This window comes from Ranitomeya imitator, chromosome 2, assembly GCF_032444005.1.
Source record: "Ranitomeya imitator isolate aRanImi1 chromosome 2, aRanImi1.pri, whole genome shotgun sequence".
Taxonomy (NCBI): Eukaryota; Metazoa; Chordata; class Amphibia; order Anura; family Dendrobatidae; genus Ranitomeya; species Ranitomeya imitator.
The window spans coordinates 649,292,020-649,436,198 of NC_091283.1; the positions used below are offsets into that span (position 1 = coordinate 649,292,020).

Here is a 144,179-nt window from a genome sequence, read left to right on the forward strand (position 1 = left end):
CTTCCCCCACCAACATATACCAAAAAACAAAATATCCACCCAACACATATTAACAATAAAAACACAACACGTTAAATTCTTTGGATAAATCGGCCACAGCGGCCAGTTTATTAACAATGACATAGATAACATGTATAAAAATTACATTTGCAAAAAACTTGAGGGAAGGGTTCTTGGAGCTAAAAGATCTAGCTCACTATAGGCAAAAAAACACCACAAAAATTGAACCAACACTTTTTACCCTCAGCTGTAACCACCAGCTCGAGGGCACCATGTACCCCGTTTCGGGCAAACAAACCCCATAGCTCCCGAGGTCAATTCCCCGTCCAGAGCCCATAACCAAAAGCCAGATCAACCCCCATAAAAACATCGTCAACTCCAAGAGCCCCCCCCCCCACCAAACTTGCCACTGTGACAATGCAGCAAACACCACATACCCAAGTAATGAATTGTATCCTCCCAACTTCGAAGCCATAACCCCAGAAAGAACCACACCAGAATAAAAATTAAAAAGAGGGAAGGTGGGTGGGCTTTACACTCCGACTCTTAGTGGGATACTGACCCTTTTCCCGCACTTTCCTTGTCCTGAATCCCGCCCCTCCATCCTACTAATCCGCTCCAGCATCCTTCAACCAATCCCAATCCCTTATTTATTTTTCTTTAAATGAATACCCTCCCCTTCCCCAGCTGATCAGTCTTTGAACACCTGATCTAAAAAACAATGCCTCCCACCCAAAAATCAACATGCTCCGCTAACAAACCCCCAGCCCTGTCTTTATTAGGAGACACCAGCTCTCCTAATCGCAAAGCCCCAAAAAATGCTAAAGAAAAAGCCAACCTAAAAAGAACCGCCTCAAAATGAGAACAACAAATACTCTCCACCACCTCACTCAACAGCTCCAGCACCCTAAACGAAATGGGTCTGCGCTTATCAAAACTCTTGTTGCCCTTCTGAAAACCCTTCAACGCCTGCCTTATCAAAAAAAAATTTGTAACATCCACGGATCCCTGCAGCTTAAAACCGAAGGCCAGGCCGGCAATAAATTTGTTCACCTTTGACACGAACCAACCCCATTCAGCCATCTTGCCTACCAACAACAGCACCACCAATGTCCTATCACCACTGTCAGCCTCAACCGGGCCCCACTGACCCGACCAACTTTCCCACATTTGCCATGCCAATTCATAAGCTGACCATGTCTGGCTCGAAACCGAGGCTTGGATCAACCGTCCTCCTTGTCCACAACAATATGCCACAAATGTGAAGGGCATCCTGCTCCTGAGGCCCCGTGTCTGGTGCCAACTCCTGGAAACGCTCCCACTGCGAACGAGATAAAGCATCCGCTATAGAGTTTTGTACACCTGGTACATGTACTGCCGAAATCCATGCATTCAATTCCAGGCACCGCAACACTAACTCCCTTACCAACCTGATCACCAGGGGAGGCAGAAGAGAGGCTGTTAATCACCAATACCACATTTAAGTTATCACAATGAAACCTAACCCTCCTATTTTTAAGACTGTTGCCCCAGATCAATACCAACACCACAATTGGGAATAACTCAAGCACTGCAAGATTCTTGGTGAAGTCTTTTTGGTGCCACCATTCCGTCCACATCCCAACACTCTACTTGCCATCACAATAGGCACCATAACCGACCCCTCCAGCTGCATCCGTGTAAATATCGCAATCGGAATCATTCAAATACTCCTGTTGAATCAATGATCTTCCATTAAAATTTTCCAAAAAACGCTGCCAAACAAGCAAATCCTTCTTATGCGCCTTATGCAAACGGATAAAATGGTGTGCCGCCCGAACTCCCGCCGCCGCTCCAGACAATCTACGGTAAAAAATCCTGCCCATGGGCATGATCTGGCACGCAATGTTCAACCGACCCAACAACGACTGCAACTCCTTCAATGTCACCTTACGCAGTTTCCCAATTCTCCGCACTTCATGCTTAAGCAGCAACAACTTATCCTCCGGTAACCTACATTCCATCCTCTCCGAGTCAATAAGAATGCCGAGAAAACTTAAAACCGTGCAAGGGCCTTCTGTCTTTTCTCTAGCCAATGGCACACCGAACCACCCAGCCACCCATTCCATAGCGGCCAATGAATTCCTGCATAAGACAGAGTCCGGTGGACCTATAAACAAAAAATCATCCAATTAATGAATGATGGAGGAAACACCAGCAACGTCCCTAAACACCCATTCAAGAAAAGTACTAAATGTCTCAAACAACGAACAGGAAATCGAACAGCTCATGGGTAAACATCTATCCAAATAAAAACCTCCATTCCAGAAGCAACCCAACAAAGGAATACTATCAGGGTGCACCGGAAGCAACCTGAAGGCCGATTCAATATACGTCTTAGCCAGCAAAGCCCCCCCATCGTACCGCCGACCCCTTTGCACCGTCGCATCAAACGATGTGTACACTACGGAGCATAACTCCTCAGCGATGCCATCATTAACCGACCGACACTTTGGATATGACAAATGATGAATCAACCGAAACTTGTTCGTTTCCCTCTAAGGCACAACCCCCAATGAGGATTCAATCACCCCCTCCACAGGCAAGCAACGAAACTGCCCCGCCATTCTTCCCAATTCCACCTCCTTCTCCAACCACTTCTGCATGCAAACTTGCCGACCTCAAATTATTAATAGAAAAGGGGACCGCATGATTAGGGGGAGGAATCTTAAAACCTTCCGAAAAACCCTCTCAAAGAACCTCCGCCTTCACTTGATCAGGGTACCTACTTAGATAAGGGGCCATCTCTTGAAGCTTCACTAGCGTCACCCCCTTGACCGCCACCCACAGGTGGCTTTCCCCTTGCTTTTTTAAAATATTTGGACACTCCATGGGAACATACATGTTTAAATTTGCAGGTATTCCCATATTTACATTGGCCATCATTAAATTGCCAACACGTTCCGTTTTTTTCTCTTGCACCCTGCGTCCCTTGCCCTCCACTTCCCTGTCCTGACTGCTGGCTGCTGGCCCCCCTCCCCCATGAAAGGACAGCCCATACCTCACTGGGGCCATCACTTTTAACCAAAGCCCAATGTCCTTTTGATCCCATTTAATCTCAGGTCTAACCGCCTTCCGCTGCCTAAACTGCTCGTCGTAACGCAACCACGCTTGACCCCCAAATGTGCGGTGTGCTTCCCCTATCGCATCTAAATAACAAAAAAGGCCCGAGCAGTTTTCAGGAAATTTTTCACCTATCACACTAGCCAAAATTGCAAAGGCCTGTAGCCAATTTAAAATGTCTCCGAAATCAGACGCCACCTTCTCTTCTCCTCCTCCTCCTCCATTTTATTGTCCTCCTTTTTACCTTTGTCTAAATTAAATTTTTCAAAAGGAAGGAAGGAGAAAATCTCCACATATTTGTCCTTCCAAATTTTTTCTTTCACCTCTTTCTTTAAACGTGCGCCGAGAGGACCCTCAAAGCACACGTACACCTCCCCTTTTGCCCTATCATCCAATTTAACTGAATCCCATTTTTCTTTTTCGGTTTGAACTGACACTGATACCCCAGCCGATGATGCCTGTGCCGATGCTCCTGACATCCCTGTTTCGCTCACCAATCGCGATCCAAAACCAGACCCTTGCAACCAGGCCCCCACAGGAGATGCCCCAACGCTATCTGCAACCCCCCTTCCAGCCTCCTCAAGATATGCGACATCCCGGCCAAAATATCCCCAATGCCCGGCACCCCTGAGCTCACTGCACAGCTCTGCTCATTACCTGACCACACTAGTACAGTGCTTTTTATGGCTGTCTCTATTATTCCCAAAGATTAAATGTGGAGAAACAAGCTTCATTCAGCTTAATTGTGGAACAATCTGTACCCTCCTTTCCTGAGACATAAGATTTTCTTTTATGTAGTGCAGTGGTGTATTGAAGAGACAACATATAAATATGTGTCCATTTGACCAATGTATCTTATTCTGCAACTTCTTTTCTGAACACCGTGATGTCCACAACAGAAAGGGGACAACCATACACAAGGTGAAGAAAAAAGTGAAAATAATAAGTTAGGAGGGGATGGAACATTTTAGAAAAAGAATCATTGACATGGCCACAAGAATCTACAATAGTGTGAGAGGAACTGTAACAGTTAGGGCTTGGTGGGTTACCTAAATATATTTTCTACTGCAGAATATTCAAATCCAGACCGGTCACCCCTTTAAGACTTGTATATAGACATATGTGCTCTAGAACAGTGTACACGAGTCATGAAGTCTCCTCTTACCAAGTAATGCGAATGTCTGCTGATTCTCCTTCAGGAGGTCCTGGTACAAATCCTTGTGTTCATCCAAATACTCAGGGGTGAACCTAGCCACACTGCTGCCTGAGGCGAACTTCAAAATGGTGCCCCCCCAAACACATACAGCCCCCTATAGGGCTCCCATCTCCTATACAGTCCCCCCATACTTTACATGAGTGATAACTATTGTACATTCTACAATAGGTCATAAATCAGACAGTATAGTCCTCCATACAGTATTTTGGGAACCACAGTGCTCCATACAGAATAATGAGCCCCATATATTGCTCCATACAGTATTATGGGCATCACATAGTCCTCCATACAGTATTGTGGGAACGGCATAGCGCTCCATACAGAATAACATGCCCCATATATTGCTCCATACAGTACAATGAGCCCCATATATTGCTCCACACAGTATTTTGGGTACCATATAATGCTCCATACAGTATAATGAGCCCCATATATTGCTCCATACAGAATAATAAGCCACATATAATGCTCCAAACAGTATTATGGGCACCACATAGCGCTCTATACAGAATAACATGCCTCATATATTGCTCCATACAGAATAATGATTCCCATATATTGCTCCATGCAGTATAATGTGCACCATATAATACTCCATACAGTATAATGAGCCCTATACCTGTCTATACATCATCACCAGCCCCAGCCCACTGAGCCCATCACCTGTATATACATCAGCTCAGCCACAGCCAGCCCCTGTATATACATCAGCCCAAGCCCCCAGCACCTGTATATACATCAGGCCAGCCAGCCCCCAGCCCCTGTATATACATCAGCCCAATCCCCCAGCACCTATATATACATCAGACCAGCCAGCCCCCAGCCCCTGTATATACATCAGCTCAGCCACAGCCAGCCCCTGTATATACATCAGCCCAAGCCCCCAGCACCTGTATATACATCAGGTCAGCCAGCCCCCAGCCCCTGTATATACATCAGCCCAAGCCCCCAGCACCTGTATATACATCAGGCCAGCCAGCCCCCAGCCCCTGTATATACATCAGCCCAATCCCCCAGCACCTGTATATACATCAGACCAGCCAGCCCCTGTATATACATCAGCCCAGCCACAGCCAGCCCCTGTATATACATCAGCCCAGCCAGCCCCCAGCTCCTGTATATACATACATCAGCCCAGCCACAGCCAGCCCCCAGCACGTGACCTGTATATAAATCAGCCCAGCCACAGCCAGCTCCTGTATATACATCAGCCCAGCCACCCCCTGTATATACATCAGCCAAGCCAGCCGCAAACCCCTGTATATATATCAGCCCAGCCACAGCCAGCTCCCAGCCCCTGTGTATACATCAGCCCAGCCCCAGCTCAGCACCTGTAGCGATTGCCTCAGGAGCGCGCGGGTACTAGGAGCTCCTCCGGATGCCTGACACCTGATCCTGATACGTTCAGCGGCACGCTGCAGCCAGGGGCGGGAGACGGGGAGAGCAGAGCACTCTCTCTCTGCCCATAAAGAACGTCCTGATGTTCAACATCAGGCGTTCTTAACCCCTCTGTGCAGGGCACATGGGCCACTGACTCACTGATGCGCGCACCTGTAAAGCCGCCGAGCCCGAAGATTTAAAGGGCTGGTGGCAGGAAAAACAGGTGGCCAAGCCTCATCATGATAGGGGCGCGGTACGCCCCTGCTTCTAGGGGGGGACAGCTGCCCCCTCTCGCCCAACGGTGGGTACGCCCATGTTCCAAGCAGCTTTAGATGTGGAGAAAACATCCTGAAATGCCCAAGTTCTGCCTCCACCCGGACTGCTGCTCTCTGTGCAAAATGGCACAATGTTACACCAATGTCCAAACTGTGCCGTTCTTTCTTGATGACTGGTGCCAGCAGCTCTGCCACCCACCTTGTGCCTTTCACAGAAGACATTTTCTCTGCTGGTGTGACCTAGATGCTGTGTGTGAAGGGGGCTGGCCGACTGCGGACAGTGGCCCTTTCTCCACCACCGCCTATTAGAGAAGGGGGCTGGCTGCCATTGAAGTGACTGGGGATTTGACTCCTATCACCATCAGGGCCCGTGCATGCACAGAGAAGGGGCCTGGCTTGGGTACTGAAATGCGTGGTCAGCCAGCCCTACATTGCTCTGGTCTCCTGATGGTAGGACGCTGCCTCCTGTGTCGGCACAAGCCGTTGGTTGAGCTGCCGGGTGGAGATTGGTGAAGAATATCAGTAAGCATCTTGTATTTCTAACATGGCGGCTCCCCATTTCTAGAGCGCAAAGACCCCACAGTCCTCGGTCCTGGACGTGAGCGTACAGGCTGTAATTCGCAGTGACGTGTCTGTGCTCTGGATTGAAGCTCTTTGCTGACATCTGCTCTCTCCCATTACTGGACCCTGGCGGGCAGGTGGACGATTAGGTCTCAGACACTCTCAGATGGAGATTAGGAGAATAGTTTAACTTCTGCTAAAATTAAAGAAGAACAATCAGGCTATGTGCACACGTTCAGGATTTCTCACAGAAAATTCCTGAGAAAAAACGGACATTTTCTGCAAGAAATCCGCAAAAAAACCGCATGCGTTTTTGCTGCGGTTTTGACGCGTTTTTGCCGCAGTTTTTTTCCGGACACTTCCCAATGCATTTTGTAGTGGGAAATCCGCAAAAAAAACGCAAAATTAATGAACATGCTGCGTTTTTTACCACGATGCGTTTTTTTCGTGGACAAAAACGCATCATGTGCACAAAACATGTGGAATTCATTCTAAATGATGGGATGCTTATTGTATGCGTTTTTTTTTGCGGTTTTATAGCGTTTTTATCAGGAAAAACTGCAAAAAAAACGCAAAAAAATGCAAGGTGTGCACACAGCCTCAGACGTTCCCGGCGCTCACTGTAGTGGGAGATAAATAATTAGGCGCTGCTCGGTATTGGTGGGTGATGTCACTGCGTGCCCTCCACTAACCCTTTACATCAGGAGAAGATGCAGGGACCTCCAGTCACTGTCAGAAGAGACAGCAGCATGGGGCTCCCCGGGGTCCTGTGACCACTATCACAAGTCAGACAGTGATGGGGGGTGGAAAATGTCACAGCTTCAGGTTTCTCAGTCTGACTTCTTCTCCCATCTTCTCACTCTGCTTCTTGTTTCTTTGTAGCAGTCTCCCGCTTGTTCTTTATCCTACTTCTCCTTCTTTATTCCCGATTTCTCCTCATCTCCATCATTCTCCTGATTCTTCTTTGCTGACTCCATTTTATCTGCTTTGTCTTTTCTTTATCTTCGGCTTCTTAATCTTATTTGTTTCTTTTACATCTTTATTCCTTCTTTAATTTCTTTCCCTCTTTTTTTCTCCTTTTGTTTTGATTTTTTGCCCCTTATTTCTTTCTTTCCTTGTTTTCCCCTTTTTCTTTTTATGTCCTTTCTCTTTCTTTTCTCAGTCTCACATTAATCCTTTTCTCATGGCTTTTCCCTGTGCTGTTTTGTCTTTTCTTTTTCCCTTCTTTCTCCTTCCATCTTTTCTGTTTATCTTATGTGGTTTATGTTTATCTCAATCTTTCTTTCTTTTTGTTCCTTCCTTTTTTTTCCCTCCTTTCTTATTATCTTTCCATTTAATTGTCTTTCTTTACCTTTCTCCTTCCATGTTTTCTCTCCTTTGTTTTTTCCATTTCTTTTCTTGCCTTTCTTATTCCTTCTATCTTTCCTTGTTTTCTTCCTTGATCTTATTTCCTGTCTCTATTTTCCTTTTTCTTATCTTTCGCTATCTTTTCTCTCTCCTTCCGTCTGTGTCCTTCCCTTCTTCTTTCTGCTGCTGTCTCTCTCCTTGTGCCGTGCACATTTTACATTACAGACAGCGCTGATCACATCTGTGAGGAATTAGTGAGTTTTTTTTTTTTTTTCCGTGGAGTAGATTTTATGTATTTCTTTCTGCCTCGGACTCCAGACCTTTGCTTGATGGCAAATCTCCTGAGATGTAATGAAAGGTTATGAGGATTGCGCCCCTCGGAGGCCAAGTTACCGGCAGAGGACCCTCCAATGGGCATCAGATCGAGAGAAATACAAAAAGTGAAGATATGTGCACACGTTGCGGATTACTCTGCGGATTTTTCTGGACTGATTTTGGTAAATCTGCAGATAAACCGCACTGCAGATTACCTGCGGAATTACCGCGGATTTACCGCAATTTTTTTTGCGGATTCCACCTGTGGCTTTACACCTGTGAATTCCTATTATGGAACAGGTGTAAACCACTGCGGAATCCGCACAAAGAATTGACATGCTGCGGAATAAACAACGCTACGTTTCCGCGCATTTTTTTCCACAGCATGTGCACTGCGGATTTTGTTTTCCATAGGTTTACATGGTACTGTAAACGTATGGAAAACTGCTGCGAATCCGCAACGTCAAATCCGCAGCGTGTGCACATACCCTTATAGCGGACACTAACCTGCAGGGGCAGAGCTCAAATCAAAGAGAGCATGTTGTATTTGTCATGTATGTGAGCGCTGCGCTAATACATCTTGTATCTCAGCTCTGCGCTGTGTACGGTGTATACATCTTGTATCTCAGCTCTGCGCTGTGTACGGTGTATACATCTTGTATCTCAGCTCTGCGCTGTGTACGTTGTATACATCTTGTATCTCAGCTCTGCGCTGTGTACGGTGTATACATCTTGTATCTCAGCTCTGCGCTGTGTACGGTGTATACATCTTGTATCTCAGCTCTGCGCTGTGTACGGTGTATACATCTTGTATCTCAGCTCTGCGCTGTGTACGGTGTATACGTTGTGTATCTCAGCACTGTGCTGTGTACAGTATACATCGTGTATCTCATCTCTGCGCTGTCTAGTGTATATGTCCTGTATCTCAGCTCTGCACTGTGTATGGTGTATACATTGTGTATCTCAGCTATGCGCTGTGTAGTGCACATAACCCCAGACTCATATTGAACAGGTACCGGGACACATATCTCGGCCCCTACATATACTACTCCAAAAATGTATATATCAAAAATAGGACAATAGGAACGTTTTACTTTAAAATGTACACATTTTATTAAGAAATAACATTAAAAATAGTAACATACTTAAAAACCAATAACAAAAGACACCATGAGATCAACCCACTACCCCTGTTTTAGCCAGCAGACAGTTACTATGGCATGAGGTAATTTGCATACAATAATACAAGATGTCAGGGATTATGAGCTTCCAAAGTACCCCCACAAGGGGACCCAAACCGCAAAACTAACAATACTGCCTACTATATCTATGCAGGTGCTGCCTATATTGGCTGGTTTAAGATATGGCTATAGCAATACAGCGGCCCACCAAAGGGGAACAGTACTAAGAAAGGTACCTAAGGCTATGTTCACACGTTCCTGATTTCCCTCCTTTTTTTTCAGGACTAAAAACCGCAGCTCTTGGCAGAAAACGCAGGTCCTTTTTTTGGTGCTTTTTTGGTGCGTTTTTTGATGCGTTTTTTGATGCAGTTTTCTATGCAGAGTCTGTGTGTTTTCTATGAAGTTTTTTAGGGTTAAAATGGCTGAAAATACCATAACCCTACCCATAACCCTACCCCTACCCCTATTCTAACCTTAGTGGAAAAAAAAAATAAAATTCTTAATTTTTTTATTGTCCCTACCTATGGGGGTGACAAAGGGGGGGGGGGGTCATTTACTATTTTTTTTATTTTGATCACTGAGATAGGTTATATCTCAGTGATCAAAATGCACTTTGGAACGAATCTGCCGGCCGGCAGATTCGGCGGGCGCACTGCGCATGCGCCCGCCATTTTGCAAGATGGAGCCCAGGGAGAAGACGGCCGGACGGACACCGGGAGGCCGGGTATGTATAAGGGGGGGAGATGAGGGCACGGAGGGGCGTCGGAGCACGGGGGTGGCATCGGAGCATGGGGGGTGGGATTGGGGCACAGGGGGCAGCCACACTGCAGCGGTTCTGCACCACAAACCGCAGTAAAACCCGCAGATATATTTTTCATCTGCGGGTTTTACTGCGGGTTTGACCTCACAATGGAGGTCAATGGGTGCAGAACCGCTGCAGTTTTGCAAAAAGAAGTGACATGGTACTTCTTTTTTACCGCGGCTATTCAGCGCGGCTTTTTTCGCGATTTTCCGCAATGTGGGCACAGCAGTTCCTGTTTTCCATAGGGTACATTGTAATGTACCCTGCATGGAAAACAGCTGCGGACCCGCAGCGGGAAAATCGCGGCGATTCCGCATGAAAAAAAGGATGGTGTGAACATGGCCTTAGGGAGACCTACATATAACACCAAGTGGCATAGAAAAAGTACTCCCAATACGGATAACACTCATAGCCCTCTTACCGGGTACTGGGTATCCCTGAATTGAGCGAAGGGGGTCTGTCGGTTATCTGGGTTGTTTGTGACCGATTCTCTAAGATGGTTCATTTGGTGCCTTTGCCTAAATTGCCCTCTTCTTCTGATTTGGTTCCGTTGTTTTTTCAGCATGTGGTCCGTTTGCATGGTATTCCGGAGAATATTGTGTCCGACAGAGGTTCCCAGTTTGTTTCTAGGTTTTGGCGGGCCTTTTGTGCCAAGCTGGGCATTGATTTGTCTTTCTCTTCTGCATTTCATCCTCAGACAAACGGCCAGACCGAGCGAACTAATCAGACTTTGGAGACTTATTTGAGATGCTTTGTGTCTGCTGATCAGGATGATTGCGTGGCTTTTTTGCCATTGGCCGAGTTTGCCCTTAATAATCGGGCTAGTTCGGCTACTTTGGTTTCGCCTTTCTTTTGTAATTTTGGTTTTCATCCTCGTTTTTCTTCTGGGCAGGTTGAGCCTTCTGACTGTCCTGGTGTGAATTCTGTGGTTGACAGGTTGCAGCAGATTTGGGCTCATGTGATGGACAATTTGGTGTTGTCTCAAGAGGAGGCTCAACGTTTTGCTAACCGTCGTCGGTGTGTTGGTTCCCGGCTTCGGGTTGGGGATCTGGTTTGGTTGTCTTCCCGTCATGTTCCTATGAAGGTCTCTTCTCCTAAGTTTAAGCCTCGGTTTATTGGTCCTTATAGGATTTCTGTGATTATTAATCGGGTGTCTTTTCGACTGGCGCTTCCGGCCTCTTTTGCTATCCATAATGTCTTCCATAGATCTTTGTTGCGGAAATATGTGGAGCCCGTGGTTCCCTCTGTTGATCCTCCGGCCCCTGTGTTGGTTGATGGGGAGTTGGAATATGTTGTTGAGAAGATTTTGGATTCTCGTTTTTCGAGGCGGAGGCTTCAGTACCTTGTCAAATGGAAGGGTTATGGCCAGGAGGATAATTCTTGGGTTTTTGCCTCTGATGTCCATGCTGCTGATTTGGTCCGTGCCTTTCATCTGGCTCATCCTGATCGTCCTGGAGGTCCTGGTGAGGGTTCGGTGACCCCTCCTCAAGGATGGGGTACTGTTGTGAATTCTGCTCTTGGGTTCCCTCCAGTGGTTGTAGCTGGGAATGCAGTTGTCTCCGAGTCACAGTCCTGGCCAGGTGTATCTACTAATTGCTGTTCTGACTGGGATATTTAAGTGTGCAGGATTCATTAGCCCTGGCCAGTTGTCAATGTTTCTTTGGAAGTATTGGATCTCTGCCTGGCCTCACCTGCTTAGCTGCCAGTTCAGCAAAGATAAGTGTTTATTTCTTTTTCTGAAGCACACTTGCTGTGTGCTTATTTTCAGTGCTGATCTTTTGTTTCTATTTGCTCCAGCTTTGACTGTGTCAGTTGCTTTTCTCAGTCTGGTTGGATTCTCTGGAGTTGCAGTTATACTCTCCACATCTTTAGTTAGGTGGTGGAGTTTTGTATTTTCTGCTGTGGATATTTTTGTAGTATTTTTATGCTGACCGCTTAGTATCCTGTCCTGTCCTTTTCTATTTAGCTAGAAGTGGCCTCCTTTGCTAAGCCTGTTTTCTGCCTGCGTGTGTCTTTTCCTCTCCAACTCAGTCATTATTTGTGGGGGGCTGCCTATCTTTTGGGGGTCTACTCTGAGGCAAGATAGTTTTCCTATTTCCATCATTAGGGGTATTTAGTTCTCCGGCTGTGTCGAGGTGTCTAGGTTTTGTTAGGCACACCCCACGGCTACTTCTAGTTGCGGTGTTAAGATTAGGGTTTGCAGTTCGTATAGTTACCACCTACTCCAGAGAAAGTTTTCATGCTGCTCCAAGGCCACCTGATCATAACAGTACAACTGGCCAACAATGAGTTAAATGCATCTCAGAAGAAGGGAGGAAAGGTCTTGAGCCATTTTTTTTTCTTCAGTCTACTTTGTCTTCTCCTCCCTCTTAATCTCTGGGTGGCTGAAGAGCCTTGTGCTAGCATGAATGTTCAGGAATTAGCTTCTCGTGTAGACCAGCTTGCTGCTAGGGTACAGGGTATTTCTGATTACCTTGTTCAGACTCCGGCTTTAGAACCGAAGATTCCTACTCCTGATTTGTTTTTTGGTGACAGGTCCAAATTTTTGAGTTTTAAAAACTGTAAACTGTTTTTTGCATTGAAACCTCGATCCTCCGGTGATTCCATTCAACAAGTTAAAATCATCATCTCCCTGCTGCGTGGTGATCCACAGGATTGGGCATTTTCCCTGGAATCTGGGGATCCTGCTTTGCTTAATGTAGACTCCTTCTTTCAGGCGTTAGGATTACTATATGATGAACCTAATTCGGTGGATCAAGCTGAGAAGACCTTGTTGACCCTGTCTCAGGGTCAAGAGGCGGCAGAATTGTATTGTCAGAAATTCAGAAAATGGTCGGTGTTGACTAAATGGAATAATGATGCTTTGGCGGCAATTTTCAGAAAGGGTCTTTCTGAATCCGTTAAAGATGTTATGGTGGGGTTTCCCACACCCTCCAATCTGAGTGATTCTATGTCTCTGGCCATTCAGATTGACCGGCGCTTGCGGGAGCGCAGAAATGTGCGCGCTATGGTGTTTTCCTCAGAGCAAATTCCTGAGCCTATGCAGTGTGATAGGATTCTGTCTAAAACAGAACGACAAGGTTTCAGACGTCTCAATAGGTTGTGTTATTATTGTGGCGACGCTTCCCATGTCATTTCTGTCTGCCCTAAGCGGACAAAGAGGATTGCCAGTTCATTTACCATCAGTACTGTACAACCTAAATTTCTGTTATCTGTGTCCTTGATCTGTTCATTGTCATCATTTTCTGTCATGGCGTTTGTGGATTCAGGCGCTGCCTTGAACTTAATGGACTTTGACTTTGCTAGGCGTTGTGGTTTTCCCTTGCAGCCTTTGCAGAACCCTATTCCTTTAAGGGGCAGTGATGCTACACCCTTGGCTAAAAATAAGCCCCAGTTTTGGACACAGGTGACCATGCGCATGGCGCCAGCCCATCAGGAAGATTGTCGATTGCTGGTGTTGCATAATTTGCTTGATGCTATCATGCTGGGTTTTCCGTGGTTGCAGGTACATAATCCTGTGTTGGATTGGAAGTCCATGTCTGTGACTAGTTGGGGTTGTCAGCGGATTCATAATGATGTTCTTCTGATGTCTATCGCCCCTTCTTCCTCTTCTGAAATTCCGGAGTTTTTGTCTGATTTTCAGGATGTATTCGATGAGCCCAAGTCCAGTTTCCTTCCACCGCACAGGGACTGCGATTGTGCTATTGACTTGATTCCAGGCTGTAAGTTTCCTAAGGGTCGACTTTTCAACCTGTCTGTGCCTGAACATGCCGCCATGCGGAGCTACATTAAGGAGTCTTCGGAGAAAGGGCATATTCGGCCATCTTCTTCACCGTTGGGAGCGGGGTTCTTTTTTGTTGCTAAAAAAGATGGTTCCTTAAGACCCTGTATTGATTATCGCCTCTTGAATAAGATTACGGTCAAGTTTCAATACCCGTTACCTTTGCTTTCCGATCTGTTTGCTAGGATTAAGGGAGCTAGTTGGTTTACTAAGATTGACCTTCGGGGGGCGTATAATCTTGTTCGTATTAAGCAGGGTGATGAATGGAAAACTGCGTTTAACATGCCCGAAGGCCATTTTGAATACCTCGTGATGCCATTCGGACTCTCTAATGCTCCATCTGTTTTTCAGTCCTTCATGCATGATATCTTCCGGAATTATCTTGATAAATTCTTGATTGTATATTTGGACGATATTTTGATTTTTTCCGATGATTGGGAGTCTCATGTGCAGCAGGTCAGGATGGTATTTCAGATCCTTCGTGACAATGCTTTGTTTGTGAAAGGGTCTAAGTGTCTTTTTGGGGTGCAGAAGGTCTCCTTTTTGGGCTTTATTTTTTCTCCCTCGTCTATAGAGATGGATCCGGTTAAGGTTCAGGCCATTCATGATTGGATTCAGCCCACATCCGTGAAGAGCCTTCAGAAATTTTGGGGTTTTGCTAATTTTTATCGCCGTTTCATTGCTAATTTTTCCAGCGTGGTTAAACCCTTGACTGATTTGACAAAGAAGGGCGCTGATGTGGCGAATTGGTCCCCTGCGGCTGTCTCTGCCTTTCAGGAACTTAAACGTCGTTTTACTTCTGCTCCAGTGTTGCGTCAACCGGATGTTTCTCTTCCGTTTCAGGTTGAGGTTGACGCTTCTGAGATTGGGGCAGGGGCTGTTTTGTCTCAGAGGGATCCTGTTGGTTCCTTAATGAAACCGTGTGCCTTCTTTTCCCGTAAGTTTTCGCCTGCTGAACGCAATTATGATGTCGGCAATCGGTAGTTGTTGGCTATGAAGTGGGCGTTTGAGGAGTGGCGACATTGGCTTGAGGGTGCTAAGCACCGTATTGTGGTCTTGACCGATCATAAGAATCTGATTTACCTCGAGTCTGCCAAATGGTTGAATCCTAGACCGGCTCGATGGTCCTTGTTTTTTTCTCGTTTTGATTTCGTGGTCTCGTACCTTTCGGGTTCTAAGAATATTAAGGCTGATGCCCTCTCTAGGAGTTTTTTGCCTGATTCTCCTGCGGTCTTGGAACCGGTCGGTATTCTGAAAGAAGGGGTGGTCCTTTCTGCCATTTCTCCTGATTTACGACGGGTTCTAAAGGAATTTCAGGCTGACAAACCTGACCGTTGTCCTGTGGGGAAACTGTTTGTTCCTGACAGATGGACTAGTAGAGTGATTTCTGAGGTTCATTGTTCCGTGTTGGCTGGTCATCCTGGCATTTTTGGTACTAGAGACTTGGTTGGTAGGTCCTTTTGGTGGCCTTTGTCACGTGATGTGCGTTCTTTTGTGCAGTCCTGTGGGACTTGTGCGCGGGCCAAGCCTTGTTGCTCCCGTGCTAGTGGGTTGCTTTTGCCGTTGCCGGTCCCTGAGAGGCCGTGGACGCATATTTCTATGGATTTTATTTCTATGTATACATCGTGTATCTCAGCTCTGCGCTGTGTATGGTGTATACATCGTGTATCTCAGCTCTGCGCTGTATCCGTCATGTATCTCAGCACTGCGCTGTGTTGGGTATACACATAGTGTATCTCAGCGCAGGGCTGTGTACAGTGTATATATCGTGTATCTCAGCTCTGCGCTGTGTTTGGTGTATACATAGTGTATCTCAGCGCAGCGCTGTGTACAGTGTATATATCGGGTATCTCAGCTCTGCGCTGTGTTCGGTGTATACATAGTGTATCTCAGCGCAGCGCTGTGTACAGTGTATATATCGTGTATCTCAGCTCTGCGCTGTGTTCGGTGTATACATAGTGTATCTCAGCGCAGCGCTGTGTACAGTGTATATATCGTGTATCTCAGCTCTGCAGTGTTCGGTGTATACATAGTGTATCTCAGCGCAGCGCTGTGTACAGTGTATATATCGTGTATCTCAGCTCTGCGCTGGGTTCGGTGTATACATAGTGTATCTCAGCGCAGCGTACAGTGTATATATCGTGTATCTCAGCTCTGGGCTGTGTACAGTGTATATATCGTGTATCTCAGCTCTGGGCTGTGTACAGTGTATACGTCCTGTATCTCTGTGCTGTTTAGGGTGTATACACCATGTATCTCAGCTCTGCGCTGTTTTCATCGTGTATCTCAGCTCTGTGCTGTGTACGGTGTATACATCGTGTATCTCAGCGCTGCGCTGTATCGGTCGTGTATCTCAGCACTGCGCTGTGTTCGGTATATACATAGTGTATCTCAGCGCAGCGCTGTGTACAGTATATATCGTGTATCTCAGCACTGCGCTGTGTTCGGTGTACATATAGTGTAACTCAGCGCAGCGCTGTGTAGTGTATATATCTTGTATCTCAGCTCTGCGCTGTATCCATCGTGTATCTCAGCTCTGTGCTGTGTACGGTGTATACATCGTGTATCTCAGCTCTGCGTTGTATCGGTCGTGTATCTCAGCACTGCACTGTGTTCGGTATATACATAGTGTATCTCAGCGCAGCACTGTGTACAGTATATATTGTGTATCTCAGCACTGCGCTGTGTCTGGTGTATACATAGTGTATCTCAGCGCAGCGCTGTGTAGTGTATACATCGTGTATCTCAGCTCTGCGCTGTGTACAGTATACATCGTGTATCTCAGCTCTGCGCTGTGTATGGTATATACATCGTGTATCTCAGCTCTGCGCTGTGTATGGTGTATACATCGTGTATCTCAGCACTGCGCTGTGTTCGGTATACAGATAGTGTATCTCGGCGCAGGGCTGTGTACAGTGTATATATCGTGTATCTCAGTTCTGCACTGTGTACAGTGTATACGTCCTGGATCTCTGTGCTGTTTAGGGTGTATACACCATGTATCTCAGCTCTGTGCTGTGTACGGTGCATGCATCGTCTATCTCAGCGCTGCGCTGTATCGGTCGTGTATCTCAGCACTGCGCTGTGTTCGGTGTATACATAGTGTATCTCAGCGCAGCGCTGTGTAGTGTATATATCATGTATCTCAGCTCTGCGTACAGTGTATACATCGTGTATCTCAGCTCTGCGCTGTGTAGTGTATACGTCGTGTATCAGCACTGTGCTGTGTACAGTATACATCGTGTATCTCAGCTCTGCACTGTGTATGGTGTATACATTGTGTATCTCAGCTCTGCGCTGTATCCGTCGCGTATCTCAGCACTGCACTGTGTTCGGTATATAGTGTATCTCAGCGCAGCGCTGTGTACAGTGTATACGTCCTGCATCTCTGTGCTGTGTACGTGTATACATCGTGTATCTCAGCTCTGCACTGTATCTCAGCTCTGCGCTGTATCTGTCGTTTATCTCAGCTCTACGCTGTGTTCGGTGTATACATCGTGAATCTCAGCTCTGCGCTGTATCCATCGTGTATCTCAGCTGTGTTGTGTACGGTGTATACATTGTGTATCTCAGCTCTGCACTGTATCCGTCGTGTATCTCAGCACTGCGCTGTGTTCGGTATATACATAGTGTATCTCAGCGCAGTGCTGTGTACGTGTATACATCGTGTATCTCAGCTCTGCGCTGTATCCGTCGTTTATCTCAGCTCTGCGCTGTGTTCAGTGTATACATCGTGAATCCCAGCTCTGCGCTGTATCCATCGTGTATCTCAGCTCTGTGCTGTGTACGGTGTATACATTGGGTATCTCAGCTCTGTGCTGTATCCATCGTGTATCTCAGCTCTGCACTTTCGGTGTATACATTGTGTATCTGAGCGCTGCGTTGTGTACAGTGTATACATCGTGTACCTCAGCTCTGTACTATATAGTCCTGTATCTTAACTGTGCTGCATCCGTCGTGTAACCCAGCGGTGTATACGTCGTGTATCTCAGCGCTGAATTGTGTACAGTGTATACATCGTGTATCTCAGCTCTGCACCGTATCCTAATGTAACTCAGCGCTGCGCTGTGTACAGTGTATACGTTGTGTATCTCCGCTCTGTACTGTATAGTCCTGTATCTCAGCTGTGCCAACATATTCCGCAGCGCTTTACAGTTTAACAGCTTCAAACACAACAGTCATAGGTAACAATGTTAACAATACAATAATTAAAGCAACACAAGACGACCCTGCTCGTGAGAGCTTACAATCTACAATGAGGTGGGGGAGATACAAAGTACAGGTGTATATTTACAATGATGTATTTACAATGATGGTCCAGCCATCTTCGGGGGTTGGGGGATAGATGGAGGTAGTGAATGGGCTACACACAAACAAAATAACTGATTAGGGAACATAATGGTAGGCACGGTACCGCATAGGGAATGTGCCTCTGACTGCGGAGCCCCTTATAGACGAAGCCAATAAGAACACCGTGCAGTGCCAATTCCCCCCTCACACTACTCCCACAGGTGATGCACTAATTGGGACGCCCAGCTGACCAACGAGAGGAGAGAGGAAGGGGTGGCCGGCCACACCCACAAGGGTTAAATCCAGGTGCCGGGGTCAGTTCCTTCCTCTTTCCCCCCCGGCTGATCCTCTGGAAGCAATTGTCCCACCCTCCCTCCCTTACATATTTGCTAATGTTTTTGTGACATTTTAAAATATTTTTTATATACTTGAACCTTAATGCTGACGATAATTATACTGTTAATTTTAAGTCACAGCGGAAGTGGAGGGAGGGGCGAAGCTTCGTAGCCGCTCATTGGCTGGCCGCCTGTCGGTCGCAGACTGGGCCCACGGCGATGAGCCCGTTGCGAAATGTAATTTGCCCCTCCCTGCTTATCAAATTAATAAACTGTGACCAACTAGTTCAACCCATCTAAGCCTGTTATCTTTTCGGGATTGGTGGTAGGGGGGAAGGCACTATTTACGACACACGGGTCTCCGTAGTCTAGGCCGCTCTGAACAAATGTGTTTTGAGCGAGCGCCTAAAATTATGCAAATTGTGAATGGTCCTAATATCTTGGGGTAGAGCATTCCAGAGGATTGGCACAGCACGGGAGAAGTCTTGTAGTCGGGAGTGGGAGGTACGGATTAGTGCAGAGGTTAGTCGAAAGTCATTTGCAGAGCGCAGAGGTCGGTTAGGCCGATAGACAGAAATGAGGGAGGAGATGTAAGGGGGTGCTGCACTGTGAAGAGCTTTGTGGGTGAGACCAAGTACTTTGTATCCTGTAATGAATGGGCAGCCAGTGTAATGACTGGCGAAGAGCGGACGCGTTTGAGTAACGATTAGCCAGATGGATGACCCTGGCTGCTGCATTAAGGATAGACTGGAAAGGGGAAAGTCGAGTGAGGGGGAGGCCAATTAATAGAGCATTGCAGTAGTCCAGGTGGGAGTGGATCAGGGCGACAGTGAGGGATTTTGTTGTTTCTATAGTGAGAAAAGGGCGAATTCTAGAGATGTTCTTTAGGTGTAAGTGGCATGAGCGGGCAAGAGATTGTATATGGGAGGTGAAGTAGAGATCGGAGTCAAACATAACACCCAGACAGCGCACCTGCTGCCGGGGTGTTATTATGGTGCCACCCACGGAGAGGGAAACGTCAGGTTTAGGGAGGTTTGTAGATGGTGGGAGCAGAAGTAGTTCAGTTTTGGAGAGGTTGAGTTTCAGATAGAGAGCGGACATGATGTCAGAGACTGCGGACAGACAGTAAGTGGCATTCTGTAGTACAGCAGGAGTAAGGCCAGGGGATGACGTATATAGTTGTGTGTCGTCGGCATAAAGATGGTACTGAAAGCCAAATCTGCTGATGGTTTGTCCAGTTGGGGCCGTGTAGACAGAGAAGAGAAGGGGGCCAAGGACTGAGCCCTGGGGTACCCCGACAGTGAGAGGAAGAGGAGATGAAGTGGAGCCAGAGAACAGAACACTGAAGGAGCGGTCAGAAAGATAGGAGGAGAGAGCAGTATCCTTAATGCCAAGTGACTGGAGCCTAGAGAGTAAGAGAGGGTAGTCAACAGTGATGAAAGCTGCAGAAAGATCGAGAAGAATGAGCAGAGAGTGGTCACCGTTACATTTTGCTGTCAGAAAGTCGTTGGTCACTTTGATGAGTGCAGTTTCTGTCGAGTGTAGGGGGCGGAAGCCGGACTGTGAAGGGTCTAGGAGGGAGTGAATGGAGAGGTAACGGGTAAGGCGGGAGTAGACTAGGCGCTCCAAGAGTTTAGAGATGAAGGGGAGATTGGAGACCGGTCTGTAGTTGTTTGTGCAGGATGGGTCGAGGGTGGGTTTCTTTAGTAACGGAGTAATGATGGTGTTTGAAGGAGGACGGGAAAATGCCTGAGGAGAGTGAGATTAACGATTGCAGTTAGGTGAGTAGTGACGACTAGAGAGAGACTGGAGGAGATGAGAGGGAATGGGGTCGGTAGAGCATGCAGTCGGACGAGAAGAAGAGAGGAGCCTGGAGACGACTTCTTCTGTGATGGGATCAAATGCGGAGAGTGAGCCAGGGGAGATGTAGGGAGGGATGGGAGTCACTGAACTTGGTGTCTGGGAGCGGATTTCCTGACGGATATTGTCTATTTTCTCTATAAAGTGGGAGGCCAGGTCATCAGCACAAATGTCTGTGATAGGGGCTTGAGCTTTTGGCCTGAGGAGGGAGTGAAAGGTGTCAAAAAGTTTCTTGGGGTTGTTGGATAGTGAGGAGATCAGAGTGGTGAAGTAGGTCTGTTTGGCGATGTGAAGGGCAGAGTTATAGGTTTTTAACAAAAATTGGAAGTGTATGAAGTCTTCTGGTGTGCGAGTTTTCCTCCATAAGCGTTCAGCACTCCTAGAGCCTCGCTGGAGAAATCGGGTTTGTGATGTGAGCCAGGGCTGTTTTACTCTGTCTGTGAATAGAAAAGAATTCACCTCCGCATTGCTGCTATTAGCTGGCCCCAATGCATGCAACACCTTAAACTTAAACCACACTTATAGGTGCTATGGCTGACAATATCCTTTATGCTACCGACGGGGTGCTGCATCCAACAAGTACATACATAGTCCATAGAAGAAAAAACAAGAAAAAATTGGAGCGCACTTACCCAGGTAAAATGGTCACCACTTTATTAGGACTTGATACAAAAAACAGAAAGCAGGGAGGGGGGTGGACAAAAAACGGACGACGGCCGTCTCGTGCAGCAAGGCACTTCAACGGGACCCGTTAAAGTGCCTTGCTGCACGAAACGGCCATCGTCCGTTTTTTGTCCACCCCCCTCCCTGCTTTCTGTTTTTTGTATCAAGTCCTAATAAGGTGGTGACCATTTTACCTGGGTAAGTGCGCTCCAATTTTTTCCTGTTTTACTCTGTGTTTGGAGGTTCTGAGGGTGAGGGGAGCTACTTGGTCTAGGGTGCTTCTAAGAGTATCATTGTAGTGATGTACTGCCAGATCAGGACAGGAAAAAGAAGAGATTGGGGACAGTGATGAGTGTAAGGAGTCTGAAAGTGTATGAGGGTTAATGGCTTGTAGATTTCTGACTGAATGGTAGGTAGGAGGGTGCTGGGGTGAGCGAGGATTTGTGAGCATGAAGGAGAGAATGTTGTGGTCAGAGAGGGGAAGCGTTAAGTTATTTAGGTAGGAGATTGAACACAGCCGGACAAAGACCAGGTCAAGGGTGTTACCGTCCTTGTGTGTCTCAGAGGTTGAGAGCTGTGAGAGGCCGAGCGAAGAGGTTAGTGATAGAAGCTGGGATGCAGATGTAGAAGTGGGGTTGTTTAAGGGGATGTTGAAGTCTCCCAGGATAAGAGTTGGGAGTTCTCAGGACATGAAGTTCGGCAGCCAGGCAGAGAAATGGTCCAGGAAGTGGGTGGGTGAGCCTGGGGGCCGGTATATGACTGCTAATCTGAGGGAGAGGGGACGGAAGAACCTGATGGTGTGGACCTCAAAAGAAGGGAATGAGAGTGATGGAGTTGGTGGGATGACCTGGAAGGTGCATTGTGGGGAGAGGAGTATGCCAACTCCACCACCAGGTCTGTTTGTGGGTCTCGGGGAATGGAAGAATTGTAGGCCACCACGGGAAATGGCAGCAGGGAAGACAGTGTCAGAATCCTGGATCCAGGTTTCAGTGAGAGCCAATAAATTTAGAGAGTTGTTCAGAAAGTAGTTGTGCAGGAAAGGAAGCTTGTTACATACAGACCGTGGATTCCAAAGGGCACAATTAAAAGAAGGAGATGAGGGAGTGCAAGTAATATTAATAATGTTAGAATGGTTTTGATGTGAGGTAGGGTAGCAGTTGAGGTTGTGGGATGGTGGACCAGGGTTGGGGGAGATGTCTCCCGAAATCAGATACAGTCTGCTAAGCCGTGTATCTAATCCTATCCTGTGTTACTGACTGCTAAGCTGTGTATCTAATCCTATCCTGTGTGATACTGTCTGCTGAGTTGTGTATCTAATCCTATCCTGTGTGATAATGTGTCAGCACGGTAATAAATTATGTTATTTCCAGCTTTACAGAGGGACGATAACACCATAGAAATGATAAGAATAATAGGCCTCAGTTACCACAACTGTCTACAAGGAAAACTGTTGTTCATAGCAACCAATCACAGCTCAGATTCTTACAAACAGCTCTGGAGAAATGAAAGATGCTTAGTGATTGGTTACTATGTGGAGTGGGCGTGGCTGATACACAGATGCTTAGTGATTGGTTGCTGATACACACACACACACACTCGCTCCATAATATATATATATATATATATATATATATATATATATATATATATATATATATATATGTATGTATGTATGTATGTATGTATGTATGTATGTATGTATGTATGTATGTATGTATGTATGTATGTATGTATATATATATATATATATATATATATATATATATATATATATATATATATATATATATATATATATATATATAATGTCAAATATTATTTAAATAGTTTGTTATATGCGAGAAATAGTGGAAAATTTGTCAAGTGTTTAAAATCAGATCATTTCATGAAAGTCAGCTCAGTATAAGGCAACTAGAAAGACACAAACACTGTGCTTGTTATGGTAGGTGGTGCCAGCAGTCAGGTTATCAGCAATAAAACTGCAATTATAGCTAAATATTTCATAGATAGAATAAGAAACATTCGCCATTAAAAAAAAAGGATACTTTCTTCTAGTTCTAAAGTTTATAAAACAAAAATATATAGAGTAACATAACTGTATCCGTACAAAAACATTAAACAATAGTTTAAAGTATGCAGGAAGGCCAACATTATCTACAGTGACTTTCTAGATGCCTGTCAAGATGTCCTTTTTCAGTATACCACTCCCCACACTCCGAACAGTAATATGGCTTCTCTCCTGTATGATGTCTTTGATGCAGAATAAGGTATTTTTTATTGGTAAAACTTTCCCCACAGTCCCAACAAATATGTCTTTTTTCTGCTTCAAGATTGATCTGATGTTCATCAGATTGTAATTTAGCATGTGCTTCTCTTAAGTGACACTCTTGGTGGTTTAACAATTGTGTGTTATTTGCAAAAATGTCCCCACATTGACTGCAAGGATAAAGTTCCTGCTTTGCCTGGCGTCTATTATTTCCCACAAGACCGGATTCGCTGTTCCTTTCTGAGTGAATCTTTTGGTGCTTGGTAAGAACTGAGGTACAAGTAAAACTCTTTCCACATTCGGTGCATGGATACGGTTTCACTCCTGTGTGGATTCTCTGGTGGACTACGAGATATGCATTAGTGGTAAAATACTTGCCACAATCAGGACAGCAATGTCGTTTCTCTCCTGTGTGAGTTCTCAGATGTTTGATGAGAACAGAATTACAGATAAAGCTCTTCCCACATTCTGAGCAACGATATGGTCTTTCTCCGGTATGTGTTCTCCGATGTATCACAAGATCTGAAGTTGTGATGAAACGTTTCCCACACTCTGAACATGAATGTGGTTTTTCCCCAGTGTGAATCCTCTTATGTCTGACCAAATGTGAACTCCTCATAAAGCCTTTACCACATTCAGGACAAGAGTATGGCTTTTCTCCTGTGTGACTTCTTTGATGGGTTATTAGGTGGGAATTCCGATTGAAGCTTTTGCCACATTCTGAACAGAAGAAGAGTTTCTCTGCTGGCTTATTTTTACGGTAATATGTGACGTACTCCCCAGTAGAGGATATATGACGTATGATATCGACATTAGAGGATAAAGCATTAATATTTTGAAAGCGAGAAGCCGGTTTCTTCTTTGTATTAGTTGATCGAGCTTTTTGTGGATGATCTGCTGGTAGGATGCTCGGATCGCTCGTTTCATTATTATATTCATTGCATGACACAGATTGCTCATTAATTTGTGTAAGTGTGTAACAGAGATCAGAAGGAGTTTTCACGATGGAGAGATTTTCTTCAGTGCATGATAGGGATTCCTCCTTCGTAGGTGGTGGATCTTGTGGTGTATAATCTACCTCGGTAGAGGTGTCAGCATTTGGGAGAGTCTGTCTATCATACACAGATGAATACTCTGGAATGTCCATGTTCCTATTAAGAGTAGGGTTAATGACGATTGCGTCTTCACACAAATGTGGTGCCTCAGGAACATTCTCCAAATAATTGATCACTTTAGATAAATATAAAGAACAATTTGCAGATGGGATATTAATGGAATTACTGTGATCATTCATAGAGTCCATCGGAGAATTTAAGTTGTAAGATCCTACAGATAGATTTATGGTTTGAGTATCACCTAGAAGAAACAAGAAAGTAGTCATTAAGATACTAGGCCCACCTGTAAACATATGTATTATAGTTATGTATATTATGTATTAAATATATTAAGCCATGTTCACATTTAAAAGTCAATCAATATTTGTCATCATTCCACAGCGAATTTAAAGTCAGCACAGCAGAATATTTGTGTCGCAGATTTAAAATTCCTCCACATAATTATTTGAGCAGATTTCACAAATCAGAGTAACAGCCTTGGGTGTGTGCATTAAAAATATCCACATCACTGCTACCTATAATTACGACATGCTCTTCAGACCTTGTCCCTGGGTCAACGGGTCCTGTGATACTTTCCCTTGTCCCAGGTACTACTGGACCCATTTGGACCTGGACTTATATCCATTTAGATAACCCTGTGAGAAAATGTAAAATCTGGGGCTAAAACAAAATTTTGGTGATAAAAATGTAATACATTTTTTTTTCACTGCCCAGTGGTATAAAATATGGTGACACCTGCACTCTCAATATGATCAGTGCACCCCAATGAATTGATGAAAAGATGAAGTTTGTAAATTGGAGTCATTTAGGTGTGTGTGTGTGTGTGTGAGTGTGGAAGGGGGGGGGGGGTGTTCTATTGTTCTGACACCTCAGGGGCTCTACCAGTGGGTCATGGAAACCACAAACCATAACAGGAAAATCTGCACTATAATCTGGCCTTCCTTCTCTTCTGAGCTTTGCACTGCGCCTCAAAAGCAGTTTTCAACCACATATGGGTTATCTGTGTATTTAGGAGAAATTGTAAAACAAATTTTGGGGTCCATTGTCTCCTGCTATCCTTGTGAAAATGAACGCCGACCATTCCATCAAAGTCTGCATTCCAAAACGTCACGTCTTCCTTTCCGAGACCTGCTATGCGCAACAGTAGTTTCCCCCCTATGTATGAGGTATCTGCGTACTCAAGAGGAATTATACAACAAATTTTGGTTTCCATTTTTACATCCATATATACATTTCTTGAGGGGTCTAGTTTCCCAAATGTGATCACTTGTGTAGGGTTTCCACTGTTAAGGCACATCAAGGGCTCTTCAAACACGACATGGCGTCCGCTCTCGATTCCAGATATTTTTTAGTTCAAAAGTCAAACGGTGCTATTCCCTTCCTAGCCCTGTTGTGTGCCCAAACAGTAGTTTTCCCCCACATATAAGGTATAGATGCACTCAGGAGAAAACGGACCCCAAAATTTGTTGGAAATGTTTCCTGTTACCCTTGTGAAAATAAAAATTTCACATTGCATTCATTCCTGTGAAGCACCTGAAGGGTTAATAAACTTCTTGAATGTGGTTTTGAACACCTTGAGGGGAGCAGCTTTAAGAATGGTTTTGATTTTGGCTATTTTCTACAGTTAGTCTCCTCAAAGTCACTTCAAATGTGATGTGGTCCCTAAAAAAAACATGTTTTTTTTTTTAGTTTATTGGAAAAAAGAGAAATTGATGGTTTTAACCCTTTTCTATAAAAAAAAAAAAAAAAAAAAAAAAGTTTCAAATTGTGGTGATGTAAAGTAGACATGTGGGAAATATTATTTATTAACTTATTGGTGTGATAGAACTCTCTGGTTTAAGGGCGTAAGAATTAAAAGTTTCAAAATTGCTAAATTTTGGCCAAATTTCCGATATTTTCACAAATAAACTAAATTCATGTCAGAATCACTGGGATCTGTTGAAGTGTTCCAGAGTTATTACCTCATAAAGTGACAATGGTCAGAATTGTAAAATTTGGCCTGGTCAGGAAGGTTAATTCAAGGGCTGATTACTAAGTAAGGGAGGAATACGTGACTGGCCATGTAATGGTATTGCTAGACTTGTCTTTGAAAGAGCTACATCTACTACATAATTGTCTAAGGGTCACTTCCGTCTTTCTGTCTGTCCTTCTGTCTGTCACGGATATTCATTGGTCGCGGCCTCTGTCTGTCATGGAATCCAAGTCGCTGATTGGTCGCGGCAAAACAGCCACGACCAATCAGCGACGGGCACAGTCCGGCGGAAAAATGGCCGCTCCTTCCTCCCCGCAGTCAGTGCTCGCTACATACACCCCTTCAGTCAGCGCTCACACAGAGTTAATGGCTGCGTTACACCGCGTTATGCCGCGGTGTAACGCACTCCCTTAACGCTGCTATTAACCCTGTGTGACCAACTTTTTACTATTGAGGCTGCCTATGCAGCCTCAATAGTAAAAAGATCTAATGTTAAAAATAATAATAATAATAAAAAAAAATCGTTATATACTCACCATCCGTCAGCCCCCGCATCCAGAACCGGCCTTTACCGCTCCTCGCGACGCTCCGGTGACCGGTCCATGCATTGCGGTCTCGCGAGATGATGACGTGGCGGTCTCACAAGACCACTACGTCCTAATCTTGCGAGACCACAATACATCGCGCGACCAATCAGTGACATTTCCGCGGGATTTAAATCCCGCTTCGCTGATTGGTCGCGCCCAGCCGACATTGGCGCGGGATTTAAATTCCGCTTCGCTGATTGGTAGCACCCAGCCGGCGCGCCCAATCAGCGACATTGCCGCGGGATTTAAATCCCGCTTCCCTGATTGGTCGCGCCCAGCCGGTACGACTAATCAGCGACATTGCCGCGGGACTTTTTACTATTGAGGCTGCCTAGGCAGCCTCAATAGTAAACAGATGTAATGTTAAAAATAATTAAAAAAAACAAAAAACCTGTATTCTCACCTTCCGTAGTCCGACGATGCGCTCGCGCCGGCCACCACCTGCCGTTCCCAGAGGTGCATTGCAAAATTACCCAGAAGACTAAGCGGTCTCGCGAGACCGCTAAGTCATCTGGGTAATTTTGTAATGCATCCTGGGAACGGAAGATGGCGGCAGCCGCGCTTCTCGGCACAGCTTCGCTGGATCTCGGGGTGAGTATATAACTATGTTATTTTAACTTTTTTTTTTTTTTTACAGGGATATGGTGCCCACACTGCTAAATACTGCGTGGGCTGCGTTATATACTACATGGCTGCTATATATTACATGGGCAGTGTTATATACTGCGTGGGCTGTGTAATATGCTACGTGCCCTGTGTTATATACTGCGTGGGCAGTGTTATATACCGCGTGGCTGCTATATACTACATGGGCAGTGTTACAGTATATACTCCGTGGGCTGTGTGATATACTGCGTGGGCTGTGCTATATACTACGTGCCCTGTGTTATATACTGCGTGGGCTGTGTTATACACTGCGTGGGTTGTGTTATACACCGCGTGGCTGCTATATAATAATAATAATAATCTTTATTTATATAGCGCCAACATATTCCGCAGCGCTTTACAGTTTAACAGTTTCAAACACAAAAGTCATAAGTAACAACGTTAACAATACAATAATTAAAGCAAAATAAGACGACCCTGCTCGTGAGAGCTTACAATCTACAATGAGGTGGGGGAGATACAAAGTACAGGTGTGTATTTACAATGATGTATTTACAATCATGGTCCAGCCATCTTCAGGGGTTGGGGAATAGATGGGGATAGTGAATGGGCTACACACAAACATAACATAACTTTGATTAGTGAACGTGATAGGCCGCTCTAATATAATATGGGCAGTATTATATACTCCGTGGGCTGTGCTATATACTACGTGCCCTGTGTTATATACTGCGTGGCTGCTATATACTGCGTGGGCTGTGTTATATAGTGCGTGGGCTGTGCTATATACTATGTGGGCTGTGCTATATACTGCGTGGGCTCTGGGCTGTGTTATATACTACGTCGCCTGTGTTATATACTGTGTGGCTGCTATATACTGCGTGGGCTGTGTTATATACTACGTGGGCTGTGTTATATACTCTGTGGGCTGTGTTATATACTGCGTGGCCTGTGTTATATAGTACGTGGGCTGTGTTATATACTCTGTGGGCGGTGTGATATACTGCGTGGCCTGTGTTATATACTGCGTGGCTGCTATATTCTGCGTGGGATGTGTTATATAGTACGTGGGCTGTGTTATATACTGCGTGGGCTGTGCTATATACTCCGTGGGCTGTGCTATATACTACGTGGGCTGTGCTATATACTACGTGGGCTGTGCTATATACTACGTGGGCTGTGCTATATACTACGTGGGCTGTGCTATATACTACGTGGGCTCTGGGCTGTGTTATATACTATGTCACCTGTGTTATATACTGTGTGGCTGCTATATACTGCGTGGGCTGTGTTATATAGTATGTGGGCTGTGTTATATACTACGTGGGCTGTGTTATATACTCCGTGGGCTGTGTGATATACTGCGTGGGCTGTGTGATATACTGCGTGGGCTGTGTTATATACTGCATGGCTGCTATATACTGCGTGGGCTGTTATGACCTGGTGGTTAAGAGGCCACACTGAAATGACCTGGTGGCTAAAACGCAACATGGAACGAGCTCTGAGAAGGTGGTATCTCTACTGACCGCAGTCCCTAATCCTAACAACACAACTAGAAATAGACGTGGGATGTTCCTGACACTCCCTAGACACCTCGTCACAGCCTATGATATAACTACCCCTAAGAAGGAAATAGAAAGCTATCTTGCCTCAGAGAAACCCCCAAAAGGAAAGATAGCCCCCCACAAATATTGACTGTGAAAGGAGAGGGAAATGACGAACACAGAAATGAAGTTAGAATTCAGCAAAGGGGAGGCCAATACTACACTAGATAGAGAGCAAAGGATACTGTGCGGTCAGTATTAAAAACTACAAAATCCATGCAGAGTTTACAAAAATGAACTCCACACCGACTCACGGTCATATGAGAAATCCAAGGGAAGAATCAAATCCAACCAAGAACATTGACAGCAGGCATGGACTAAAGCCCAGAGCAGGTTTAAATAACAAACCCAGGCAAGGCGATTAGTGAAGGCAGCTGCTACAGCTACCTAACGGAGCAGCAGTTCCACTCGAAACCACCAGAGGGAGCCCAAGAGCAGAACTCGCAAACATACCATTAGCAACCACAGAAGGGAGCTCCAGAACGGAACTCACAACAGTACCCCCCCCTTGAGGAGGGGTCACCGAACCCTCACCAGAGCTCCCAGGCCGATCAGGACGAGCCAAATGGAAAGCATGAACCAAATCGGGAGCATGAACATCGGAGGCAACAACCCAAGAATTATCCTCCTGGCCATAACCCTTCCACTTGACCAGATACTGAAGCTTCCGCCTCGAAAAACAAGAATCCAAAATCTTCTCTACCACATATTCCAATTCCCCCTCAACCAACACCGGAGCAGGGGGATCAACGGAGGGAACCATAGGTACCACATATCTCCGCAACAAGGATCTATGGAACACATTATGAATGGAAAAGGAAGCTGGAAGGGCCAAACGAAAAGACACTGGATTGATAATTTCAGAAATCTTATAAGGCCCAATAAAGCGAGGCTTGAACTTAAAGGAAGAAACCTTCATAGGAACATGACGAGAAGACAACCAGACCAAATCCCCAACACGAAGCCGGGGACCAACACACCGACGACGGTTAGCAAAACGCTGAGCCTTCTCCTGAGACAACGTCAAATTGTCCACCACATGAGTCCAAATTTGCTGCAACCTGTCCACCACGGAATCCACACCAGGACAGTCAGAAGGCTCAAGCTGCCCTGAAGAAAAACGAGGATGAAAACCAAAGTTACAAAAAAAAGGCGAAACCAAGGTAGCCGAACTAGCCCGATTATTAAGGGCAAACTCGGCCAACGGCAAAAAGGTCACCCAATCATCCTGATCAGCAGACACGAAGCATCTCAAATAGGTTTCCAAGGTCTGATTGGTTCGCTCTGTTTGGCCATTTGTCTGAGGATGGAATGCAGAAGAAAAAGACAAATCAATGCCCATTCTAGCACAAAAGGACCGCCAAAACCTAGAAACGAACTGGGAACCTCTGTCAGACACAATATTCTCCGGAATACCATGCAAACGAACCACATGCTGAAAAAATAATGGAACCAAATCAGAAGAGGAAGGCAACTTAGGCAACGGCACCAAATGGACCATCTTAGAAAACCGGTCACAAACCACCCAGATGACAGACATCTTCTGAGAAACCGGAAGATCAGAAATAAAATCCATGGAAATATGCGTCCATGGCCTCTCAGGAATAGGCAAAGGCAAAAGCAACCCGCTGGCACGGGAACAGCAAGGCTTAGCCCGAGCACAGGTCCCATAGGACTGCACAAACGAACGCACATCCCGCGACAAGGAAGGCCACCAAAAGGACCTAGCCACCAAATCTCTGGTACCGAAAATCCCAGGGTGACCAGCCTACACCGAACCATGAACCTCAGAAATTACCCTACTAGTCCATCTATCAGGAACAAACAATTTCCCCACAGGACAGCGGACAGGTTTTTCAGCCTGAAACTCCTGAAGTACCCGCCGTAAATCAGGGGAGATGGCAGAAAGAATCACCCCCTCCTTGAGGATCCCAGCCGGCTCAAGAACTCCCGGAGAATCAGGCAAAAAACTCCTAGAAAGGGCATCAGCCTTCACATTCTTAGATCCAGGAATATACGAGACCACAAAATCAAAACGTGAGAAAAACAAAGACCACCGAGCCTGTCTAGGATTCAACCGCTTAGCAGACTCGAGGTAAATCAGATTCTTGTGATCAGTCAAGACCACCACGCGATGCTTGGCTCCCTCAAGCCAATGTCGCCACTCCTCAAATGTCCACTTCATAGCCAACAACTCCCGATTGCCGACATCATAATTACGCTCAGAAGACGAAAATTTTCTGGAGAAGAAGGCACATGGTTTCATCAAAGAGCCATCAGAATTTCTCTGAGACAAAAGGGCCCCTGCCCCAATCTCAGAAGCATCAACCTCAACCTGAAAAGGGAGAGAAGCATCTGGCTGACGCAACACAGGGGCAGAAGTAAAACGACGTTTAAGCTCCTGAAAGGCCTCAACAGCCGCAGAGGACCAATTCACCACATCAGCACCCTTCCTCGTCAAATCGGTCAGAGGCTTCACCACACTAGAAAAATTAGCAATAAAGCGACGATAAAAATTGGCAAAGCCCAAAAATTTCTGAAGGCTCTTTACAGATGTAGGTTGAGTCCAATCATGAATGGCCTGGACTTTAACAGGGTCCATTTCAATAGCCGAGGGAGAAAAAATGATACCCAAAAAAGAAACCCTCTGAACTCCAAAGAGGCACTTAGACCCCTTCACAAACAACGCATTAGTACGAAGGACCTGAAACACCATCCTAACCTGCTTCACATGAGACTCCCAATCATCGGAGAAAACCAAAATATCATCCAAATACACAATCATAAATTTATCCAGATAATTCCGGAAGATATCATGCATAAAGGACTGAAATACCGATGGAGCATTAGAGAGCCCGAATGGCATCACAAGATATTCAAAATGGCCTTCAGGCGTATTAAATGCTGTTTTCCATTCATCACCTTGTTTAATACGCACAAGATTATACGCCCCTCGGAGGTCGATTTTAGTAAACCAACTAGCACCCTTAATCCGAGCAAACAAATCAGAAAGCAAAGGTAACGGATACTGGAATTTGACAGTGATCTTATTGAGAAGGCGATAATCTATACAGGGTCTCAAGGAGCCATCCTTCTTGGCAACAAAAAAAAATCCCGCTCCCAACCGTGACGAAGACGGGCGAATATGCCCTTTCTCCAAGGACTCCTTTACATAACTCCGCATAGCGGCATGCTCTGGCACAGACAGATTGAAAAGTCGGCCCTTAGGGAACTTACAGCCAGGAATCAAATTAATGGCACAATCGCAGTCCCTATGAGGAGGCAGGGAACTGGACTTGGGCTCATCAAATACATTCTGGAAATCCGACAAAAACTCAGGAACTTCAGAAGAAGGGGACGAGGAAATGGACATCAAAGGAATATCACTATGTATCTCCTGACAACCCCAACCAGTCACAAACATAGATCTCCAATCCAGCACTGGATTATGTTCCTGTAACCATGGAAAACCCAGCACAACAACATCATGCAAATTATGCAACACCAAAAAACGAATATTTTCCTGATGTGCTGGAGCCATGCACATGGTTAACTGTGTCCAGTACTGAGGTTTATTCTTGGCCAATGGCGTAGCATCAATCCCCCTTAAGGGAATAGGACTCTGCAAAGGTTCCAAGGAAAAACCACAGCGCCTGGCAAACTCTAAGTCCATTAAGTTCAGGGCAGCGCCAGAATCCACAAATGCCATAACAGAAAAGGACGACAATGAACAAATCAGGGTAACAAACAAGAGAAATTTAGGCTGCACAGTACTAATGGTAACAGACCTAGGGACCCTCCTAGTACGCTTAGGGCAATCAGAAATAGCATGAGCTGAATCACCACAGTAAAAACACAGGCCATTCTGACGTCTGAATTTCTGCCTTTCTGCTCTAGTCAAAATCCTATCACATTGCATAGGCTCAGGACTTCGCTCAGAGGACACTGCCATATGGTGCATTGCCTTGCGCTCACGCAAGCGCCGATCAATCTGAATGGCTAGAGACATAGACTCGCTCAAACCGGCAGGCGCAGGAAAGCCCACCATTACATCTTTAAGGGTTTCAGAAAGACCTTTTCTGAAAATAGCAGCTAGCGCCTCTTCATTCCATTTAGTGAGCACAGACCATTTTCTAAATTTCTGGCAATATAACTCTGCCGCTTCCTGACCCTGACACAGGGCCAACAGTGTTTTCTCAGCATGCTCTACAGAGTTAGGTTCGTCATACAACAATCCGAGCGCCTGAAAAAATGCATCTACATTCAATAATGCCGGATTCCCTGTTTCAAGAGCAAATGCCCAGTCTTGAGGATCACCACGCAGCAAGGATATGATGATTTTCACTTGCTGAATGGGATCACCAGAAGAACGGGGTTTCAAAGCAAAAAACAATTTGAGGCTATTTTTAAAAGTTCAAAAACTTGGATCTGTCCCCAAAAAACAAATCAAGAGTAGGAATTCTTGGCTCTAGAGCCGGAGTCTGAACAATATAATCTTGGATACTCTGGACTCTTGCAGCAAGTTGATCCACACGAGAAAACAAACCCTGAACCTCCATACCAGAGCATATATCCAGCACCACCCAGATATCAAGAGGAAAAAAAAGGCAGAACAGAGCACAGAAAAAAAAAATGGTTCAGAACTCTCTTTTTTTCCTTCTTTTGAGACGCATTCAATTCATTCTGGGCCTGCTGTACTGTTATGACCTGGTGGTTAAGAGGCCACACTGAAATGACCTGGTGGCTAAAACGCAACATGGAACAAGCTCTGAGAAGGTGGTATCTCTACTGACCGCAGTCCCTAATCCTAACAACACAACTAGAAATAGCCGTGGGATGTCCCTGACACTCCCTAGACACCTCGTCACAGCCTAAGATATAACTACCCCTAAGAAGGAAATAGAAAGCTATCTTGCCTCAGAGAAACCCCCAAAAGGAAAGATAGCCCCCCACAAATATTGACTGTGAAAGGAGAGGGAAATGACGAACACAGAAATGAAGTTAGAATTCAGCAAAGGGGAGGCCAATACTACACTAGATAGACAGAGAGCAAAGGATACTGTGCGGTCAGTATTAAAAACTACAAAATCCACGCAGAGTTTACAAAAATGAACTCCACACCGACTCACGGTGTGGAGGGGCAAATCTGCTTTCCCAGAGCTTCCAGCTAGCCTAAATAAGACATAGTGACAAGCTGGACAAAAGAGACAAAATGCAAAGCAATAGGAGTCCAAACAAATGGACAAACAAACTAGCAAAACTTATCTTTTGCAGACAAGGACTGGCCATATGAGAAATCCAAGGGAAGAATCAAGTCCAACCAAGAACATTGACAGCAGGCATGGACTAAAGTCCAGAGCAGGTTTAAATAACAAACCCAGGCAAGGCGATTAGTGAAGGCAGCTGCTACAGCTACCTAACGGAGCAGCAGTTCCACTCGAAACCACCAGAGGGAGCCCAAGGGCAGAACTCGCAAACATACCATTAGCAACCACAGAAGGGAGCTCCAGAACGGAACTCACAACAGTGGGCTGTGTTATATAGTACGTGGGCTGTGTTATATACTCCATGAGCTGTGTGATATACTGCGTGGCCTGTGTTATATACTGCGTGGCCTGTGTTATATACTGCGCGGGCTGTGTTATATAGTACGTGGGCTGTTATATACGCCGTGGGCTGTGTGATATACTGCGTGGCTGCTATATACCGTGTGGCCTGTTATATACTGTTTGGGCTGTTATATACTGCGTGGCCACTGTTATATACTGCATGGCCTGTATGAACGCATCGGGTATTCTACAATATGTATGTATGTATATAGCAGCCACATAATATATAGCAAAGGCCACGTAATATTTATCTATATACTACGTGGCCTGTGCTATATACTATGTGGCTGCTATATACATACATACGTACATATTCTAGAATACCCGATGTGGGCCACCATCTAGTGTGCATATAAATAGTTTGGGGTGTGAAATTCTGCTCATACATTCCTTTTCCCCCTTTTACCCCCCCGAATGTGATTTGCATGTTAATGACCAGGTGCATGTTTATGAGATAAGAACTCTGGAACACTTCAACTGATCAAACTCATTCGGATTGTTTTTTCCGTGACATATTGTACATCCTATAGTGGTAAAATTTCTTCGGTATGACTTGCGTTTATTTGTGAAAAAAAATGGAAATTTGTTGAAAATTTTGAAAATTTCGCAATTTTTCCATCTTTTAATGTTCATGCCTTTAGATCACAGCGATAAGTCACACAAAATAGTTAATAAGTAACATGTCCCACATGTCTACTTTACATCAGCATAATTTTGGAACCCAACATTTTTTATTTTTTTTAGGAAGTTAAAAGGGTTAAAAGTTCACCAGAGACTTTATTTTTCCAACAATATTTACAAACCCATTTTTTTTTTAAGGGACCACATCATATTTGAAGTCCCTTTGAGGGGTATATATGATAGAAGATACCAAAAAGTGACACCATTCTAAAAACTGCACCCCTCAAGGTTCTCAAAACCACATTCAAAATGTTTATTAACCCTTCAGGTGCTTCACAGGAATTTTTGAAATGTGGGGGGGAAAAAATGAATTTTTTTTTTTTTTCTTCACAAATTTTTTTTTACTACAGATCCAAATTTTTTTTTATTTTGACAAGGGTAACAAGAAAAAATGGACCCCAAAACTTGTTCTGCAATTTCTCCTGAGCATGCAGATACCCCATATGAGTGATAAAAGCATTCTTTGGGCGCATGGCAGAGCTCAGAAGAGAAGGAGCGCCATGTGACGTATTGAATGCAAAATTTGCTGGAACAATTAGCGGATGCCATGTCACGTTTGGAGAGGCTCTGATGTGCCTAAACAGTGAAAGTCCTCCACAAGTGACACCATTTTGGAAACTAGACCCCTCAGGAAACTGATCTAGATGGTGGTAAGCACACTGAACCCTCAGGTGCTTCACAGAAGTTTATAACGTTGAGCCGTGAAAAAAAAAAAAAAAAAACGGTAATTAGACCTACCGGTAATTGTGTTTCCAGGAATCCATTCTGACAACACTATGGAGGTTATCCTTGCTGGGACAGGAAACAAGGAGATGTTAAATGGACCCTCCCATCTCCACCACTCAGTGTCTTTTCCAAGTACCACACCAGGATGGATGCAGCAGAATTTATTAGTCATTCTTTATACAAACTTTACGTCACATAAGTATAGAATTTCCCAAAGGGAGGGAACTACCCGTGCTGTCAGGATGGATTCCTGGAAACACAATTAGTGGTAGGTCTAATTACCGTTTTCCAGGTCATCCCTCCTGACAGCACTATGGAGAATACCAAAGTATGGTGATCTAGGGTGGGACCACTGCATGAAGAACCTTCTTATAAAAGGCAACTTGTCCCAAGACTACGTCTAGTTTGTAACGTCTTGAAAAGGTGCTCAGACTGGACCATGTTGCAGCCCTACAAATCTGATCCACTGATGCTCCCCCTCTTTCTGCCCATGAAGTGGATATTGCTCTAGTTGAATGGGCCTTTAACATTTTAGGAGGAAGTTTCCCTTGTGCCTCGTAAGCCAGCCCGATCGTGGATCTGATCCACCTTGCTATTGTGGATTTTGCCGGCTTCTTCCGCCGTACAGCACAAACAAGTTCGGGTCCTGTCTCCAGTCCCTGGTAGCTTCCAGGTAATAGAGAACCATCTGTCTCATGTATAGAGAGTAAAAGGTCTGCTCCTTAAAATTTTTAGGATCTTGGCAGAAAAAAGCAAGCACGATTTCCTTATTCATATTTGGTGCCGAGACAACTTTAGAGAGGCAAGCCAGGTCGAGCCTCAAGACTATTCGATCCTCGAATATCAGGAGATAAGGGTTCCTTATAGATAACACCTGTAAGGCCGGGGTCACACTAGCGTATTGCATCCGATGCGAGAGCATCGGATGCGATATGCTAATGACACTCGGCTCCTGCTCCGCTGCGAGCAGGAGCCGAGTGTCATGCGTCTGTGCTCCGAGCCTCTCGCACAAAACGGATCGGAGCACAGCTGCGGAGGAGGCGAAGAAATTAATTTCTCCATCTTCTCCGTTGCCGGGGTCCGTGTTTAAAGCACATCACTCGGATGATATCCGAGTGGTGTGCGCTGTCTCAATCGCACCCATAGGGTTATGGGTGCGAGTGAACCGACAGTCGGCCGAGTGTCCGTGACAATAGCAGCATGCTGCGATTGTCTCGGACCGAGGAAAACGCCCGACAAAAAAAAAAAAAAAAAAAAAAAAAAAATCGGCTGCTGGGATCTGCTCCCTAGCTTAATATTGGTACGAGTGCAATGCGATTTTTAATCGCATTGCACTCGTTCGTTTAAGTCGCCAGTGTGACCCCGGCTTTACTTTCCTACCCTCTTGGCATGTAATAGCCACTAGGAAGTGTTGTGAATTCTGTGGCTGAATTCACTCCTGTGGTCACAAGTGGTACTGCAGCTTCTGAGCTTCCTCCCTCAGGTGTTCTGGTGAGCTCGTTAACTGCTTCATTACTTAACTCCGCCTGATGCTGCTATCCTTGCTCCTTGTCAATGTTTCAGTGTTGGATCTGAGCTTCTCCTGATTGTTCCTGTGACCTGCTGCTCTGTATAGCTAAGTGCTTTTTGCTTTTTTGTTGCTTTTTTTCTGTCCAGCTTGTCTTTTGTTTTGCTGGAAGCTCTGAGACGCAAAGGGTGTACCGCCGTGCCGTTAGTTCGGCACGGTGGGTTTTTTTTGCCCCCTTTGCGTGGTTTTGCTTTAGGGTTTTTTGTAGACTGCAAAGTTCGCTTTACTGTCCTCGCTCTGTCCTAGAATAGGAGCCAAACTAATGATTCTCAATAGAGGGAAAAAAAAAGTTCTGACATCATTTTTATTTTTTTTTCTGCTCTGTGTTCACTTTTTTTTTTCCCCTAGACATTTGGGTGATTCTGGACACAGGTGTGGACATGGATATTCAGGGTCTGTGCTCTTCAATGGATAATCTCGTTATAAATGTACAAAAGATTCAAGATACTATTGATCAGAAATCTATGTTAGAACCAAGAATTCCTATTCCTGATTTGTTTTTTGGAGATAGAACTAAGTTTCTAAGTTTCAAAAATAATTGTAAGCTATTTCTGGCCTTGAAACCTCATTCTTCTGGTAATCCTATTCAACAGGTTTTGATTATTATTTCTTTTTTGCGTGGCGACCCTCAAGACTGGGCATTTTCTCTTGCGCCAGGAGACCCTGCATTGAGTAGTGTCGATGCGTTTTTCCTGGCGCTCGGATTGCTGTACGATGAGCCTAATTCAGTGGATCAGGCTGAGAAAAATTTGCTGGCTTTGTGCCAGGGTCAGGATGATATAGAAGTATATTGTCAGAAATTTAGGAAATGGTCAGTACTCACTCAGTGGAATGAATCTGCGCTGGCAGCTTTGTTCAGAAAGGGTCTCTCTGAGGCTCTTAAGGATGTCATGGTGGGATTTCCTATGCCTGCTGGTTTGAATGAGTCTTTGTCTTTGGCCATTCAGATCGGTCGACGCTTGCGCGAGCGTAAATCTGTGCACCATTTGGCGGTACTGCCTGAGGTTAAACCTGAGCCTATGCAGTGCGATAGGACTATGACTAGAGTTGAACGGCAGGAATACAGACGTCTGAATGGTCTGTGTTTCTACTGTGGTGATTCCACTCATGCTATTTCTGATTGTCCTAAGCGCACTAAGCGGTCCGCTAGGTCTGCCGTCATTGGTACTGTACAGTCCAAATTCCTTCTGTCCATTACCTTGATATGCTCTTTGTCGTCGTTTTCTGTCATGGCGTTTGTGGATTCGGGCGCTGCCCTGAATCTGATGGATTTGGATTATGCTAAACGTTGTGGGTTTTTCTTGGAGCCTTTGCGGTGTCCTATTCCATTGAGAGGAATTGATGCTACACCTTTGGCCAAGAATAAACCTCAATACTGGGCCCAGCTGACCATGTGCATGGCTCCTGCACATCAGGAAGTTATTCGCTTTCTGGTGTTGCATAATCTGCATGATGTGGTCGTGTTGGGGTTGCCATGGCTACAAACCCATAATCCAGTATTGGATTGGAATTCCATGTCGGTATCCAGCTGGGGTTGTCAGGGGGTACATGGTGATGTTCCATTTTTGTCGATTTCGTCATCCACCCCTTCTGAGGTCCCAGAGTTCTTGTCTGATTATCAGGATGTATTTGAAGAGCCCAAGTCCGATGCTCTACCTCCGCATAGGGATTGTGATTGTGCTATCAATTTGATTCCTGGTAGTAAATTCCCTAAAGGTCGATTATTTAATTTATCCGTGCCCGAACACGCCGCTATGCGCAGTTATGTGAAGGAATCCCTGGAGAAGGGACATATTCGCCCATCGTCATCACCACTGGGAGCAGGGTTCTTCTTTGTAGCCAAGAAGGATGGTTCGCTGAGACCGTGTATTGATTACCGCGTTCTTAATAAGATCACTGTTAAATTTCAGTATCCCTTGCCATTGTTATCTGACTTGTTTGCTCGGATTAAGGGGGCTAGTTGGTTCACTAAAGGCCCCTTCACATTTAGCGACGCTGCAGCGATACCGACAACGATCCGGATCGCTGCAGCGTCGCTGTTTGGTCGCTGGAGAGCTGTCACACAGACCGCTCTCCAGCGACCAACGATGCCGGTAACCAGGGTAAACATCGGGTAACTAAGCGCAGGGCCGCGCTTAGTAACCCGATGTTTACCCTGGTTACCATGCTAAAAGTAAAGAAAAACAAACACTAGATACTTACCTACAGCCGTCTGTCCTCCAGCGCTGCGCTCTGCTTCTCTGCACTCCTCCTGTACTGTCTGTGAGCCGGAAAGCAGAGCGGTGGAAAAGCAGCGCGGCCCTGCGCTTAGTTACCCGATGTTTACCCTGGTTACCAGTGAAGACATCGCTGGATCGGTGTCACACACGCCGATCCAGCGATGTCTTCAGGGAGTCCAGCGACGAAATAAAGTTCTGGACTTTATTCAGCGACCAACGATCTCCCAGCAGGGGCCTGATCGTTGGTCGCTGTCACACAACGATTTCATTAACGATATCGTTGCTACGTCACAAATAGCAACGATATCGTTAACAATATCGTTATGTGTGAAGGTACCTTAAGATAGATCTTCGTGGTGCGTATAATCTGGTGAGAATCAGGCAAGGAGATGAATGGAAAACTGCATTCAATACGCCCGAGGGTCATTTTGAGTATCTAGTGATGCCGTTCGGACTTGCCAATGCTCCATCTGTGTTTCAGTCTTTTATGCATGACATCTTCCGTGAGTATCTGGATAAATTCCTGATTGTTTACTTGGATGACATTTTGATCTTCTCAGATGATTGGGAGTCTCATGTGAAGCAGGTCAGAATGGTTTTTCAGGTCCTGCGTGCTAACTCTTTGTTTGTGAAGGGATCAAAGTGTCTCTTCGGTGTGCAGAAAGTTTCATTTTTAGGGTTCATCTTTACCCCTTCTACTATCGAGATGGATCCAGTTAAGGTCCAAGCCATCCAGGATTGGATTCAGCCGACATCTCTGAAAAGTCTGCAAAAGTTCCTGGGCTTTGCTAATTTTTATCGTCGCTTCATCTGTAATTTTTCTAGCATTGCCAAACCATTGACCGATTTGACCAAGAAGGGTGCTGATTTGGTCAATTGGTCTTCTGCTGCTGTGGAAGCTTTTCAGGAGTTGAAGCGTCGTTTTTGTTCTGCCCCTGTGTTGTGTCAGCCAGATGTTTCTCTTCCGTTCCAGGTCGAGGTTGATGCTTCTGAGATTGGAGCAGGGGCGGTTTTGTCACAGAGAGGTTCTGATTGCTCAGTGATGAAACCATGTGCTTTCTTTTCCAGGAAGTTTTCGCCCGCTGAGCGTAATTATGATGTGGGCAATCGAGAGTTGCTGGCCATGAAGTGGGCATTCGAGGAGTGGCGTCATTGGCTTGAAGGAGCTAAGCATCGCGTGGTGGTATTGACTGATCATAAGAACTTGACTTATCTCGAGTCTGCCAAGCGCTTGAATCCTAGACAGGCCCGTTGGTCGTTATTTTTTGCCCGCTTCGACTTTGTGATTTCGTACCTTCCGGGCTCTAAAAATGTGAAGGCGGATGCTCTGTCTAGGAGTTTTGTGCCCGACTCTCCGGGTTTATCTGAGCCAGCGGGTATCCTCAAGGAAGGAGTCATTGTGTCTGCCATCTCCCCTGATTTGCGGCGGGTGCTGCAAAAATTTCAGGCGAATAAACCTGATCGTTGTCCAGCAGAGAAACTGTTCGTCCCTGATAGGTGGACTAATAAACTTATCTCTGAACTTCATTGTTCGGTGTTGGCTGGTCATCCTGGAATCTTTGGTACCAGAGAGTTAGTGGCTAGATCCTTCTGGTGGCCATCTCTGTCACGGGATGTACGTACTTTTGTGCAGTCCTGTGGGATTTGTGCTAGGGCTAAGCCCTGCTGTTCTCGTGCCAGTGGGTTGCTTTTGCCCTTGCCGGTCCCAAAGAGGCCTTGGACACATATTTCGATGGATTTCATTTCTGACCTTCCCATTTCTCAAAAGATGTCAGTCATTTGGGTGGTCTGTGATCGCTTTTCTAAAATGGTCCATCTGGTGCCCTTGGCTAAATTGCCTTCCTCCTCTGATTTGGTACCTTTGTTCTTTCAGCATGTGGTTCGGTTGCATGGCATTCCTGAGAATATTGTTTCTGACAGAGGTTCCCAGTTTGTTTCAAGGTTTTGGCGAGCCTTTTGTGGTAGGATGGGCATTGACCTATCATTTTCCTCGGCTTTCCATCCTCAGACTAATGGCCAGACCGAACGAACCAATCAGACCTTGGAAACATATCTGAGATGTTTTGTTTCTGCAGACCAGGATGATTGGGTGTCCTTTTTGCCGTTGGCTGAGTTCGCCCTTAATAATCGGGCCAGCTCGGCTACCTTGGTTTCTCCATTTTTTTTGCAATTCTGGGTTCCATCCTCGTTTCTCTTCAGGACAGGTTGAGTCTTCGGACTGTCCTGGTGTGGATTCTGTGGTGGATAGGTTGCAGCAGATCTGGACTCAGGTAGTGGACAATTTGATCTTGTCCCAGGAGAAAGCTCAACTTTTCGCTAATCGCAGACGCCGTGTGGGTCCCCGACTTCGTGTTGGGGATCTGGTTTGGTTATCTTCTCGTCATATTCCTATGAAGGTTTCCTCTCCTAAATTTAAACCTCGTTTTATTGGTCCGTATAGGATTTCTGAGGTTCTCTAGCTCCACTTCATCTCCTCTTCCGCTCACTGTCGGGGTACCCCAGGGCTCAGTCCTTGGCCCCCTTCTCTTCTCCCTCTAAAGGGGCCCAATTGGACAGATCATCAGCAGATTTGGCTTTCAGTACCATCTTTATGCCGACGACACACAACTATACACGGCATCCCCTGGCCTTACTCCTGCTGTACTACAGAACACCACTGACTGTCTGTCCGCAGTCTCCGACATCATGTCCGCTCGCTATCTGAAACTCAACCTCTCCAAAACTGAACAACTTCTGCTCCTACCACTTACTAACCTCCCTAAACCTGACGTTTCCCTCTCCGTGGGTGGCACCATAATAACACCCCGGCAGCAGGCACGCTGTCTGGGTGTTATGTTTGACTCCGATCTCTCCTTTACCTCCCATATACAATCTCTTGCTTGCTCATGCCGCTTACACCTAAAGAACATCTCTAGAATCCGCCCTTTTCTCACTATAGAAACAACAAAAACCCTCACTGTCACCCTGATCAACTCCCGCCTGGACTACTGCTACGCTCTATTAATTGGCCTCCCCCTCACTCGACTTTCCGCTCTCCAGTCTATCCTTAATGCAGCAGCCAGGGTCGTCTATCTAGCTAATCGTTACTCAAACGCGTCTGCTCTTCGCCAGTCATTACTGGCTGCCCAGTCATTACAGGATACAATTCAAAGTACTTGTTCTCACCCACAAAGCTCTGCACAGTGCAGCACCCCCTTACATCTCCTCCCTCATTTCTGTCTATCGGCCTAACCGACCGCTGCGCTCTGCAAATGACTTTCGACTAACCTCTGCACTAATCCGTACCTCCCACTCCCGACTACAAGACTTCTTCCGTGCTGCGCCAATCCTCTGGAATGCTCTACCCCAAGAAATTAGGACCATCCACAATTTGCATAGTTTTAGGCGCTCACTCAAAACACATTTGTTCAGAGCGGCATTTGTTTGTGTGCAGCCCATTCACTACTTCCATCTATCCCCCACTCCCTGAAGATGGCTGGACCATCATTGTAAATACATCATTGTAAATACACACCTGTACCTTGTATTTCCCCACCTCATTGTAGATTGTAAGCTCTCACGAGCAGGGTCGTCTTGTGTTGCTTTACTTATTGTAATGTTAACATTGTTACTTATGACTGTTGTGATTAAAGCTGTTAAACTGTAAAGCACTGCGGAATATGTTGGCGCTATATAAATAAAGATTATTATTATCTTAAAGTCCGAAAAATACGGTATGTGGCATCACCATCAGAATGGTCTACCTAAGTAATTTTACCATATAATAAACACCATAAAAAGAAATCCCCCCTCCCAAATAACGGAGGATTTATGGAGGGGAGCAATATTAATTTTCATTTCAGCATGAGAACCAGAATCAATGCTTCCGGCCATCCTTGGTGACACGTCAGAATCACTTTGCAGTCACCAACAAAACTTCTCTGCGTGATCCTAAACTTCTTTCCCCATTAACCTTTTGCAAATGCCCAGAAGGGTAGGTGAGGAGACGTCATACACAGAGTGGATGCTGCCCATTTTTACTGCAGTCATAATGCGAGTTAGCAGTACAACAGCTTTTCAAGTGATATGTCACAGCTTCTCCTATAGTTTTTAAAAGTCCTATCAAACCTTTTCTTATTATTTTTCATATTTTACACCTTCAATAAAAACATATATTTAAAAAAAATACATTTTTCCTGAGATTTTAGCCACAGTAGGTTTTTTTCACAGCAGACATGTTGTGGACTTACCAAGATTGTGGTGAAAAATCAAGCTGCAGTATGTGACCATAGTCTTAGCAAATTCCACTACTATTGCAGAGCACAGCAGTCAAATCATCAAAGGCTGCTGCACTCTGCAAATTGAATTCTTATTGAGCTTAATTTTTTAATTTCAACTATTGTCTGACCAGAAAGGCGCTGTCGAACTGACTTTTATCATCTACTGTGCTTTACATATTCAATTCCAATGTACAGAGCTGAGTAGGCAGTTATAAAGTGAGATTGATGTGCGGAGTTTGTATCAGAAATGCTCACTTGCTATGAGCACAGACCGCTGTGCGGCACTCATAACAATCCGGCAATGACAACCACAGGGGCTTTTGCAGACCCCGGTTTGTCATGCCAACCCATCAGCGACCCGCAGTCATGTGACACGGGTGCCGATGGGTGGGATTAGCGACGCGCTACCGATGCAATCACATTAAATGCCACTGTCAGATTGACAGCGGCATTTAACGGGTTCACAGCCGTGGGTGGACAGCTGACGTGTGCTAGAAAAGATGTGTGCTCATCGCTGGAGCCCACATCAAAGGGAGGGACACGACATGAGCAGTACATGTACGAAGCATGTTATGAAGGGGTTAACAATACAACTGCGTTATGCTTCTGTAGTTAGCCAGGCCTGAGATCCCTACATATCCCTATATAAGAGTCAAGGCAGTTGCCCTCTCTGCTACCCAGCTAGATATGCTTCTGATCAAATAAGTTTGGTAGGTAAGAGATGCTCATTGCAGACTGTCTCTTCATCCAAGCCATCACGACTACAGAACGTGACCACTGAAGTCAATCACTGGGCACAGGAGTCTATACCATCTACATTGGCATGAACCCAGTGAATAGCTGCAGTGGTCACACGTAAAAAGGTAGCAAAGTGTTACAGCTTTAGTGGCAAGGAGTAAGTAATTTTGATGCTTAGGCAGTAACAAAACTAAACCTGGAAATCCGATTTCAGCCACTCTATTTTTTTCAGTGATTTCCACCGTATGCACATGTAAATACATGTTTACACGCAATGATCTAATCTCCTTGTACCTGATGAAGATGTGAGGATCTGGCAGTTCTCCATCATGACGTCCTTGTACTGATCCTTGTGTCCTTTTAAATACTCCCACTCCTCCATGGAGAAATACACAGCAACATCCTGACACCTTACAGGAACCTGACACAGTGAAATGGTCATAATCATTACCCACTCAGATAAAATGTCCCAGTATTCCCAGTAGCGCTCACCTCTCCAGTCAGCAGCTCAATTATCTTGTTGGTGAGTGCTAGGATTTTTTGTTCATTTTTTTGTCTAGGAGTCTTGCTTCGTCGATATTGGACCTTGGTATCGATGGTGGTTGTTACAGACTTTCCGGATTTTTTGGCAGGAACATAATCCTGCAAGAAAAGATGATTTGTCAAATAAGTTTTGAGGTCAAACTGACCCATTCAACCAGGTCAATAATGATCCCATCGAGCTTTTACAAGAGTGTTGGTTTGCAATCTCCAGCCCATGTGAACAGGTTACTCATAAGAATGATAGTTCCGTAAATGGATCTTTGATGTTAATCGATTGGATTATTATCAATCATGTAGCCTAAACGTCATCATAGTTGGCTTGGGAAGAACTGGGACAAACGAGCACAGGTAGGGCAGTACCGTAAGTAACAAAATGGGGGTGTAGGTGATGGTAGCGCTCACCTGTTAGGGTTGTGTATGGACACAACACCTGTAGAAGCCTGATGTGCTGAAGCCCATTGCTGGAGGACAGTATTGTCCAAATAGCAGTTTGATAAAGTGGAGATTATGACGATATGTGGGCTCAGCTCATGGAATGGATGAGATACGAAGAGTATAAGCAAATTTTTTTTATTCACACCAATGTGTTTTGATGCCGTACCTTTCTCAATGTACAAAATCAAGTGACTTGACATCTTTCCCTAGTGGTGCCTTTCTGACAGTATTTTAATGACAGATCTTTTGTAAAAATGATGCTTCAATCCCTATACAGCAGGGGTGGGCAATTAATATTCCCAAGGGCCCCCGTGAGAGACCGTGACTGTGGTGAAGGGCTGAACCAATAGACTGAAATTAATTCTGCTGAATGTTAATTAATATCTTAATATTATAATTATATCACTTACGTTTTCGCAGAATTAAGCATGCTGACATCCCCTATATACAGTATGATCCCACACAGCCCCGTATGTATGAGCCCCACATAGCCTCCTATATACAGTTTAAGCCCACACACAGCCCCTATACACAGTATGAGCCCTCACATACACTGTATATAGGAGGCTGAGCCCGCAACATAGCCTTCAATATAGAGCAGGAGCCCCCACAGAGACTCATTATATACAGTATGAGCTCCTAACACAACCTTCATATATACAGCGTGAGCCCCATATAGCCTCCTATGTAAATACAAAATTTTCATACACAACAACAAAAAAAAAACACCACATACTTAGCTTGCTTCCATTTTCCCGGCGCTCTGCTCCTGTCTCCTGAGTCTCAGCAGCAGCATGATGAAATGACACATTTGCAACTGATCTCTCATATTCTGATTGGTGTAAAATGGAGCCGGTGGCCCCATCCTTCACCAAAGTATTCACTGCTGTCTGTATCCTGAGGCCCATGGCCCACTGTTTCAGGTCTTGGGTTGTCTCGGACCACGGACCGGACTGAAACAGTCAGAGGGCTGGATGTGGCCCGCAGGTCGCAGTTTATGCAAGTCTGCTATACAGAGTGCATAGCCCTGTGTAAAAGTTCTGTGAGATATACCCATTATGATGTGGTTCCAGGTGTAGACAGGAGGCTCACAAGCTTATCCCAGCTAAGCACAGGGCAGGTGCTGGTTGCAAACACCAGTGGGTTACAATGGCAGTCACGGGATGCTAAGCCGCCCCCATGTTTGTACTACTGTGTAGCCCATGTCATGGTTATTATTATTATTATATACTGCAATACCGAACACAGGTTCAAGCATCCTAAGAAAACTAAGTAAAAAAGAAAAACATTGTGTTTAAAAAATAAAATGTTAAATCATTTCCATTTTATCATACAAAACTTAAAGAAAACAAAAACACACAAAAAAAGACAGTCTACAAAAGTCCGATCTATAAAAATAAAGTTATTAATTTATATCAGTACAATGAATGCTGTGAATATATTATATACATACATATATCTATCTATCTATCTACACACACACACAATAGACAAATGGTTCTGCAGGTGGGGACCACAGACCATATCTCCGTACCAATGCTTTCTGGCTGATGTTTTGATCACTTTGGAATGTTGGTTGTGCTTTCACACTCGTGGTAGCATGAGACGGACTCTACAACCCACACAAGTGGCTCAGGTAGTGCAGCTCATCCAGGATGGCACATCGATGCGAGCTGTGGCAAGAAAGTTTGCTGTGTCTGTCCGCATAGTGTCCAGAGGCTGGAGGCGCTACCAGGAGACAGGCCAGTACACCAGGAGATGTGTAGGGGGCCGTAGGAGGGCAACAACCCAGCAGCAGGACTGCTATCTCAGCCTTTGTGCAAGGAGGAATAGGAGGAGCACTGCCAAAGCCCTGCAAAATAACCTCCAGCAGGCCACAAATGTGCATGTGTCTGCACAAACGGTTAAAAACCAACTCCATGAGGATGATCTGAGTGCCCGATGTCCACAGATGGGGGTTGTGCTCACAGCCCAACACCGTGCAGGACGATTGGCATTTGCCACAGAACACCAGGTTTGTGAAATTTGCCACTGGCACCCTGTGCTCTTCACATATGAAAGCAGGTTCACACTGAGCACATGTGACAGAGTCTGGAGACGCAGTGGAGAGCGATCTGCTGCCTGCAATATACTTCAGCATGACCGGTTTGGCAGTGGGTCAGTAATGGTGTGCAATGGCATTTCTTTGGAGGGCTGCACAGCACTCCATGTGCTCGCCAGAGGTAACCTGACTGCCATTAGGTATCGAGATGAGATCCTCAGACCCCTTGCGAGACTAAATGCTGGTGCGGTTGGCCCTGGGTTCCTCCTAATGCAGGACAATGCCAGACCTCATGAGGCTGGAGTGTGTCAGCAGTTCCTGCAAGATAAAGGCATTGAAACTATGGACTGGACTGCCCGTTCCCCAGACCTGAATCTGAGTGAACACATCTGGGACTTCATCTCTCGCACCATCCACCAACATCACGTTGCACTACAGACTTCCAGGAGTTGGCAGATGCTTTAGTCCAGGTCTAGGAGGAGATCCCTCAGGAGACCATCCGCCACCTCATCAGGAGAATGCCCAGACATTGTAGGGAGGTCATACATGCACATGGAGACCACACACACACTACTGAGCATCATTTCCTTATCTTGAGGCATTTCCTCTGAAGTTGGATCAGCCTGTAACTTCATTTTCCACTTTGATTTTGAGCATCATTCCAACTCCAGACCTCCGTGGGATATTAGTTGTCATTTATGTTTTTAGATTTTATTGTTCTCAACTCATTCGACTATGTAATGAATAAAGATTTACATCTGGAATATTTAATTGTTGAAAAAAAAACTATAATATATATATATATATATATATATATATATATATATATATATATATATATATATATATATATATATATATATATATATATATATATATATATATATATATATATATATAGTTTTTTTTTTAATACATTTACCCAGATATGATAATTTTCCAAAGCACCCCCCCCCCCCCAAAAAAAGAAAAAAAAGATTTGCAATGAAAAAAAATAGATCAAAATGTTGGATGTACCCCACAAATTATACCAATGAAACCTAAAGCAAACAAATTACAAAGCCACTCGCAGCTCCAATAAACACATAAACACATAAATTTTAAAAAGTGAAAGTTTTGCAAAAAGGTGACATAGTTTTTATTTAATGGCATAAAAAAAATTGTTCTATGTCCATAATAAGTACAAATTAATTATGTAATTCAAAACTACAACTCGTCCCTCAAAAAACGCCAGAGCACTTCAGAGAAAATAAACCTTAAAGATTTGGTCAAGGAACATAACTAGAAATGAATTTAGACCGGTCAGCTTGGCACAGCGCTGCTAGACATGAACAAGAGGTTTTGGCACAAAACCTTTAAGCAGTTAAGTTAGTGCAGATAGACGTGTTATGGGCAAAAACCTGCTAAATTAAAACCACATATTACTGATATCAAGAACCAGATATTACTGATATCAAGTGATGCAATTCCCTAAATAATGCACCTCTCCAGTCAGCAGGTAGATGATCTCCAAACTGAGGCTTAATATACTCCTGGTCATCTTCCTCATGTTGGTCTTCATCTTTCAATTATCGGATGAACTTTGTGAATTTGTTTCCTTCGTGATCTACGAAAAGAAAGTGCATCAATCAACAGAACAAGGACATGAGGAATATTGGTGGTGGCAGTCGTGATACAGGAGCAAAGAGGGCGTAAATCTAGGACATGGAACCGAGAAGACAACGATATTGTTAGATGGTGACCCACAAGTGATTTTCAATTTTCATTTTTTCCTCCAATTACTCCCAGAGCTATAACTTTTTTTATGTTACTGTCAATATGGCCATGTGAGGGGCTTTTTTTTATAGGACAAGTTGTACTTTTGAACGACACCATTGAATCATCCACACAGTTGATTACTGAACCAACCACATAGTTTACTGGAAAACAGGAAAAAAAAACCAAGTGTGGTGAAATTGCAAAAATAAGTGCAATTCCACAATTTTTTATTTTTTTTGCCATGTTCAATATATGGTAAAACTGACTTGCCAATATGACTCCCCAGGTCAGTACGGGTCTGCATATTCCAAATGTTTTTTTTAATTTAAGCGGTGAAATTTGCGGCAACAAAAAAAAAAACTCAATTCCGGAGTTTTGATTTTTTTTTTTCTCATTATGCCAATTACCAATAAGACTAATTTATTTTATATTTTCAATCATACATAAATGAAAAAAGCAATATCAAATATGTGTGGGGTTTTTGCTTTAGTATTAATGGGGCCAAAGTTCGATGATTTTATTTTTTTACTTTATTTAGTATTCCCTTTAGGAGAATTGTCCGTTCGCCAATGTCACACAGATCAGTGCTTCAGCACTGCTGTGTACAGCAAAAATAACGATCTACTATGAACGCCAGGGGACCTGCCAGGTGTTGTGGACCAAATATACTTGGGGGACCAGCGTTGGGGGCCAAATATACTCACCCTGGGGGCCAGATTTGGCCAGCAGGCTAGAGTTTGCCATACATGCCTTAGAAGAGTAACCGTTCATTTAATTTTTAATTCATGAATAAATAGTAAATATAAGCAACTTTGTGATATATCTTATCAGAGAAGTCTACTTCTTTCTCTGTCAGGATTGATCAGTCATTTTTAAAAATTCTCAATTCTGAGGTAAAATCTGTAATCGGTGAAGACACTTTCCCATTACTAAGAGAGGAGATGGTGGCTTCTACTGATGAGATTATATATAGACGGGAGGAAAGAGGAGCTCTGACGCTAGCTCCTCCATCTTCGCGTCAATATAGAATTGTATATGTAGAAGCCGCCATCTCCTTTCTCAGTAATGGGAAGGTCTGTCTTCACCGATTACAGATTTTACCTCAGGATTGAGAATGTTGATAATTACTGATCAATTCTGACAGAGAAAGAAACAGACATCTCTGATAAGATATATCACAAAGTTGCTTATTTTCATGTGTAGTATCGATTTATAAAATAAAACGTAAAATTAAATTACACTTTAGGGCACATATGTAAAACTCTAGCCTGCTGGTCAAACTTGGCCCCCAGGGTGATTATTTCTGGCCCGCAACGACAGTCGGGGCCCTCCCCCGGCACCTCACTGTCATTTATAGAGACATCTTAGATGCCGATACACTTGATAGCAATGACGAAGGAGGGAGTGTCAGCTGGTGCTCCCTCTGCCATCATTCCAACTCTGCATCTGACATCTCAGAAAGGCAGAAGCGATGACGTCATTACAACGTGCCCGCTGTACCAAGATGCGCAGAGGATCTGAAGACACTATGAAGAGACCGGAGCAGCAGAGGAACGAGCACAGTATACTTTTTTTTTTAAATGTGGGGCTGTTATACTGTATGGAAGACTATGTGGGGCCAATATAATGTATGGATCACTATGTGGGGAGCATTATACTGTATGGAGAATAGTGTGGAGCCTATTATACTGTATGGAGCACTGTGTGGTACCAATATAATGTATGGATCACTATGTGGGGAGCATTATACTGTATGGAGAATAGTGTGGGGCCCATTATACTGTATGGAGCACTGTGTGGTACCAATGTAATGTATGGATCACTATGTGGGGGCATTATACTGTATGGAGCATAGTGTTGGGCTCATTATATTGTATGGAGCACTATGCGGGGCCATTATACAGTATGGAGCACTATGTGGGACCATAATTTATGGAAGGCAATGAATAGCCCTGTTAAACTGTATGGAGCACCTTTTGTAGCCATTATACAGTATGGAGGGCTGTGTGGGGATTACAGTTGGAAAATCATACTGTGATGGGGTCACCATTCTTTGTCGTTGGGACTGAGGGAGAGGTGTAGAGTCACCATACCGTGCATGTGGAGGAATTCTCTGTGGGGGTATCATACTGTGTTTGGGAGCACTTCTGTTTGCATCATACTTTATTAGCTGTACTATTCAAGTTTTTTTTAACTGTTTTTACAAATTTAAATTAGGCCATTGGGTAATATGTTATGCAAGAGCAGTAAAAAGCATATTATATTATAATATTTTCTTCTAAGATCTACTAATTAAAATGTACTTTGTGGGACAACCCCCTTAATTTTGCTTACATACGAAAAAGTCCATCATCATATTTAATGAAATGGGAAAACTTCCTCAATTGAAGACATTTTTTAAAAATTATAAAGGTTGACCCACGACTTTCTACAAGCTTGTCATTTTGTCCCTCTGTGTATTTGAGTTTGATATCACTGCTCTCAAACTAAATGTTTGACCCCATTAAAATTTAAGAAAAAAATATATATTATGGCTTCCTGCTATGCCAAGCCGTTCCAGCGGTGTCAGCACACGCAGTCCCAAAGCCCTCATGCAGTCGTTTTGCCCACTCAGCGCTGGCGTCACTGTCTCCGCCTTCTTACAGACTGAACATGGAGAGTAAGTGCGGGCTGCAACTGATCTCCGACTTCCTCTTCATGTTCAATACGTACGAAGGTTATGACAATGACTCTAGCGCTGAATGGGTGCCAGGGTCACGTGTCACAACAACGCAAGAGAGATCTGGGACCGTGAGTGCCGACACCGCTGGAATGGCACCAGAACGGGAGGGGAGTATCATTTTTTTTTTTTTTTAAATTCATCCGGGCCAAACATTTACAATGCCTTGCGAAAGGATTCGGCTCCCTGGAACTTTTCAACCTTTTCCCACATATCATGCTTCAAACATAAAGATACCAAATGTAAAGTTTTGGTCAAGAATCAACAACAAGTGGAACACAATTGTGAAGTTGAACGAAATTTATTGGTTATTTTAAATTTTTGTGGAAATTCAAAAACTGAAAAATGGCGTGTGCAATATTATTCGGCCCCTTTACTTTCAGTGCAGCAAACGCTCTCCAGAAGTTCATTGTGGATCTCTGAATGATCCAATGTTGTCCTAAATGCCTAATGATGATAATTATAATCCACCTGTGTGTAATCAACAAGTCTCCGTATAAATGCACCTGCTCTGTGATAGTCTCAGGGTTCTGTGTGAAGCACAGAGCGCATCATGAAGACCGAGGAACACAACAGGCAGGTCCGTGATACTGTTGTGGAGAAGTTTAAAGCCGGATTTGGATACAAAATTATTTCCAAAACTTTAAACATCCCAAGGAGCACTGTGCAAGCGATCATATTGAAATGGAAGGAGTATCATACCACTGCAAATCTACCAAGATCCGGCCGTCCCTCTAAACTTTCATCTCAAACAAGGAGAAGACTGATCAGAGATGCAGCCAAGAGGCACATGATCACTCTGGATGAACTGCAGAGATCTACAGCTGAGGTGGGACAGTCTGTCCATAGGACAACAATCAGTCGTACACTGCACAAATCTGGCCTTTATGGAAGAGTGGCAAGCAGAAAGCCATTTCTGAATGCTATCCATAAAAAGTGCAATTTAAAGTTTGCAACAAGCCACCTGAGAGACACACCAAACATGTGGAACAAGGTGCTCTGGTCAGATGAAACCAAAATCGAACTTTTTGGCAACAATGCCAAACGATATGTTTGGCGTAAAGGCAACACAGCTCATCACCCTGAACACACCATCCCCACTGTCAAACATGGTGGTGGAAGCATCATGGTTTGGGCCTGCTTTTCTTCAGCAGGGACAGGGAAGATGGTTAAAATTGATGGGAAGATGGATGGAGCCAAATACAAGACCATTCTTGAAGAAAACCTGTTGGAGTCTGCAAAAGACCTGAGACTGGGACAGAGATTTGTCTTCCAACAAGACAATGATCCCAAAAATAAAGCAAAATCTACAATGGAATAGTTCACAAATAAATGTATCCAGGTGTTAGAATGGCCAAGTCAAAGTCCAGACCTCAATCCAATCGAGAATCTGTGGAAAGAGCTGAAAACTGCTGTTCACAACTGAGCTCGAGCTGTTTGCCAAGGAAGAATAGGCAGGAATTTCAGTCTCTCCATGTACAAAACTGATAGAGACATACCCCAAGAGACTTGCAGCTGTAATCGCAGCAAAAGGTGGCGCAACAAAGTATTAAGTTAAAGAGTCTGAATAATATTACACGCCCCACTTTCAGTATTTGAATTTCCACAAAAATTAAAAATAACCAATAAATTTTGTTCAACTTCACAATTTACATTTGGTATCTTTATGGTTGAAGCATGATATGTGGGAAAAAGTTGAAAAGTTCCAGGGGACCGAATACTTTTGCAAGGCACTGTAGTTCAAGATGGGTTTACCCTAGTAGTGGACAACCCTTTTCAAAGGGAACCTTTCACCATGAAAAAGCAGTCCATTCTGCAGGCACCATGTTATAGAGACGGGGTGCAGAGCAGATTGCTATATAGTTTATGAGAAAAGATTCAGCATAACCTGTGTTTTCATAATTTAAAGGGAACCTGTCACCCCCAAAATCGACGATGAGCTAAGCCCACCCCCACCAGCATCAGGGGCTTATCTACAGCATTCTGTAATGCTGTAGATAAGCCCCCGATATATCCTGAAAGATAAGAAAAAGAGGTTATATTATACTCACCGAGGGGCGGTCCTGCTGCGGTCTGGTCCGATTGGTGTCACGGTCCGGTCCGGGGCCTCCCATCTTCTTACGATGACGTCCTCTTCTTGTATTCACACTGCGGCTCCGGCGCAGGCGTACTTTATCTCCCTGTTGAGGGCAGAGGCTTCGGGCCTCTCTGACCTTTCCCGGCGACTGCGCACTGCAGTACTTTGCTCTGCCCTCAACAGGGAGATAAAGTACGCCTGCGCCGGAGCCACAGCGTAAAGACAGGAAGAGGATGTCATCGTAAGAAGATGGGAGGCCCCGGACCGCGACGCCCATCGGATCGGACCGCAGCGGGACCGCCCCTGGGTGAGTATAATCTAACCTCTTTTTTTCATCTTTCAGGATACATCGGAGGCTTATCTACAGCATTACAGAATGCTGTAGATAAGCCCCTGATGCTGGTGGGCTTAGCTCAACGTCGACTTTGGGGGTGACAGGTTCCCTTTAATCCTCTGTCTATGGGATTTTGGAGTGAGTGGCTAGTTCTATCAGTGACTGACAGCTTCCTTTGTATAAGTGTGCGTACAGAGATACCAGTCAACCATGGATAGGACAGGACAGGGCAGGGCAGGACTAGGAGAAATGGATGATGGCACAGGAGGGGGATAAAGTTCCCAGTAATCATACATGTCGGACAGGACTGGGGGAGACATGGATGATGGCACAGGAGGAGGGGGATAAAGTTCCCAGTAATCATACATGTAGGACAGGACTAGAGGGAGACATGGATGATGGCACAGGAAGAGGGGGATAAAGTTCCCAGTAATCATACATGTAGGACAGGACTAGAGGGAGACATGGATGATGGCACAGGAGGAGGGGGATAAAGTTCCCAGTAATCATACATGTAGGACAGGACTAGAGGGAGACATGGATGATGGCACAGGAGGAGGGGGATAAAGTTCCCAGTAATCATACATGTAGGACAGGACTAGAGGGAGACATGGATGATGGCACAGGAGGAGGGGGATAAAGTTCCCAGTAATCATACATGTAGGACAGGACTAGGGGGAGACATGGATGATGGCACAGGAGGAGGGGGATAAAGTTCCCAGTAATCAAACATGTAGGACACAGGACTAGGGGGAGACATGGGTGATGGCACAGGAGGAGGGGGATAAAGTTCCCAGTAATCATACATGTAGGACAGGACTAGGGGGAGACATGGGTGATGGCACAGGAGGAGGGGGATAAAGTTCCCAGTAATCATACATGTAGGACACAGGACTGGGGGAGACATGGATGATGGCACAGGAGGAGGGGGATAAAGTTCCCAGTAATCATACATGTAGGACACAGGACTGGGGGAGACATGGGTGATGGCACAGGAGGAGGGGGATAAAGTTCCCAGTAATCATACATGTAGGACAGGACTGGGGGAGACATGGATGATGGCACAGGAGGAGGGGGATAAAGTTCCCAGTAATCAAACATGTAGGACACAGGACTAGGGGGAGACATGGATGATGGCACAGGAGGAGGGGGATAAAGTTCCCAGTAATCAAACATGTAGGACAGGACTGGGGGAGACATGGATGATGGCACAGGAGGAGGGGGGTAAAGTTCCCAGTAATCATACATGTAGGACAGGACTAGGAGGAGACATGGATGATGGCACAGGAGGAGGGGGATAAAGTTCCCAGTAATCATACATGTAGGACAGGACTGGGGGAGACATGGATGATGGCACAGGAGGAGGGGGATAAAGTTCCCAGTAATCATACATGTAGGACAGGACTAGGGGGAGACATGGATGATGGCACAGGAGGAGGGGGATAAAGTTCCCAGTAATCATACATGTAGGACAGGACTAGGGGAGACATGGATGATGGCACAGGAGGAGGGGGATAAAGTTCCCAGTAATCATACATGTAGGACAGGACAAGGGGAGACATGGATGATGGCACAGGAGGAGGGGGATAAAGTTCCCAGTAATCATACATGTAGGACAGGACTAGGGGAGACATGGATGATGGCACAGGAGGAGGGGGATAAAGTTCCCAGTAATCATACATGTAGGACAGGACTGGGGGAGACATGGATGATGGCACAGGAGGAGGGGGATAAAGTTACCAGTAATCATACATGTCGGACACAGGACTGGGGGGAGACATGGATGATGGCACAGGAGGAGGGGATAAAGTTCCCAGTAATCATACATGTAGGACAGGACTAGGGGGAGACATGGGTGATGGCACAGGAGGAGAGGGATAAAGTTACCAGTAATCATACATGTAGGACAGGACTAGGGGGAGACATGGATGATGGCACAGGAGGAGGGGGATAAAGTTCCCAGTAATCATACATGTAGGACAGGACTAGGGGAGACATGGATGATGGCACAGGAGGAGGGGGATAAAGTTCCCAGTAATCATACATGTAGGACAGGACTCGGGGGGAGACATGGGTGATGGCACAGGAGGAGGGGGATAAAGTTCCCAGTAATCATACATGTAGGACAGGACTGGGGGAGACATGGATGATGGCACAGGAGGAGGGGGATAAAGTTCCCAGTAATCATACATGTAGGACAGGACTAGGGGAGACATGGATGATGGCACAGGAGGAGGGGGATAAAGTTCCCAGTAATCATACATGTAGGACAGGACTAGGGGAGACATGGATGATGGCACAGGAGGAGGGGGATAAAGTTCCCAGTAATCATACATGTAGGACAGGACTAGGGGGGAGACATGGGTGATGGCACAGGAGGAGGGGGATAAAGTTACCAGTAATCATACATGTCGGATACAGGACTGGGGGGAGACATGGATGATGGCATAGGAGGAGGGGATAAAGTTCCCAGTAATCATACATGTAGGACAGGACTAGGGGGAGACATGGGTGATGGCACAGGAGGAGGGGGATAAAGTTACCAGTAATCATACATGTCGGACACAGGACTAGGGGGAGACATGGATGATGGCACAGGAGGAGGGGGATAAAGTTCCCAGTAATCATACATGTAGGACAGGACTGGGGGAGACATGGATGATGGCACAGGAGGAGGGGGATAAAGTTCCCAGTAATCATACATGTAGGACAGGACTAGGGGGGAGACATGGATGATGGCACAGGAGGAGGGGGATAAAGTTCCCAGTAATCATACATGTAGGACACAGGACTAGGGGGGAGACATGGATGATGGCACAGGAGGAGGGGATAAAGTTCCCAGTAATCATACATGTAGGACAGGACTAGGGGGAGACATGGGTGATGGCACAGGAGGAGAGGGATAAAGTTACCAGTAATCATACATGTAGGACAGGACTAGGGGAGACATGGATGATGGCACAGGAGGAGGGGGATAAAGTTCCCAGTAATCATACATGTAGGACAGGACTGGGGGGGGAGACATGGATGATGGCACAGGAGGAGGGGGATAAAGTTCCCAGTAATCATACATGTAGGACAGGACTAGGGGGAGACATGGATGATGGCACAGGAGGAGGGGGATAAAGTTCCCAGTAATCATACATGTAGGACAGGACTAGGGGGAGACATGGATGATGGCACAGGAGGAGGGGGATAAAGTTCCCAGTAATCATACATGTAGGACAGGACTAGGGGGAGACATGGATGATGGCACAGGAGGAGGGGGATAAAGTTCCCAGTAATCATACATGTAGGACACAGGACTAGGGGGAGACATGGGTGATGGCACAGGAGGAGGGGGATAAAGTTCTCAGTAATCATACATGTAGGGCAGGACTAGGGGGGAGACATGGGTGATGGCACAGGAGGAGGGGGATAAAGTTCTCAGTAATCATACATGTAGGGCAGGACTAGGGGGGAGACATGGGTGATGGCACAGGAGGAGGGGGATAAAGTTCTCAGTAATCATACATGTAGGGCAGGACTAGGGGGGAGACATGGATGATGGCACAGGAGGAGGGGATAAAGTTCTCAGTAATCATACATGTAGGGCAGGACTAGGGGGAGACATGGATGATGGCACAGGAGGAGGGGGATAAAGTTCCCAGTAATCATACATGTAGGGCAGGACTAGGGGGGAGACATGGGTGATGGCACAGGAGGAGGGGGATAAAGTTCCCAGTAATCATACATGTAGGACACAGGACTAGGAGGAGACATGGGTGATGGCACAGGAGGAGGGGGATAAAGTTCTCAGTAATCATACATGTAGGGCAGGACTAGGGGGGAGACATGGGTGATGGCACAGGAGGAGGGGGATAAAGTTCCCAGTAATCATACATGTAGGACACAGGACTAGGGGGAGACATGGGTGATGGCACAGGAGGAGGGGGATAAAGTTCCCAGTAATCATACATGTAGGACAGGACTGGGGGAGACATGGATGATGGCACAGGAGGAGGGGATAAAGTTCCCAGTAATCATACATGTAGGACAGGACAGGGGGAGACATGGGTGATGGCACAGGAGGAGGGGGATAAAGTTCCCAGTAATCATACATGTAGGGCAGGACTAGGGGGAGACATGGATGATGGCACAGGAGGAGGGGGATAAAGTTCCCAGTAATCATACATGTAGGGCAGGACTAGGGGGGAGACATGGATGATGGCACAGGAGGAGGGGGATAAAGTTCCCAGTAATCAAACATGTAGGACACAGGACTGGGGGGGGAGACATGGATGATGGCACAGGAGGAGGGGGATAAAGTTCCCAGTAATCATACATGTAGGGCAGGACTAGGGGGAGACATGGATGATGGCACAGGAGGAGGGGGATAAAGTTCTCAGTAATCATACATGTAGGACACAGGACTAGGGGGAGACATGGATGATGGCACAGGAGGAGGGGGATAAAGTTCCCAGTAATCATACATGTAGGACAGGACTGGGGGAGACATGGATGATGGCACAGGAGGAGGGGGATAAAGTTCCCAGTAATCATACATGTAGGACAGGACTAGGGGGGAGACATGGATGATGGCACAGGAGGAGGGGGATAAAGTTCCCAGTAATCATACATGTAGGACACAGGACTAGGGGGGAGACATGGATGATGGCACAGGAGGAGGGGATAAAGTTCCCAGTAATCATACATGTAGGACAGGACTAGGGGGAGACATGGGTGATGGCACAGGAGGAGAGGGATAAAGTTACCAGTAATCATACATGTAGGACAGGACTAGGGGAGACATGGATGATGGCACAGGAGGAGGGGGATAAAGTTACCAGTAATCATACATGTAGGACAGGACTGGGGGGGGAGACATGGATGATGGCACAGGAGGAGGGGGATAAAGTTCCCAGTAATCATACATGTAGGACAGGACTGGGGGAGACATGGATGATGGCACAGGAGGAGGGGGATAAAGTTACCAGTAATCATACATGTAGGACAGGACTAGGGGGGAGACATGGATGATGGCACAGGAGGAGGGGGATAAAGTTCCCAGTAATCATACATGTAGGACAGGACTGGGGGGGGAGACATGGGTGATGGCACAGGAGGAGGGGGATAAAGTTCCCAGTAATCATACATGTAGGACAGGACTGGGGGGGGGAAACATGGATGATGGCACAGGAGGAGGGGGATAAAGTTCCCAGTAATCATACATGTAGGACAGGACTAGGGGGAGACATGGATGATGGCACAGGAGGAGGGGGATAAAGTTCCCAGTAATCATACATGTAGGACAGGACTAGGGGGAGACATGGATGATGGCACAGGAGGAGGGGGATAAAGTTCCCAGTAATCATACATGTAGGACAGGACTAGGGGGAGACATGGATGATGGCACAGGAGGAGGGGGATAAAGTTCCCAGTAATCATACATGTAGGACACAGGACTAGGGGGAGACATGGGTGATGGCACAGGAGGAGGGGGATAAAGTTCTCAGTAATCATACATGTAGGGCAGGACTAGGGGGGAGACATGGGTGATGGCACAGGAGGAGGGGGATAAAGTTCTCAGTAATCATACATGTAGGGCAGGACTAGGGGGGAGACATGGGTGATGGCACAGGAGGAGGGGGATAAAGTTCTCAGTAATCATACATGTAGGGCAGGACTAGGGGGGAGACATGGATGATGGCACAGGAGGAGGGGATAAAGTTCTCAGTAATCATACATGTAGGGCAGGACTAGGGGGAGACATGGATGATGGCACAGGAGGAGGGGGATAAAGTTCTCAGTAATCATACATGTAGGACACAGGACTAGGGGGAGACATGGATGATGGCACAGGAGGAGGGGGATAAAGTTCTCAGTAATCATACATGTAGGGCAGGACTAGGGGGAGACATGGATGATGGCACAGGAGGAGGGGGATAAAGTTCTCAGTAATCATACATGTAGGGCAGGACTAGGGGGAGACATGGATGATGGCACAGGAGGAGGGGGATAAAGTTCTCAGTAATCATACATGTAGGACACAGGACTAGGGGGAGACATGGATGATGGCACAGGAGGAGGGGGATAAAGTTCTCAGTAATCATACATGTAGGACAGGACTAGGGGGGAGACATGGATGATGGCACAGGAGGAGGGGGATAAAGTTCCCAGTAATCATACATGTAGGGCAGGACTAGGGGGAGACATGGATGATGGCACAGGAGGAGGGGGATAAAGTTCTCAGTAATCATACATGTAGGACACAGGACTAGGGGGAGACATGGATGATGGCACAGGAGGAGGGGGATAAAGTTCTCAGTAATCATACATGTAGGACAGGACTAGGGGGAGACATGGATGATGGCACAGGAGGAGGGGGATAAAGTTCTCAGTAATCATACATGTAGGACACAGGACTAGGGGGAGACATGGATGATGGCACAGGAGGAGGGGGATAAAGTTCTCAGTAATCATACATGTAGGACAGGACTAGGGGGGAGACATGGATGATGGCACAGGAGGAGGGGGATAAAGTTCTCAGTAATCATACATGTAGGACACAGGACTAGGGGGAGACATGGATGATGGCACAGGAGGAGGGGGATAAAGTTCTCAGTAATCATACATGTAGGACAGGACTAGGGGGGAGACATGGATGATGGCACAGGAGGAGGGGGATAAAGTTCTCAGTAATCATACATGTAGGACACAGGACTAGGGGGAGACATGGATGATGGCACAGGAGGAGGGGGATAAAGTTCTCAGTAATCATACATGTAGGGCAGGACTAGGGGGGAGACATGGATGATGGCACAGGAGGAGGGGATAAAGTTCTCAGTAATCATACATGTAGGGCAGGACTAGGGGGAGACATGGGTGATGGCACAGGAGGAGGGGGATAAAGTTCTCAGTAATCATACATGTAGGACACAGGACTAGGGGGAGACATGGATGATGGCACAGGAGGAGGGGGATAAAGTTCTCAGTAATCATACATGTAGGACAGGACTAGGGGGGAGACATGGATGATGGCACAGGAGGAGGGGGATAAAGTTCCCAGTAATCATACATGTAGGGCAGGACTAGGGGGAGACATGGATGATGGCACAGGAGGAGGGGGATAAAGTTCTCAGTAATCATACATGTAGGACACAGGACTAGGGGGAGACATGGATGATGGCACAGGAGGAGGGGGATAAAGTTCTCAGTAATCATACATGTAGGACAGGACTAGGGGGGAGACATGGGTGATGAGCCCACGCTCTGTAGTTACCTATCCTGATCCCTCATACATGGCTGGCTGCTCGCACAGGATGTTGCTGTGGTCACCGCTCTTCCTGCCCCTGGATTCTTGCTCTAGTCTCTATGATTCTGGGGCCCCGCTGGTTCACTCTCTGTAGCCCCTAGAAGTAACGTTATCTTTCTCGGCGCCCTGAGCGCCCAGCTCATCAGATCCGGCGGTCTTGCAGTGCCCTCTAGTGGTCAGCCGTGGCAATGACAATGGCCATGTTCCTATTATTTATTTATTTATTGTGCTTCCAACCCTCCAATGATACTAGTAGATACTGGAATCCCAGCTCTGCGCGATCAGGCGGAGGCTCCAGGAAAATGGCAGTCGTTGGCGGAAACTGAAAAAGAAGGTAATGTGGCCCTTGCGCTCAGTTTTAGACGCTAGTTGTGACGTCACGCAGCCCAGACTCTCAGAAATGCTGCAGATCGCAGCATAAGGCAACGTCAGCCAATCACCGGTGTGGGCGGGGCCTGCTGTCCCGGAGTACTGGCGCTGCCGTCCTGATGAATGTGTGTGCTCTCGGTCTCCCTCGGGTGAGTGCTGGGCGGCTGTGGGCTCCCGGCTGCTGTAAGGCTATGTGCACACTTTGCAGATTCCACTGCGGATTTTTCCGCAGCGGAATTGCAAAATCCGCAGTGAAAACCCATTGCGGTTTTTACTGCGGATTTATCGCGGTTTACTGCGTTTTCTTCTGCGGATTTTCAACTGCAGTTTTCTATTGGAGCAGCTGAAAATCCGCAGAAAAGAAGTGACATGCTGCGGAATGTAATCCGCAGCGTTTCCGCGCGGATTTTTCTGCAGCATGTGCACAGCGTTTTTTGTTTCCCATAGGTTTACATTGAAATGTAAACTCATGGGAAACTGCTGCGGATCCGCAGCGGTCAAATCCGCTGCGGATCCGCAGCAAAATCCGCAAAGTGTGAATATAGCCTAACCCTGCATGTGTTGTGACTGTGGAACATAGTATGAGCACGCCGAAGACACTCGCTGCTCCACCGCTCAGTAAGGCTACGTTCACATTAGCGTTGCGCACAAAAAAATGCGTGCAAACACACGCAAAAACGCTGTGTTTTGCGACGCGTGCGTCGTTTTTTGACGAAAATCGGACGCCCGAAAAATGCAACTTGTTGCATTTTCTTGCGTCCGACGCACGTGTCGGAAAACGCAACAAAAAAAACGCACGCGTACCCCATGTTAAACATAGGGGCGCGTCGCCGCTGCGTCGCTGACGCAACAGCGACGCACATTAGCGGAACGCTAATGTAAACGTAGCCTTACCGGGCCATTAACACCAGGCTGAAGTTATTATTTATATAGCACCATTGATTCCATGGTGTTGTACATGAGAAGGGGTTACATACAAGTTACAGATATCGCTTACAGTAAACAAACTAACAATGACGGACTGATACAGAGGGGCGAGGACCCTGCCCTTGCGGGCTTATATTCTACAGGATTATGGGGGAGGAGACAGCAGGTTGGGGGGGTGCAGCAACTCCGGTGTTGGTGAGGCGGTAGCTCCGGTGTTGGTGAGGCGGTAGCTCCGGTGTTGGTGAGGCGGTAGCTCCAGTGTTGGTGAGGCGGTAGCTCCGGTGTTGGTGAGGCGGTAGCTCCGGTGTTGGTGAGGCGGTAGCTTTCCGGTGTTGGTGAGGCGGTAGCTTTCCGGTGTTGGTGAGGCGGTAGCTCCGGTGTTGGTGAGGCGGTAGCTCCGGTGTTGGTGAGGCGGTAGCTCCGGTGTTGGTGAGGCGGTAGCTCCGGTGTTGGTGAGGCGGTAGCTCCGGTGTTGGTGAGGCGGTAGCTCCGGTGTTGGTGAGGCGGTAGCTTTCCGGTGTTGGTGAGGCGGTAGCTTTCCGGTGTTGGTGAGGCGGTAGCTCCGGTGTTGGTGAGGCGGTAGCTCCGGTGTTGGTGAGGAGGCAGCGTGCCGATACAGTTACCTTCTGCGGCAGAGCAGGGAGAATCGATCTAACTGCCCTGCCACCTGCTATGGGGCCCCTAAGCAGGCGGGGGAGGGCCCGGTGCCAGCAGTGGGTCCCCCACCCCTCGCCGCACTGATGAGTGAAGGAGCTCTGCGCCCATCCATCATCCCACTGTCAGCGTCTGACTTCAGCGACGCTGACAGTGGGCGTGATGACGTCTCTACCCGGCGCCCTCTGTTAGAAGATGAGCGGGAGGTTGGAGCACCGCTGGAACAAGGAGGAAGAGAGGTGAGTATTTCTTGTTTTTTTTATGGGAGCTGCCTAAGGCTATGTGCACACGTTCAGGAATTCATGCAGAAAATTCCTGTGGAAATCCAGACATTTCTGCCAGATTTCCGCATGAAACCCGCATGCATTTTTTTTGCACGGTTTTGACGCGGTTTTACCCAGACATTTCCCAATGCATTAGACAGTGGGAAATCCGCAAAAAAAACGCAAAATTAATGAACAGGTTCATTATTTTTCCGCAATGCGTTTTTCATGCGGAAAAACGCACATCATGTGCACAGAAATTGCGGATTCCATTATAAATGATGGGATGCTTAATGTATGCAGATTATTTGCTGTTTTATAGCGTTTTTATAGCGCAAAAACACTAAAAAACCGCAAATAATCTGCAACGTGTTCACATAGCCTTAAACTTCAGGATCTGCCTATAGAGGGGGCTGCCTTATACTTCAGGATCTGCCTATAGAGGGGGCTGCCTTGTGCTATATGTAGGCCTATGGGGAATTTATTATTCTATATGGAGTCCTATGGGGAATGCATTATACTATATTTAGGCTGTGTGCACACGCTGCGGATTTTGCTGCGGATTTGACCGCTGCGGATCCGCAGCAGTTTTCCCAAAGTTTACAGTACCATGTAAACCTATGGGGAAAAAAAACCGCTGTGCACATGCTGCGGAAAAAGCCGCGGATTATTTTCCGCAGCATGTCAATTGTTTGTGCGGATTCCGCAGCGGTTTACAACCAGCACCATTAGGAAAGTGCTGGTGAAAAACTGCAGAAGAATCCGCAGAAGAAACCGCAAGATAATCCACAGTGAAAACCGCAGTGGTTTTGCACTGCGGATTTTCAAAATCCGCTGCGGAAAAATCCGCAGCGTGGGCACATACCCTAAGGATGATCTGGTGCATTATACTATATGGAGGCCATCATACAGTGTGGAGATTACAATGAATGGGGCCATCAAACAGTTTGAGGGCTACTAAGGGGTCAGTATCCTGTGTGGATGGTACTATACAGTGAGGGGGCATTATACTGTATAGGGGAGCTGTATAGGGGGGAGACTCAGGACATTATTAAATGTAAAGTGGGCACTTCTTATTATAGGGGATCTCAGGTTACTGTGACTATCAAAGGGGCACACGGGGCAATATTCTAGGGAGCAAAATGTGGGCACTGTTTTCTAGGGCACTTGCACCCGGCATTACTACATTATAGAGGGGTGATTTAGAAGGCACAGAGAACCATACAGCAGGTGCAGTAATAGGGACACATACGGCAGCAGCGGCTCAGTATTGGGATATCAGGGGCATCTCGGCTTCAGGAAAATGGCTGCCGCGATCTCCATCTGCGCACGCGCGGCATCCCGCGACCATTTTCCTTAAGCCCCGTGCAGCAGAGCACTCCATCTGCGCACGCGCAGCCCCAGGAAGATGGCTGCCCCCACCGATGACAAGGGTAATAGCGCAGATCGCGCGCTTTTTCTTCACCTGTGTGCAGTGGATTCGGCACTTGGACATGCACACACCACTATGCCACCAACGGAAAGCTGGGGAAGAAACAGCGATGTCACCACGCCCACCTGACCTGACCAGCCTGATTGACAGGCGAAAACGGCGACTTTGGTAATGTATTTCGCAGCATAGGTGGGGAATCAGGGTACACTACATACACTATTGTAACGCACAGCACAGGCCCTATTTAACAGTATTTATATCTCAATCTGAAAAAACGGGGTGACAGGTTCCCTTTAAAGAAGTTGTCCTGTCATACGTCTTCTCATACACCTCGCTTGACCCCAGTAAAATAACAAAGTGTATACTTCCCTCCTACGGTGTCTGCACTCCATCTTCCGGACCTCCCGTACTGGCATCACTGTTCCCGCTTCGAATTGAGGAGGAAGTCATGGATCAGCTGCAGCCCGGGCTTCCTCTTCATGTTTGATTTGTCCAAATGTTGAGACAGGGATGCCAGCGCTGATTGAGGTGGACAAGAAAATGGAAGGAACCATGAACCGTATATCCTTTTTTTGGGTTGGAAGGTGTACATGGGAATACACCAGAAAAAAAAAAGAAACTTTTGAACATTGAATGTCATCATTTTGAGATTGAACATTGAACTCTGCGTGCATCATCAGCAGCACATCCACTTACCCGTCCCTTACCGCAATCCTTCTGCATTTTAAAAGGAACAGTCACCAGAAATAAAGTTGTTAACCTGTAGATATGTGGTTAATCTGCAGGCTAACAGCATTATGATGCAGTCCAACGCCTGCTTGCAGCCAACTGCAGCGTGGAAAAAATGGTCTTTATTCTCCCTGCCAGCATTTGGTATTCAGTTGCTGCTCTGAGAATACAGAGAGACCGTTGTAACTGTGCCCCTGGGCCTGACTGACAGCCAGCCCCATGGTAGAGCCAGTGTCAGTCAGGGCGGTGACTGAACCAGCAGCGGCCCGCCCCTATGACTGATGACCAAATGCTGCTGGGGGGGTATAAAGATAATTTTCTCCCCTTTGCATTTGGCTGTGTGCAGGCATCGGACAGCATCATAACGTTTTAACCTGCAGATGAACCCCATATCTGCAGGTTAGCAGCGTTATTTCTGGTGACCTATTCCCTTTAAATTAGCTATATAATACATGCCGGCAAACTTTCATGTATTAATAGGGAAAAAGATAAAACCCTGAAATATGTACTCATCTATAAGCTATCGCTGTCCTGTAGAGAACTTGTTTTCACCAGACAACACTCTTAAAGGGAACCTGTTACCTGAATTTGGCGGGACAGGTTTGTGATCATATGGGTGGGGTTTTCGGGTGTTTGATTCACCCTTTCCTTACCCGCTGGCTGCATGCTGGCCGCAATATTGGGTTGAAGTTCATGCTGTGTCCTCCGTAGTACACGCCTGCGCAAGGCAATCTTGGGTGAATCAAATACCCGGAAACTCCGCCCATATGACCACAAACCTGTCCCGCCAAATTCAGGTGACAGGTTCCCTTTAAGTGGTTAAAGGGAACATGTCTCATATATTTAAAAAAAGCCTGGGAACTCTTCAGAATATTTTCCCACGCTCGAGTTCATATGAGTTCATCCAGCAGAGGGTGCATCACCGTGACTCGAGGTAACTACAGTACATTCCCCTGCATTCCATTCATTCACCAAGTTTTACATTCAGGAGCACAGCTGCATTAGCAGAGCTCCTGGGTGTAAAATTATTTAACCCCTTCAGATGGATTTACAGCGTGGGACAAGACTGACGACGGAAGGTATGGAATATTGTTTGTTTTTGTTTTTTTTAACTTTGTTTCAGGTGACAAGGGTCTTCAAGTGGATTAAGAGTATAATAAAATATTAAAACAACCTGTGTCTTTACTTCATTAAAATACTTTGTAATAATGTGTGTGTTTTATTAACCATTTCGTACTATTGGATTAATAATGGATAGGTGTCATAATTGACGCCTCTCCATTATTAATCTGGCTTAATGTCACCTTACAATAGCAAGGTAACATTAACCCTTCATTACCCCATATCCCACCGCTACAGGGGAGTGGGAAGAGCGAGGCTAAGTGCCAGAATAGGTGCATCTTACAGATGTGCTTTTTCTGGGGTGGCTGGGGGCAGATGTTTTTAGCCAGGGGGGCCAATAACCATGGTCCCTCTCTAGGCTATTAATATCTGCTCTCAGTCACTGGCTTTCCCACTCTGGCAGAGAAAATTGCACGGGAGCCCACGCCAATTTTTTCCGGGATTTAACCCTTTAATTTAATAACTAGAGACCCCAAATTTGACACAAAGAAACTTCTTACATTACTAAAGAGGAATATGTAATAAAAGAAGGGATATGAGATGGTTTACTGTATGCAAACCATGTCTCATATCCTGTCGGGTTTGTGAAGGAGATAGCAAAAGCCGGCAATTGAAATACCGGCTTTTCTGCTATCTAGCGCTGAATTATATATATATATATATATATATATATATATATATATATATATATATTATATATCTATACTCTGTGTACACATTTATTCTACCTATTCTATCAGTGTGATTTTACTGTACACCACGCTGAATTGCTGGCTTTTCTATAGGACACCGCTGCGTATTTCTCGCAAGTCACATGCATGGTCCGTGTGTAGTCCGTAATTTTCTCGCCCCCCCCCCCCCCATAGACTTTCATTGGTGTAATTTTTGCGCAATACACTGACAAACGCAGAATGCTGCGATTTTCTACGCCCGTAACATACCGTATATTACGGATGCGTAATATACGGCAGGTAGGAGCTGCCCCATAGAGAATCATTGGGCCGTGTGCAATGCGTATTTTCTGGACTTATTTTCTGCGCTCATACGTCCGTAAAACTCGCTAGTGTGACGCCGGCCTTACAATTTCCCGTCACCACTCACAAAGTGTTCTGCAGTGATGGGAGGTCCGGGCTGCAGCAGTGGTCGGCAGGTTGGCCTTGTACTACTAATGTCTGGTTACCGAGCTGTTCACTCTGGTAGAAGGCTCAGCCGTAACACTACTATGAGTGGTGAGAGTACACCTGCGAACGAGACCTTATTCCGGTGGCGAGAACAGCTTGGTATCTAGATATTGATAGCACAATACCAGGCTGCCGACATGTACTCCTCGCCACCACTCTGAGCCCTGTACCTAATCCCATGGTGTGTGATCCAGCCCGCCGAGCCCAGCGTCTGATCCCATTGTGTGTGATCCAGCCCACCGAGCCTACACACAGAGTTACAACACACAGACTCTCCATGCATGTGATGTGACTGTCACACAGCCATGACACATGCAGCTGCGGCACTGGACACCTATTTATCGGAGCGCTCCATGTATCTGGGTTCCCGCTGCAGCTTGTTTGGTAATCGCTATAGCATGCCGAATAAAGAGGGAGCCAAACATATTCGCTCATGTCTACTCAAAACGGTCAATCCACAGAGATCAACCTCAGTACAGCCTGGAATATAGGAAAGCCTATGACTCCATGCCACACACGGATCTGTGAATGCTTGGCGCTGTACAATGTCAACACAATTAACTTTCTATAGAAACTTAATGGGGCTATGAAGGACAACACTGCAAGTCAATTCATGACATCTAGCACGTGACCCTCAACTGCAGTGATGACCTGTTCCCATTGCTGTTCTGCATAGGCTTGAAACCCCTCAATGATATAATCAAAGTCTGGCTATGGTTACAAGTTCAAGAGTGGAAGTACCATCAGCCACCTCCTCTACTTGGATGACAAAGTTGCATGTGAAAAATGAACGAGATATCGATTCACTGATCGACCTGACAAGGATCTACAGCAAAGACATCGGGATGTCCTTTGGACTGGAGGCAAGGTAGTCAAGACTGATGGAGTGGAACTACCAGCAGGGCACATAACAAATGTACAAGTACCTCGCATCCCACAGGGATACGATAACCGTGATGAAGAGGCAAGGAAAGCAGCAATATCCAAATACCACCAAAGGGTAAGACAGATCCTGAAAAAAATAACTCAATAGGAAGCATAAGATCTGTGCCATCAAAACATATTTCCTGCCAGTCATTAGATACCTGGCTAGTATAGTGTGCTGGCCAAAAGAAAAGATGGAATCTGTAGATGTGAAGACCCAAAAGCTCCCTTAAAATACATGGAGATTTCCAACACAAGTCCAACACCCAAAGATTGTATACCAACAGAAAAGAGGGTGGTCGAGGCTTGATAAATATTCAAAAAAATAAATAATATATTTTTTTTAATTTTGCAATTTTCAAACTTTGAATTTTTATGACCTTAAATCAGAGAGATGTCACACAAAATAGTTAATTAGTAACATTTACCACATGTCTACTTTACATCAGCACAATTTTTTTTTTAAACCATTTTTTTTGGGGGTAGTAAGTTATAAGGGTTAAAATTTGACCAGCGATTTCTCATTTTTACAACAAAATTTAAAAAAAAAAATATTTTTTAGGGACCACCTCACATTTTTAAGTCACTTTTAGGGATCTATATGATAGAAAATACCCAAAGTGGCACCATTCTAAAAACTGCACTCCTCAAGGTGCTCAAAACTAGGGTTGAGCAAATCGGATCGTTCATTTTCAAAAGTCGCCGACTTTTGGCAAAGTCGGGTTTCATGAAACCAGACCCGATCCCTGTGTGGGGTCGGCCATGCAGTACGCGACTTTCGCGCCAAAGTCGCGTTTCGTATGGCGCGCTTGGTGCCATTTTTTTCAGCCAATAAAGGAGTGTGGGCAGAGTGATGACATAGGTCTTAGGGGCGTGGACGCCTATCGTCATCTTGTCGATTGTGCGCTGTAGCGATTTGCAATGTGTAACACCAGCTTTTCTGTTCAGGGACGGGAGAGGGAGAGGGAGAAAGAGAAAAAAAATAAATAAAAAAAAAAAAAATTCCCATTGACTTTGCATTGGGTTTCGTGTTTCGGTCGATCCCCGACTTTTCGCCATAATCGGCCGATTTCACTCGACTTTAGAGATAGTCGGGTTTCGCGAAACCCGACTCGACCCTAAAAAAGTAAAAGTCGCTCAACTCTACTCAAAACCATTGAAAAAGTTTATTAACCCTTCAGGTACTTCACAACAATTAATGGAATGTGAAAGGAAAAAATGAACATTTAATTTTTTTTCACTAAAATTTAACTTTAGACTAATTTTTTTTTTCCAGAAGGGTAACAGGAAAAAATGAACCCCAAAATTTGTAATGCAATTTATTTTTAACATGCCGATACCCCATATATGGGGGAAAAAACACTGTTTATGTGCACGGCAGAGAGGAGCGCGATTTGACTTTGTCAACTCAAAATTGTCTGGAACTGAAATCAGATGCCATCTCGCGTTTAGAGAGCCCCTGATGTGCCTAAATAGTGAAAACACCCACAAGTGATCCCATTTTGGAAACTAGACACCCCCCAAGGAGCTTACCTAGATGTTTGGTGAGCACTTTGAACTCCCAGGTGCTTCACAGAAGTTTGACATAGAGCCGTGAAAATAAAAAAAAACATTTTTTTTCCAGAAAAATTATCTTTTAGCCCCCAATTTTTTATTTTTACAAGGGTAACACGAGAAAACGGGCCCCAAAAGTTGTTGTGTAATTTGTCCTGAGTTTGACACCGATTGAAACCACTGTTTGAGCACAGGTCAGAAGGGAAGTAGTGGCATTTTGGAATGCAGACTTTGATGGAATAGTCTGCAGGCGTCATGTCGCGTTTGCAGAGCCCCTTATGTGCCTAAACAGTAGAAACCCCCCCCCCCACAAATGACCCCATTTTGGAAACTTATCTAGTTGTGCCTAAAGTGTGGTAATGCCCATCAAGTACCCCTTTTTGGAGCTAGTCCAATGTTTCCTGGTATGTGAGTTCTAAAAGGTAGTGGCATATGTGAGTAGTGTATTCTTCGTCAGGTTGAGTAAATCAGAAATTAGTTTAGTAGTGCATGGAGGTGTGGTACCGTCTGAAGCAATCTTTCATACACAGGCCAGGTTTATTGGGGCAGGTGTCACATTGATATAGTGTCCTTGCATATTCCCCTTCTGTAACACACTCTTCACCTCTTTTGCGACTTAACTTTTTTTCCACTTTGAAAGACCTCCCCTAGGAAATGTTGGCCTGGTACGATGCAAAGACCTTCAGTTCCGGAAGTACTGAGGCCCTGACTGCCAAATATTACTACCTCCTGGAACTGAAAGTAGGACATAGCTGTCTGGCCTGCACATCGTGACAGCAGGAAAGTGTTGAGCATCGCCATCTGTACGATGTGCACAGCCGGCTTCTTGTACAAAACCTTGGCCTTTCTCAAAGCACTGTACGGTTGGAGGAGTTGATCAGAGAGTTCAACGCCCCCCCATGTTTTTGTTGTACTCCAGTACACAGTTCGGTTTGCGGAGGTACCTTGTACAGTGCTGAGGGTGCTGCCATCACCATGTATCGTGGTCAAGAAAAAGAGATCACTCTGGTCCTTGTACTTGACCACCAGCTGATCTATGTAACCCAGCCCTGCTGCACATGGAGTCAGCTTCATGTGTACTTTAGTGACATGACAAAAATGTACATCATTGTTGTCAGGCAGTTAAAGTGGATCTGTCACCAGATTTCACTATGTAAACTGCATACATTGGTCTGGTGTATTTATTTTGAAAATCCATGTCAGAATAGCTGTATAATCCCATGAAAGTTCAGCTGAATCTCTGCCCATCTTGTCCATTGTCTTCTCAGTGTTTATCCTGCTGCTCAGCAGAAGTTGCAGCTGGGTGAGAGAAGACTAAATATACTTGAACTCATTGAATATTTAATTCCATGGCTGTAGCCCTAAAATGCTTAATATCTGGATTATACAGTCATTCTGAAAGTAAATCCACCAGACTCATCAGGGCTAAGAAATCTAATTAAAATTATATAGTTTGTGTAGTAAAATCTGTAGACTTAAACCACAGTCAATGGAACTGAGCCATGGCCTGTGTGTTTGCTTCATTTTTATTTCTAATTCCTAATGATTTCTTTTTATTTTCCAGGTTTTTTTTTTTTTAAGGGCACAGGCCTTCTCTATGTAAGAAATAAGCAAATCACCCTTCCTTATCCTCTGCTTCTCCAGTGTTTCTCTAAGCTACTGCCTCCAGCCATTGCCTACATAGCAGCCAAACATTGAGCTCCGCTTTGCTGAGGTAGAAGGCACACGGCTGATGAACCCTGTGAATGGCTGCAGTGGTCACATGCTGGATTTGTGACATCACTACTGCCGCCATGTAAACAGACCGGTGGCAGCAGAGAAGCGGTGTGGAAGTGGGCATGTAAGGGTGATTTGTCACTCAAGCACTGCTTGTAGTCACCTAGCTCTAAAATGGCTACCACGAACAGGAGTTGCCATGGCCTTCACCCTTTAACCCCTGTATAGGGATTTTACACAGGAGTCCCTAGGCAAGCTGCTGCTTGGTGGCACAGGAAGGATGTTCAGGTAGCCTGGTCAGATTCAGAAGATCGCGTCAGGAGCAGAATCACAAAACAAAGGGATAGTCAAATGTCAAGACAGGAGCACATCGCTATACATCAGGATAGCTGAACTATTCACTGACAGTGGGATCTGAGGTTTACATAGTAATCGCTCCACCAGTACTGACAGCTGATAGGGACCCAAAAGGACTAACTCTCGTAGCTTCTGGACTGGCCAGAGTCACAAGTCTCAGGAATAATACAGGATTGATACTCTTAAAGTCTTGTACTTTGGGGCGGCCTGAGGGGGGTCTTTATGTGGTGCTCTGCTTAGGTAATCAGTATGGCTTATGTCATGTCACTGATCTTTCAGTGACCTGCCCCCTATTTTACATATTGCATATAATATTGTGGGGTTACAAAAAGAATATCGTCATCAGCAGTAGCATTATCGCGTTCCGCTGGAGAAAAAAAAAATGGCTCCATCAAAATGGCGCCGGCGGTGCCGATAGATACTACTGCACAGGCACCACCATTTTGATGTAGGCAATTTTAGTTTTCCTCTAGCAAAATTGTGGCGGTGCCTGCGCAGTAGCATCTAACGCATTCTGATAGATGCTACTGTGCCAGCGCCATTTTGATGGAGACAATTGGTTTTTGTTTTTTTTTTACACCATGATACTATAGGAATAAAGCATAAATGCATATAAGGCATGTATCATGCTACTGTAAATGCACAGCTGGCACCATTTTGATGAAGTTTTATTTTGTAACCCCACAACATTGTGTGAAGTATGTAAAATAGGGGGCAGCTGACGGAGGAATCGGTGACCTATTATAAGCCATACTAATGACTACCTAAGCAGACCACCACATGAACACCCCACAGGCCTCCCCGGAGCACGAGAATCTCATTAACTGAAAATAAAGGTTAAACAGCCACAATAAGATGGATTTCATCAACCAAGGTATCAGTTTAATCAGTATAACGGCGCCGACCTGACACTGTATGTAGGTTACTGTGCACAATCCTGCTGACTGGTTCCCTTTAAGCATCACCCACAGCAAAGATGTGGTGTAACCAAAGCAGAAACCGACACAGATATTACAATTTACTTATTGTTCAATAGAGAGCCAGAAGTCTACAAATAATACAAATGAAAATTCCCTAGAAATGTTTTATTATTTTGTCACCTCTCTGACCAGAATTATTCCAGAAGATGGAAAATGACAGGAAGAACAGAACTGAAAGGATCTTAAATCTTACCCTGGAGATCATCTGCCTATTGACTGGAAAGGTGAGGGATTTTGAGAATTATTTTCCATGCCATTACTTTTATGCCTGTTAATAAATTAGAGACATGAGTGGTGATGTGAGGGCTCCTGGGAATTACATTAGTTCTCATCAACATATATAATCGCCAGTTGGGACTTCCGGCTGCTGTCCCCGAATCCCATAAGGCACCGCAGCAGTGTCATCACACGTAAGTGTCATACACGTGTGCAAGTGACACTTGCGCAAGGCCACGAACAGCGCCTGTGCAAGTGACATTCACGTCACCGCAATTCCTGCGCATGCGTCGTAACAGCCACAACTGCGTGCTCTACCCTCGCATGCGCGATAACGACACTGCTGTTACTGCGCCTGCGTGGGGAATAGCGGTGACATCTTTTACTTGTGCAGCCGCAGTAACAGCCTTACGGCCACGAACTGCAAGTGACAGATGTACGTCACCGCTATTCCCAGTAACAGCCATAACTGCACGGTTTACCCGCTCATGCTTACTTACGATTTTTGATTTACCTCACGCAGCACAAACTTCTCCACAGTCCCATACTGTGTATCAATTTTGTCTACTATCGGAGACACAAAAATACTGTCTACTAATGGTATGTACATATTTCATACCACTGAGGCACTGCTTCTGGATTTGCCATTTTAATTGTACTCAACAAAAAAATAACTAAAAATATTTGGCCTCATCACCATTACAGCAAAAAGAAAGCCAGTACCATGGCAATATATACTTTCTTTTTATTACCTCAGCCAGCAGCAAATTCAACACAGTCCCATACTGTATAACAATTGTGTCTACTATCTGAGACACACAAGCACTCTCTACTACTGGTATGTACATACTTCATACCACTGAGGCACTGCTTCTGGATTTGCCATTTTGACTGTACTCAAAAAATGTAATAAAACATTTTGGCCTTATCACCATTACAGCAAAAAGAAAGCCAGTACCACGGCAATATATACGTTCTTTTTATTACCTCAGGCAGCAGTAAATTCCGACAGCCCCACATACATGCCTGTTTTTTACAAATCTACATAACTTAATTTCACCGCACTCCCAATGCGATAGCATTGGGCCTATTTCTAGTTAGATATAAGGAGCAGAATGGAGTATTTTATATGAGCATTAGGTCTGTAATGCACCCAGATAATGAAAAAATATTCATTGGTTGGATCATAAATTAGTGAAAATCTATTTCATTCATTGGAATAGGGTTATTTCTGCAGCAGGCACGTTTGTTTGCTCGAATCAAATGAAAAGGCCTAAAGGAGTTGTTGTGCAAGGACCATGCTACCTGGACTGGCTACTGGACTCCTGGCCTGAACTTGACAGCCTCATTGGTGGATACAGTGCCTTGAAAAAGTATTCATACCCTATGAACTTTCCCACATTTATTTTTCACAGTACACCCACAAACGTAAATGTTTTTTGGAGCATTTTATGTGATATGCCAACACAAAAGTAGCAAGAATTTGTGAAGTGTAAAAAGAAATTATATATATATATATATATTTTTTTTTTTCTCCTTCGCCTCATTGGGGGACACAGGACTGTGGGTGTATGCTTCTGCCACCAGGAGGCTGACACTAAGTAAACTTGGAAAAAAAAAAAAAGTTAGCTCCTCCGTCGTATACACCCTGACACTGGCTACCGGAGAATCCAGTTTTTGCTTAGCGTCTCAAGGAGGCACACCTCTGAGTCCTGTTCCTTTTGACTCTGTTTTCAACATCTATGGATTGAGGGGGCGACGGATCCTTTTGAGGGTCCGATCTCCCCAAACCATCAACGGGCAAGCACGTGTGATCCCATTTCCACGTATCCTTTCCCGCTACGTGGGATTCTTCACCAGACTTGGCCCTGACCACCCTAAGGTATTTAGACCCTGAGCTGTGCAGGTGCCCTTAGATGTCCGTGTTTCCTACACCCCTGCTCTGCTGCGGTGATAGATGGGGTGGTGGACGGTCCCTCTCCTTATCCTGGCAGATAATGGAGATAGGGTTTCTGCACCGTCTTTTGCTTCCCCCCTCGCTGGATGCACTCTGGGGAGGCTGCTGACAGGGCGCGCTATTCATATGCATTTTACCTGGCGTTGCTGGCATCTTGGGTCGGTAGCAGGGGCTCTGCAGTGTTGTGGTACTTCCTCCAGGGTCCGTAGCCTGCGCCGCGGCTGTGGTTGGGCTGTCGGCGCTGTGGCATTGCGGTGCCGCCGGCGCCATTTTCCATTTTCGGCGGGTGGCGCTGTGGGGCGGCCAGCGCTATGGTGCGGCCGGCGGCGCTACGGTGTGGCCGGCGCTATGGTGCGGCCGGCGCCGCGGTCTTTTCCAGGTGCGGCCCGGTCTCCAGCAGGTGTGGGGACAACTTCCGGGTAGCTCATGGCCCGGACTTCCGCCCAGCAGACCGCGCTGTTAGGCTCCTCCCCTTCCGGCACGTCCACTTTCGGATCCGCCTTTCCTCTCTCGGAAAAAATTGAGGCCCCGGCTTCAGGCCTACTACAGGCCGCAGCGCAGCATGGCGGTCCCGCTCCTGAAGTCGGCTGAGGATAAAGGCAGCATCATTTTGCTCCGCAGCGTGCGTCCGGATCCGTCACTACAATTGGGACACAGGACTGGGGTAAGTGCTTCTCCCTCCAGCTGGCAGAAGCATTATTTTTGTCCCAGTCTCTGGCCCTGGGTTTAGCTTTACGGATCACTATGTCTAGAAGAGTTAAGTCTCACACGGTTCTATTTACCGGTTGTGTAGCTTGTCGTGCCCCATTCCCGCACGCCCAGAGTAATCGCCGCTGCGAGGCCTGTGACTCTGAACGCGCCCAGGAGCCCCCCCGCAAGCTCCCCAGCAATCCCTCCGGCTCCTGCCCCTCAAGCAGATGCTGGGGCAGTTCCGCCGGAATGGGTCACGTCCTTGTCGCAATCCATGGCGTCCCTTACTGAAGCAATCAAATACCTTCAGACCCCAGCGGTCAGGGCCAGCATTTCATCTGTCTCAGAAAGGGCCTCGGGGTCTCGGGAGCCTTCGGCCTGCAGGGGCCACGCTCGCACTAGACAGACGCGTGGAAAGCGGATCCACACAGCGTAGCCCAGGCCTTCAGGTGCTTCTGCATCCTGGAGCTCTGTATCACGTTCTCCTTCCCCTGCAGAGAGCGGGGAAGTTGAGACAGACTATGAGTCAGAAGGGTCCCTTAATTTTGAGAGTCCTGGATTTCAGGAGTCAGTAGATAGCCTCATTGAGGCTGTCAATCAGTCCCTGGGGATAGAGGACGAGCTCGCCTCATCCTCAGATCATAAGGTCTCATTTAAGCGGGCCAAACGGACCCATAGGGTGTTTGCCTCTCACCCTGAATTGGAGGACCTGATTCGGCGTAACCGGGAGCACCCGGACGAGCGTTTTTCAGGGCAGAGGGCTCTGAAAGCTAGGTATCCCTTTGCTACTGAACTTTGTAATAAATGGGCGGAAAATCCTGCTGTGGATCCTCTGGTGTCCCGTTTAGCCTCTAACACATTGCTATCTCTCCCTAATGGCTCGGCAATTAAGGATCCTACGGATCGTCTTATAGAGAGCTTAGCTCGCTCCGTTTTCGAGGCTTCAAGTTCGGCACTTTTCCCTTCTTTCGCGGCAACTTGGGTTGCCAAGGCTATGATGTCTTAGTCAGAGTCTTTAACAAAGGCTCTTCAAGAAAGTGATTTGTCAGCAGAATTGGCGGAAATGTCATCTCAGATAGCACTGGCTGGTAGTTATCTGATTAATGCATCCTTAGATGCTGCAGATTGTGCCTTTGCAGCTGCGGCTATTGCTATTAGAAGGGCTCTCTGGTTAAGAACTTGGCGTGCTGACTCTACCTCTAAAAAAATCGCTTACAACTCTACCGTATCAGGGAGGTCGCTTGTTCGGAGAAAAACTGGATCAGCTGATTTCGGATTCCACAGGAGGGAAGAGTAAGTTTCTTCCTCAGCAGAGGATTGGACAGCCTTTTCGCCGCCAATTTCAAGCCCGTTTCAGACCCTTTCGCAATGCTAGATGGGCCCCAGCATCAGCTTCTGCTGCGCAGGGTCGACCCAATCAGGACCGAGACGTTCGGATCCCTTATACGGCCAACCAGGGGGGAAGAATGCGTTCCCAGTCAACTATATCCAGAGGATCTAGGACGCAAAGGTTTTCGGCCAAGTGACTGGAGGCCTCCTCGGAGTACCTCCAACAGAGTAGGCGGACGTCTACTTTTGTTTCACCAGATCTGGCTTCAAGTGATCCACGACCGGTGGGTGGGAGAGCTCGTATCTTCAGGTTACAAGATAGAGCTGGTCCGTCTGCCTCCTCCCCGGTTCTTCCCATCCCGTCTTCCCAGGTCCGAGTCCCTCCGACAAGACCTGTACAATTTCATAGAGTCCCTTCGTCTCAGCGGAGTCATTTCTCCTGTTCCAAGGGAGGAAAGGTTTCAGGGCTTTTATTCCAATCTTTTTGTAGTTCCCAAAAAGGACAGAACGGTAAGGCCTATCCTAGATCTAAAACTTTTGAACAGGTTTGTCCGCGTTCGTCACTTTCGGATGGAATCGCTCCGGTCAGTCATCGCCTCACTGGAAAAGGGAGCGTTCTTGGCCTCAATAGACATTCAGGATGCCGTCATCTACATATTCCCATTTTTCCTCCTCATCAAAGATTTCTCCGGTTTGCCTTAAACAATCTGCACTTCCAGGTCACGGCTTTACCCTTCGGGCTGGCCTCCGCTCCCAGGGTGTTCACAAAAGTCATGGCAACTATGGTGTCCATTCTGCACTCCCGGGGTATAGTTGTCTTGCCATACCTAGACGATCTGCTGATCAAAGGGTCGACTTTTCAATCTTGCAGGGAAAATGTCGGCTTCACTCTAGACACCCTTTCTCGTCTAGGCTGGCTAATAAATTTAGGGAAGTCATCCCTTCAACCATCTCGGAGGATCTCATTTCTAGGCATGATCTTCGATACCTCTCAAGCCCTATCAATCCTCCCCCAGGACAAGGTCCTAGCCCTTCGGCAGGAAGTGAGGAATCTTCAGCAACCGTACTCTCATACGATCCGGTCCTGCATGAGGGTGTTAGGAAAGATGGTTGCAACTATAGAGGCAGTTCCATTTGCGCAGCTTCATCTTCGTCCTTTCCAACAAGCAATCCTAGCAGTGTGGAACAGAAATCCACTCTCCCTCAACCGCAGATTTCGGTTGTCTCTCCAGGTCAGGCAGGCCCTCTCTTGGTGGCTAAACAGCTCATCCCTACTCAGGGGGAAGCCCTTTCCCCTAACCAATTGGCTAGTGGTCACAACAGATGCTAGTCTCCTGGGTTGCGGAGTAGTATTCTTTCACCACACAGCTCAGGGGCACTGGTCTCCTCAGGAATCAGCCCTCCCCATCAATCTCTTAGAGATTCGAGCAGTTCGGCTAGCCTTGCAACATTTCCACCATCTTCTGGTGGGTCGCCCTGTCCGAATTCAATCGGACAACGCCACAGCTGTGGCCTACATAAATCACCAGGGGGGCACCCGCAGCAAGGCAGCCATGCAGGAAGTAAAACAGATACTGTTCTGGGCAGAGAGAAATCACTCTGTGATTTCGGCAGTCCACATTCCGGGCGAAGAAAACTGGGCGGCAGATTTCCTAAGCCGTCAGGGTCTAGCTTCCGGGGAATGGTCTCTCCATCCCGAGGTATTTCTGCAGATATGCCATCGTTGGGGGACTCCGGACGTGGATCTAATGGCGTCCAAGGGCAATGCCAAGGTACTGAGATTCACAGGCAATCGCGATAGATGCACTAGTACTGTCTTGGAACCAATTTCCCTTATCTGTTCCCACCTCTGGCACTGCTCCCGAGGGTAATCAAGAAAATCAAGTCAGAGAGAGTACCTGCTATTCTGATCACCCTGGATTGGCCACGACGGACCTGGTATGCAGACCTGGTACAGCTTCTCGCCGGGGTTCCATGGCGGCTCCCCGATCGGCCAGATCTTCTATTTCAAGGGCCGATCTACCACCAGAACTCAGGGGTCCTACGTTTGACGGCCTGGCCGTTGAATCTTGGGTTTTAACTCAGGCAGGGTTCTCCCAAGAGGTAGCAAATACCATGATCCGTGCACGTAAGACTGTTTCGGCCAGAAGCTACCATCACACTTGGAAAGTTTTCCTTTCTTGGTGTTGAGAGCGCGGGCTGCCTTCTCTGCGTTTTTCCGTCCCAAACATTCTAGCCTTTCTTCAAGCAGGCCTGGATTCCGGGCTTGCTCCAAGTACTCTTAAAAGGCAGATCTCGGCCTTTTCAGTCCTTTTTCAGTGCAGGATTGCTACAAGCCGTCAGGTCAAGACTTTTTTCCAGGGAGTCGCTCATAAGGTCCCTCCATATAAGACTCCTTTGGAAGCTTGGGACCTTAATTTGGTCTTAAGGGCCTTGCAGGAGGCTCCCTTTGAGCCTCTTCAAGATATTTCCTTAACGCTCCTTTCTTGGAAGGTCATATTTTTAGTGGCCATAACTTTCATAAGGCGGGTATCAGAGCTGGCAGCTCTCTCCTGTCGTACCCCCTTTTTACGTTTTCATCAGGACAAGGTAGTGCTCAGACCAGCACCCTCTTTTTTGCCGAAGGTTGTTTCCTCGTTCCACATAAATGATATAGTTCTTCCCTCTTTTTGTCCGGCGCCTACGCACCGTGTAGAAAAAGCTCTCCATACGTTGGATCTGGTAAGAGCACTGAGAAGATACATTGCCCGAATGGCTCCGTTTCGCCAGACAGATGCTCTGTTTGTCCTTCCAGAAGGTCACAGGAAGGGTTGTGTGACCTCAAAATCCACCCTGGCCAGGTGGATACGGGCTACCATTCAGGAGGCCTATCGCACCAAGGGCATGATGGTTCCGGCTGGAATCAAGGCTCATTCCACTAGAGCAGTGGGGGCTTCCTGGGCCGTTCGGCACCAGGCGTCAGCAGAACAGGTTTGCAAGGCTGCGACCTGGTTTAGTTTGCATACTTTTGTCAAACATTATAATGTCCACTCCCAGATCTCTGCAGATGCAAGTCTGGGTAGAAGGATTCTTCAAGCGGCGGTGGCGCACTTATAGAAAATTATTATCTGGATAATTATTACTGGTGAGTTAATTTCCCTCCCAGAGACTGCTTTAGGACATCCCACAGTCCTGTGTCCCCCAATGAGGCGAAGGAGAAATAGGGATTTTTGTGTTAATCACCGTAAAATCCTTTTCTCCGAGACGCTCATTGGGGGACACAGCTCCCTCCCTGGTAGCCTGATGGCTGCTTTGGCTATATCTGATTTTGTTAGTCAGTAGGATCTTTTCTAGACATAAGTTTTCTGTATTTATGCTGTTATATTTCTTGTTTTTTGTTATCCTACTGCTTTTGCACCAAACTGGATTCTCCGGTAGCCAGTGTCAGGGTGTATACGACGGAGGAGGAGCTAACTTTTTTTTTCAAGTTTACTTAGTGTCAGCCTCCTGGCGGCAGAAGCATACACCCACAGTCCTGTGTCCCCCAATGAGCGTCTCGGAGAAAAGGATTTTACGGTGAGTAACACAAAAATCCCTATATTTTTGTATGTAGCCCCTTGTCTGATATTGCTAAATAAAATCCTGTGTTACCAATTGCCTACTGAAATCGCATAGTTAGTAAATTACCGTATATCAACCTGTGTGTGATTTAGTGGAAATTTTTATTGTATTTTCATACATATAGGAATTAATTGAGACCTTGGTATTTGATAAGCCTGGCACTAGCCGTGCCTCTTATATTCCCAAAGAACAGACCAAATCACAAAGTGCAACGCACGTGTTTCCGCTTCTTTGTCCTCCAATGCAGAAGATCCTGGAACTCACCAGTAGGATCATTGAGCTGCTGACTGGAGAGGTGAGAGCTGCTGGGGCATTATACCGCAACATAAGGGATAATGTATGTGGATAATAACTGTATCATTATGTGTCAGATTCCTGTAAGGTGTCAGGATGTCGCCATCTATTTCTCCATGGAGGAGTGGGAGTATTTAGAAGCACACAAGGATCTGTACAGTGACATTGGGATGGAGAATTGCCAGCCCCTCACATTGGCAGGTAATGAATATTTCAAATATTTTAGCTCTCATTTATTATATCTGACTTAAGCAAAGCTATATCATGTAGGGACTACTTTCATTTTTCCACATTTTTTTGCATTCAAGTGACTCGGGTGAATACAGTCAAGCACACATCCATTCAATCTCCATAGACATGCGTTGGTAGAAAATCCAAAGACGACGAGAACCAAAAAAAAGGCATAAATACACAAGAGTCATAAACTTTATTAACTAGTTGACTTAATGGCAAAGATGATAATGTAAGATATAATAAAGGAGAATGCAGGACACAGAAATACCTCCACCCTCACCAAAACCAGGTTATCAAATAACGCGAAAGACCATCTTGGGACATGCACATACATGTGAGTCTGTGTCTGCCAATTCATGTATATCAAGGAGAATAAGAAGGCTAGTGTGTGTGTATATGTATATATATATCACTTTTGAATGTTGGTTGTGCTTTCACACTCGTAGCATGAGACAGACTCTACAACCCACACAAGTGGCTCAGGTAGGGCAGCTCATCCAGGATGGCACATCAATGCAAGCTGTGACAAGGTTTTCTGTGTCTGTCAGCGTAGTGTCCAGAGGCTGGAGGCGCTACCAGGAGGCAGGCCAGTACACCAGGAGACGTGGAGGGGGGCCATAGGAGGGCAACAACCCAGCAGCAGGACAGCTACCTCAGCCTTTGTGCAAGGAGTAATAGGAGGAGCACTGCCAGAGCTCTGCAAAATGACCTCCAGCAGGCCACTAATGTGCATTTGTCTGCACAAACTGTAAAAAACCGACTCCATGAGGATGGTCCGAGAGCCCAACGTTCACACATGGGAGTTGTGCTCACAGCCCAACACCATGCAAGACACTTGGCATTTGCCACTGGTGCCCTGTGCTCTTCACAGATGAAAGCAGGTTTACACTGAGCACATGTGACAGACGTGACCGAGTCTGGAGACACCGTGGAGAGCGATCTGCTGCCTGCATCATCCTTCAGCATGACCGGTTTGGCAATGGGTCAGTAATGGTGTGGGGTGGCATTTTTTTGGAGGGCCACCGTGCCCTCCTTGTGCTCGCCAGAGGTAGCCTGATTGCCATTAGGTACCGAGATGAGATCCTCAGACCCCTTATGAGACCTTATGCTGGTGCGGTTGGCCCTGGGTTCCTCCTAATGCAGGACAATGCCAGACCTCATATGGATGGAGTGTGTCAGCAGTTCCTGCAAGATTAATGCCTTGAAGCTATGGACAGGCCCGCCCGTTCCCCAGACCTGAATCCGATTGAACACATCTGGGACATCATGTCTTGCACCATCCACCAACGTCACGTTGCACCACAGACTGTCCAGGAGTTGCTTTAGTCCAGGTCCGGGAGGAGATCCCTCAGGAGACCATTCCCCGCCTCATCAGGAGCATGCCCAGGCGTTGTAGGGAGGTCATACAGGCACATGGAGGCTACACACTCTACTGAGCATCATTTCCTTGTCTTGAGGCATTTCCATTGAAGTTGGATCAGCCTGTAACTTCATTTTCCACTTTGATTTTGAGCATCATTCCAACTCCAGACCTCCATGGGATCATTTTTAGGTTTTATTGTTCTAAACACGTTCCACTATGTAGTGAATAAAGATTTACAACTGGATTATTTCATTCAGTGATGTCTAGAATGTGGGATTTTATTGTTCCCTTTATTTTTTTGGACCAGTGTATATATACAGCCACAATGCAGACAGCTGGAGATATAATAATACATTGTAAATTATTATAACTTGGAATTAGCGATGAGGGGGTCGGACAATAATCAAATTTGCCTGTTCACTTGGATTTTTACAGGAAATTAAATTTGCAGAGAAGTTTTTTTTCTGTGAGTTTATACGTCTGTTATTCTCTGGGAACTGAAACGATCCCAGAGCATAATAAGGGACGTTAATGTAAAAATTTGAAAAAATACTTATGCCTTCGTTGCATCACATCTCTGTCCCTGTGCTCTCTATAGGTTGGGTCTTCTGGGCGTGACCAAACTGAGTTAACTAACCATGCAAAGTTTCCACTGGGGCCTGTTGTCAAATCCCTGTGTTCACAGGTCCCAGAGTTTGCGCAGTGAACTCCGGAGCTTGCTCATGGGCAGAAGCCCACATAGTGAACATTGGACCAGAAAGGCAACACAGTGCAGGACCAGACAGTGCACAGGGCGCAGCAGGGTGTTAGAGGGAGGTGGGCATAAAGGTGATAAATTTGACCATCTCTAATTTGAAATAGTCACAGTAACAAATTTCTTCCTAATTTTTTTTTCCTTTTCTGTATAAAGATGCAAACTGTAAATGGACCTTCTCTATTAAGGAAGAACCGGTGTCATGTAATGGAGAAAATGTAAAAGACCCTGATATGACGCAGAATCTCAGAAGCTTTGATTTGCCTGCTGATCATATATCTCATGGCACAACACAAAGGAAGGGAGAATCTGTTTCATGTAAGAAAGATATTACCGAATCAGATACTGATATCTTTCTAAATACTACAGCACCCTATGTACCTCAGATTGCATTAAAATCAATCTCCTATGTAGAAGAGAGACTGGTCAGTGCTGACAAGCATGCAAGTATCTCTCAAAGGGATTATATACCTACATACAGTAGGGAAGCCATGGCTCCCTATAAAGAAGTAGATCTCATTGGATCAAACTCTTTTCCTCTTTTCAAACACTTTCAAAATACAGCTGCTAACATGAACCGACATAAAAAGAATTGTGAAATCCATTCACCTAAACAAAAAACTTTTATGTGCTCCGAATGTGGCAAGAGTTTCAAATGTAATTCTAAGCTTTCCCTCCACTTAAGAATACATACAGGGGAAAAGCCATATTCTTGCTCTGTTTGTGGAAAAACGTTTGCTAATGGCTCAAATCTGCACAGACACCAAAGAATTCACACAGGAGAGAAACCATATTCTTGCTCAGAGTGTGGGAAGAGTTTCACCAACACGTCAACACTTGTGAAACATAAAAGAATTCACACAGGAGAGAAACCATTTTGTTGCACAGAATGTGGAAAATATTTTCTGTGTCGGTCAAACCTAATTGCTCACCATAGATGTCACACTGGAGAGAAGCCATATTCTTGTTTCAAGTGTGGGAAAAGGTTTATCAGTAGCTCTCATCTTGTCATACATAAAAGAACTCATACAGGGGAGAAGCCGTATTCATGTTCAACTTGTGGGAAATGTTTCACTAATACTTCTGACCTTGCAAAACATCGAAGACTTCACAGGGAAGATAAACCATTTTCGTGTGTGGAATGTGAGAAAAGTTTTAAAAGTACCTCTGCCTTGGCTAAACACAAAATTGTTCATACAAAGTAAAAGCAATATAATTTTACACAAATCGAAAATGTTTTCAAAGAAGGTCTTGACTATTAAAACATCAGGCAACTCACAAAAAAAAGAGCTGGTGTTTGTAGAGTTAGAGGTTGTCATGTGTTTGGTATAAAATTATTACTGATACAACTAATATTACTAGCTTTTTAAAGTGTGCTGAAATTGTAAGTAGCATAGGATATGCAAAAGAAAAAGCTAAATAATAACAAAGTATAGGGGTTGAACACATTGCAATCCTGTAACATAGAAAACTTTAAATGATAGCTGCTGCTGTAAAAGGATTGTATATGGATCGCAAGTGAGAAAACAAATCGTCCCGCTTGTCTTGATAAAACGCTGACTTTTTTTCATAAATGCGATCGTGTGAACCTAGCCATACAATGTAAGTCTATGGAGTTTCAGAACGAGGCTCCATAGACTTACATTATAAAAGCCACTTCCAGCTCATGCATAGAGCGGCAGTGTTACCCAAAAAAGTCAGAAAATCGGTGACATTACTCAGAAAGGAAGATGAATGCACTGGATACTGGAAAAGGCAATGGTAAGTGTCCATATTAATGCATGCAAATTGCCTATTCACAGAGGAAGAGGACTTGAACTCTATTGCCACCTATTGGAAGTAGCAATCCTAAAAGTCAATATGGATCCGATGACGAGCCTTGCCATATGACTTAGGATAAAAGCCAAACCAGAGTCTCAATTTGCAGACAGTGTTTCAGGGTTCTGCCCCTCGTCAGGGCAAAGTATGAGATCTGATTTGGCGAGGTGAGAGACTAAGAGGTTATCGACTACTTTTTCATTCATCAATGTCTCCGTGTTGGCGGCCACTCTCCAGAACTGCTCGATTGTGGAGTTGCTCAGTCTTCTGATAGTACCCTGCTTCGGCCACTATTAGAAGACTGAGCAACTCCACAATTGAGCCTTTTGCAGCCGCCGACACCAGGTACCGTTGATCGGTGGGAGTACCAGGTGTCGGACCCTGACTAATCAAATATTAATGACCTATCCGAAGAATAGGTCGTCAAGAAAAAAGGCAAATCAGATCTCTTACTTTGCACTGACAAGGGGAGACACCCTGAGACACCGTGTCTGCAAAATGAGATTCTGATTTGGGTTTTATCCTAAGTGTCTGGGCATATAGTATAGCGTATACAGGAGAATAAATGGCTGGTATATGATACACTGCAACTACAGAACATCAGATATTACACCAGGCGTATATTACTCTGTGTATAACATCTGATGTGTAGGTACAGTACATCATATATCACATACAGTGTACAGAATAATATATAACTGGTATATGATATATTGTGACTACAGGCTGTATGTATATATAAGATATGTGACTGTTATACCACTATTATATACACCACTGTTAAACTACACTATTACTGCAGCCATCAGCTATTCTACCAGTCACATATCTTGTAAACAACATCGGACTGTGCCCTTAGTATATTGCATGCAGTATATTGGATAATATATACAGTAAGGTGTAAAAATGCTTGGACAGTGACCGAATCTTCAAGATGTGGGCTCTGCTTGCCACCATTTTTTATTTAAAATGAAATAACAGATGCAACTGAAATATACAGTGGGTACGGAAAGTATTCAGACCCCTTTAAATTTTTCACTCATTGTTTCATTGCAGCCATTTGGTGGCAATTAAGAAGGCCAAAGTACATAGTTCTATGTTATATTATAAACTGAGGTAGGGGGGCCTGGGATTTCCGAATCTGTTAATTTTTTTTTTACTACAATGCATGCATAATCGATTCTTTGAGAGAGTGGTAGGATCCTAATTCTACCCTCCGGTGGGTCCATATGGAAAAGTCACTAATTAAGGGTCAGTCAACTAGGTTGCTAATGGAGGCAGTATACGTAGGTGTTCTCGCACATACATCCTACCAAGCATAAACAACACATTGAAGGTCTGGAAGGATCTCGTATCCCAAAAATTAGTGCATATACCCTTATCCAAATTATCTTGTAAATGCATTGACTTGATCATTCCGTTCCCTTACTTCTCACGTTGGGATGATCATGGCATTCCCAACTTGCAATCAGTTACTATGGGAAGAGAACTTAGAACCTTTGAGGACCTATCAGAATCATTTAATCTCCCTCAACATTTCTATTTCCAGTATATACAATTACGATGTCTTCTAGCCTCCTGCCCCGAGATCTTGACGCAAAGCCTGCCTTCTGATATCTTATCCTATCCTTCATTTTGAAGAAAAAAGGATGCCATAAAGGTATTACAATCGCCTGCAACACATTATGCTCCCTGCCAGACCAGACCAAACTTCAATACATGTCTAGATGGGAGAGAGACTTGGGTTTGTTATTCTCACATGAACAATGGCAACTAGTAATAACATGGTCTACTAAATCCTCAGCCTGCATAAACCATTTAGAGATTATCAAAAAAATCCATCTCGGATGGAGCATTGGTCACATGTTCCCCACTTTGTTGCAGGGGCTGTAGAGAGGTGGGATCACTCTTACGTGTATGGTGGTCCTGTCCATTAGCATTGCAATATTGGGAAAATATCTTTTGATGACATTTCATGCTGCACTGAAACTCATACTCCTCTACCCCCCAAACCCGACCCTAGCTTTGTTAAACAGCAGAGTCACGGACCTTCCCTACAGCACAAGATGGGTTTGCTCACTAATATTAACGGCAGCTAGACAAGGTTCAGCATCAAAATGGAAATCCACGTACTGCCATCAATGGAGGAAATCTGGGCAAGGGTAGACTCTTATATTTCATGCAAAAGTTTGCTAGCTCCAGCCTGCCAATGTCCAAAACTCGACAAAGGTTGGGTCCTTGGCAGGCTATCGGACATAACTTAAACCACATCCAGTCATCAGCTATCTGACCTAAACACTAATCCAATGCTCATGATCATGACTGTTTCACATGCAAACAAACACAATACCTCTCTTACTGCGCTGCATTTGAAACTAAATAATTATCGCATGATCAAAATTGGTTTAATGGACCAATGTATATCTTTCCCTCTTACCGCCCCCCTCCCCCCACCCTTAGTTCATATCTCTATTTTTTGTACTAGTTTTCCTTGGTTCTTCCTTTTTTGTAGGAACCAAGTCACATGTGATGTACCTATTACTGATTCTACTATCTCTGCGCTGACTGTATGACTTGTATCGGTTTAAAACGTAATAAATTTATTGGTTAACCCCTTCCCGACCCATGACGCCACGTAGGCGTCATGAAAGTCGGTGCCAATCCGACCCATGACACCTATGTGGTGTCATGGAAAGATCGCGTCCCTGCAGATCGGGTGAAAGGGTTAATTCCCATTTCACCCGTTCTGCAGGGACAGGGGGAGTGGTAGTTTAGCCCAGGGGGGGTGGCTTCACCCCCTCGTGGCTACGATCGCTCTGATTGGCTGTTGAAAGTGAAACTGCCAATCAGAGCGATTTGTAATATTTCACCTATTATAACGGGTGAAATATTACAATCCAGCCATGGCCGATGCTGCAATATCATCGGCCATGGCTGGAAATACTAATGTGCCCCCACCCCACCCCACCGATCGCCCCCCAGCCCCCCGATCTGGCCGGTACACTGCTCCGGCTCCCCTCCATCCAGTGCTCCGCTCCCCCCAGTGCTCTTGTCCGCTCACCCCGTGCTCCAATCACCCCCCCGTGCTCCAATCACCCCCCCTGCATTCCAATCCACCCCCCCCGTGCTCCGTTCCACCCCCCTGTGCTCCGTTCCAGCCCCCCCGTGCTCCGTTCCACGCCCCCCCGTGCTCCGTTCCACGCCTGCCGCGCTCCGATTCCCCACCCCCCGTGCTCCGATCCCCCCCCCCCCCGTGGTCTCCCCCCACCCCATCATACTTACCGATCCTGCCGGGGTCCCGTCCGTCTTCTCCCTGGGCGCCGCCATCTTCCAAAATGGCGGGCGCATGCGCAGTGCGCCCGCCGAATCTGCCGGCCGGCAGATTCGTTCCAAAGTGCATTTTGATCACTGAGATAGATTATATCTCAGTGATCAAAATAAAAAAAATAATAAATGACCCCCCCCTTTGTCACCCCCATAGGTAGGGACAATAAAAAAATAAAGAAATTTTTTTTTTCCACTAATGTTAGAATAGGGTTAGGGGTAGGGTTAGGGCTAGGGTTAGGGTTTCGGTATGTGCACACGTATTCTGGTCCTCTGCGGATTCTTCCGCTGCGGATTTGATAAATCCGCAGTGCTAAACCGCTGCGGATTTATGGCGGATTTACCGCGTTTTTTTCTGCACATTTCACTGCGGTTTTACAATTGCGATTTTCTATTTGAGCAGTTGTAAAACTGCTGCGGAATCCGCACAAAGAAGTGACATGCTGCGGAATGTAAACCGCTGCGTTTCCGTGCAGTTTTTCCGCAGCATGTGTACAGCGATTTTTGTTTCCCATAGGTCTACATTGAACTGTAAACTCATGGGAAACTGCTGCGGATCCGCAGTGTTTTCCGCAGCGTGTGCACATACCTTTAGAATTAGGCCATGTGCCCACACTGCGGATTGGCCGCTGCGGATTCGCAGCAGTGTTCCATCAGGTTTACAGTACCATGTAAGCATATGAAAAACCAAATCCGCTGTGCCCATGGTGCAGAAAATACCGCGCGGAAACGCTGTGTTGTATTTTCCGCAGCATGTCAATTCTTTGTGCGGATTCCGTGGCGTTTTACACCTGTTCCTCAATAGGAATCCGCAGGTGAAATCCGCACAAAAAACACTGGAAATCCGCGGAAAATCCGCAGGTAAAACGCAGTGCCTTTTACCCGCGGATTTTTCAAAAATGGTGCGGAAATATCTCACACGAATCCGCAACGTGGGCACATAGCCTTAGGGTTAGGGTTGGAATTAGGGTTGTGATTAGGGTTATGGCTACAGTTGGGATTAGGGTTAGGGGTGTGTTGGGGTTAGTGTTGGAGGTAGAATTGAGGGGTTACCACTGTTTAGGCACATCAGGGGTCTCCAAACGCAACATGGCGCCACCATTGATTCCAGCCAATCTCGTATTCAAAAAGTCAAATGGTGCTCCCTCACTTCCGAGCCCTGACGTGTGCCCAAACAGTGGTTTACCCCCACATATGGGGTATCGGTGTACTCAGGATAAACTGCGCAACAATTACTGGGGTCCAATTTCTCCTGTTACCCTTGTGAATCTAAAAAAATGCTTGCTAAAACATTTTTGAGGAAAGAAAAATGATTTTTTATTTTCACGGCTCTGCGTTGTAAACGTTTGTGAAGCACTTGGGGGTTCAAAGTGCTCACCACATATCTAGATAAGTTCCTTGGGGGGTCTAGTTTCTAAAATGTGGTCACTTGTGGGGGGTTTCTACTGTTTAGGCACACCAGGGGCTCTGCAAACGCAATGTGACGCCCGCAGACCATTCCATCAAAGTCTGCATTTCAAAAGCCACTACTTCCCTTCTGAGCCCCGACGTGTGCCCAAACAGTGGTTTACCCCCACACATGGGGTATCAGCGTACTCAGGAGAAACTGGACAACAACTATTGGGGTCCAATTTCTCCTGTTACCCTTGGGAAAATAAAAAATTCTGGGCTAAATAATTATTTTTGAGGAAAGAAAACGTATTTATTATTTTCACGGCTCTGCATTATAAACTTCTATGAAGCACTTGGGGGTTCAAAGTGCTCACCACACATCTAGATAAGTTCCTTTCGGGGTCTAGTTTCCAAAATGGGGTCACTTGTGGGGGGTTTCTACTGTTTAGGCACATCAGGGGCTCTGCAAACGCAACGTGACGCCCGCAGAGCATTCCATCAAAGTCTGCATTTCAAAACGTCACTACTTCAATTCCGAGCCCCGGCATGTTCCCAAACAGTAGTTTACCCCCACATATGGGGTATCACCGTACTCAGGAGAAACTGGACAACAACTTTTGGGGTCAAATTTCTCCTGTTACCCTTGGGAAAATAAAAAATTGCAGGCTAAAAGATCATTTTTGAGAAAATAATTTTTTTTGTTTATTTTCATGGCTCTGCGTTATAAACTTCTGTGAAGCACTTGGGGGTTCAAAGTCCTCACCACACATCTAGATTAGTTCCTTTGGGGGGTCTAGTTTCCAAAATGGGGTCATTTGTGGGGGATCTCCAATGTTTAGGCACACAGGGGCTCTCCAAACGTGACATGGTGTCCGCTAATGATTGGAGCTAATTTTCCATTTAAAAAGCCAAATGGCGTGCCATCTCTTCCGAGCCCTGCCGTGCGCCCAAACAGTGGTTTACCCCCACATATGGGGTATCAGCGTACTCAGGACAAACTGGACAACAATATTTGGGGTCCAATTTCTCCTATTATCCTTGGCAAAATAGGAAATTCCAGGCTAAAAAATCATTTTTGAGGAAAGAAAAATTATTTTTTATTTTCATGGCTCTGCGTTATAAACTTCTGTGAAGCACCTGGGGGTTTAAATGCATCTAGATAAGTTCCTTGGGGGGTCTAGTTTCCAAAATGGGGTCACTTGTGGGGGAGCTCCAATGTTTAGGCACACAGGGGCTCTCCAAACGCGACATGTTGACCGCTAACAATTGGAGCTAATTTTCCATTCAAAAAGTCAAATGGCGCGCCTTCCCTTCCGAGCCCTGCCGAGTGCCCAAACAGTGGTTTACCCCCACATATGAGGTATCGGCGTACTCGGGAGAAATTGCCCAACAAATTTTATGATCCATTTTATCCTGCCCATGTGAAAATGAAAAAATTGAGGCGAAAAGAATTTTTTTGTGAAAAAAAAGTACTTTTTCATTTTTACAGATCAATTTGCGAAGCACCTGAGGGTTTAAAGTGCTCACTATGCATCTAAATAAGTTCCTTGGGGGGTTTAGTTTCCAAAATGGGGTCACTTGTGGGGGAGCGCCAATGTTTAGGCACACAGGAGCTATCCAAACGCGACATGGTGTCCGCTAACGATGGAAATAATTTTTCATTCAAAAAGTCAAATGGCGCTCCTTCCCTTCCGAGCCTTACCATGTGCCCAAACAGTGGTTTACTCCCACATGTGAGGTATTGGTGTACTCAGGAGAAATTGCCCAACACATTTTAGGATCCATTTTATCCTGTTGCCCATGTGAAAATGAAAAAATTGAGGCTAAAAGATAATTTTTGTGACTAAAAAGTTAAATGTTCATTTTTTCCTTCCATGTTGCTTCTGCTGCTGTGAAGCACCTGAAGGGTTAATAAACTTCTTGAATGTGGTTTTGAGTACCTTGAGGGGTGCAGTTTTTAGAATGGTGTCACTTTTGGGTATTTTCAGCCATATAGACCCCTCAAACTGACTTCAAATGTGAGGTGGTCCCTAAAAAAAATGGTTTTGTAAATTTCGTTGTAAAAATGACAAATCGCTGGTCAAATTTTAACCCTTATAACTTCCTAACAAAAAAAAATTTTGTTTCCAAAATTGTGCTGATGTAAAGTAAACATGTGGGAAATGTTATTTATTAACTATTTTGTGTCACATATCTCTCTGGTTTAACAGAATAAAAATTCAAAATGTGAAAATTGCGAAATTTTCAAAATTTTCGCCAAATTTCCGTTTTTATCACAAATAAACGCAGAATTTATTGACCTAAATTTACCACTAACATGAAGCCCAATATGTCACAAAAAAACAATCTCAGAACTGCTAGAATCCGTTGAAGCGTTCCTGAGTTATTACCTCATAAAGGGACACTGGTCAGAATTGCAAAAAACGGCAAGGTCTTTAAGGTCAAAATAGGCTGGGTCATGAAGGGGTTAAAAAATTGCAGCCATTTGGTAAATTCAAAAAAGTTCTTTTTTTTCCTCATTAATGTACACTCTACACCTGATCTTGACTGAAAAAAACAAATGTAGAAATTTTTGCAAATTTATTTAAAAAAACAAAACAAAACCGAAATAGCACATGATCATAAGTATTCAGACCCTTTGCTCAGTATTGAGTAGAAGCACCCTTTTGAGCTAGTACAGCCATGTCTTCTTGGGAATGATGCAACAAGTTTTTCACACCTGGATTTGGAGATCCTCTGCCATTCTTCCTTGCAGATCCTCTCCAGTTCCGTCAGGTTGGATGGTGAACGTTGGTGGACAGCCATTTTCAGGTCTCTCCAGAGATGCTCAATTGGGCTTAGGTCAGGGCTCTGGCTGGGCCAGTCAAAAATTGTCACAGAGTTGTTCTGAAGCCACTCCTTTGTTATTTTATCTGTGTGCTTGGGGTCATTGTCTTGTTAGAAGGTGAACCTTTGGCAAATGTCTGAGGTCCAGGGCACTCTAGAAGAGGTTTTCATCCTTAATATCTCTGTACTTGGCTGCATTCATGTTTTCTTCAATGGCAACCAGTCGTCCTGTCCCTGCAGCTGAAAAACACCCCCATAGCATAATGCTTCCACTACCATGTTTCACTGTTGGGATTGTATTGGGCAGGTGATGAGCAGTGCCTGGTTTTCTCCACACATAGCGCTTAGAATTATCACCAAAAAGGTCTATCTTCATCTCATCAGATCAGAGAATCTTATTTCTCTTAGTCTAGGAGTCCTTCACGTTTTTCTTTTGTTTGTTTTTTTTTGGCAAACTCTATGCGGGCTTTCATATGTCTTGCACTGAGGAGAGGCTTCCGTCGGGCCACTCTACCATAAAGGCCCAACTGGTGGAGGGCTGCAGTGATAGTTGACTTTGTGGAACTTTCTCCCATCTCCTTACTGCATCTCTGGAGCTCAGCCACAGTGATCTTGGGGTTCTTCTTTACCTCTCACCAAGTTTATTAACCCACGATTGCTCAATTTGGCTGGATGGCCAAGTCTAGGAAGACTTCTGGTGGTCCCAAACTTCTTCCATTTAAGGATTATGGAGGCCACTATGCTCTTATAAACCTTGAGTACTACAGAAATTCTGTTGTAACCTTGGCCAGATCTGTGCCTTGCCACATTTCTGTCTGAGCTCCTTGGCCAGTTCCTTTGACCTCATGATTCTCATTTGGTCCGACATGCACTGTGGGCTGTGAGATCTTATATATAGACGGGTGTGTCCCTCTATGCTATGTGCACACATAGAATGGACCTCTGCGGATTTTTTCGCAGCAGATTTTAGAAATCCGCAGGTAAAAGGCACTGTGTTTTACCTGCGAATTTACCGTGGTTTTTGTGCGGATTCCACTGCGGTTTTACACCTGCGGATTCCTATTGTGGAGCAGGTGTAAACCGCTGCAGAATCCGCACAAAGATTTGACATGCTGCGGAATGTAAACCGCTGCATTTCCGCGCCGTTTTTTCCGCAGCATGGGCACAGCGTTTTCTGTTTTCCATAGGTTTACAGTACATTGTACTCTAAACTCATGGGAAACTGCTGCGGACCCGCAGCAAAATCCGCAACGTGTGCACATAGCCTCACAAATCAAGTCCTATCAGTTTAATTGAACACACTTTGACTCCAATGAAGGAGTAGAACCCTCTCAAGGAGAATCACATGAAAATGGGCAGCATGTGACTTAAATATGTGTCTGAGCAAAGAGTTTCAAGATTTATGACCAAGTGATATTTAAGTTTTTCTTTTTTAATAAATTTGCAAAAATGTCTACATTTATTTTTTCAGTCAAGATGGAGTGTACAGTGAGAAAAATGAAAGCTTTTTTGAATTTACTAAATGGCTGCAATGAAACAAAAAGTGAAAATTTAAAGGGACCTGAATAATTTCCGTACCCACTGTAGAATTGCAAGTTTGATTAAAGGGGTTGAACAAAAATATACTGTGAAAAGTTTGCTGGCTCCACTTCGTTTCCTCGTCCTCTCACTGTTGGGGTACCTCAGTCCTTGGCCCCCTTCTCTTCTCTCTCTACACAGCCCCAATTGGACAGACCATCAGCAGATTTGGCTTTTAGTACCATCTTTATGCCAATGACACACAACAATACACGTCATCCCATGACCTTACCCACGCTGTACTACAGAACGCCAGTGACTGTCTGCAGTCTCCAACATCATGTCTGCTCTCTATCTGAAACTCAACCTCTCCAAAACTGAACTACTTCTTCTCCCGCCATCTACGATCCTCCCTAAATCTGACATCTCCCTTTTCATGGGTAGCACCATAATAACATCCCGGGATCAGCAGGTGCGCTGTCTGGGTGTTATGTTTGACTCGGATCTCTCCTTCACGTCCCATATACAATCTCTTGCCGCTTACACCTAAAGAACATCTCTAGAATCCACCCTTTTCTCACCATGGAAACAACAAAAACCCTCACTGTCTTCTTGATCTACTCCCACCTGAACTACTGCAATGCTATATTAATTGGCCACCCCCCTACTCGACTATCCAGGGCTTCTCCACAGCCTATTAATATCAGCCTGCAGCTGTCTGCTTAGCCTTTGCTGGTTATTATATAAAGACCCCACAGCATGTTTTTAGGTCCCCCCCTTAATAGCCAGTAAAGGCTAAGTAGACAGCTGTGAGACAATATTAATAACCCTGCTGTTATGTTCGGTCAAAAACGACCGATTTTGAACTTTAATATTTTTTAAAATATTCAAGATGCGGTTCTGAAACTTGTGGTTGATTGACTTTTCCTCATTTGAGGGGTTCTTACTATGGGTACTTTTTTTTGTTTACTTTTTGCTCCATAATTTTTTATACACTTGTACTGTTCAGTCAAAAATGACCGATAGCCTTTTATAATGATCTCCAGCCATTTTATGAGTAAAATAAAGGGGCTATAATCTCATTTCGGATTATATATTACATCTACTACTATTTATCTATTTAGGTCCTTTTGGTCCATGCAGATTTACACATGCATACATTTTCTCATTACAATACTGCTGATGGATTACTGTTGTGAATTCTGCTTTTGGGCTCCCTCCGGTGGTTGTAGGTGGTAATGCAGTTGTCCCTGGGCTGCAGTCCTGGACAGGTGTATCTGCTTATTGCAATTCTGACTGGGGTATTTAGGTTTGCAGGACTCATTAGTCCTTGCCAGTTGTCAATGTTTCTTGGGAAGTGTTGGACCTCTGTCTGGCTTCTCCTGCATAGCTGCCAATTCAGCAAAGATAAGTGTCCGTTTCTTTTTCTATGGCACACAAGTTGTGTGCTTGTTTTTTGATTGTATTTCTGCTCTGAGTGTAGGATTCTCTGGAGTTATTATTATTATTATTTATTGTTATAGCGCCATTTATTCCATGGCGCTTTACATGTGAGGAGGGGTATACATAAAAACAAGTACAATAATCTTAAACAATACAAGTCATAACTGGTACAGGAGGAATGAGGACCCTGCCCGCGAAGGCTCACAATCTACAAGGGATGGGTGAGAATACAGTAGGTGAGGTCCCTTAGCAATTACTGAGCTGAAACATAAGGAACGAAATCCAAGTGCAGCATAATTGTGAAAACCAACAAATTTTTGCCATATATAGCCATATCTTAATTTGCTAAAATTGTAACTTTATTCTCCATACCATTTGTGTTGATATTTTTATTATACCGTTTTTGGAGTACATGCCATTTTAATCCTTTTAAATTGGAGCTTTTTCCTCTCTAATTTATTATATTCTATACAGAAAAGGAGATGAACCCTCCACATGTTAGACAGTAGTCCGTTTCCACTGATTATGAAGTTGAGCTCTGGGAAAACAGACTTTTAAAACACGGCTTGCAGAGGTGGAAAGATAAGTTGCAGATATATGTTCCACGTCTTTAGTTAGATGGAGGAATTTTTTGTATAATCTGCTGTGGATATTTTTGGAAGGGTTTTAATACTGACCGCACAGTACTCTGTCCTATCCTTTCCTATTTTAGCTAGAGTGGCCTCTTGTGCTAAATCCTGTTTTCTGCCTGTGTGTGTCTTTCCTCTCCTACTCACAGCCAATATTTGTGGGGGGCTGACTATCCTTTGGGGTTCTGCTCTTAGGCAAGGTAGAATTCCTATTTCCATCTATAGGGGTATTTAGTCCTCCGGCTGTGTCGAGGTGTCTAGGATTTGTTAGCCACACCCCACGGCTACTTCTAGTTGCGGTGTTAAGATCAGGATTTGTGGTCAGTATAGTTACCACCTACTCCAGTGAATGTTTTCACGCTGCTCCAAGGTCACCGGATCATAACAGATTACCTTCCAGTATAGTTATGTGCCAAATATTTTTACCCTGCTGTTCATGTAAAATAGTTCAATTCAGTTCTCTACATTTCATATTGTAAATGAATGAATATTGTCTTTTTTTACTTGTGTTCCCTGATCTAATTTCTGTGAAATGCTGACCTGAAAGAGTACTAATAAATTCTGTCTGAAAAGTGTGTTTGCTTTACTCTGAGCTCTTATCCTAAAGGATGTTTTGTTTTTTTTACTAAGGATACCACAGTAGTTTCTTACGTCCCAAAGAAACACAAGCAGGTAATTCTGATGAGCACAATTCATCATGATAGTGAAATCAGTAATAGAGACAACAGAAAACCGGACATCATTTTACATTATATTGCTACAAAAGGGGCTTTTGATGCTCTAGATCAACTGATAGGCACTTGCACCTGTAAGCGCAAAACAAATCCGTGGCGAATGGTGATTTTTTTACAATATGCTTGATATGTCAGCATACAATACATTTGTGCTATGGAAGGAAATAGACCCAAATTGGAACAAAAATAAACTATATAAGAGAAGACTTTTTATAGAGGAGTTGGGAAAATCACTGGTTAGGCCATATATTCAAAAACGAAAGGTAACACCCAGAGTTGATGGAGCCATTGTCCACAGAATCCAACAGCAAGATAAAGAAAGTGAACTGACAGCTTCCACCAACACTGCTACAATACCCACGGACGCCACCAGCAACGCAACCAGCCTGAAACGGAAACGATGAGACTTCTGTCCAACATCAAGCAATCACAAATCAAATGTGATATGTTACAGATGTGAAAAATATTTTTGCAAAAGACATGTCAATTATACCTGTGACAATTGCAAAGAGTAAATTTTGCACCGTATGACTTATTTATCATTTTACAGTAAAAAAAAAACAACTGTTATTTTTTTTTGTTGGAAAATAATAATTACATTTAGTTTATTAGTTATAGTTTACAGTTGGATAAATAACTATTTTTGCATGTGTTTTGACACAAAAAAAATAAAAAGTAAGGTTTTCTTTCCATTTTTCATTTGTTTATAAACAACCAGGTTCACATACAATATAATACTGCAAAAATGATTCAATTAAAACACTTAAATTAGCTAAAAATCAAGACTTTATTAGGTCCGGTCAAAAATGACCGGAACATAAAAAATGTATAGTGGTAATGAACAGAATAGCAGGGTTAACCTGGGAAGCTCGATGTTTATTGCCCCTTCCCAGGCTATTAAGGCCAGCTCTCTGCTTTCCCTCAGCTGGTTAAGAAAAATAAGGTGAACCCTATGCCATATTTTTTACTAGCTAAATACAAGTACATAAACTCACACAAAGCACTGATTATATATCTGTATATAAAATTGTTTTATTAGTTAGAAAACTAGATTGAAATGACAGAATTACTGTATTTAAAAGCTGATGTTAAAAATGGATTGCATATGCATGTCATACAGATGCTAGGTGAGGGAGAAAACGCATACTCGCATGACATACAGATTCTGGGTGAGAAAAAAACGCATGACACTTTCCAACTTTTCTAGCTGAGAATCTCAGCTACTTTATGTTTGCAGATGTAACCGAAGCCTTAGCCTATTCCCACAAGGGATGATATGGAACGTTATGTTTCACGCCTAGAGAATTATTACAGACCTGAACTATCATTCCTGAGAAATTAAGTACAACAATGAGGTGAAATGGTTACAGCAGTAGAAACATCTACTATCTCTCAAAATAGACTCTCAGACTTAATAAAATCAGAATTTGGGATCTCCCTGAAGCAATTGAATTAATGGACTAAAGGTACCATCACACTAAACGATATCGCTAGCGATCCGTGACGTTGCAGCATCCTGGCTAGCGATATCGTTCAGTTTGACACACAGCAGCGATCAGAATCCTGCTGTGATGTCGTTGGTCGCTGCAGAAAGTCCAGCACTTTATTTCGTCGCTGGACTTCCTGCTGACATCGCTGAATCGGCGTGTGTGACGCCGATTCAGCGATGTCTTCGCTGGTAACCAGGGTAAACATCGGGTTACTAAGCGCAGGGCCGCGCTTAGTAACCCGATGTTTACTCTGGTTACCAGCGTAAAAGTAAAAAAAAAACAAACACTACATACTTACCTTCTGCTGTCTGTCCCTCGGCGCTCTGCTTCTCTGCCCTGTGTAAGCACAGCGGCCGGAAAGCAGAGCGGCGGTGACGTCACCGCTCTGCTTTCCGGCCGCTGTGCTTACACAGGGCAGAGAAGCAGAGCGCCGAGGGACAGACAACGGAAGGTAAGTATGTAGTGTTTGGTTTTTTTTAACTTTTACGCTGGTAACCAGGGTAAACATCGGGTTACTAAGCGCGGCCCTGCGCTTAGTAACCCGATGTTTACCCTGGTTACCGGCATAGTTGGTCGCTGGAGAGCTGTCTGTGTGACAGCTCTCCAGCGACCAAACAGCAACGCTGCAGCGATCTGGATCGTTGTCGGTATCGCTGCAGCGTCGCTTAGTGTGACGGTCCCTTTAAACAAAATGCTCCACCACCTTTTCAACTCTGTACTAAATGTTCCTCTAGATTCTCCCTTGGACCTTGACAGAGCACACAGATCATTGGGATCTAAACCTTTTGGATACCAGCAAAAGGATGGCATAATGTCACAGGCACATAAGGCGGACAATACAGTGCAGCAGGGTAAAACAATACAAATACCGTACTTCTAAATTTTTTTAGATGGACCTTACAAAAGTGAAAGGCACAGAAATTCCTTCCAGAAACATTACTTCACAATATTTCTTACACCTGGGGCATCCCCATTTTGCTTAAGGGTTTATTAGGAAGAATACATAATCTCTATCACCCAAGAGGTATCCCTGCTGTCACAGAAGCACTAAATACCCCTCGGTCACAATCTCAGACTGGCTTTCTTTACCTAATGGGTTCCAAGCAGATGAGCATGCCTTACTTCATCCACAAAGACAAATGGAAACCAGGAGGAGAAGTGATGGAGCTCATGCCAAAGCAAGCGAAGATCCCATTTCCACCTAGTCGAAGAAAGTCTATTTTTACCCCCATTTACATAGCATTGGTGGGGCAAATATATGTTCTATATAACCATAGTTGCAAGGAATTAGACGTGGTAGTATCCTTTGTGATGAGTTCTTTCTATTTAACCCCTTCCCGACCTGTGACGCCACGTAGGTGTCATGAAAGTCGGTGCCAATCCGACCTGTGATGCCTATGTGGTGTCATGGCAAGATCGCGTCCCTGCAGATCGGTTGAAAGGCTTAACTAAAATTTCACCCGATCTGCAGGGACAGGGGGAGTGGTACTTCAGCCCGGGGGGTGGCTTTGTCCCCACGTGGCTACGATCGCTCTGATTGGCTGTTTCACTTTCAACAGCCAATCAGAGCAATTTGTAATATTTCACCAGTCAAACTGCTGAAATATTACAATCCAGCCATGGCCGATGCTGCAATATCATCGGCCAAGGCTGGAGACCCCGATCCACCCCCACCACCGACTGACAGCGGCGATCTGCCATTAGCCCTCCTCTCCCCTCCGTCCTGTCCTCAGTCCTCCCCCTCTGTCCGATCTCACCCCTTCTGTGCCTCCCGAGTCCTGGCATCCCTCCCATTGCCGGCGGTCTTCAGCGATGGGCGCCGCCATCTTCCAAAATGGTGGGTGCATGCACAGTGCGCCCGCCGAATCTGCCTGCCGGCAGATTCATTCATTCATTCAATGCCAGTACATTTTGATCACTGTGATACAACCTATCACGGTGATCAAAATAAAAAAAATAGTAAATACCCCCCCCCCTTACCACCTCCACAGGTAGGGAAAATAATAAAATAAAGAAAATATATTTATTTTTCCACTAGAGTTAGGGTTAGAACTAGGGTTAGGGTTGGAATTAGGCTATGTGCACACGGTGCAGATTTAGCTGCGGATCCGCAGCGGATTGGCAGCAGTTTTCCATGCATTGTACAGTACCATGTAAACCTATGGAAAACCAAATCCGCTGTGCCCATGGTGCAGAAAATACCGTGCGGAAACGGTGAGTTATATTTTCCGCAGCATGTCAATTCTTTTGCAGATTCCGCAGCGTTTTACACCTGCTCCTCAATAGGAATCCGCAGGTGTAAAACCGCAGGAAATCCACAGGTAAAATGCAGTGTGTTTTTACCTGCGGATTTTTCAAAAACGGTATGGAAAAATCCGCACACAAATCCGCAACGTTGGCACATAGCCTTAGGGTTGGGATTAGAGTTGGGGTTGGAATTAGGGTTAAGATTAGTGGTGTGTTGGGGTTAGGGTTAGGCTTGTTGTTAGGGTTGGGATTGTGGTTAGGGTTATGGTTAGGGTTGGGATTAGGGTTAGGGGTGTGTTGGGGTTAGTGTTGGAGTTAGAATTGAGGGGTTTCCACTGTTTAGGCACATCAGGACGTCCCAAACGTGACATGGCGCCACCATTGATTCCAGCCAATCTTGCGTTCAAAAAGTCAAATGGTGCTCCCTCCTTTCCGAGCCCCAACGTGTGCCCAAACAGTGGTTTACCCAAACATATGGGGCATAATCATACTCAGGAAAAATTGCACAACAACTTTGGGGGTCTAATTTCTCCTGTTACCCTTGGGAAAATAAAAAATTGGGGGCTAAAAGTTTATTTTTGTGGGGGAAAAAAGTGATTTTTTTTTTAATTTTCACGGCTCTACGTTCTAAAATTCTCTGAAGCACTTGGGAGTTCAAAGTGCTCACCACACAACTAGATAAGTTCCTTGGGGGGGTCTATTTTCCAAAATGGGGTCACTTGTGGGGGGTTTCTACTTTTTAGGCACATCAGTGGCTCTGCAAACGCAACGTGACGCGACGTGACCATTCCATCAAAGTCTGCATTTCAAAACGTCACTACTTCCCTTCCGAACCCGAACATGTGCCCAAATAGTGGTTTACCCCCACATATGGAGTACCAGCATACTCAGGACAAACTGGACAACAACTTTTGGAGTCCAATTTCTCCTGTTACGCTTGTGAAAATAAAAAATTGCGGACTAAATAATCAATTTTGAGGGAAAGAAAAAGATTTTTTATTTTCACGGCTCTGCGTTATAAACTTCTGTGAAGCACTTGGGGGTAAAAAGTGCTCACTACACATCTAGATTAGTTCCTTGGGGGGTCTAGTTTCCAAAATGGGGTCAATTGGGGGTTTCTACTGGTTAGACACATCAGGGGCTCTGCAAACGCAATGTGACGCCCGCAGACCATTCCATCAAAGTCTGCATTCCAAAACGTCACTACTTCCCTTCCGAGTCCTGGCGTGTGCCCAAACAGTGGTTCCCCCCCACATATGGGGTATCAGCGTACACAGCACAAACTGGACAGCAACTTTTGGGGTCCAATTTCTCCTGTTACCCTTGTGAAAATAAAAAATTGCTTGCTAAAACAACTAACAAATAATTTTTGAGGAAAGAAAAATGATTTTTTTATTTTCACGGCTCTGCGTTATAAACTTCTTTGAAGCACTTGGGGATTCAAAGTGCTCGTTATACATCTAGATAAGTTCCTTGGTGGGTCTAGTTTCCAAAATGGGGTCACTTGTGGGGGTTTCTACTGTTTAGGGACATCAGGGCCTCTGCAAACGCGACATGTTGACCGCTAATGATTGGAGCTAATTTTTCATTCAAAAAGTCAAATGGCGCTCCTTCCGTTCCGAGCCCTGCCGTGCACCCAAACAATGGTTTACCCCCACATATGGGGTATAGGTGTACTCAGGAGAAATTGCCCAATAAATTTTAGGATCCATTTTATCCTGTTGCCCATGTTAAAATGAAAAAATTGAGGCTAAAAGATATTTTCTGTGAAAAAAAAAGTACTTTTTCATTTTTACGGATCAATTTGTGAAGCACCTGCAGTCTCAAAGTGCTCACTATGCATCTAGATAAGTTCCTTTGGGGTCTAGTTTCCAAAATGGGGTCACTTGTGGGGGAGCTGCAATGTTTAGGCACACAGGGGCTCTCCAAACGCGACATGGTGTCCGCTAACGATTGGAGCTAATTTTTCATTCAAAAGTCAAATGGCGTTCCTTCCCTTCCGAGCCTTGCCGTGCACACACAGTGGTTTACTCCCACATGTGACGTATCGGTGTACTCAGGAGAAATTGCCCAACACATTTTAGGATCCATTTTACCCTGTTGCCCATGTTAAAATGAAAAAATTGAGGCTAAAAGATATTTTCTGTGGAAAAAAAAGTACTTTTTCATTTTTACGGATCAATTTGTGAAACACCTGGGGGTTCAAAGTGCTCACTATGCATCTAGATAAGCTCCTTGGGGGGTCTAGTTTCCAAAACAGGGGCACTTGTGGGGGAGCTCCAATGTTTAGGCACACAGGGGCTCTCCAAACGCGACATGGTGTCCGCTAAAGATTAGAGCCAATTTTTAATTGAAAAAGTCAGATGGCGCTCCTTCCCTTCCGAGCCCTGTTGTGCACCCAACCCGTGGTTCCCCCCCTCCCCCCCACACACATATGGGGTATCGGCGCACTCAGGATAAATTGTACAATAACTTTTGGGGTCCAGTTTCTCTTTTTACCCTTGGGAAAATAAAAAAATTTGTGCTAAAAGATCATTTTTGTGACTAAAAAGTTAAATGTTCATTTTTTCTTTCCATGTTGCTTCTGCTGCTGTGAAGCACCTGAAGGGTTAATAAACTTCTTGAATGTGGTTTTTAGCACCTCGAGGGGTGCAGTTATTAGAATGGTGTCACTTTTGGATATTTTCAGCCATATAGACCCCTCAAACTGACTTCAAATGTGAGGTGGTCCCTAAAAAAATGGTTTTGTAAATCTTGTTGTAAAAATGAGAAATCGCTGATCAAATTTTAACCCTTATAACTTCCTAGCAAAAAAAAAAAATTTGTTTCCAAAATTGTGCTGATGTAAAGTAGACATGTGGGAAATGTTATTTATTAACTATTTTGTGTCACATAACTCTCTGGTTTAACAGAATAAAAATTCAAAATTTGAAAATTGTGAAATTTTCCAAATTTTAGCCAAATTTCCATTTTTTTCCCAAATAAACGCAAAAATTATTGACCTAAATTTACCACTAACATGAAGCCCAATATTTCACGAAAAAACAATCTCAGATCCGTTGAAGCGTTCCTCAGTTATTACCTCATAAATGGACACTGTTCAGAATTGCAAAAAATGGCGAGGTTATTAAGGTCAAAATAGGCTGGGTCATGAAGGGGTTAAGTTATACATTAGAAAAGCAAAAACTAGCAGTAGCTACTTGTATTACCCTCTGGGATCAGTATTATGACAATTATCTATTCATCTTATTACATGAATACCATTATGGGACAGAAAATTAATTATTCATATACTTCATAGTCTGATGGAAATAATATAAAAATCCCTCCCTCTGCTTTTTTTCTCTATTAAAATATCAAAGTATCAGACATTGTACAATATTAATAAGCAAGACATCTAATGGTTTGTTATAGGTTACATATACTAGTTGATAGCGCAATTCTATGTTACAGTTGCTGCTTTTCCGCTATATAAGCTCTCTTTAGGCTATGCTCCCTTGATGAGCTTTTGGTGAGTTTTTGATGTTGCAGATTTTCTGCACCCATTAAATAAAAGAAGTTGCATATTTTTTTATGCAGTATCAAAAACTCATTGTGGGAATGTGCCTTCATTTGTTTTAAAAACTCACCGAGAACTGATTGTGGGAACATAGCCTTAATCTGTTTTATTGGATGGTGTTGATTCGGCTTAGGGGAAGGCTTCCTCTGTAAAAAGCCCATTAGCCAAACTGGATCTATAGCTCTCTGTTCATTGTACAGTATTTACTTTATTTTTACCCTGAATTCAGTAGACCTAACTTGCCTTCCTATCTCTTTTCTGTGTGGGTTTTTTTTAATTGGATCCTGCATTCTCTGTTCTTGCTTCTATATTGTTGAATTTGAAACATGTTGGCAATAAAATACAGTTAAACATAAATGTCACAAAAGGTAATACCCCTTTAATTTTTAATGTGGCCCCCAGCTTAGTTCAGTATGACACTTGGCTCTTGGATTAAAAAATTGAATTAGACTTACCGATAATTCGGTTTCTAGTAACCCACCACAACCGCACACAGGAGGATGTTACCCCTTTCCTAATAGGGACAGGAAATACCAAAGAGGTTAAATAACCCCTCCCACATTCTCCCCTCAGTGTTATTATAAAGGACCACAGGAGTACGAGTGCTTCAAATTACATTTTATTCTCTTTATCTGAAAATTAAAATTAGGCAAAGGGAAAGATTTACCCGTGCTGTCATGGTTGGTTACTAGATACTCAATTACTTGCAAGTCTAATTCTATTTTCTCTAGTAACCCCCCACGACAGTACACCGGAGCAGAGTTATGACCTGGTGGTTGAGAGGCCACACTGAAATGACCTGGTGGCTAAAAAGCAACATGGAACGAGCTCTGAGAAGGTGGTATCTCTACTGACCGCAGTCCCTAATCCTAACAACACAACTAGAAATAGCCGTGGGATGTTCCTGACACTCCCTAGACACCTCGTCACAGCCTAAGATATAACTACCCCTAAAGAAGGAAATAGAAAGCTATCTTGCCTCAGAGAAACCCCCAAAAGGAAAGATAGCCCCCCACAAATATTGACTGTGAAAGGAGAGGGAAATGACGAACACAGAAATGAAATTAGAATTCAGCAAAGGGGAGGCCAATACTAAACTAGATAGACAGAGAGCAAAGGATACTGTGCGGTCAGTATTAAAAACTACAAAATCCACGCAGAGTTTACAAAAATGAACTCCACACCGACTCACGGTGTGGAGAGGCAAATCTGCTTTCCCAGAGCTTCCAGCTAGCCTAAATAAGACATAGTGACAAGCTGGACAAAAGAGACAAAATGCAAAGCAATAGAGTCCAAACAAATGGACAAACAAACTAGCAAAACTTATCTTTTGCAGACAAGGACTGGCCATATGAGAAATCCAAGGGAAGAATCAAGTCCAACCAAGAACATTGACAGCAGGCATGGACTAAAGTCCAGAGCAGGTTTAAATAACAAACCCAGGCAATGCGATTAGTGAAGGCAGCTGCTACAGCTACCTAACGGAGCAGCAGTTCCACTCGAAACCACCAGAGGGAGCCCAAGGGCAGAACTCGCAAACACACCATTAGCAACCACAGGAGGGAGCTCCAGAACGGAACTCACAACAGAGCAGTACCCAAGAGTAATGTTGGGGAGGGACTATAGCCTGGAGGACTTTTCTCCTTAAAGTCAAGCCTTCGACAAACCTCGGGTCTAGCCTGTAATGCTTGGAAAATGCATGGACCGAAGAACAGGTAGCAGCTCTGCATATTGGCTCAATGGAAGCACTGGCTTTCTCGGCCCAGGAGACAGAGTAGGGTGAGCCATAAATTTCTCTGGCAGTGGAAGGACCTGGATGTGATACATCTCAGAGACTGCTCTCTTAATCTACTTGGCGATCGTGGATCTGGAAGTCTTCTTACCCTTATTCTGTCCTCGAAGGTGAACAAACAGGTTTTGGTCCTTCCTTTTTTTCTCCATCTCCTGAAGATAGTGGAGCATCGTTTTCCAAATTTCCAGAGTGTGGAACTCTTCTTCCTCCTTTTTTCCTGGTCTTGATAGAAGGAGGGAAGAGATATCTCTTGGGACTTGTGGAACTCTGAGATCACTTTAGGAAGAAATAACGGGCTCAGTCACAGAATAACTCGGTCCTGTGGGATTCTCATGTAGCGTTCATTGATTAAGAGAGCCTGTAACTCACCCACTCTCCTGGCTATAGTTATTGCTACAACAAAGGCTGTTTTCCAGGAGAGTTTGTCTACGTCTCTAGATGACAAGGGCTCAAAGGGTGGTAGTGTGAGCCATTTTAGGACAACATTGAGGTCCCAGGGATGTATTAAATTTTTAGTTCTTGGACGTAGATGAGATGCTGCTGTCATAAATCTTTTAACCCATCCGTGGTCGGCTAACGTCTGGTTGAAGTAAGAACTTAGAGCCCCCATCTAGACTTTGAGGGTGCTAGGTCTGAGACCCTTCTCTACTCCATCTTGCAGGAAATCCAGGACCCGGGCCATGTTTGGTTGGTGCAGGTCAGGTTGTTCAGGTGCACTTCATGAGATGACGGTTTTCTGTATCTTCTGATAATATAGAATTTGTCACTGGTGTCCTAATAACCCTTTCTGACAATCCTCTGGTCTTCAGGATTGAGATCTCAGAAGCCGGGTACTCAGATGTAACTTCTTGGGATCCGGATGGAAGATTGGTCGCTGGTGGAGGAGGCTTCTGATTGAGGGTAGTGATACCGGTCCATTTATACTTAAGTTGGATAGGATACCGAAACAGCTTCATTTGGACCAGAATGGTGCTACCAGGATTATCTTGACCCTTCCCAATCTTGTTTTCTGTAGAAATCTTGGAAGGGAAGACATATGCTAATCTGAATCTCCATGGATGCGCTAACGCATCTATGCCTAAGCAAGGATCGGCTGGATTTATTGAAAAATATTGATCCGCCTTTGCATTCTGACCTCTTGCGAAGAGATCTACTTCTGGATAGCCCCACCTTCTGGTCAGTATCTGAAAGACCTCGGGGTCTAGACTCCATTCCCCGATGGATTTCTGTTCTGCTGAGAAAATCATCCTGTATGTTTACTGTTCTTTTCATGTGTAGAGCAGACAAGGAGAGCAGGTCCTTCTTTGGACCATGAGAATTATCTGGCTGAGATCACCTTCAGGTCCTCGTGTCTTGTACTTCATTGATCTCAAAGGAGGGCAACTGTTGTCATGTTGTCTGAGTATATCTTGACATGGGTGTTCTGGACTAGGGCTACTGCGGTCCTGAGTACCTCCTCTACTGCCTTTAGTTCCCTGAAGTTTGAGGACCGTTGCCTTATCTCGTGTGACCATAGCTCCCCATCCTTTCCTGCTGGCGTCTACTTTTATAGTGATTATGCAGTCTTATGTCCAGGGGACCTCTCTTTTCAAATTTTTTGTTTTTAGCCACCACGTCAACAATGTTTTAATGCGAGGAGGCATCAGGATCTTCTTGACTAAGGCTTCTTTACATAATGTTTTCTTATGTGAAGAGGCCAGCTTTTTTGTACAAACCGCACATCTCCGTGAAGTCTTGGACTTGTTTCCTGGTGCAGGTTCCATGTCCCCCTAAAAGAAAGGGAAGAATGAATAATAAGGCTCTAAACCTGCACACAGGGAATGGACACCCAGGGCCAGAGTATTTACTGGGACCGGGAGGGTGCTGGGATCTGCAGATGCAGAGCGAGAGGGACTTGACATCTCCATGCTACCACCAAACAGGGTTGGTCCTACCTTAGATGTCTTCTTCCAGGGATCTTATGTTTGCGACTAGACTCCAGCACCTGTCCTGTCAGAGGACCTCCTTCCCCTCGATGTCCAGATGTGGGGGGCAGCCAACACCTATCTGCACTGTAATCTCCAATACATTCCCGCGTGGAACGCAAGAATGCTGTGCATCTGCTGAACTCAAGCCAGCCTCAGACCCAGAAACTCTCGTGCGCGCTCTCCAGTGCGACACACTGCCTGGATACAGCAAAACCAGAGAAGGAGAGCAGGCTGAAGAGCTCTAAGAGGCCTCCACTCGAAGAACACCCCCCTCTAGACCTTGCCCAAAGGTGCGGACTGGAAAGGGGTCCCGAGTCCTGACCGGAGATGGGAGCAGTGCTCAAGGAGGAGAGGTAGGCCTGCTCGGTCCCCTGCTGCCCAGCTTGTCCTCTATTCCCCTTACACCCAAGCCCCCTCCCCCCGACAAGTTACTGTTGCTGCTGGCACAGTGCACCAAGGATGACCTGTTCATCCCTAGTAGAGACAGGAAAGAACACTAAGGGGAGGATATGTGAGGGGTTATTTAACCTCTTTGGTATTTCCTGTCCCTATTGGGAAAGTGGAAACATCCTCTGGTGTGCTGTCATAGGGGGTTACTAGAGAAAATTTGCTTCTCTGCTGTAGATGCTGCACACTAGTGTCTGTTCATTATTGCTGAAGCTTGAACTTTCCTGTCGATAGGGTGATGCTAGAGCCGATGACTCCCACTGACAGTGCCAACTCATCTGTGTGGAGGTTGAAACCTAAATAAATCATACTGTGCCTCAGAGCAACCACTGATACGATGCAGGATTAAGCCATGTGCTGACCTCATCTATCTTGCTCACTAGCTCCTCTCCAGTGGGTGGAAGCAGCCAAGTGTGCTGGTGATGTGAGATTCATTAATAAAAAAAACAACAAAATAAACATGTTTGGTATAATTACATTTGTATAAGTTCAATCTATGAAAATGTAAAGTAAACCCACACAGTCAAAGCCGTAAGGTGAAACAAAAAAAGAAAAAACGCCAGAATTGGCTCAGAGTGAATGGGAAGTTTGAGAGGATGGGACAAAGTGGTTCACCTGCCTGCACAAGGTTTTTTTTTCTTCAGTATGTACAGATATTCATTATGCAAACAAGGGGGCAGGTCAGTGAGGGATCAGTAACCTGTCAGCAGTTTTCATTATGAATAGCTAAGCAGAGCACCACATGAAGACCCCCACAGGCCAGCCCACAGGCCATCCTGGAGCATGAGTAGATCATTAACTCAAAACTGAAAATAAAGATTAAACAACAACCACAAGACTGATTTCATCAACCAAGGTATCATTTTAATCAGTATAACGGCACCGACCTGACACTGTGTGTAGGTTACTGTGCACCTGCTGACAGGTTCCCTTTAAGAAGCAATAAAGAGATGGAGAAAATAGCATCAACAACAATGTACATACCCAAACTTATCACCTGCCATATTCATGTAATAATACCAAGGACCTGAGAAATGAACTGGCTCCTTGGTCTAAGTAGGATGAATTCTTATACATGAAATGTGATGAAAGTTTTATCTGCCAATCAGAACTTCCAATCCATCTACCAGTCCACTGTGAGGATAAACTATATACTGTAATTAGTATATAATTGTGCTACTCGTGGCAAATGTTTTACCACTCCTTCCTATCTTATTACACATGGAAAATCCTGAGGCGGACACACCGCCGGTGGATCTGCACAGAGGCATCGGAGGTGAGGGGCCCGATCAGCTCGTTAAACTTCATGATCCATCCTAGAGTCGGTAGCAGCATCAAAACTAAGTGGAGAGGAGGGGGCCGTACCTGAGTTATTTGCAGCCAGAGGGGCTCTTGTCCATGCTGCTGCTGGTCTTGTAATGCTGTAGATTCAGGCTATGTGCACACGTTGCAGAATGGGGTGCAGAATTTTCTGCACAAAATCTGCATCTCCTGGCAGAAATTGCAGGTGCGGATTTTATGCGTTTTTTTTTTACCTCTGCGGATTTCTATAATGGAAGGGTGCAGAAGCACTGCATATCCGCACAAAAGAAGTGACATGCTCCTTCTTTTGATCCGCAGCTTTTTCCATGCGGATTTTCCGCACCATTAGCACAACATTTTTTTACTTATTGATTTACATTGTACTATAAATCACTTTGTGGATCTGCAGCGTTTCTGGCAGGAAAAAAACGCTGCGGATCTGCACTAAATCCGCATCGTGTGCACATGGCCTCACAGCAGGGAGAGTCCATGGTGTGTGGGACTCTCTCCATCTGTCCAGCCCAGAGGGGGGAGGGGAGTTCTGTGGATTGCAGGCTTCACAACATGCAGACTCCTCTCATGTGGATCTGCGCAAGGTGAGTGAGAGAGGGGTTGTTAGGGAGGTAGAGACTAAGGCTGCTTTCACACCAGCGTTTTCCTCCGGGCGTCGAAAAGCGTCGTTGCGACGCATTGACGGATGCGTCGTAAAGACAGGAAAACGGATACAACGCTTCCATTTTTTCGACGCATGCGTCGGCGATTCGCTAGACGGTTCCGTTGAAAAACTGTATCCGTTGTATCCGTTGTTTCCGTTTTTTCCGTCCGTTTCATCCGTTTTTAAGATGGATGCGTTTTCAACACCTACAGGGGGGATTGTCCATGTAGGTGATTGGCTACTGGAAAATATGGGAAAGTATATATAGACAGTTTGTACAACCCATCTTTGAAAGGGTTTAGAGAAAGTGGCAGAGATGGAAGGAGTGCTTGGGAGGATTGCGAGCGTGGTTACCGATGTGATTTTTGAAACCAATCGCCTGGATATCATGGTTCGGGATCAGGAGGCGGCAGCAGAAAGACGGTGGATGCGTAACCATCGACGTCGCAGACTATGGATTCATCCCATTAACGCACTGCGGATGACCCATGGCGTGTATTCTACCCTGTACATGGAGTTACGGCAGAACCCGGAGAAATTCTATAATTATCTTCGGATGAGGCAGGACCACTTTGATGTGTTGCTTGAAAAAGTCGTGGATGACATCCAAAGGCAGGACACCCGCATGAGGTCTGCCATAACACCGGCAGAGCGGCTGATGGTGACCCTGCGGTAAGTAAATTTTTGAGGAACCAAATTGCTCATATGCAATGCCATGCCAGCATATTTTAACTAATAGAAAACAACATACTATGGTCCCCAAAATATGGCGCTGTACACAGCGTTGCATTTTCTGGACCATGTAAATATTTACCGTGTATGGGCCCATGTATGCCGAGATATAAAAATGTTGATGTTTTTATGTGCACAGCAACATCCTGACCCCCAAAAAAAGTGTCAGTTGTAACTTTGCTCCATAAAAATAAAGATATTTCTTTAAATTGCTTTCAAATGACATTTTTTTACCTGTCTTTACAATCTTTTCTAACTATTCTTTTGATTTTTCACAGCTTCTTGGCTACCGGAGAATCTCTAACGTCACTACACTACCAGTTTCGACTTGGAATATCGACCATTTCCGGAATTGTGAAAGTGACCTGCCTGGCGATATGGGATGCCTTGCACACGGAGTACATTCCAGAACCAACAAGGGACATCTGGCTGCAGAGCGCAGAACATTTTGAAAAAGTGTGCCATTTCCCTAATTGCTTGGGGGCAATCGACGGAAAACACATCCGTATAGCAAAACCGGCAGGAACAGGCTCCTCTGTGTACTACAACTACAAAAAGTACTTTTCTATCATACTCATGGCCATAGCGGATGCCCACTGCAAATTTCTGGCTGTGGACATTGGAGCCTATGGACGGTCCAACGACTCCCAAGTGTTCAAAACGTCACCGATGGGCCATTGTTTGTATGGCGATACATACGACTTTCCACCTGCCAGACCACTCCCGGGAACAACAGGACCACCTATGCCGTATGTCTGTGTGGGTGATGATGCCTTTCAGTTGTCTCCACACCTCCTCAAGCCGTACTCAAGCCGAAACTTGACCAGAACCAAAAAAATTTTCAATTATCGCTTAACTAGAGCACGTAGAGTGGTGGAGTGTGCATTCGGCATTCTTACAGCAAAGTGGCGCGTACTTCTCACCGCCATATCTCTGCACATACGAACTGTGGATGAGGTTGTGAAGGCCTGCATGGTCCTCCATAACTATGTACTTTCCAAGGAGCCCGTTTCCGTGGATGATGAAGATTTGGAGACCACCCTGTGGAATTACCAAAGCAGCTCTGTACGTTCTGCCGGTTCTGTAACCAGAATGAGGGACGACCTTGCCGAGTATTTTGTTTCACCTGTGGGTATGGTGCCCTGGCAAGATAACATTGTGTGAACTTTAATTTAAGTTCTTGTTGAATTTACCACCAACTTCAAGTAGAATACACTTTTGTATATGCGGTGTAATAAACCCAATGTTTATACGTTCACACGTGCGGTGTGTTTTTATTTCCAATTCATACCAAATGAATCAACCATAACCAAATTTTTTTTTTTTAAACCAAACAAAAATTTATTTAAAAACGTCAGTTAACAAACATTGTCAAACTTTAGAGTAGAGTTTGGTAGAAATAGTGTAATTTTTTTTATTTTTTTTATTTGTACATTCTCAATTTTTCTGAGTATTTTTTTTGGGTGTAACCCATTTTTTTTATTTTTTTAAACCAAAAAGTAAACAGATAAATACAGACAACCAAAAACATTTACAAATCTGTAAAATGTGTGGTGGAGATATCATCGGAGGGGCTATCTTGTAGGACCACGTTGATAGGTGAGGACTGTGTTGGTGGGGCGGATTGATGGGGAGAAAATGCTGTAGCCCGAGCTGGGGAGGCTGTTGTAAGGCTAGGGGTAGGAAGAGTAAACGGGGAAGGAAAGCCAGTCGAGGAAAACATTGGGGAACACAATGATCTTGGAGGCCGGAATGGGAATTGGGACTGGGTTTGGTATTGGTACTGGGGTTGGTATTGGGACTGGGGTTGGTATTGGGACTGGGGTTGGTATTGGGACTGCGGTGGGAAATTTGTAGTGCCAGTGTGGGGAGGTGTGGGAGTGTGGGTCATGACCCGCAGTAGAGCAGTATGGCATTCGTGCATTACCTGCATCTGCTGGTCAAGAGATAGCTTTTCCATGCTCCTGAGCATTGATTGGAAAAACAGATTGGCCGGTGATTGACTTACATCTGAATGCAGCCTATCCAAGCGACTGCTGGTTTCAGTGTGGGTTTCACTAATTCGTGGTTGCACCATGCTGAAACCAGCAGTCACTTGCTCTCCCAAAATCTTGAACGAGTTTTGAAAGGATGCATTCAGATGCAAGAACTCAGGAGCATAGCTCCTTTCCGGACCCCTCTGTCGCTGCCGCCACGAACCTAACGGTGGTATAGAGGTGGCAGGATCAGAGGGGTGTGGTAAAGGGAACGCTACGTCTGTACCAGCAGATACAGGTACCGAGGGTTGCGATGCTGCTCCACTGCTGGTGGCTGTGGATGTGGATGGGGCAGAGGTACCGTAAGGGACAGCTGAGGGGTCAGAGGGATGTGTCCTACCGACGTGGCCCTCGGTGACGGACTCCTGAGAGATCGCTACAGAGGGGTCCGAGGTTGTTGCAGGCGCACGGTGGCTGGAGAAGGTGCTGTGAAAAAGCCAAAAAAAACAACAATTAATATTCATTAGAGACAAAGCCCTGACTGAAACCAAACAAGTTCAATTGGTCATTCGATGGCCTGTTGAATACTTACACTCTTTGCAGCATGCTCTCACGTAGGAAGGACAGGGCCGGCCCATGTTTATATCTAGTCCTTCTTCGGCGTCCTGAGCCACTCGGTGCCTGCATCTCCATGTTGAACTCCCTCTTGTAGCGATCTCTCAGTGACCGCCACCGCTTCCTAACCCTTTCACCTATAAAGACAAGAATACAATCAAGTAAGTTATAACGCATTACATTCTGTTCAAAACATAACTGTAAAGTTCATACTTACATTCTTTATTCTGCTGGCTTGGATCAAGATCCTCCCACCTTGGCAGAACATTATGGCATACTTCCTCCCAAAGCCGACGTGTCACATATGTGTCTGCATGGCGGCGGTCACCCATATGCCAGAGCAGCTGCCGTTCACGGACCTCCTCAATTAGACTATCAACATCTATGCCCATCATGTCCTCTGTGTCTGATTCGGCAGCGCGCTGTTGATATTAATAAAAAAACATACAAAGAACATTACTACACAGATTACAAAAGATATTGTAATTGACGTAAAATAAAAACAAAAACACACACCTGACGGCGACCACGGCCACGGGTACGTCGGCTCCGGGAGCGGCGGGGAGTCTCTTGCCGTGCAGCAGACTGGAAAACATTACAAAGAATTACGCTAAAGTTTTGCATTTGATGTATGTGTACTGTTATTTATGTTATGGTTTTTATGTGTTGGTTGATCAGTGATGCGTGAAGCTGTGTCAACAACACTTACACTCTGTGCGCCCTCTCCTTGGGTCTCTCCACCCCTCTCGTCTTCTTCTGAGAGTCCCTCAGCAGATTCAGCTACCTGTGAAAAAGAATAAAGGCATATAGTGGTAAGAAAACATGTATACGTGCAGCTACAACATATGTAAACATCGATAATTACCGCAACACGCTCCCGCTGTGGAGAAGGGCTCTCAGAAGAAGACATTGTTCTCGACATGTCTCTGTCCCAGTTGGCTCTGCAAGTATAAAATCCCTTGTAATCTACTATACACATTCAAGTTGAAGCTGTAGTTGTGGGGACTTTATACTTACATTGTCAAAGCGGCTGTGGTCCTGGGGTCCCTTCTGGGGGGGCTGTGGTCCCTGTTTGGCGGTGATCCTGGGTGGGTGGGCCTCGTCACTGGTCCAAAGTGGCTCTGCAAGTATTAACAAGTTAATACTGTTAGAAACAAACCACCACAGTCCAAAATTTAAATGATGTCAGAACCACCCTGCTGGCATTCTCAGAGCAATGTTCAAGTTTGGAGATAAAAAACGCCCCAAAAAATAAAAGGCCCTCCAGTCAGAGCGGAACTCCATAATGGTATTGTATGTGTTACCTTTAAAACCAACAACCCCCACCAAAAAAAAAGAAAAAAAAAAGTAAACTTTAAAGGCCTACACACCATTTAAAAATATATATGTAATCTTAAAAGATCCAAATGAACCAGATTTAATTTCCCTTCTTAAAAAAATAACCCAGCAACAACACAAGTTCACCCTGTGTGTACATTTGTACATACACCATTTACAAATTTACCTTAGTGAAATGATACAAAGGAGATTTTTCATAAACATTTTATTAATATTTTTTTTGTTTTTAAATTTTTTTAGTGTGTTATCAGCACAATAGGAGCGATACTGCTCTTTATTTGAAATACAAGTACATCACATGGAAATTAATTACACAAAAAAACACAAAATATATATTTTAATATAAAGCTCACACACGCTTGACACATGCTGACACACGCCGTCAAACTAACCACAGGCTGCACAAATCTCACAACTTGGTAAATATATCACAGTAAAAAAAAAAAAAAAAAAACGCGCGCATGGACGCATGCACACAGACACATGCACGAAAGGACATATGTGCAGGCAAAACGCACAAACACACCAAAAAACACGTCCGTACACAAACACAAACACATGCACACAAACAATATAACACAGCCAGCTAAAAGCACAAGGCACAAACAGACACACACACACACACACACAAAAATGGCAGGAATCAGGCTGGAGCTCAGCTGACTGGAATCACAAGGGCAGGCCTCAGGCTGGAGCAGGACTCTTGGAGGACGGTGGCTGGTGCAGTACGATGTCAGGCCTCTGGCTGTATTCGGGTTTTAGTTCTGGTTCAGGTTTTAGCTCTGGTTCAGGTTTTAGCTCTGGTATAGCTCTGACTGTATTCTGTACGTCACAAACACACACAAAAAAAAAATGGCAGTATGTATGTATACTCACGCTGGAATGATGCAGAAGGCTTGGCACCGGATGGCAAGCTGGGCAGACGCTGGCTGGTTGGCAGGCAGGCTGGCTGGCTGGGCTTCTGGCACTGGCTGTGGAGATGTTGGCTGGCAGGCAGGCAGGCTGGCTTCTTGTGTCTTCAGTTCTTCAGTCTTTGGCATCTGTGGTTTAAGGCTCAGGCCTGGTTTATATAGGTTTGGTGATGTCTGGTGAAATTGACTACAAATTCAGCTTCTGAGCATGCCCAGTGTAAAAAAACGCATTGCAGCGCTGCATTCCGTCAAAAAACGTGTTCCAACGCATCCGTCGCTCATAGCCCGCCATTATAGACAAAGACGCATTAATAAGGAAGCGTCGCGACACGTTTTTGCTGCGCAAACAAAAAACATTACACTCAACGTTTTTTCCAGACGACGTGTCTGCGCATTCCGACACATCCGTGCAAAAACATACACAACGCAGGTCAATGCGTCGAAATGCGTCTGTAATGCAAGTCTATGGGAAAAAAACGCATCCGTCGGGAGATTTTGCTGGATGCGGTTTTTTGCCAAAACGACGCTTTTCGACGCCCGGAGAAAAACGCTAGTGTGAAAGTAGCCTAAGGCCGGCGTCACACTACCGTGTTTTACGGACGTAAGAGAGGTGCAGAAAATACGGATTGCATATGGTACAATGCTTCTCTATGCCCCTGCTCCTATCAGCCGTATTTTACTGATCCGTATTATACGGTCTTCTACGGCCATAGAAAATCGCAGCATGCTGCGTTTGTCACCGTATTGCGCAAAAAATCCGCCAATGAAAGTCTATGGGGGCCAGAAAAATACGGATTACACATGGACCAGCAGTGTGACTTGTGAGAAATACGCCGCGGTGTTAGAGAGAAAAGCCGGCAATTTTGCGCGGTGTACAGTAAAATCACACTGACAGCTTACAATAGAATATGTAGAATAAATGTGTACACATAGAATAGGTATACAGTTAGGTCCATATATATTTGGACAGAGACAACATTTTTCTAATTTTGGTTATAGACATTACCACAATGAATTTTAAACAAAACAATTCAGGTGCAGTTGAAGTTCAGACTTTCAGCTTTCATTTGAGGGTATCCACATTAAAATTGGATGAAGGGTTTAGGAGTTTCAGCTCCTTAACATGTGCCACAAATTAGAAAATTGTTGTCTTTGTCCAAATATATATGGACCTAACTGTATATATATATACAGACGCATATATGTATATATATTAATATTTAATACAGCGCTAGATAGCTTTAAAGCCGGTAATTCAATTGCCGGCTTTTGCTATCTCCTTCCTAAACCCGACATGATATGAGACATGGTTTACATACAGTAAACCATCTCATATCCCCATTTTTTTTGCATATTCCACACTACTAATGTTAGTAGTGTGTATGTGCAAAATTTGCCAGAGTAGTAAAGCCAGTGACTGAGGGCAGATATTAATAGCCTGGAGAGGGTCCACGGCTATTGCCCCCCCCCCTGGCTAAAAACATCTGCCCCCAGCCACCCCAGAAAAGGCACATCTGTAAGATGCGCCTATTCTGGCACTTGGCCACTCTCTTCCCATTCCCGTGTAGCGGTGGGATATGGGGTAATGAAGGGTTAATGTCACCTTGCTATTGTAAGGTGACATTAAGCCAGATTAATAATGGAGAGGCGTCAATTCTGACACCTATCCATTATTAATCCAATTGTATGAAATGGTTAAAAAACACACACATTATTAAAAATTATTTGAATTAAATAAACAAACAGGTTGTTTTAATATTTTATTGTTCTCTCAATCCACCTGAAGACCCTCGCTCTGTAACAAATAAAAAATAATAAACCAACAATATACATACCTTCCGTTGATCTGTAACATCCCACGTTTAAATCCATCTGAAGGGGTTAAAATATTTTACAGGCAGGAGCTCTGCTATAATGCAGCTGTGCTCGTGCCTGTAAAACCCCGAGGAATGAAGGTAATGTAGGTCAATGACCTGTAGTTACCTTCATGCACGGTGATGTGCCCTCTGCTGGTTGTCCTCATATGAACTCGAGCCTGGGAGCTTTCCAGGAAAGTTCCCACGCTCGAGGGACATCCAGCAGAGGGCGCATCACCACAAGCACAAGAACAGCTGCATTATAGCAGAGCTCCTGCCTGTAAAATATTTTAACCCCTTCAGATGGATTTACATCGTGGGACGTTACAGATTAATGGAAGGTATGTATATTGTTGGTTTATTATTTTTCCTTTGTTACAGAGCGAGGGTCTTCAGGTGGATTGAGAGAACAATAAAATATTAAAACAACCTGTGTGTTTATTTCATTAAAATAATTTTTAATAACGTGTGTGTGTTTTTTTAACCATTTCATATGTGGTTAAGATGTGCCTTTTCTGGGGTGGCTGGGGGCAGATGTTTTTAGCCAGGGGGGGCCAATAACCGTGGACCCTCTCCAGGCTATTAATATCTGCCCACAGTCACTGGCTTTCTACTCTGGCGGAGAAAATTGCGCGGTAGCCCACGCCAATTATTTCCGCAATTTAACCCTTTGATTTAATAGCTAGAGAGCCCAAATTTTGCACATACACACTACTAACATTAGTAGTGTGGAATATGCAAAAAAAATGGGGATATGAGATGGTTTACTGTATGTAAACCATGTTACATATCATGTCGGGTTTAGGAAGGAGATAGCAAAAGCCGGCAATTGAATTACCGGCTTTAAAGCTATCTCGCGCTGGATGCAATATTTATATACATATATGTGTCTACTGACATATATATATATATATATATATAGACAGTATATATGTTTTTATGATTTTTTTAGCCCATGGATCCATTGTATATCCGTATGTCGGTTTTGCAAGCCTGCGAGAAAAACACGCAGTACGGATGCCATACGGATTACATACGGAGGATGCCATGCGCAAAATACGCTGACACACCCTGCCTACGGAGGAGATACAGACCACTATTTTGGGGACTTTTCTGCGTATTACGGCCATAATTTACGGACCGTATTTTTATACGCTGAGTGTGACGCTGGTCTAAGTAGTGCTTAGTGGGTCTCTGAAAATACTACCCATAGCCACTATAAGGCTGCCGTCACACTATCAGTATTTTACATCAGTATTTGTAAGCCAAAACCAGGAGTGGGTGATAAATGCAGAAGTGGTGCATATGTTTCTATTATACTTTTCCTCTAATTGTTCCACTCCTGGTTTTGGCTTACAAATACTGATGTAAAATACTGACCAAATACTGCTAGTGTGACAGCAGCGTAAGGCTGGGGTCACACTTGCGAGTCCAATGCGAGAAACTCCTGCATCAAGTCCCGGCACTTGGGACTGGTGCGTGCGGCTGCATAGAAATATACAGTCATGGCCAAAAGTATTGACACCCCTGCAATTCTGTCAGATAATATTCATTTTCTTCCTGAAAATGATTGCAAACACAAATTATTTGGTATTATTATCTTCATTTAATTTGTCTTAAATGAAAAAACACAAAAGAGAATGAGGCAAAAAGCAAAACATTGATCATTTCGCACAAAACTCCAGAAATGGGCCAGACAAAAGTATTGGCACCCTCAGCCGAATACTTGGTTGCACAACCATTAGCCAAAATAACTGCTACCAACCGCTTCCGGTAACCATCAATGAGATTCTTACAATGCTCTGCTGGAATTTTAGACCATTCTTCTTTGGAAAACTGCTCCAGGTCCCTGATATTTGAAGGGTGCCTTCTCCAAACTGCCATTTTTAGATCTCTCCACAGGTGTTCTATGGGATTCAGGTCTGGACTCATTGCTGGCCACCTTAGAAGTCTCCAGTGCTTTCTCTCAAACCATTTTCTAGTGCTTTTTGAAGTGTGTTTTGGGTCATTGTCCTGCTGGAAGACCCATGACCTCTGAGGGAGACAAAGCTTTCTCACACTGGGCCCTACATTATGCTGCAAAATTTGTTGGTAGTCTTCAGACTTCATAATGCCATGCGCACGGTCCAGCAGTCCAGTGCCAGAGGCAGCAAAGCAACCCCAAAACATCAGGGAACCTCCACCATGTTTGACTGTAGGAACCGTGTTCTTTTCTTTGAATGCCTCTTTTTTTCTCCTGTAAACTCTGATGCCTTTGCCCAAAAAGCTCTACTCTACTACTACTTTTGTCTCATCTGACCAGAGAACATTCTTCCAAAACATTTTAGGCTTTTTCAGGTAAGTTTTGGAAAACTCCAGCCTGGCTTTTTTATGTCTCGGGGTAAGAAGTGGGGTCTTCCTGGGTCTCCTACCATACAGTCCCTTTTCATTCAGACGCTGACAGATAGTACGAGTTGACACTGTTGTACCCTCGGACTGCAGGGCAGCTTGAACTTGTTTGGATGTTAGTCGAGGTTCTTTAACCAATATCCACACAATCTTGCGTTGAAATCTCTTGTCAATTTTTGTTTTCCATCCACATCTAGGGAGGTTAGCCACAGTGCCATGGGATTTAGTAACATAGTAACATAGTTAGTAAGGCCGAAAAAAGACATTTGTCCATCCAGTTCAGTCTATATTCCATCATAATAAATCCCCAGATCTACGTGCTTCTACAGAACCTAATAATTGTATGATACAATATTGTTCTGCACCAGGAAGACATCCAGGCCTCTCTTGAACCCCTCGACTGAGTTCGCCATCACCAACTCCTCAGGCAAGCAATTCCAGATTCTCACTGCCCTAACAGCAAAGAATCCTCTTCTATGTTGGTGGAAAAACCTTCTTTGCTCCAGACGCAAAGAATGCCCCCTTGTGCCCGTCACCTTCCTTGGTATAAACAGATCCTCAGCGAGATATTTGTATTGTCCCCTTATATACTTATACATGGTTATTAGATCGCCCCTCAGTCGTCTTTTTTCTAGACTAAATAATCCTAATTTCGCTAATCTATCTGGGTATTGTAGATCTCCCATCCCCTTTATTAATTTTGTTGCCCTCCTTTGTACTCTCTCTAGTTCCATTATATCCTTCCTGAGCACCGGTGCCCAAAACTGGACACAGTACTCCATGTGCGGTCTAACTAGGGATTTGTACAGAGGCAGTATAATGCTCTCATCATGTGTATCCAGACCTCTTTTAATGCACCCCATGATCCTGTTTGCCTTGGCAGCTGCTGCCTGGCACTGGCTGCTACAGGTAAGTTTATCATTAACTAGGATCCCCAAGTCCTTCTCCCTGTCAGATTTACCCAGTGGTTTCCCGTTCAGTGTGTAATGGTGATATTGATTCCTTCTTCCCATGTGTATAACCTTACATTTATCATTGTTAAACCTCATCTGCCACCTTTCAGCCCAAGTTACCAACTTATCCAGATCCATCTGTAGCAGAATACTATCTTCTCTTGTATTAACTGCTTTACATAGTTTTGTATCATCTGCAAATATCGATATTTTACTGTGTAAACCTTCTACCAGATCATTAATGAATATGTTGAAGAGAACAGGTCCCAATACCGACCCCTGCGGTACCCCACTAGTCACAGCGACCCAGTTAGAGACTATACCATTTATAACCACCCTCTGCTTTCTATCACTAAGCCAGTTACTAACCCATTAACACACATTTTCCCCCAGACCAAGCATCCTCATTTTGTGTACCAACCTCTTGTGCGGCATGGTATCAAACGCTTTGGAAAAATCGAGATATACCACGTCCAATGACTCACCGTGGTCCAGCCTATAGCTTACCTCTTCATAAAAACTGATTAGATTGGTTTGACAGGAGCGATTTCTCATAAACCCATGCTGATATGGAGTTAAACAGTTATTCTCATTGAGATAATCCAGAATAACATCCCTCAGAAACCCTTCAAATATTTTACCAACAATAGAGGTTAGACTTACTGGCCTATAATTTCCAGGTTCACTTTTAGAGCCCTTTTTGAATATTGGCACCACATTTGCTATGCGCCAGTCCTGCGGAACAGACCCCGTCGCTATAGAGTCCCTAAAAATAAGAAATAATGGTTTATCTATTACATTACTTAGTTCTCTTAGTACTCGTGGGTGTATGCCATCCGGACCCGGAGATTTATTTATTTTAATTTTATTTAGCCGGTTTCGCACCTCTTCTTGGGTTAGATTGGTGACCCTTAATATAGTGTTTTCATTGTTTCTTGGGATTTCACCTAGCATTTCATTTTCCACCGTGAATACCGTGGAGAAGAAGGTGTTTAATATGTTAGCTTTTTCCTCGTCATCTACAACCATTCTTTCCTCACTATTTTTTAAGGGGCCTACATTTTCAGTTTTTATTCTTTTACTATTGATATAGTTGAAGAACAGTTTGGGATTAGTTTTACTCTCCTTAGCAATGTGCTTCTCTGTTTCCTTTTTGGCAGCTTTAATTAGTTTTTTAGATAAAGTATTTTTCTCCCTATATTTTTTAGAGCTTCAATGGTGCCATCCTGCTTTAGTAGTGCAAATGCTTTCTTTTTACTGTTAATTGCCTGTTTTACTTCTTTGTTTAGCCACATTGGGTTTTTCCTATTTCTAGTCCTTTTATTCCCACAAGGTATAAACCGCTTACAGTGCCTATTTAGGATGTTCTTAAACATTTTCTATTTATTATCTGTATTCTTATTTCTGAGGATATTGTCCCAGTCTACCAGATTAAGGGCATCTCTAAGCTGGTCAAACTTTGCCTTCCTAAAGTTCAGTGTTTTTGTGACTCCCTGACAAGTCCCCCTAGTGAAAGACAGGTGAAACTGTACAATATTGTGGTCGCTATTTCCTAGATGCCCGACCACCTGCAGATTTGTTATTCTGTCAGGTCTATTAGATAGTATTAGGTATAAAAGTGCTGCTCCTCTGGTTGGATTCTGCACCAATTGTGAAAGATAATTTTTCTTGGTTATTAGCAGAAACCTGTTGCCTTTATGGGTTTCACAGATTTCTGTTTCCCAGTTAATATCCGGGTAGTTAAAGTCCCCCATAACTAGGACCTCATTATGGGTTGCAGCTTCATCTATCTGCTTTAGAAGTAGACTTTCCATGATTTCTGTTATATTTGGGGATTTGTAACAGACCCCAATGAGAATTTTGTTACCATTTTTCCCTCCATGAATTTCGACCCATATGGACTCGACATCCTCATTCCCTTCGCTAATATCCTCCCTTAAAGTGGACTTTAGACAAGACTTTACATAGAGACAAACCCCTCCTCCTCTCCGATTTTTACGATCCTTTCTAAACAGACTGTAACCCTGTAAGTTAAACTTAAAAGATTTAAACTTCTTGATGACACTGAGCACGGTAGACACAGGGACATTCAGGTCCTTGGAGATGGACTTGTAGCCTTGAGATTGCTCATGCTTCCTCACAATTTGGTTTCTCAAGTCCTCAGACAGTTCTTTGGTCTTCTTTCTTTTCTCCATGCTCAATGTAGTACACACAACGACACAGGACAGAGGTTGAGTCAACTTTAATCCATGTCAACTGGCTGCAAGTGTGATTTAGTTATTGCCAACACCTGTTAGGTGCCACAGGTAAGTTACAGGTGCTGTTATTTACACAAATTAGAGAAGCATCGCATGATTTTTCGAACAGTGCCAATACTTTTGTCCACCCCTTTTTTATGTTTGCTGTGGAATTATATCCAATTTGGCATTAGGACAATTCTTTTTGTGTTTTTTTCATTTAAGACAAATTAAATGAAGATAATAATACCAAATAATTTATGTTTGCAATCATTTTCTGGAAGAAAATGAGTATTATCTGACAGAATTGCAGGGGTGTCAATACTTTTGGCCATGACTGTATGCAGCTGAATGCTCTGGTCCCAAGTGCCAGGACTTGATGTGAGTTTCTTGCATTGAACTCGCAAGTGTGACCCCAGCCTTAGAGTAAGTTCACACAAGGCGTTTTTTCAGCATTTTTTTCTGCTGCAAAATCTGAGCTCTTGTCAGGAAAGAAGCTGCAGAAAAAAGCATGCTTTTCTCTGCGTTTTTTTATGGAGGTTTTTGGTATGGTAGATTTGTCTTTTGTGCATGCTGATAAAGAATAGTATCGAAAAAAATGGAAAAATTCCAAAGAATGGGGTTTTGGCACAAAATCACTGCTATACATGATACCGGTGTTTTTTGTTTCTGTTTTTTTCACCACCAATTCAAGTCAATGGGTGAAAAATGCTGAAAGAAGTGACATGATCTATGTCCAAAAAACCATGCAAAGCACAAACTACTGATGAAAAAAAAAATGTGTGCTGGTTTTGCTGGTACTGTAAAATTCAGCTGAAAATTAGCATAAAACACATAAAAAAGAGCCTAGTATGAACTTTGTCTTAGGAGTGTGCAGAATGACCCTTGTAGTTACAGGCCCTGCACACAGGGACACAGGGGCCGCATCCAATGTCAATCACAGACTCTGATGAATGAGCACATCTGTGGTGGGCTGTCAGGGGAGGAATGAGCACATCTATGGTGGGCTGTCAGGGGAGGAAGAACGAGTGTCTTCTGTGCCCTGGAGTCACATCTTGGGGCAGGAAGCTGCAGAAGAGGACCATGGACAAGTCTGATGGAAGACAACTGCAGCCTCCTGTAAAGTTTGTAAGTTGTTTGCTTTCCAAAATAAAAATTTGTGTTAGGGCAGTCTCACACGTCCAGATAATTCCGGTACCGGAAAAATCGGTACCGGAATTATCCGTGTCCGTGTGCCCGTGCGTTTATGTGGCACATCAGTGTGGCACACGTGTGCCGACTGGGTACCACACGGAGCGTGCAGGAGACAGCACTAGATATAAGCGCTGTCCCCTGCATCTGGTGCAATGGGTCCGTGTAAAACACAGGACAGGACTGCGAGGGAGCCGGGTGAGTATTTTATTAACAGCGGGCGGGCACACAGGGGGTAGGAGAAGGTGGGGACAGGGATCTTTATTTTAACCCCTATCTGACCTCGGACGGGATAGTACGTCCGAGGTCAGATCCCCTGCTTTGATGCAGGGCTTCGCGGTGAGCCCGCACCAAAGCCGGGACATGTCAGCTGTTTTGAACAGCTGACATGTGCCCGTAATAGGCGCGGGCAGAATCACGATCTGCCCGCACCTATTAACTAGTTAAATGCCGCTGTCAAACGCAGACAGCGGCATTTAACTACCGCATCCGGCCGGAAATGACGTCATCGCCGACCCCCGTCACATGATCGGGGGTCGGCGATGCTTCAGAATTGTAACCATAGAGGTCCTTGAGACCTCTATGGTTACTGATCCTCGGCAGCTGTGAGCGCCACCTTGTGGTCGGCGCTCACAGCACACCTCCATTTCTGCTACATAGCAGCGATCAGCAGATCGCTGCTATGTAGCAGAGCCGATCACGTTGTGCCTGCTTCTAGCCTCCCATGGAGGCTATTGAAGCATGGCAAAAGTAAAAAAATAAAGTTGAAAAAAATGTTAAAAAAATAAAAAAAATATAAAAGTTTAAATCACCCCCCTTTCGCCCCAATCAAAATAAATCAATAAAAAAATATAAAATCTACGCATATTTGGTATCGCCGCGCTCAGAATCGCCCGATCTATCAACTAAAAAAAAGCATTAACCTGATCGCTAAACAGCGTAGCAGGAAAAAAATTCAAAACGCCAGAATTACGTTTTTTTGGTCGCCGCGACATTGCATTAAAATGCAATAACGGGCGATCAAAAGAACATATCTGCACCGAAATGCTATCATTAAAAACGTCATCTCGGCACGCAAAAAATAAGCCCTCAACCGACCCCAGATCACGAAAAATGGAGACGCTACGGGTATCGGAAAATGGCGCAATTTTTTTTTATTTTTTTTTTTTTTAGCAAAGTTTGGAATTTTTTTTCACCATTTAGATAAAAAATAACCTAGTCATGTTAGGTGTCTATGAACTCGTACTGACCTGGTGAATCATAATGGTGGGTCAGTTTTAGCATTTAGTGAACCTAGCAAAAAAGCCAAACAAAAAACAAGTGTGGGATTGCACTTTTTTTTGCAATTTCACCGCACTTGGAATTTTTTTCCCGTTTTCTAGTACACGACATGCTAAAACCAATGATGTCGTTCAAAAGTACAACTCGTCCCGCAAAAAATAAGCCCTCTCATGGCCAAATTGACGGAAAAATAAAAAAGTTATCGCTCTGGGAAGGAGGGGAGTGAAAAACGAACACGGAAAAACGAAAAATCCCAAGGTCATGAAGGGGTTAATCACGAAAAAAAACAAAAAAAAAAGGATTTTTCATATCTTCTCTCCAGCAAACGCTGCTGGACAGAAGATATGAATGGCGGCTTCAGCACCACGTGGGGGGGACAGCGCTTACTGTTGCGCTGTCTCCTGCACGGCACACGGACTGCACACAGACAACATCCGTGTGCGGTACGTGTTTTACACGGACCCATTGACTTTAATGGGTCCGTGTAATCCGTGCGCTCCCATGAACACTGACATGTCTCCGTGTTTTGCACACAGACACACGGTCCGTGAAAATACGCTGACATGTGCAGAGACACATTGATTTCAATGTGTCTACGTGAGTCAGTGTCTCCGGTACGTGAGGAAACTGTCACCTCATGTACCGGAGCCACTGACGTGTGAAACCGGCCTTAATGGACATATTGTCAGGAGTGGTTCCCTGACTGAAGACCAGCCATGTCTGCGAACTTCAGGTATTACTGCTTCTGTGTGAGGCCTTGCGGGCAGGGTCCTCTCTCCTCCTGTACCAGACGTGACTTATATTGTCTAAGATTACCGTACTTGTTAATTATGTATACCCCTCCTCAAATGTAAAGCGCCATGGAATAAATGGCGCTATAATAATAGCAAAGGAGCACAATAGCTGCCTGCTAATGACATGCACTATCCTGGACTATATACAGCTCAGACCGGCACTTGCTGCGATTTTTTTCACACAAGGCCATCGTTCTTGCACTGGCTCATTCAGACGACTAATTGTATGTGCAGTCAGTGTGCTGTGGTGCCCAATGAACAACACACGGGCCGAATATATAATCAACTGAATGAGCCAGAACTGTTAAAACTCTTTCAATTTAACCCTTTTACAACCTAAGGCTGCCGTCACACTAGCAGTATTTGGTCAGTATTTTACATCAGTATTTGTAGCCAAAACCAGGAGTGGAACAAATAGAGGAAAAGTATAGTAGAAACATATGCACCACTTCTGTATTTATCACCCACTCCTGGTTTTGGCTTGCAAATACTGATGTAAAATACTGACCAAATACTGATAGTGTGACGGCAGCCTAAGGCCGGCGTCACACTCAGCGTAAGACAATACGGTCCGTAATTTACGGCCGTAATACGCAGAAAAGTCCCCAAAATAGTGGTCCGTATCTCCTCCGTAGGCAGGGTGTGTCAGCGTATTTTGCGCATGGCATCCTCCGTATGTAATCCGTATAGCATCCGTACTGCGAGATTTTCTCGCAGGCTTGCAAAACCGACATACGGACATACAATAGATCCATGTGCTCAAAAAATCGTAACAACATATATACTGTCTATATATATATATGTCAGTAAGACACATATATATATATATATTTTAATACTTCATCCAGCGCGAGATAACTTTAAAGCCGGTAATTCAATTGCCGGCTTTTGCTATCTCCTTCCTAAACCCGACAGGATATGAGACATGGTTTACATACAGTAAACCATCTCATATCCCCATTTTTTTGCACATTCCACACTACTAATGGTAGTAGTGTGTATGTGCAAAATTTGGACACTCTAGCTATTAAATTAAAGGGTTAAATGGCGGAAAAAATTGGCGTGGGCTCCCGCGCAATTTTCTCCACCAGAGTAGTAAAGCCAGTGACTGAGGGCAGATATTAATAGCCTGGAGAGGGTCCATGGTTTTTGGCCCCCCCTGGCTAAAAACATCTGCTCCCAGCCACCCCAGAAAAGGCACATCTGGAAGATGCACCTATTCTGGCACTTGGCCACTCCCTTCCCATTCCTGTGTAGTGGTGGGATATGGGGTAATGAAGGGTTAATGTCACCTTGCTATTGTAAGGTGACATTAAGCCAGATTAATAATGGAGAGACGTCAATTATGACACCTATCCATTATTAATCCAATTGTATGAAATGGTTTAAAAAAACACACACACATTATTACAAAGTCTTTTAATTAAATAAAGACACAGGTTGTTGCAATATTTTATTAGACTCTTAATCCACCTGAAGACCCTCGCTCTGTAACAAAGGAAAAATAAAAAAACAATATCCCATACCTTCCGATGATCTGTCACGTCCCACGATGTAAATCCATCTGAAGGGGTTACATTTTTTTACAGGCAGGAGCTCTGCTATAATGCAGCTGTGCTCCTGCCTGTAAAACCCCAGCGAATGAATGGAAAGTAGGTCAATGACCTGTAGTTCATTCGCGGTGATGCGCCCTCTGCTGGATGTCCTCATATGACCTCGAGTTTGGGAACTTTTCAGAATATTTTCCCAGCTAATAGCTGTAAATCATTCAGCTGCCATGATGAAAACTAAATCTGCGAACACTAACAAATACTCGGTCACACGAACGTGCTCGGGAAAACCCGAGCAACGAGTACACTCCCTCATCACTAATCATGATTTAACACTAAGGGCTCATACTCACCTGCGAGAAACTCGGATGAGTCTCGCACGTCAATACCCGGCGCTGCTGCCAGCAATCATACCGGCAGCAGCAACCCCCACATGCTGCCTATTTATACCTATGCGGCCCTATGCTCCGATCTGAGTGCCGTGTGTTGAAATGCGAGACTCATCCGAGTTTCTCGCAGGTGAGTATGAGCCCTTAAGGGAATGCTTTTTTGGCCTCCTAATAACGTTTTAAACCCTTTTACCCCCAAGGGTGGTTTGCACGTTAATGACCAGGCCAATTTTTACAATTCTGACCACTGTCCCTTTATGAGGTTATAACTCTGGAACTCTTCCATGGATCCCGGTGACTCTGACATTGTTTTCTCGTGACATATTGTACTTCATGATAGTGGTAAAATGTCTTTGATATGATTTACGAAAAAAACGGAAATATAGCGAAAAGTTTCTCAATTTTCTAAATTTGAATTTTCATGCCTTTACATCACAGCAATATGTCACACAAAATACTTAATAAATAACTAAGTTTAGTCCAAATAATAAGACTGGCACTTCATTAACAATATATAACACAAATATGGACTAACTCTCTACCGGAAGCCGTAAGAAGAGATCCAGATTTTTAATTAAAACATAAAACAATATTTTATTAAAGTATTCTAAAAATGTATACAAACACTTCATAAAATTTATCAAAGTGCCCCAACTAGGAAGGACTCTGATATTACAAAATAATCTACCCACAAATGGTAACCTCAAAATATTGTAGAGCCTATAGAATCCACATATATTACCCAGCTCGGTATTTTATCTATCTATATGAATACATACATCAATCTAGGCAAGGGTGCCCAATATACACTATATTATTGTCAAGTGACTACTAGTGCTCTAAGCAACTCCAGCCAGTGTAGAGAAAAGAAATACATAAAGTGAACGGTAAAGATCCTAAATAGTTTACCAAATTTTAAGGAGCTCCACAAGCCCAGTGGGAGATCAGAACGTTTCGCTTCCGCTTCTTCCAGGGGCGTGTCTATGGATGGTTAGATCGGGGTTATATACTATATGGTGATCAATGAAACTAGTCAGGACCATATGCGGTGATGCAAAAAACGTAAAAACCGGATGTTTGTCGGCGCATTGGCTCCTCCTACAGTTCTCCTGTGTAAAGTTCACTTCCGGTCCTGCGTATTAAAATACTTAATAAGAAACATTTCCCACATGTCTACTTTACAAAAGCACAATTTTGGAACAAAAAAATCTTTTTGTTAAGAAGTTATAAGGGTTAAATGTTGACCAGCGATTTCGTATTTTTACATTTTTTTTAGGGACCACATCACATTTGAAGTCACTTTGAGGGGTCTGTATGATAGAAAATATCCAAAAGTGACACCATTCTAAAAACTGCACCCCTCAAAAGTGCTCAAAACCACATTCAAGAAGTTTATTAACCCTTCTGGTGCTTCACAGGAATTTTTGGAACGTTTAAAAAAAATGAACATTTAACTTTTTTTCACAAAAAAATTAATTCAAATCCAAATTTTTTTATTTTCCCAAGGGTAACAGGAGAAATTGGACCCCAAAAGTTATTGTGAAATTTATCCTGAGTACACTGATACCCCATATGTTGGTGAGAACCACTGTTTGGGCGCATGGCAGAGCTCTGAAGGGAAGGAGCGCCGTTTGACTTTTTCAACGCAAAATTGGCTGGAATTAAGATCGGACACCATGTCGTGTTTGGAGAGCCCTTGATGTGCCTAAACAGTGGAAACCCCTCACCAGTGACCCCATTTTGGAAACTAGACCCTCCAAGGAACTTATCTAGATGCGTGGAGAGCACTTTGGACCCCCAAGTGCTTCACAGAAGTTTATAACGTAGAGCCGTAAAAATAAAAAAAATCCTTTTTTTTTTTTTTTTTTTTTCGTACCCAATTTTTTGTTTCCCCAAGGGTAACAGAAGAAATTGGACCCTAAGAGTTATTGTGCAATTTGTTCTGAGTACGCTGATACCCCATATGTGGGGGTAAACCACTGTTTGGGCACATGGTAGCGCTCAGAAGGGAAGGCGCGCCAGATTTTACTGTTATGGTTTGCAGGTGCCATGACACACTGGGAGAGCCCATGAAGTGCCAAAACTGCAGAACCCCCCATAAGTGACCCCATTTTATGAATTACACCTCTCAATTCATCTAGAGGTGCAGTGATCATATTGACACCATGGGTGTGTAACAGATTTTTATACCATTGGGCAGCCATGTGGAGAGACTTAGGAGGAACGAAGCGCTATTTGCTTATTCAAGTGAATGGGTCTGTGGACATGTGAGTGTGTTTCTACAGACCATGTGTCCATGGGCAAAACACACTGACATTTCCATTTTTTAATGTCAGCAAGGGCCACCAAACATCCAGCACACGTGCATACACATAACACACATGGATCTCATCCATATGACTCATAACGGCGCCAGGGAAGAAGCGTATGGGTATGTTTCCATGTTCAGAAAACGCTGCGTGTTTGACGCTGCATAGAGACGCAGTGTTAAACACGCAGCGTCCAGATGTTACAGCATAGTGGAGGGGATTTCATGAAATCCCATCTCCACTATGCGTGGTAACACGCATCCGGCGGCCCTGCGATTCCGGACATGTGGCACATCTTTTTAGATTGCAGCATGTCCGTTTACCTTGCGGCGATGCTGTGCCGCCGCAAGGTATAACACAGGGCCCTATGTGTGGGGTGCGAGGATTCCGGACGTGTGCCATGAACACATCCAGCATCATCGTGTCTCCAGAAGGGGACGGAGCGAGTATGCCGCTCCGTCAAAACCGCCGGCCATCCTGAACGTGGACAGCGTACCCTTACAGTAAGCACTGTTCCCCAGCGCCTGGTGCTGAACACAGCTGTCATCATTCTCCCCTGTTCTGCCGGCGATTGGCACAAGCAGCGGAGAATGATTCTCCCTTGCTTGTGCTGATCGCCAGCAGAGCAGGGGAGAATGAAGAGAGCCGTGTTCAGCACCTGGCATTGGGGAACAGCGCTTACTGCAACTCTTCTTCCCTGGTGCCCGATCCTTGTGGTACTGATGTGGCACATGGATGCCACACGTGTGCCGCAAGTATTACACACACGGACACTGACATCTCCGGTACTGGAAATATCAGGATGTGTGAAAGAGGCGTTATAGCGGGTTTTTATATTTGGCTGCTGTCACACACTAAAAGACGCTTTTTATTGCAAAAAATAGTTTTTGCATCACCATATTTTGAGAGCTATAATTTTTCCATATTTTGGCCCATAGTCATGTGAGGTCTTGTTTTTTTGGGGAGAAGTTGAAGTTTTTATTGGTACCATTTTCAGGCACATGACATTTTTGATCGCTTTTTATTCTGATTTTTGGTAGACAGAATGAGCAAACACCAGCAATTCATGAATTTCTTTTGGGTGAGGCATTTATACCGTTCTGCGTGTGGTAAAATTGATAAAGCAGTTTTATTCTTTGGATTAGTACAATTACAGCGATACCTCATTTATATCATTATTTTATGTTTTGGCGCTTTTATACAATAAAAACTATTTTATATAAAAAATAATTATTTTTGCGTCGCTTTATTCTGACAGCTATAACTTTTTTAGTTTTTGCTGATGACGTTGTGTGGTGGCTCGTTTTTTGCGGGCAAGATGACGTTTTCAACAGTACTATGTTTATTTATATCTGTCTTTTTGATCGCGTGTTATTCCACTTTTTGTTTGGTTGTAAGATGATAAAGCATTGTTTTGTGTCTCTTTTTTTATAGGGTTCACTAAAGGGGTTAACTAGTGGGACAGTTTTATAGGTCGGGTCATTACGGACCCGGTGATACCAAATATGTGTACTTTTCTTGTTTAGATTTTTTTTTATTCAAATATTTATTTAACCCCCTTAGTGACAGAGCCAATTTGGTACTTAATGACCGGGCCAATTTTTACAATTCTGACCACTGTCACTTTATGAGGTTATAACTCTGGGACGCTTCAACGGATCCCGCTGATTCTGAGATTGTTTTTTCGTGACATATTGTACTTCATGTTAGTGGTAACATTTCTTCGATATTACTTGCGATTATTTATGAAAAAAACAGAAATATGGCGAAAATTTTTAAAATTTTGCAATTTTCAAATTTGTATTTTTATGCCCTTAAATCAGAGAGATATGTCACAAAAAAATAGTTAATAAATAACATTTCCCACATGTCTACTTTACATCAGCACAATTTTGGAACCAAAATTTTTTTTGTTAGGGAGTTATAAGGTTTAAAAGTTGACCAGCGATTTCTCATTTTTACAACACCATTTTTTTAGGGACCACATCTCATTTGAAGTCATTTTGAGGGGTCTATATAATAGAAAATAACGAAGTGTGACACAATTCTAAAAACTACACCCCTCAAGGCTCTCAAAACCACATTCAAGAAGTTTATTAACCCTTTACGTGCTTCACAGGAACTGAAACAATGTGGAAGGAAAAAATGAACATTTAACTTTTTTTTGCAAACATCTTAATTCAGAAACATTTTTTTTATTTTCACATGTGTAAAAACAGAAATGTAACCATAAATTTTGTTATGAAATTTCTCCTGAATACGCCAATACCCCATATGTGGGGGTAAACCACTTTTTGGGCGCACCGCAGAACTTGGAAGTGAAGGAGCGCCGTTTGACTTTTTCAATGCAGAATTGGCTGGAATTGAGATTGGACGCCATGTCGCGTTTGGAGAGCCCCTGATGTACCTAAACAGTGGAAACTCCCCACAAGTGACACCATTTTGGAAACTAGACCCCTTAAGGAACTTATCTAGATGTGTGGTGAGCACTTTGAACCCCCAAGTGCTTCACGGAAGTTTATAACGTAGAGCCCTGAAAATAAAAAATCGCTTTTGTTTACACAAAAATGATATTTTCGCCCACAAATTCTTATTTTCACAAGGGTAACAGGAGAAATTAGACCACAAAAGTTGTTGTGCGATTTCTCCTGAGTACGTTGATACCCAATATATGGGGGTAAACCACTGTTTGGGCACACCGCAGAGCTTGGAAGAGAAGGAGTGCCGTTTTACTTTTTCAATGTAGAATTGTCTGGAATTGAGATTGGACGCCATGTCGCGTTTGGAGAGCCCCTGATGTACCTAACCAGTAGAAACCCTCCACAAGTGACCCCATTTTGGAAACTAGACCCCCCAAGGAACTTATCTAGATGTGTGGTGAGAACTTTGAATGCCCAAGTGCTTCACAGAAGTCTAGAATGCAGAGTCGTGAAAATAAAAAATATTTTTTTTCCACAAAAAAGATATTGTAGCCCCCAAGTTTTTATTTTCACAAGGGTAACAGGAGAAATTGGACCACTAAAGTTGTTGTTCAATTTATCCCGAGTACACTGATGTGCCATATGTGGGGGTAACCCACTGTTTGGGCGCACGGCAGAGCTCAGAAAAGAGGGAGCACCATTTGACTTTTTGAGCGCAAAATTGTCTGTCGTGTTTGGAGACACCCTGATGTACCTAAACAGTGGAAACCCCCCAATTCTAGCTCCAACCCTAACCCCAACACACCCCTAACCCTAATCCCAACCTGATCCATAATCCTAATCACTAACCCTAACGATAATCACAACCCTTACCCCAAAACAACCCTAATGTCAACCCTAACCATAACCCTAATCAAAACCCTAAATCCAACACACCCCTAATCCTAATCTCAACCCTAACCTCAAACCTAACCCTAATCCCAATACACCCCCAATCACAACCCTAACCTTAGCCCTAATCCCAAACCTAACCCTAATCCCAAGCGTAACCCTAATGCCAACCCTAACCCTAATACCAACCCTAATCCAAACCCTAACCCTAATCCCCACTCTAACCCTAACCTTAGCCCCAACCCTAACCCTAAGGCTACTTTCACACTTGCGTTGTTTGGCATCCGTCACAATCCGTCGTTTTGGACAAGAAACGGATCCTGCAAATGTGCCCGCAGGATTGGTTTTTTGCCCATAGACTTGTATTGCCGACGGATCGTGACGGATGGCCACACGTCGCGTCCGTCGTGCACTGGATCAGTGTTTTGGCGGACCATCAGCACAAAAAAAGTTCAATGTAACGTTTTTTTTGTACATCGCATCCGCCATTTCTGACCGCGCATGCGTGGCCGTAACTCCACCCCCTCCTCCCCAGGACATAGATTGGGCAGAGGATTCATTGAAAAACTACATCCGCTGCCCACGTTGTGCACAATTTTCACAACGTGCGTCGGTATGTCGGGCCGATGCATTGCGACGGCCCCGTACCGACGTAAGTGTGAAAGAAGCCTAACCCTAAATTTAGCCCCAACCCTAACCCTAAATTTAGCCCCAACCCTAACCCTAAATTTAGCCCCAACCCTAGCCCTAACCGTAGCCCTAACCCTAGCCCTAATTTTAGCCCCAACTGCTCTTCTTCGGCAGATGGAGACAGATGGCGGGCGCACTGCGCATGCGCCCGCCATTTTCTTTTGCCCAGAAGATGCCGGCGGCCAGGAGGAGCAGCAGGAGGACCCAGGGACACCGGTAAGTATAATAGGGTCCCCGAATCCCCCTATTTCTCTGTCCTCTGATGTGCGATCACATCAGAGGACAGAGAATTACACTTTGCTTTTTTTTTTTTTGCGGTCGCCGGTAAACAGTTAATTACCGGCGATCGCAAAACAGGGGTCGGTAAAACCGACCCCGATCATGCTCCTTGGGGTCTCGGCTACCCCCGGTAGCCGAGACCCCAAAGATTCTCCCAGGGCCGGCCGGAGGGCGCACTGCGCATGCGCCCGCCATTTTGAAGATGGCGGCGCCCATCGGGAGCCACGAGGAGCACCGGGGGAGACAGGTGAGTATCGGGGGGCGATCGGGGACCCCTTTTCTCTGTCCTCTGATGTGCGATCACATCGGAGGACAGAGAAATTAAGAAGAAATCGCGTTTTTTTTTGCGATCGCCGGTAAACGGTTAATTACCGTCGATCGCAAAAGCGGGGTCGGTAAAAAAAACCCCGAATCATGTTCTCTGGGGTCTCGGCTACCCCCGGCAGCCGAGACCCCGGAGAAAATCCGACTCTGGGGGGCGCTATTTACTTTTTCCACAGCGCCGTTAATTAACGGCGCTGTGGTTTAAGTACCCTTAGCGGCCGCCGTTAAAAGACGTATCGGCGGTCGCCAAGGGGTTAATGATATATATATATATATATATATATATATATAAATATTTATTCTATATATATATATATATATATATATATATATATATATATATATATATTTATTTACAATTTAGAAAAAAAAATTTTATTTCATTCTTACTTTTACACTTTGTCCCATTATGGAACAATCATTTTGTGCAGGCTGATCGCTTCTATAGCATGCAGATCTGCATGCTACAGAAGCTGTCAGCGGTGCAATCCCTGCACACTGACCTGAGAGACTTTCTAGCATGCACTGCGCATGACAGGAAGTTTCTCAGCTCTGGTAATCCGGATGTCGTCATGAGGACATCAGGTTACCATAGCAGCGATCGGGACCCCGCGCCACACAGTGGGGTCTCCGATCTAAAGCCAGAGGGCTGTCAGCCCTCTGCCTGCTTCCGGAATGCTGCGATCGTGTTCAATCGCAGTATTCTGGGGGTTAAAGTGCCGGGAGGGGTCTGTGACCACTCCTGGCACTTAGTGCCGGGTGTCAGCTGTGAGAATCAGCTGACACCAGCCGTGATCGGCCACACGTCACCCATGTGCGTGGCCGATTGCTGAGACGTACTATCCCGTCCATGGTCATACGGGCCCAGAGCACATGGGCGGGATAGTACATCAGATGTCAGAGAGATGTTAAAGAGGTTATCCAGGACTTTTTTTCTTCACTATGGACCTAACAACTGACCACTCTGAGCCGACATTCTACCCGACGACAACTCAGAGTTGGCAACAACTGCTCCTACTGGTGATTCAGCTGCTCCACATCAACAGAGCAGCTCTTACTCTTTAAAAAAAAAAAAAAAACTCTTCCGGTCTGTTCTTTCAACGGGGTGTGACTTTAGATATCATGCTGATTGAACAGCCAGGTAGGTAGCTACTACCTTAGGGCCATAGTAAAAAAATAAAATGGTGTTGGACAACTCCTTTAATGTGAATATACATGTAATTGTGTATGTGTGTGGGGCTTGTTAGGGTTGACCCAGACACAAATCCTGTCCAGGGGCACTACCTCTACCTCTTGAAGCTCATCAAGAGAATGCCAAGAGTGTGCAAAGCAGTCATCAAAGCAGAAGGTGGCTACTTTGAAGTACCTAGAATATAAGACATATTTTCAGTTGTTTCACACTTTTTTGTTAAGTATATAATTCCACGTGTTAATTCATAGTTTTGATGAGTTCAGTGTGAATTTACAATTTTCATAGTCATGAAAATACAGAAAAATCTTTAAATGAGAAGGTGTGTCCAAAATTTTGCTCTGTACTGTATATTTTATAAAAATTCCTGGATGGAAGTGGCAAAGGCCTGAAGTGAGTTTTTCTAGATTTTTTTTTTGTATCTAAGAAGAAGCATCTTCCACTTGATTGGAAAATCACTTCTTTGGGCTGTCAAGAGGAGTTGGTAAAGAAGCTGAACAAATCAAAGCTGAATTGGTGTCACTAATGCATGTTCCCTAGTAATATACATACCAGATGCTGTCTTCTGCTCTTCTCAACACTGCTCCGATCCCGATCTGCCATCTTCTGAATCTCATACTTGCATATAAATAATTGGTCCTATTGTCATCCAGAAAAGTGGGAATATTTTTTTTCTCACTATATCACGCTTGTTGTGACTTCAGTGAGGTGACAGGAGTTCACCTCGAGGCACTGAGCTGAGCAAGCACGCATGCACAGCTCAGTGTCTGCTTGATGGCAGGCTGTATAGTTGCATCATGCATTAATGTTGCCTGCTATCTAGATGTAGCACAGGTAGACGCGTCGTGGGAAAAATTGAATATTCTCAGCGAACAGGTGAGGAATATTCTTTATTATTTTAATTCTGTTACAGGGGACATTGGCTTCAGTGGACTGGGTGATGACATGAGTACGGTTTAATTTAAATTAATTAAAGGAGTCTGTGACATTTCAATTAAAGGACTTTATTCTGTGTGTGTTTTTTTTATACAATATTACTATGGGGTTAATAATGGGGGAATCTTATAGACAATTAAAAGGTGACATCAACCACCCCAACTATCACCCCACTTGCCACCACACCAGGGCAAGTGGGAAGAGCGAGGCTAAGTGCCAGAATTGGCGCATTGTATGGATGCGCCTTTTCTGGGGTGTGTTTGACAGCTGATGCTTTTAGTCTGGGAGGGGGCCAATGTCCATGGCCCCTTCTTAGGCTCTTAATATCAGCCTGCAGCTGTCTGCCTAGCCTTTGCTGGTTATTAATTATAGGGGGCCCTACGTCATTTTTTGGAGGGGGGTCCCCCATTTTAGTAACCAGGAAAGGCGAAGTATACAGCTGTGACCTGATATTAATAGCCTGGGAAACTCCATTATTATTTATTATTATTATTATTATTATTTATTTATTTATATAGCACCATTGATTCCATGGTGCTGTACATGAGAAGGGGTTACATACAAGTTACAGATATCACTTACAGTAAACAAACTAACAATTACAGACTGATACAGAGGGGCGAGGACCCTGCCCTTGCGGGCTTACATTCTACAGGATTATGGGGAAGGAGACAATAGGTTGGGGGTTGCAGGAGCTCCGGTGTTGGTGAGGCGGTAGCTTCGGTAGTGATGAGGCAGCGGGGTCAGTGCAGGCTGTAGGCTTTCCTGAAGAGATGGGTTTTCAGGTTCCGTCTGAAGGATCCGAATGTGTTTGACAGTCGAACGTGTTGGGGCAAAGAATTCCAGAGGATGGGGGATATTCGGGAGAAGTCTTGCAAGCGGTTGGATGAGGAGCGAATAAGTGTGGAGGAGAGAAGGAGGTCTTGGGAGGACCGGAGATCACGTGAGGGAAGATATCGGGAGATTAGTTCATAGATATATGGGGAAGACAGGTTGTGGATGGCTTTGTAGGTCAGAATTAGTAATTTGAACTGGATACGCTGAGGGAATGGGAGCCAGTGAAGAGATTTGCAGAGGGGGAAACAGAGGAGTAGCGAGGAGAGAGATGAATTAGTCGGGCAGCAGAGTTAAGGATGGACTGGAGAGGTGCAAGGGTGTTAGCAGGGAGGCCGCAGAAAAGGATGTTGCAGTAGTCAAGGCGGGAGATGATGAGGGCGTGCACAAGCATTTTAGTAGATTGACGGTTGAGGAAATTGAGGATATTTTTGAGCTGGAGGCGACAGGAGGTGGAAAGAGCTTGGATGTGCGGTTTGAAGGACAGGGCAGAGTCGAAGGTTAAGGTACCATCACACATAACAATAACGATATCATTGCTTTTTGTGACGTAGCAACGATATCGTTAACAAAATCGTTATGTGTGACAGCGACCAACGATCAGGCCCCTGCTGGGAGATCGTTGGTCGCTGGTTAAAGTCCAGCACTTTATTTTGTCGCTGGATCTCCTCCTGACATCGCTGAATCGGCGTGTGTGACGCCGATTCAGCGATGTCTTCACTGGTAACCAGGGTAAACATCGGGTTACTAAGCGCAGGGCCGCGCTTAGTAACCCGATGTTTACCCTGGTTACCATTGTAAATGTAAAAAAACAAACACTACATACTTACATTCCCAGTGTCTGGTCAGATCCCTCGCCGTCAGCTTCCCGCACTGACTGGTGAGCGCCGGCCAGCCGTAAAGCACAGCACAGCGGTGACGTCACCGCTGTACTTTACAGCCGGCGCTCAGTCAATGCGGGAAGCTGAAGGCGAGGGACCTGACCAGACACCGGGAATGTAAGTATGTAGTGTTTGTTTTTTTACATTTACAATGGTAACCAGGGTAAACATCGGGTTACTAAGCGCGGCCCTGCGCTTAGTAACCCGATGTTTACCCTGGTTACCCGGGGACTTCGGTATCGTTGGTCACTGGAGAGCTGTCTGTGTGACAGCTCTCCAGCGACCACACAGCGACGCTGCAGCGATCGACATCGTTGTCGGTATCTCTGCAGCGTCGCATAGTGTGACGGTACCTTTACCCCGAGGCAGCGGACTTCCGGTACGGGGGAAAGCATGTCATTGATTGCGATAGATAGGTCAGGTAAGGAAGATCTATGGGATGAGGAAAGATGATGAGTTCAGATTTGTCCACATTGAGTTTGAGGAAGCGAGAGGAGAAGAAGGAGGATATGGCTGACAGGCACTCTGGGATTCTGGACAGCAGAGCGGTGACGTCTGGGCCAGAGAGGTAGATCTGAGTGTCATCAGCATAGAGCTGGTACTGGAATCCATGGGACTTTATCAGTTGTCCCAAGCCAAGTGTATAGATTGAGAAGAGTAGGGTCCTAGAACAGAGCCCTGGGGGACTCCAACAGAGATAGGGTGGGATGAGGAGGTAGTGTGGGAGTGGGAGACGCTGAATGTGCGGTTGGAAAGGTGCGAGGAGATCCAGGATAGGGGGATGTCTTTGATGCCAACGGAGGAGAGGATCTGTAGTAAGAGGCAGTGGTCAACCGTGTCGAAAGCAGAGGACAGGTCTAGAAGGAGGAGTACAGAGTATTGTCCATTAGCTTTGGAGGTAAGTAGGCCGTTAGTGATTTTGGTCAGGGCTGTCTCAGTTGAGTGATGGGGGCGGAAACCAGATTGTAGATTGTCAGAGCAAGTTAGATGAGAGGTGGAAGGAAAGTTCAGAGTGGACGCGCTGCTCCAGGAGTTTGGAAGCGAATGGGAGCAGTGATATTGGGCGATAGCTGGACATAGCAGTTGGATCGAGGGTTGGCATTTTAAGGATAGGCATGATTGTGACATGTTTGAAAGCAGAAGGGAAGGTGCCAGAAGATAGTGATAGGTTGAAGAGGTGGGTTAGGGATGGGATAAGTGTGGGGGTGAGGTTGTGGAGGAGGTGGGATGGGATGGGGTCGAGCGCACAGGTGGTGAGGTGCGATTTGGAGAGGAGACAATTAAGCACCCCTTCAGTGATGTTGGATACGGAGGTTATGGGGTTTGGGCATTGGTCTGGTATACAAAGGGGTTGTGGTGGTTGGACAATGAAGACTTTTCTTGTTTGGTCGATCTTATTTTTAAAGTGTGTGGCAAAGTCCTCAGCAGAGATGAGGGAGGTTGGAGGGGGCAGAGGAGGGAGTTAAAGGTTTTGAATAACTGGGGTTTTAGGATAGGGAAGATATGAGGGTTGTGAAGTAGACCTGTTTAGCAGAGGTGAGAGCAGATTTAAAAGCGAGTGTTGCCTGTTTGAATGCAGTGAAGTCGTCTTGCAGGTGTGTTTTCTTCCGACGCCGCTCCGCCACCCTGGACACTTGCCGGAGCTTTTTAGTGGTGTTATTGTGCCAAGGTTGTCTAATGATACATCGCACTCTGCCATGGACGAGAGGGGCAACTGTGTCAATAGCTGATGCGAGAGTGGCATTGTAGAAAACAGTGGCACTGTCTGTCGTGGAGTGAGGATATGGATGCCAGTGGTAGGATAGAGTCAGAGAGTGTGTGGGTGTCTAGGTGTGCAAGGTTTCTGCGGGGGTGCGCATCTTGCTGGACATGGATGACCAGTGAGGAGGACAGGGATGAGAAGGGGAGCAGATGGTGGTCGGATAGAGAGAGGGGAGGTGGTGAAGTTAGATAGAGAGCAGAAGCGGGTGAATACCAAGTCTAATGTATGTCCGTCTGTGTGGGTGGCTGCGGAGGACCACTGAGTAAGTCCAAAGGATGAGGTAAGGGACAGAAGTTTGGAGGCTGTTGACTGAAGAGTATCAATGGGGATGTTGAAGTCACCCATGATGATGGTGAGAAAGTCAGTAGAGAGAAAGTGAAGAAGCCAGGTGGAGAATTGGTCAATAAAGGCAGTGGCTGGGCCCGGAGGTCGGTATATGATGGCCACTTGGAGGGAGAGTAGATGCGGACAGAGTGGACTTCAAATGAAGGGAGGGTAGAGGTGGGATTGGGTTAAAGGTGCAGTTAGGAGAAAGGAGAAGAACCACTCCTCTACCATGTTTGTTGCCGGGTCGAGGGGGGTGGGTGAAGTGGAGGCCTCCGTAACACAGCGCAGCAGGGAAGGCGGTGTCAGAGGGTGTTAGCCATGTTTCTGTGAGGCCAAGGAAGGCAAGATTGCGAGAGAGAAAAAGGTTGTGAATCAGGTGAAGCTTATTGCAGATTGAGCGGGCATTCCAGAGTGCTCCAGGGAGAGGGAGCAGGGAGGTGGGCATCAGGGGCATGGGTTTTATGTTGGAAAGATTGCGGTAGTTCATATTAGATAGGGAGCGATAGGAGGGGGTAGTAGTGGGAGGTATGAGCTGTGGGGGTCCCGGGTTGGTAGATATGTCTCCAGCAGTGAGGAAAAGCAGAGAAAGGGAGAGCAGGTGGGAGAAAGAGAGTGGCCGACTTGTTTTATGTTTTCTTAGGACAGATTTGAGGTTGAGGAGCAGGTCAGCAGAGGAGGACAGGTGGGGAGGCAAGAGGGAAGGGGAGATGTTTATTAGGTTAGTGACTGCTGGGGTTTGTGATAGCGAAGGAGAGAGAGGATTAGTGGAGCAAACACTGTAAAGCTGGAGTCACACATAACGATATCGTTAACAATATCGTTGCAACGTCACACTTTTGGTGACGTAGCAACGATCCCGCTAACGATCTCGTTATGTGTGACAGCGACCAACGATCAGGCCCTGCTGGGAGATCGTTGGTCGTTGGGAAATGATCAGGACCATTTTTTGGTCGCTGATCACCGGCTGTCATCGCTGGATCGGCGTGTGTGACGCCGATCCAGCGATGTGTTCACTTGTAACCAGGGTAAATATCAGGTTACTAAGCGCAGGACCGCGCTTAGTAACCCGATATTTACCCT

General features: G+C 44.9%; 3 protein-coding genes across 3 annotated transcripts; 2 read left to right on the forward strand and 1 right to left on the reverse strand.

Annotated features, from left to right (window-relative positions):
* Positions 1–23,138: 23,138 nt before the first annotated feature.
* Positions 23,139–62,692, reverse strand: LOC138665434 (zinc finger protein ZFP2-like). The gene is made up of 5 exons (XM_069752915.1): positions 62,226–62,692; positions 49,560–49,682; positions 45,550–45,699; positions 45,352–45,478; positions 23,139–24,730 (listed from the first exon to the last, which is right to left on the reverse strand). Exons 2-5 carry the CDS (start codon positions 49,635–49,637, stop codon positions 23,259–23,261), a joined length of 1,827 nt encoding a protein of 608 aa, XP_069609016.1. The 5' UTR covers positions 49,638–49,682; positions 62,226–62,692; the 3' UTR covers positions 23,139–23,258.
* An 18-nt stretch (positions 62,693–62,710) lies between these two features.
* On the forward strand, positions 62,711–86,169 carry LOC138665435 (zinc finger protein 514-like). Its single transcript, XM_069752916.1, has 5 exons — positions 62,711–62,776; positions 74,599–74,690; positions 82,383–82,553; positions 82,630–82,753; positions 85,060–86,169. Exons 2-5 carry the CDS (start codon positions 74,613–74,615, stop codon positions 86,106–86,108), a joined length of 1,422 nt encoding a protein of 473 aa, XP_069609017.1. The 5' UTR covers positions 62,711–62,776; positions 74,599–74,612; the 3' UTR covers positions 86,109–86,169.
* A 26,193-nt stretch (positions 86,170–112,362) lies between these two features.
* On the forward strand, positions 112,363–113,942 carry LOC138666784 (uncharacterized). Its single transcript, XM_069754957.1, has 2 exons — positions 112,363–112,718; positions 113,057–113,942. Exons 1-2 carry the CDS (start codon positions 112,363–112,365, stop codon positions 113,940–113,942), a joined length of 1,242 nt encoding a protein of 413 aa, XP_069611058.1.
* Positions 113,943–144,179: the final 30,237 nt, after the last annotated feature.

Bases quoted from the DNA above. Each gene is read 5' to 3' on its own strand.
- LOC138665434 (XM_069752915.1), bottom strand. From the start codon at position 49,637: ATGAAGACCAACATGAGGAAGATGACCAGGAGTATATTAAGCCTCAGT. The intron at 45,479-45,549 runs GTGAGCGCTACT...TCACTGTGTCAG, and splicing joins TTGAGCTGCTGACTGGAGAG to GTTCCTGTAAGGTGTCAGGA. The intron at 24,731-45,351 runs GTACAAGGAGAT...TGTTTCTTCTAG, and splicing joins GATCCTCACATCTTCATCAG to GTGATACTCAAACCATAAAT.
- LOC138665435 (XM_069752916.1), top strand. From the start codon at position 74,613: ATGGAAAATGACAGGAAGAACAGAACTGAAAGGATCTTAAATCTTACC. The intron at 74,691-82,382 runs GTGAGGGATTTT...TCATACATATAG, and splicing joins TCTGCCTATTGACTGGAAAG to GAATTAATTGAGACCTTGGT. The intron at 82,754-85,059 runs GTAATGAATATT...TTCTGTATAAAG, and splicing joins CCAGCCCCTCACATTGGCAG to ATGCAAACTGTAAATGGACC.
- LOC138666784 (XM_069754957.1), top strand. From the start codon at position 112,363: ATGGAAGGAGTGCTTGGGAGGATTGCGAGCGTGGTTACCGATGTGATT. The intron at 112,719-113,056 runs GTAAGTAAATTT...GATTTTTCACAG, and splicing joins CGGCTGATGGTGACCCTGCG to CTTCTTGGCTACCGGAGAAT.